The sequence below is a fragment of the Metopolophium dirhodum genome, chromosome 1, assembly GCF_019925205.1.
Source record: "Metopolophium dirhodum isolate CAU chromosome 1, ASM1992520v1, whole genome shotgun sequence".
Classification (NCBI taxonomy): domain Eukaryota; kingdom Metazoa; phylum Arthropoda; class Insecta; order Hemiptera; family Aphididae; genus Metopolophium; species Metopolophium dirhodum.
In genome coordinates, this window is record NC_083560.1 from 101,254,703 (window position 1) to 101,398,881 (window position 144,179).

At 27.4% G+C, this 144,179-nt stretch overlaps 5 protein-coding genes, 2 long non-coding RNA genes and 3 pseudogenes across 9 annotated transcripts; 3 read left to right on the forward strand and 7 right to left on the reverse strand.

Annotated features, from left to right (window-relative positions):
• Positions 1-4,118: 4,118 nt before the first annotated feature.
• LOC132948847 (zinc finger protein 675-like) lies at positions 4,119-9,341 on the reverse strand (the record flags this gene model as incomplete). Its single annotated transcript, XM_061019510.1, has 3 exons — positions 4,119-6,302; positions 8,990-9,191; positions 9,280-9,341. Coding segments are annotated over 3 exons (2,232 nt in total), but the record flags the coding sequence as incomplete, so codon positions are not given.
• Positions 9,342-18,812: 9,471 nt separating this feature from the next.
• Positions 18,813-35,491, reverse strand: LOC132948853 (zinc finger protein 675-like). Its single transcript, XM_061019525.1, has 4 exons — positions 35,369-35,491; positions 23,975-24,036; positions 23,685-23,886; positions 18,813-20,996 (listed from the first exon to the last, which is right to left on the reverse strand). The coding sequence occupies exons 1-4, from the start codon at positions 35,489-35,491 to the stop codon at positions 19,029-19,031; spliced, it is 2,355 nt and encodes a 784-aa protein (XP_060875508.1). The 3' UTR covers positions 18,813-19,028.
• On the forward strand, positions 35,335-36,755 carry LOC132936401 (uncharacterized; annotated as a pseudogene).
• Positions 36,756-37,182: 427 nt separating this feature from the next.
• Positions 37,183-43,924, forward strand: LOC132935069 (uncharacterized). The gene is made up of 4 exons (XR_009663152.1): positions 37,183-37,984; positions 38,037-38,320; positions 39,198-39,276; positions 42,353-43,924. It is a non-coding gene; the product is annotated as an uncharacterized LOC132935069 (long non-coding RNA).
• A 12,236-nt stretch (positions 43,925-56,160) lies between these two features.
• Positions 56,161-60,059, reverse strand: LOC132948859 (uncharacterized). The gene is made up of 3 exons (XM_061019537.1): positions 60,036-60,059; positions 56,634-57,189; positions 56,161-56,343 (listed from the first exon to the last, which is right to left on the reverse strand). Exons 1-3 carry the CDS (start codon positions 60,057-60,059, stop codon positions 56,201-56,203), a joined length of 723 nt encoding a protein of 240 aa, XP_060875520.1. The 3' UTR covers positions 56,161-56,200.
• Positions 60,060-60,105: 46 nt separating this feature from the next.
• Positions 60,106-78,947, forward strand: LOC132948869 (uncharacterized). Its single transcript, XM_061019549.1, is given in 16 exon segments — positions 60,106-60,425; positions 61,276-61,800; positions 71,753-71,930; positions 72,041-72,271; positions 72,344-72,470; positions 74,265-74,326; positions 74,414-74,452; positions 74,565-74,658; positions 74,727-74,805; positions 75,176-75,366; positions 75,534-75,597; positions 75,599-75,638; positions 75,775-75,954; positions 76,115-76,251; positions 78,355-78,577; positions 78,639-78,947. Coding segments are annotated over 16 exon segments (2,799 nt in total).
• Positions 78,948-84,622: 5,675 nt separating this feature from the next.
• On the reverse strand, positions 84,623-91,775 carry LOC132936342 (uncharacterized). Its single transcript, XM_061003058.1, has 5 exons — positions 90,524-91,775; positions 89,945-90,121; positions 87,377-87,513; positions 85,948-86,246; positions 84,623-84,982 (listed from the first exon to the last, which is right to left on the reverse strand). Exons 1-5 carry the CDS (start codon positions 90,645-90,647, stop codon positions 84,736-84,738), a joined length of 984 nt encoding a protein of 327 aa, XP_060859041.1. The 5' UTR covers positions 90,648-91,775; the 3' UTR covers positions 84,623-84,735.
• An 8,846-nt stretch (positions 91,776-100,621) lies between these two features.
• Positions 100,622-107,582, reverse strand: LOC132936343 (uncharacterized; annotated as a pseudogene).
• Positions 107,583-117,597: 10,015 nt separating this feature from the next.
• LOC132934405 (uncharacterized) lies at positions 117,598-134,561 on the reverse strand. Of its 3 annotated transcripts, XR_009663027.1 has the most exons (5): positions 134,187-134,532; positions 133,928-134,089; positions 131,423-131,575; positions 130,812-130,922; positions 117,599-118,405 (listed from the first exon to the last, which is right to left on the reverse strand). It is a non-coding gene; the product is annotated as an uncharacterized LOC132934405 (long non-coding RNA). The 3 variants fall into 3 exon arrangements; XR_009663029.1 differs by lacking the exon at positions 133,928-134,089 and having other exon boundaries at positions 117,598-118,405; positions 134,187-134,561; XR_009663028.1 differs by lacking the exon at positions 131,423-131,575 and having other exon boundaries at positions 117,598-118,405; positions 134,187-134,559.
• Positions 134,562-142,527: 7,966 nt separating this feature from the next.
• LOC132948877 (tripartite motif-containing protein 55-like) overlaps positions 142,528-144,179 on the reverse strand; it is an 8,615-nt pseudogene continuing 6,963 nt past the window's right edge.

The following is a 144,179-nucleotide window of genomic DNA, read 5'->3' on the forward strand; positions in this document are numbered from 1 at the left end:
TATCGCCTCTTTATAGTTTCTACCGTAATAATACTAACAGTAAAAAAATCTACAATAATAGACATTAATATTCAGTATAATTTGAATGATAATAAAATCTACTTAAGATCACGCCACACGCGGGAAAATATCGTACAATAAAAACTACCCCACTACCGTTTTTTTTCTATAAATATTAATAAAATTTTATTTGTTGTGTAAAAAAGTATGAAAATTTAATGCAATGCTCCTGATGTAATGTTACAATAGCAGTTGAAAAATATTAAAAATACATATGAAATTTTTTTTTTTATATGCATTAAAAGTTCGAATTTTGACAAAATTTATCAAATTTAAAATGTTATAATTATTTTGTAGTTAAAAATTTATAAAATGTTCAACTTTTATAGCTAAGGATTGAAAATTTAAAACAAGGTTCCATGTAAGTAAATAGGTTATATATAAATTACTTTATTTACAATAATATCATCAATTATACTTGGTAATATCATAGGCTGACTGGTCGTTTTCCCTCAGAATCGTTTTTTTTATATAATGATATTATATCATTGAATTGAAATTTAACACCATCAATTACAGTGACCCACTTGTAACCTACTGTACCTACTGTACAGCAGAGTGACATCCGCTTACCCACCTTTTTAAACTAACAAAGCTAAATGTTATCTGCTGGACGTACCTACAATTTGTTATGTTAAAATGTTATGCATTTGTAATACGTAGAGATCGCATGCTGGTATACCTCTCAAGTTAACCACTTAAAGGAAGATATCGTTTAAATAATCTTTTCTTATAGACACTAATATGTCTTGTATACTTGGAGGAGAATTGGAAAAGGTTTTTAAATAACAGCCAAAATGAATACAATCGTTGGAAAATTTCCCACATAAAAAGTTCCCAAATCTGTTTTGTATTTATTTTTTAAAAACTCAGCAGATATCTTTATGTCCCTTGCTGTCATTTTAGTTAAGTACCCAATATTTTTTTAAATAGTTCTCATAGGTAATAATTCACTATAAACATTTTCCCGCCCTTAAAATTTGCGACCGGGGCATTTGGCCCAATTGTCCCCCCCCCCCTTAAATGCGCCACGGCCGTTAATGGGTATATGCTCACGGGACATATTCTGTATTTGTGTATAGCACGGTATTTTACAAAGATCGTATCTATAGTGTTTAGATAATTGTTAAATAGTTATATCTACCCGAGTGTTGTAAGAATGATAACTAATAACTATTAATTATATCGTTATTTGATAGTTGGTTTTGAAACATTTCAAAAGTTTACGGCCAAAGACATTTTAGGGCTCTGAAGATATTGCATTTGCATGTTTTTCTATGCAAATTTAGTCATTTTCACGACACTACGAATATAAAAGTAATAGTTTACAGTGTATTATTTTGCATATTTTGTGATTTTGCTGTTTTCAGAGCATAGGTATTTCATATTTTTACCATTTTTTAGAGCATATTTCATAATTAATGATAAGTTTATAATACAATTTGATAGTAAACAATGATAAATAGGTACATTTAATGTACCTATATACATTTAATTTGAAAGTTTTTACTAGGTATATTATGTTTTTAAAACAAAGCTAGTGTTTAATAATGATAACCTTATTTAATTGACTATTTATAAAATATCTACTATAATAAACTTTAATGACTAATTTTTCACAATGGCAACTGACAAGGTGAAACTTTATTTGTCATGACTCGCGGAGACATGGAGCTGTTTATAGTGTTTATACTTTTATCACCTAGGACGTTTCACCCTTATCTTGAACATCAGTAAAATCAATATTATATCAAAACATTTATACGGATTTCCATGTGAATAATATTGTTTTTTATATAGTTTAATTTGAAACCGTAAGTCAAGAACCTTGAAACAAAAAAAGTTTTTTAAACTAAATTAGTGTAATTTATTTAAAAAGTAAATAATCATAAATGCAGACATAAAAAGTGCACAGAAAAAAATTATTTGGTTATACGCTATAATAAATAGTTGGATAATTTTCAGTTGGCGTAACAATTTATTTACCTAGTTATTTCAAACAATGTGTTTGTTTAGACTACTAAAATTAATCAGTTAAAACATTATAGTTGCACCAATTTAGCTCATGGGCTAGAAAGTATCGACATGCTATACATTATAGGTGTCAAGTGTACATCAGTATTGAATAGTTAAGGATGTGGTAAATTTGAATTCAATGATAAATCATTGTAATATTGCATACGAAAAAAGATTCTAAGCTCAGCCTCAGTATATTATATTCTATATTGCTACTGTATAGTAATTTATTATAATACGCGATAAGTTTAATATAATTCTTGTTGAAAACATCACATTTATTAAAATATTAGTGTATAACATATATTTATATCGTATACTATCATCGTTATTAAGTCGAGAGTCAATACCGGCCTACTGAAGAACGGCATGAATAAGTTTGTGGTATAAATAGACATATTTAAAAAAAGTACGTATACTTACATAAAGTATATAATATTATAATAATTTTCATAAAAGTTTCAAGTCCCCAACAATAATATTTTTAATTTACAACAAAATAATTAGGTACCTATCTAATTTTGTCAAAGTTTGAACATCAAGTGTACCTATTAAAAAAAAATTATGCTTTGTCAATTTTTTAATTTTTTTAGTGCCTATATATTATAAGAAGTATCCACTTGCCAAAGTACAATTGACACCAACAACACCTACAATACAGCAGAGCGACTTTTAAATTTTTAATGTACCCTATTTATTATGCTTGAAAGGTATAAATTGTTGTATTTTCTAAATATAAGAATATGAATCCATATTTTAAATTGTAAATCAATCATGCGGTGAACTTTTTCCCTGTGGAACATTATGTACAGGTCAAATTTGAATGTAGTCATTGGAGTATAAAAATGTGAAAGATGTATGTAAACTATTGGCTTATTAATATACAAATTTAAGACTACCTGTAATACTGTTTGTTATAATGTCCATAGTATATAAACATTATTAGTATTAAAAACTATTACCCAGGTCAAGTAAACATGAATGTGATGTGTGACAAAATTTAGTATTAAGTCTTAATCAGCAAGTTGAGTAGATTTAGGAAAAGTGAAACTAAGTTAAGACAACAATTATGTATTAGATAGTAAAATTAATATATAAATAATATGAAAAAGTCAGAAAAATGATCAATGGTGATCACTAGACAACAGTGTTTAATTTAAGTGCTTTTTATATTATTTGTTTGTTTTTTTTTGTGTACGACTGGAAGTGATTAGTGTACACAACATGCTTAAATAAAAACATTTTTTAAAAACCTCAAAGACACAATACAATGTAAACTAATATTGCAACACCAATTAATGTATAAACACATTTTTAAGAAGAGCTAAACAACCTAACATGGAATAGATTATTGGGAGTAACATAATTGACACTAATAATGTATAACTGAAAATTGATAGTAAACTCAAAGAATTATAAAAAAAAAAATATCAAATGTTTAATTAAAACTTACATCATCAAATTACAAATGCTTGTTATAAACTATTATGTTGGTAGTTATTATAAAATAAACAAATGGAAATTACTTAGTTATTAAATTAAACCTAATCAATTAAATACACAATGTAATAAGAATTTAAATAAATTCCCTGGTTGACAATGTATAAATATATACAAAACAAGTTATTGTTAATGAAAAAAAATCTAAAACTTATATTTAATATATAAAATAATATTCCTTAATTATTGTTTCTAATATATGAAATACATATTTAAATACATTCGATGAATATATAGAAAAAACTTAACTTAATTGAATAAGTTGTTCAACAAATGGAAGTAACATTTTATTTTAAATTATAAAATAAACAAATGAAAATGACTTAATTATTAAATTAAACCTAATAAATACACAATGTAATAAGAATTAAAAAAAAAAAAATCCCTGGTTGACAATGTATGAATATACAATACTAGTTATAGTGAATAAAAAAAAAAATCTTAAAACTTACATTTAATTATTAAAATTATATACCTTAAATATATGACATATATATATATATATTTAAATAAATTCAATGAATGTATGGTAGAAACTTAACTTCATTGTATAAGTAGTTATAACAATAAAAGTAGCTAGGCATTTTTAGGATAAAACAAAATATAAAACCATGAATGTGAGATTCAAGTGATTCACAAGTTTTCTAATTTTCTTTTTCCACATTATTATACTGGCATTAAAGTAACTTCAGCTGATGTTGAAATATGATGTCATTTTTAATGGCTTAAAATTCTATTTATTTACACTTAAAATATAATTATGGGACATAACATGCCAAATATTTCTTTTGATGCGATTTTAAATTTGATTTAAATCTGAAAGCCGTGTTACACTTATCACATTTGAATGGCATGGCACCAGTGTGTATTCTCATGTGACATTCCAAATATTTTCGGGTTTTTAAGATTTTCAAACAAATTTGACACTGAACAAAATCAAAATTAATTCTTTCTAGAGAAGCATTTTGTCTCTCATAATTCTCGACATGTTCATTTTTATTAGATGTAGACATATTGGCACTGTGGTTTTCCATAATGTGATGACCTAGAGAAATATTTGTCTTAAACTGCTGACCGCAGTCATCACACTCATACATATTTAAAGTATGTATCGTTGTATGTTCTTCTATGTTATTTTTAAATACATGTGTTTTCTCATGCATAATATAAATGCCTTTTCTATTAAATTGCTTGTGGCAATATTGACATTTGTATGTTGCACCACCATGAATACGCATGTGATTGGTGAAGGCACCAGGATGTGCATAATGTTTGTTGCAAATCATGCAAAATGTTGATTTCTTCTCATTGCTTTTATTACTATGGTTGATAAGATTGTTATTTTGATTCCTTGACATTGTCCCAGAATCAGTGTTGTCTTCTATACTTATGCTGTTTTGGATTACATTTGGTTCAAGTTTAATATTCTCATTATTTTTTGATAACAAATTGTCTGAGTTGATGTGACATTTTTCATGATCTGTGCACAGACCCTTTACAGAAAATATTTTATCACAATACCTACAGGAAAAAGGTTGTGATTTATTATGAAGAGATTGATGCATTTTTAATGGGCTTTTGGAAGGAAATACTTTTTTATATGTAATACAGTTATATTGGTGTTTAATTTTATTGGCACTATTTAACCTTGTTATATCTGAATCTGAATTATCCAATAAAGATTTCTTGAATTTTCTATTTCTTAAGTTTGGAAAATCTCGAGGTTCCGTGTTTCTAGAATTAATAGGACCTAATGTCTTAGATTCAGTTTCAAAAAGATTAAACTGAACTGTTGACACATTTGAATCTATTTGCTGTTCATGATCGATCATATGGTGTGTCCAAAGAACTACAGATTTAAATGTTTTATCACATACAATACATTCATGCATATTACACTCACTGTGATCACTCATATGTAATGCAAATGCATGTATATCTGTAGATGGAGAATTTTTACAAATTTTACATATAAAAATAACATTGTTTTGTGATGTCTGATCATAATCATTGCGAGATCCATTTCTAATATTAGGAAATTTTCTAATACAGAAATAAAGTGTTTCCCTAACTGTAGATACAATATTATTGTTAGCTATATTAATAGGGTTTTGTTCCGCCATTAAATCACGAGGTTTGTTTGCCAAAGTTAATTCATTGATATTCACTGAATCTACTTGATCTGAACTGTTCCTTTCTCTGACATTTGTACACAAGTTTTTTTCTTGCTTCATGTTTAGGATATCGAAATTATTTGCCATTGAGATTTGCGAAGCTGTCGGTACAACTGATTGCTGTCTCAATAAACTTGATTGCTGTATGTTTGTTTGTTGTTGAAAATGGTCTCCGACTGTTGTTTGAATTAACTGTTTTTGCTTTATATTCCGTTTAGTATTAGGAATAGTATCAAACTTAGTTTGATCTTTTCTTTCATGGCATTTTTCGTGTTCGATATAATTAGAGAAATCAATATTTTGTCTGCAAAATCTGCATTTATACGAGGAATTGTGATTTTTTTGAATGTGTTTATTCAAACCAATTCTTAACTTAAACTGTTTTCCACAAAATATACATTTATTAGTTTTATAATTTATTTGTTTTTTGTGTTCGGCCAAGTGATTTTTTAAAAGATAACTTAATTCAAAGCTTTTTCCACAAATATTACAATGAAATAATTTATCACTTGTATTTTCATGATTTAAGTAAATATTATTATCTGCGACGTCCTGTGAGAAAAAAATGATTTACGAATAAAATAATAAATGTTAATGAATTTAAAGTATTCTTGTTGTATGCTGTCTACCACATGTACGCCACCATTTATAACGCATAGTGTTGTATGCGATCTACCTCCTTATATGTATATCTATACTCTATTCCAAAAATTTTAGATTCACACGTGTGCAGTCTTGTTAGCTGGCGTCGGCATGTCTAAAAATGCTAGCAAAGATACTTTTGATTGTTTTTTTAGAGTTCTTAACAGTGGTGTTTTATAACTATGGTTATATGGCATGGTAATCAGTCAAAAAGTCAGTTTTTAAAAAAGTTGGAAAAAAATACGACTCATTTTTTTACTATCGGACAACAAGTCTGAGAATATTTATATTGCCAGACAAAAAGTAAAAAAATACTAAATATTCTATTAAATTTTCATTTATAATAATTATATTAATAACTAGCTGATCCTGTGTACATTATTGCCCATTAAAAATACCAACTCTAAATGATTCAACAATTCTTTATTTAATACCCGGCTTAGTGATGTTCAAAAGTTCAAAACTTCCCACGGATTTACCCTATCATAATCTCCATTAAAGATTTTTAACACAGTCATAACAGTGATTTGTAGTCATGCTCATTTTGCGATGAGTTATGACTAAATTTAAAATACAGGTCTAAAATAATGATATTAAATCATAAAAACTATTTTATTTTTTGTAACCAGTAGCAACCATCTAATAAACAAAAATATTGTTCTTCATTACCTATTATTATAATTTCTATAAAAAATTCTCATATTTGCAATAAAAAAAATTTAGGGCCACTTATCGAAATTAAATATAGCCTATAGATCTAGTTAGTGTAGCTCTCTGATGGTAAGTAGTAGAGATTAGGTACCCGGAACAAACAATTTGTCTTCTTAATATATTATCATTTAAGATTAATAATCTAACTATATAAATATGAAATGAAAATCTCTCTACAGGCTAAACTCTGGAACTACTTATCAGATCTTCTTGATTTTTTTTTTAAACAAAAGAGTTTTTCACGGAGAAGATATATTATATTTGATTATTGTTCCTTATCCTGATTATTCAAAATAATGGTCATTATAATAATTATAATAATTGTAGAGTGATTGATGTTCGTATTGACTGTATTTTTAAAATGTTTATAATATTTATAAACTGTAGGTACAATATAATATTATAATATAAATATTTTATAAGAAAATGAATTGTGTACATTTTTTAAATGAATATTAACTATATAATATGAAATATATTCCTATATAATATTCTATATTATATAACTATTAATGAAAATGTTATAGAATATATTTTGGACTTTTGTACAACTTTTTCAAAATGCACTTTTTGTCCAGGTACTTTTTGTCCGGGATTCATAATACAATGTACACTCATTTACCATTTAATGAACTAGGGAATACCCTGTAAAAATACTACATATACTTTTAATATTTAAACAAAATAAGCAATCTATATTCTGTGTTATTATTTATTGTTATACAACATTTTATTAATTATCTATAAGTTAGAACCGTATAATAAAGAATTAGGATTGGTTATTACCACATTTAAGTACATAACGTATAGCTGCATTAATCATTGTTCATGATCGTGATTTTTTTTTTTTTAATAAAATATTTGTGTTTCTGACACAGATTAATAAGAATTGCCAAAATAATTATCAAGTGAAATATTATAAAAAATTAAATCTGACTGGTGAAAATAAAAATGTAGATAGAAAAATAGGTAATAAAAAAATGAGTTTTTGTTAAAGTTTGAGAATTTGTAAATGTATTTCATAAGAGCCTTGCAAAAAAGTACTTCACGGACGACTTTTCGAAGGGTTGGATTTGATTTGTTTTGAACTTGTAAAATCAAAATATTCGTTGTATATTTGCAGTGGTCGGGAGTAACGCGCTAATTGTAGCGACGCTACAGTAGCACGCTACTTTATTTATAGCGATTGACGTAGCGTCGCTATATTATGCCTTAGATAGCGAAATACTATAGCGCACTAAACATTTTCGGTTAGCGTAGCGAAAATTATCATTATTTTGTTGCTACCTACAATCTAATTGGTGATTATTAAAATATCAATTATGATTATATTTGTTTATTTATATTATGATAATGATGAAGTGTAATAGTGAAGTTTTTGTCTTGGGTCCTGTCCAGTGACCAAATGTCAAATCAGTACAAACTACAAACACTAGTTTTCAATAAGAACATTTTTAAAAATGTAGCGAAAAAGTAGCGCGCTACATCTAAACAATAGCGTTAGAAGCAGCGCGCTACATTAGAAAAAAATAACGATAGTGGTAACGAGCTACTTTTTGGGGAAAGTAGCTGTAGCGTTAACGTGCTACAAAAAACTAGTAGCGTCCCGACCATTGTATATTTGTATCACTGCATTAAGTTTATAAATGAGAGTATACCAAATAGAATTTTTACGAAAACACCACTGGTTAATATATATTCAAGTGAATAAATAATAAAATGTTTCTAATAACTTATGTATACATAGTAAATTAATTAAAATATATCAATATATATTATATAATATGTATGATATTCTAAATAAAATGACGTAGAAAGCATATGTCATGTGAAAACAAGCGATAAATCGCATACAACAAAAATAATGTATTTAAAAAGGGTTTTACCTGACATTCCAAGGGTAACTTCATATTACTTTGGTTGGTAACATCTTTTGTAATTTCAGTTCTACTTTCCCACATCCAATCATCCGACATATCAGTTTCAAGCTTAATAACTTCCTCAACATTTTCAGAAACCAAAGAAACATGATTATCTTCAACTGTATACCATGTAGGATTTTCAATAGTGTTTTCAACATATCTTTCACTATACAATTAAAAATATAATCATTAAATTAAAAATAGAACAAAATAATTTTAAAAATAAAATGAAGATTTCAATTATGTGCAATTACCTGGTAACAGCATCAGCATCACCAGTGACTTCAACTTGTATGAAAACTTTCATTGAAGTAATTTAAGAGTATTCTAAACATCAAAATAAGTATTAATCCAAAGTAGATATTAAATTTAATTATCTAAATCATATTTGAGCTCATAATTTATTAATCTTATCTATTTGATACTATTTTTTATATAATATACATCTGGACAATTGATGTTAGTATATTTGTTTACAATTAAAACTGAATGCTATCCTCAGGGTTTGGCAAGTTACTCAATTATTTTTAACTGGTTACAAGTTACAAGTCACTTTAAAACTACTAGATACTTTTATGTTGTGTAACTAGATACAAGTTACAGTTATGTAACAAAGTTACATTTTAAGTTAAAAGTTACATTGGTAAATGTATAAAGAATTATAGACTGGCCTAGTCCCTAGAGTTAGGTAAAATAATGTTATGGTCGTTATATTATAATCAACTGTAATAATATGTTGATTATACGAATGAAACAATTTGGATTAAACAAAACACAGAATTAATTTTTTCACAGTGGAATTATAATTATTAGTGATTTTATTATTATTTACATCAATAGTACATTATCTTAATCCTTAAATAATGACTACTTCGACAAGTTTATATTTAAAGTAATTCATGAATAATTTAGTTACAGATAAAATCCATATAAACTATGATCATCGGTTATCGTAAAATGCTTTTGTTCAAAACTGCATGTTACTACGATATTCCCAACCATGGCTATCCTATAAGTAGTTTTATTTAAGGTCTACTAACCTTACGAGGGAGAACCTAAAAATTGAGAAATAATTGATGAGAAGAGCGACATCAACTTACTCGCTTTTTTTTATATAATTTTGTCACTCGCACTACACTTATAATATACAACAAATTATTTTTATTTTTTAATACTGATAATGAAAAATTTAAAATTTGATTTAAATTATTTTGGATAAATTCAAAATAGCAAATGTACGAATTTGCTTATAAGAAAAATGTTGATGTTAAAAACATTTATACAAGTCAATTAGTTTAAATTTTAGCATTTTTTAAAATATCTATAATTTTTTGATTAAATTAATAACTTGTAATAACTCTGATGGATTGTAATAACTTTTTTAAAAATATTATTTTTGGGAATTTGCTGATATGAGTATATTTCTTAAATTATTTACTAATCACATAATATTAATAATTTTTGTCATACGTTTAAGTAGCATAATTTGTTTTTTTTTTTTAGATCCTTCTGTTATACCCTGCACATATCATACAATATTAGTGATGGACGAGTATTGTTTTTTAATTTCGAGTCGAGTCGAGTTTCAATTATATGGAGTCGAGTCGAGTTCAAAATTCGAGTACTCGAATGCTCGAGTATTTTAAATTGTACGAAAAATAGATTTTCCAAAAATGTTATATTTTCTTTCATACAGTTATATAATTATTAATTAATTTAATCTTATCATAATAATAATTATTAACTAATTAAATTAATAACTATTAATTGTTTAATGTTTATTATTTATTAAAGTCTATACTCCATACTATAATAATATATAATTGATTATTAATATTTAATATGCAATCAAATAGTATTTAGTATTTACTATTTACTACCTATTTAATTGCCTTATATTTTAATTTTTAATTGATCTCAACAAATTCATAATACATTTAAACTATTTATTGTTTAATGTTTATTATTTAATATTTATTCAGTTCTACAATATAGAGTAATATTATAATAATATCAAATATGCAATAAAATAATAAAAATAACAAGGCTGGGCAAGTTAACGATTTTTTTTAACTCAGTTAAGTGTTAATATTCACCAATAAACAAAATTTGATTTAACTATAGGTTAACTCAGCTAATTAAAAGTAAATGCATATTTGTTAACTCTTTAGTTTTTATTAAGTTAAAAAAAGTTAATTTGTTTATACAACACTAGCGTAGGTACCTACTTCATTTTTTACCAACCCAAAACTAAATTATAGACTATATCTAGTGTTTATACTTTAAAGTATTTCGATATGGTTAGATTCGATTATTCGAATGATATAAATTCACGGTAAATATTTTTTGACATGAAAACAAAACAGACTGAAACAGTGAAATATAATAAAACTAAAAACAAAAAAAATTAACTTAACTTACTTCTTAAAATGAAAAAATTAACTCGTTCATTTCACGTTTATTAAAAAAGAAATGTAGTAAGTTAACAGTTAGATAAGTTAATGCGAAGCAAAAAGTAACTAGTTAAGTTAAAATGTTTAAATTAAATTAACTTTTAACTTTTTAACTTGACTTTAAATTTTTAACTCGTTAATGCCCAGCCTTGAAAAATAGTATTTAAATTATAAATATTAAATTAGTAATCAATCTGAACTATCACGTATCACCTTCCTGGTATTCATATCAGATATTTGGGTTCTTTCAGTTATTTATAGTTTTAACACTTATTTTTCAATAAAATACTATTTATAGTATTTTAAATTTATAATAATAAAAATACTGATACGAGAACTCGATTCAAAGGGAGTACTCGTATTTACAAGCATAAAAAAATTTTTACTCGACCAACACTATACTATATTGATCTGACAAACCTGACACATAAAAAAATAAAAAATAAATAGCAAATAGTTGGGAGTAAAGGGCTAAAAATGAATACTTCTTAGAGTGAAAATTTTTACTATGTACTTGTTGATAATTAAAATACATACGATTAAATAAACATCTAAATTTTAAAAAATTATTTTATTGGAAAGCACACTGTGTATACAATATAATACATTATACAAAATATATGATACTATGATAACGAGGAGTATATTCTTTGGATATAATAACCAAAACAACCAATGATAAGATAATATAATATTTTATTATTACTAATTAATTAAAATAAAATTTAAAAAAAATTGTTGAAATTTTTCATGTTAGATTTAAACAATAGCTTTGGTGCTACAATTTACAAAAAGTTTCAGTAGTGATAATACTACATTTTTTATTAGTAGCTGAGCGTTATAACAATACGTTGTACCCGTCTTGTTAATTGAGGGCCTATAAATACTGAAGGTACTACTATTGACGTAAATTTTCAAAGTTGAAAATTTTGAAAATTTTTTAATTAATGGCTGCCAAGTAAGTTTATAACATCAAGCCTAACATTTTATATTAGGTACCTCAGTACCTCTGTAGGCTTTAGACAACTTAAAGGTACAAATAACATTTGTCTACGTCTTAATTTCATTTTCATTTTCTTCATTTATATGATATTGTTCAAATGTGGATACAAATAACTCATGTAATATATTAATGAATACTAAAAATTACAATGGACATTACTAGTGACAACAAAACATGGCCTGAGAGAAATTAATGCTGTACAAAGTACTACAAACCACAAGTCATTAGTGATAATAAACAATATGAATAGTAAATGCATAGATATGGAAATCCATGATCATAATCCATGATTATAAGATAGTTACAGAACCACGTTATTCTGTGGTTTTATTACTCATGTCTATTATCTAGTAGTCAGTGTAACCAACTGTTATACAATTATTACAAAATTAATTATTTTTAAAAATAAACATAGAAATCAAAATTTGAAAATTTGTTCAAGCTTACATCCCTAGTAACTCCATGATATTCATTTCTGAGCACACTTATGTTTTAGTTATGTTATTTTATATTTCAACTCAAGTATGGCATTGACTATTTATATACTTAATAAACTCTGATCAAGTAAAGAAACATAGTCGACAGCAACCAATTTTTTCTCGGGCAGCATTTCCTTCCTCCGAGTCAAGGTATCTGGACCACTGCCGTTTAGTATTGCCACATCCCTACTTACAAGTTGGACTTAGTTTCTTAACTTGAACAATGTATACTTAAATGGTTTTGATATAATTCAGTTGTTATAACTTCATGTTAGGTATGAATTAAAATATTAATTGTTAATTAATACTGGCATGCTGCTATAGTAGGCAATAGCTTATGAAAATGTATTTTGTTTGGCCTTATAATGATAAAGGTCTTGAAGTAAGTTAGGTATGTATAGCAATACTTACTAAATATTTACTATGGAATAATATTTTTAATTTATAAAATATAATTTTAGTTATAAATAACAGGAAAATTGTTTTGAAAACAAAAAAACATAAATATTAGGTTGGGTCAGTGAAACAAGGTAGGTTAGACATCCAAGTAAATATAATAGTAAAGCATAAGAAAAATGTTTAAAATTATCTTTTATCGACTTTAAATAGATAGTTGAATAATGATTATATTAAACTGTTGTATTATGTACCTATACAAATCTTACATACAAGAAGTTACAGTGTACTAGTTTAATTTTATTTCTTAAAATTTAATTAACACTAATGTATAACACAATATATACCTAATAATAATATAATAATCATAATGGTATCAGATAATTTTTAAATGGACCATATGTTTTAGATTTCTTATATTATAATGAACTGTAAGATGTTGATTATACGAATGAAACAATAAGGATAAAACACAAGAATTTATTGGAAATGTTTATACATTATACATAATTAAATATAAATAATAGAAGTTACAAATTTGCGATAAAAATTACCTATCAATTACTTAATTCCTGCACCAAGACCATAAACTCAAGAAAACTATGTATAATAAAACTAAATAAGTTCAAATAAGAAAAAAATTGATATCAATAAGTATGGTCAACTTACTATTTTCTCACTCGGTAATGGGTCGATGGACAAGTTGATCACAATCACGAGCACCGCAAACCCGCCAAGCTGCACACCAGAAACTCAATGGATCATACACATCCTTGTGCCGGTTTCACTTGTTGTAACATCAAAAGCCAATGTGCGTTGACTAAATACAAATTCAAGGGATCTGAAACATGGATTTAGGACAGTGGACAGATGTTTTGAACGTTCGGTATTTAGTGTCAATAACCGTGTGGAGTCGTATAGCGGCCGTTATCCGTCGTTACCTCTCTGTTATCAGTTCAAACATTATGTATTGCGTATATTTCATCCATGAAAACAACAATAAGGAGACCACGTCATGAAAAAACGTATCGAAAAGAGTCGCACGATTAATTGGCCACAAGCTGCGCTGCGTACGCTAGCCGCTAGAGTTGCTACTTTAACCCGCCTAGTATAGGAATTATTCATGTTTTTTGCATTTTTTAGAAATATAAGCCAAATAATCCTGTTTGAAAAACAAATTTGAAGTTTGTAGTTAGAAATTTACAGTTACGTTTACGTTCGCACCAAAATTTAAATCATATAAGAGTTGACATTTTTTACAGGCAACGAAATACACGGGGTCAGCTCATATTTTATAAGCACAATGAAATTTAAAAAATATTTAAATTAGTTTTAAGTTATCGCCTCTTTATAGTTTCTACCGTAATAATACTAACAGTAAAAAAATCTACAATAATAGACATTAATATTCAGTATAATTTGAATGATAATAAAATCTACTTAAGATCACGCCACACGCGGGAAAATATCGTACAATAAAAACTACCCCACTACCGTTTTTTTTCTATAAATATTAATAAAATTTTATTTGTTGTGTAAAAAAGTATGAAAATTTAATGCAATGCTCCTGATGTAATGTTACAATAGCAGTTGAAAAATATTAAAAATACATATGAAATTTTTTTTTTTATATGCATTAAAAGTTCGAATTTTGACAAAATTTATCAAATTTAAAATGTTATAATTATTTTGTAGTTAAAAATTTATAAAATGTTCAACTTTTATAGCTAAGGATTGAAAATTTAAAACAAGGTTCCATGTAAGTAAATAGGTTATATATAAATTACTTTATTTACAATAATATCATCAATTATACTTGGTAATATCATAGGCTGACTGGTCGTTTTCCCTCAGAATCGTTTTTTTTATATAATGATATTATATCATTGAATTGAAATTTAACACCATCAATTACAGTGACCCACTTGTAACCTACTGTACCTACTGTACAGCAGAGTGACATCCGCTTACCCACCTTTTTAAACTAACAAAGCTAAATGTTATCTGCTGGACGTACCTACAATTTGTTATGTTAAAATGTTATGCATTTGTAATACGTAGAGATCGCATGCTGGTATACCTCTCAAGTTAACCACTTAAAGGAAGATATCGTTTAAATAATCTTTTCTTATAGACACTAATATGTCTTGTATACTTGGAGGAGAATTGGAAAAGGTTTTTAAATAACAGCCAAAATGAATACAATCGTTGGAAAATTTCCCACATAAAAAGTTCCCAAATCTGTTTTGTATTTATTTTTTAAAAACTCAGCAGATATCTTTATGTCCCTTGCTGTCATTTTAGTTAAGTACCCAATATTTTTTTAAATAGTTCTCATAGGTAATAATTCACTATAAACATTTTCCCGCCCTTAAAATTTGCGACCGGGGCATTTGGCCCAATTGTCCCCCCCCCCCTTAAATGCGCCACGGCCGTTAATGGGTATATGCTCACGGGACATATTCTGTATTTGTGTATAGCACGGTATTTTACAAAGATCGTATCTATAGTGTTTAGATAATTGTTAAATAGTTATATCTACCCGAGTGTTGTAAGAATGATAACTAATAACTATTAATTATATCGTTATTTGATAGTTGGTTTTGAAACATTTCAAAAGTTTACGGCCAAAGACATTTTAGGGCTCTGAAGATATTGCATTTGCATGTTTTTCTATGCAAATTTAGTCATTTTCACGACACTACGAATATAAAAGTAATAGTTTACAGTGTATTATTTTGCATATTTTGTGATTTTGCTGTTTTCAGAGCATAGGTATTTCATATTTTTACCATTTTTTAGAGCATATTTCATAATTAATGATAAGTTTATAATACAATTTGATAGTAAACAATGATAAATAGGTACATTTAATGTACCTATATACATTTAATTTGAAAGTTTTTACTAGGTATATTATGTTTTTAAAACAAAGCTAGTGTTTAATAATGATAACCTTATTTAATTGACTATTTATAAAATATCTACTATAATAAACTTTAATGACTAATTTTTCACAATGGCAACTGACAAGGTGAAACTTTATTTGTCATGACTCGCGGAGACATGGAGCTGTTTATAGTGTTTATACTTTTATCACCTAGGACGTTTCACCCTTATCTTGAACATCAGTAAAATCAATATTATATCAAAACATTTATACGGATTTCCATGTGAATAATATTGTTTTTTATATAGTTTAATTTGAAACCGTAAGTCAAGAACCTTGAAACAAAAAAAGTTTTTTAAACTAAATTAGTGTAATTTATTTAAAAAGTAAATAATCATAAATGCAGACATAAAAAGTGCACAGAAAAAAATTATTTGGTTATACGCTATAATAAATAGTTGGATAATTTTCAGTTGGCGTAACAATTTATTTACCTAGTTATTTCAAACAATGTGTTTGTTTAGACTACTAAAATTAATCAGTTAAAACATTATAGTTGCACCAATTTAGCTCATGGGCTAGAAAGTATCGACATGCTATACATTATAGGTGTCAAGTGTACATCAGTATTGAATAGTTAAGGATGTGGTAAATTTGAATTCAATGATAAATCATTGTAATATTGCATACGAAAAAAGATTCTAAGCTCAGCCTCAGTATATTATATTCTATATTGCTACTGTATAGTAATTTATTATAATACGCGATAAGTTTAATATAATTCTTGTTGAAAACATCACATTTATTAAAATATTAGTGTATAACATATATTTATATCGTATACTATCATCGTTATTAAGTCGAGAGTCAATACCGGCCTACTGAAGAACGGCATGAATAAGTTTGTGGTATAAATAGACATATTTAAAAAAAGTACGTATACTTACATAAAGTATATAATATTATAATAATTTTCATAAAAGTTTCAAGTCCCCAACAATAATATTTTTAATTTACAACAAAATAATTAGGTACCTATCTAATTTTGTCAAAGTTTGAACATCAAGTGTACCTATTAAAAAAAAATTATGCTTTGTCAATTTTTTAATTTTTTTAGTGCCTATATATTATAAGAAGTATCCACTTGCCAAAGTACAATTGACACCAACAACACCTACAATACAGCAGAGCGACTTTTAAATTTTTAATGTACCCTATTTATTATGCTTGAAAGGTATAAATTGTTGTATTTTCTAAATATAAGAATATGAATCCATATTTTAAATTGTAAATCAATCATGCGGTGAACTTTTTCCCTGTGGAACATTATGTACAGGTCAAATTTGAATGTAGTCATTGGAGTATAAAAATGTGAAAGATGTATGTAAACTATTGGCTTATTAATATACAAATTTAAGACTACCTGTAATACTGTTTGTTATAATGTCCATAGTATATAAACATTATTAGTATTAAAAACTATTACCCAGGTCAAGTAAACATGAATGTGATGTGTGACAAAATTTAGTATTAAGTCTTAATCAGCAAGTTGAGTAGATTTAGGAAAAGTGAAACTAAGTTAAGACAACAATTATGTATTAGATAGTAAAATTAATATATAAATAATATGAAAAAGTCAGAAAAATGATCAATGGTGATCACTAGACAACAGTGTTTAATTTAAGTGCTTTTTATATTATTTGTTTGTTTTTTTTTGTGTACGACTGGAAGTGATTAGTGTACACAACATGCTTAAATAAAAACATTTTTTAAAAACCTCAAAGACACAATACAATGTAAACTAATATTGCAACACCAATTAATGTATAAACACATTTTTAAGAAGAGCTAAACAACCTAACATGGAATAGATTATTGGGAGTAACATAATTGACACTAATAATGTATAACTGAAAATTGATAGTAAACTCAAAGAATTATAAAAAAAAAAATATCAAATGTTTAATTAAAACTTACATCATCAAATTACAAATGCTTGTTATAAACTATTATGTTGGTAGTTATTATAAAATAAACAAATGGAAATTACTTAGTTATTAAATTAAACCTAATCAATTAAATACACAATGTAATAAGAATTTAAATAAATTCCCTGGTTGACAATGTATAAATATATACAAAACAAGTTATTGTTAATGAAAAAAAATCTAAAACTTATATTTAATATATAAAATAATATTCCTTAATTATTGTTTCTAATATATGAAATACATATTTAAATACATTCGATGAATATATAGAAAAAACTTAACTTAATTGAATAAGTTGTTCAACAAATGGAAGTAACATTTTATTTTAAATTATAAAATAAACAAATGAAAATGACTTAATTATTAAATTAAACCTAATAAATACACAATGTAATAAGAATTAAAAAAAAAAAAATCCCTGGTTGACAATGTATGAATATACAATACTAGTTATAGTGAATAAAAAAAAAAATCTTAAAACTTACATTTAATTATTAAAATTATATACCTTAAATATATGACATATATATATATATATTTAAATAAATTCAATGAATGTATGGTAGAAACTTAACTTCATTGTATAAGTAGTTATAACAATAAAAGTAGCTAGGCATTTTTAGGATAAAACAAAATATAAAACCATGAATGTGAGATTCAAGTGATTCACAAGTTTTCTAATTTTCTTTTTCCACATTATTATACTGGCATTAAAGTAACTTCAGCTGATGTTGAAATATGATGTCATTTTTAATGGCTTAAAATTCTATTTATTTACACTTAAAATATAATTATGGGACATAACATGCCAAATATTTCTTTTGATGCGATTTTAAATTTGATTTAAATCTGAAAGCCGTGTTACACTTATCACATTTGAATGGCATGGCACCAGTGTGTATTCTCATGTGACATTCCAAATATTTTCGGGTTTTTAAGATTTTCAAACAAATTTGACACTGAACAAAATCAAAATTAATTCTTTCTAGAGAAGCATTTTGTCTCTCATAATTCTCGACATGTTCATTTTTATTAGATGTAGACATATTGGCACTGTGGTTTTCCATAATGTGATGACCTAGAGAAATATTTGTCTTAAACTGCTGACCGCAGTCATCACACTCATACATATTTAAAGTATGTATCGTTGTATGTTCTTCTATGTTATTTTTAAATACATGTGTTTTCTCATGCATAATATAAATGCCTTTTCTATTAAATTGCTTGTGGCAATATTGACATTTGTATGTTGTACCACCATGAATACGCATGTGATTGGTGAAGGCACCAGGATGTGCATAATGTTTGTTGCAAATCATGCAAAATGTTGATTTCTTCTCATTGCTTTTATTACTATGGTTGATAAGATTGTTATTTTGATTCCTTGACATTGTCCCAGAATCAGTGTTGTCTTCTATACTTATGCTGTTTTGGATTACATTTGGTTCAAGTTTAATATTCTCATTATTTTTTGATAACAAATTGTCTGAGTTGATGTGACATTTTTCATGATCTGTGCACAGACCCTTTACAGAAAATATTTTATCACAATACCTACAGGAAAAAGGTTGTGATTTATTATGAAGAGATTGATGCATTTTTAATGGGCTTTTGGAAGGAAATACTTTTTTATATGTAATACAGTTATATTGGTGTTTAATTTTATTGGCACTATTTAACCTTGTTATATCTGAATCTGAATTATCCAATAAAGATTTCTTGAATTTTCTATTTCTTAAGTTTGGAAAATCTCGAGGTTCCGTGTTTCTAGAATTAATAGGACCTAATGTCTTAGATTCAGTTTCAAAAAGATTAAACTGAACTGTTGACACATTTGAATCTATTTGCTGTTCATGATCGATCATATGGTGTGTCCAAAGAACTACAGATTTAAATGTTTTATCACATACAATACATTCATGCATATTACACTCACTGTGATCACTCATATGTAATGCAAATGCATGTATATCTGTAGATGGAGAATTTTTACAAATTTTACATATAAAAATAACATTGTTTTGTGATGTCTGATCATAATCATTGCGAGATCCATTTCTAATATTAGGAAATTTTCTAATACAGAAATAAAGTGTTTCCCTAACTGTAGATACAATATTATTGTTAGCTATATTAATAGGGTTTTGTTCCGCCATTAAATCACGAGGTTTGTTTGCCAAAGTTAATTCATTGATATTCACTGAATCTACTTGATCTGAACTGTTCCTTTCTCTGACATTTGTACACAAGTTTTTTTCTTGCTTCATGTTTAGGATATCGAAATTATTTGCCATTGAGATTTGCGAAGCTGTCGGTACAACTGATTGCTGTCTCAATAAACTTGATTGCTGTATGTTTGTTTGTTGTTGAAAATGGTCTCCGACTGTTGTTTGAATTAACTGTTTTTGCTTTATATTCCGTTTAGTATTAGGAATAGTATCAAACTTAGTTTGATCTTTTCTTTCATGGCATTTTTCGTGTTCGATATAATTAGAGAAATCAATATTTTGTCTGCAAAATCTGCATTTATACGAGGAATTGTGATTTTTTTGAATGTGTTTATTCAAACCAATTCTTAACTTAAACTGTTTTCCACAAAATATACATTTATTAGTTTTATAATTTATTTGTTTTTTGTGTTCGGCCAAGTGATTTTTTAAAAGATAACTTAATTCAAAGCTTTTTCCACAAATATTACAATGAAATAATTTATCACTTGTATTTTCATGATTTAAGTAAATATTATTATCTGCGACGTCCTGTGAGAAAAAAATGATTTACGAATAAAATAATAAATGTTAATGAATTTAAAGTATTCTTGTTGTATGCTGTCTACCACATGTACGCCACCATTTATAACGCATAGTGTTGTATGCGATCTACCTCCTTATATGTATATCTATACTCTATTCCAAAAATTTTAGATTCACACGTGTGCAGTCTTGTTAGCTGGCGTCGGCATGTCTAAAAATGCTAGCAAAGATACTTTTGATTGTTTTTTTTAGAGTTCTTAACAGTGGTGTTTTATAACTATGGTTATATGGCATGGTAATCAGTCAAAAAGTCAGTTTTTAAAAAAGTTGGAAAAAAATACGACTCATTTTTTTACTATCGGACAACAAGTCTGAGAATATTTATATTGCCAGACAAAAAGTAAAAAAATACTAAATATTCTATTAAATTTTCATTTATAATAATTATATTAATAACTAGCTGATCCTGTGTACATTATTGCCCATTAAAAATACCAACTCTAAATGATTCAACAATTCTTTATTTAATACCCGGCTTAGTGATGTTCAAAAGTTCAAAACTTCCCACGGATTTACCCTATCATAATCTCCATTAAAGATTTTTAACACAGTCATAACAGTGATTTGTAGTCATGCTCATTTTGCGATGAGTTATGACTAAATTTAAAATACAGGTCTAAAATAATGATATTAAATCATAAAAACTATTTTATTTTTTGTAACCAGTAGCAACCATCTAATAAACAAAAATATTGTTCTTCATTACCTATTATTATAATTTCTATAAAAAATTCTCATATTTGCAATAAAAAAAATTTAGGGCCACTTATCGAAATTAAATATAGCCTATAGATCTAGTTAGTGTAGCTCTCTGATGGTAAGTAGTAGAGATTAGGTACCCGGAACAAACAATTTGTCTTCTTAATATATTATCATTTAAGATTAATAATCTAACTATATAAATATGAAATGAAAATCTCTCTACAGGCTAAACTCTGGAACTACTTATCAGATCTTCTTGATTTTTTTTTTAAACAAAAGAGTTTTTCACGGAGAAGATATATTATATTTGATTATTGTTCCTTATCCTGATTATTCAAAATAATGGTCATTATAATAATTATAATAATTGTAGAGTGATTGATGTTCGTATTGACTGTATTTTTAAAATGTTTATAATATTTATAAACTGTAGGTACAATATAATATTATAATATAAATATTTTATAAGAAAATGAATTGTGTACATTTTTTAAATGAATATTAACTATATAATATGAAATATATTCCTATATAATATTCTATATTATATAACTATTAATGAAAATGTTATAGAATATATTTTGGACTTTTGTACAACTTTTTCAAAATGCACTTTTTGTCCAGGTACTTTTTGTCCGGGATTCATAATACAATGTACACTCATTTACCATTTAATGAACTAGGGAATACCCTGTAAAAATACTACATATACTTTTAATATTTAAACAAAATAAGCAATCTATATTCTGTGTTATTATTTATTGTTATACAACATTTTATTAATTATCTATAAGTTAGAACCGTATAATAAAGAATTAGGATTGGTTATTACCACATTTAAGTACATAACGTATAGCTGCATTAATCATTGTTCATGATCGTGATTTTTTTTTTTTTAATAAAATATTTGTGTTTCTGACACAGATTAATAAGAATTGCCAAAATAATTATCAAGTGAAATATTATAAAAAATTAAATCTGACTGGTGAAAATAAAAATGTAGATAGAAAAATAGGTAATAAAAAAATGAGTTTTTGTTAAAGTTTGAGAATTTGTAAATGTATTTCATAAGAGCCTTGCAAAAAAGTACTTCACGGACGACTTTTCGAAGGGTTGGATTTGATTTGTTTTGAACTTGTAAAATCAAAATATTCGTTGTATATTTGCAGTGGTCGGGAGTAACGCGCTAATTGTAGCGACGCTACAGTAGCACGCTACTTTATTTATAGCGATTGACGTAGCGTCGCTATATTATGCCTTAGATAGCGAAATACTATAGCGCACTAAACATTTTCGGTTAGCGTAGCGAAAATTATCATTATTTTGTTGCTACCTACAATCTAATTGGTGATTATTAAAATATCAATTATGATTATATTTGTTTATTTATATTATGATAATGATGAAGTGTAATAGTGAAGTTTTTGTCTTGGGTCCTGTCCAGTGACCAAATGTCAAATCAGTACAAACTACAAACACTAGTTTTCAATAAGAACATTTTTAAAAATGTAGCGAAAAAGTAGCGCGCTACATCTAAACAATAGCGTTAGAAGCAGCGCGCTACATTAGAAAAAAATAACGATAGTGGTAACGAGCTACTTTTTGGGGAAAGTAGCTGTAGCGTTAACGTGCTACAAAAAACTAGTAGCGTCCCGACCATTGTATATTTGTATCACTGCATTAAGTTTATAAATGAGAGTATACCAAATAGAATTTTTACGAAAACACCACTGGTTAATATATATTCAAGTGAATAAATAATAAAATGTTTCTAATAACTTATGTATACATAGTAAATTAATTAAAATATATCAATATATATTATATAATATGTATGATATTCTAAATAAAATGACGTAGAAAGCATATGTCATGTGAAAACAAGCGATAAATCGCATACAACAAAAATAATGTATTTAAAAAGGGTTTTACCTGACATTCCAAGGGTAACTTCATATTACTTTGGTTGGTAACATCTTTTGTAATTTCAGTTCTACTTTCCCACATCCAATCATCCGACATATCAGTTTCAAGCTTAATAACTTCCTCAACATTTTCAGAAACCAAAGAAACATGATTATCTTCAACTGTATACCATGTAGGATTTTCAATAGTGTTTTCAACATATCTTTCACTATACAATTAAAAATATAATCATTAAATTAAAAATAGAACAAAATAATTTTAAAAATAAAATGAAGATTTCAATTATGTGCAATTACCTGGTAACAGCATCAGCATCACCAGTGACTTCAACTTGTATGAAAACTTTCATTGAAGTAATTTAAGAGTATTCTAAACATCAAAATAAGTATTAATCCAAAGTAGATATTAAATTTAATTATCTAAATCATATTTGAGCTCATAATTTATTAATCTTATCTATTTGATACTATTTTTTATATAATATACATCTGGACAATTGATGTTAGTATATTTGTTTACAATTAAAACTGAATGCTATCCTCAGGGTTTGGCAAGTTACTCAATTATTTTTAACTGGTTACAAGTTACAAGTCACTTTAAAACTACTAGATACTTTTATGTTGTGTAACTAGATACAAGTTACAGTTATGTAACAAAGTTACATTTTAAGTTAAAAGTTACATTGGTAAATGTATAAAGAATTATAGACTGGCCTAGTCCCTAGAGTTAGGTAAAATAATGTTATGGTCGTTATATTATAATCAACTGTAATAATATGTTGATTATACGAATGAAACAATTTGGATTAAACAAAACACAGAATTAATTTTTTCACAGTGGAATTATAATTATTAGTGATTTTATTATTATTTACATCAATAGTACATTATCTTAATCCTTAAATAATGACTACTTCGACAAGTTTATATTTAAAGTAATTCATGAATAATTTAGTTACAGATAAAATCCATATAAACTATGATCATCGGTTATCGTAAAATGCTTTTGTTCAAAACTGCATGTTACTACGATATTCCCAACCATGGCTATCCTATAAGTAGTTTTATTTAAGGTCTACTAACCTTACGAGGGAGAACCTAAAAATTGAGAAATAATTGATGAGAAGAGCGACATCAACTTACTCGCTTTTTTTTATATAATTTTGTCACTCGCACTACACTTATAATATACAACAAATTATTTTTATTTTTTAATACTGATAATGAAAAATTTAAAATTTGATTTAAATTATTTTGGATAAATTCAAAATAGCAAATGTACGAATTTGCTTATAAGAAAAATGTTGATGTTAAAAACATTTATACAAGTCAATTAGTTTAAATTTTAGCATTTTTTAAAATATCTATAATTTTTTGATTAAATTAATAACTTGTAATAACTCTGATGGATTGTAATAACTTTTTTAAAAATATTATTTTTGGGAATTTGCTGATATGAGTATATTTCTTAAATTATTTACTAATCACATAATATTAATAATTTTTGTCATACGTTTAAGTAGCATAATTTGTTTTTTTTTTTTAGATCCTTCTGTTATACCCTGCACATATCATACAATATTAGTGATGGACGAGTATTGTTTTTTAATTTCGAGTCGAGTCGAGTTTCAATTATATGGAGTCGAGTCGAGTTCAAAATTCGAGTACTCGAATGCTCGAGTATTTTAAATTGTACGAAAAATAGATTTTCCAAAAATGTTATATTTTCTTTCATACAGTTATATAATTATTAATTAATTTAATCTTATCATAATAATAATTATTAACTAATTAAATTAATAACTATTAATTGTTTAATGTTTATTATTTATTAAAGTCTATACTCCATACTATAATAATATATAATTGATTATTAATATTTAATATGCAATCAAATAGTATTTAGTATTTACTATTTACTACCTATTTAATTGCCTTATATTTTAATTTTTAATTGATCTCAACAAATTCATAATACATTTAAACTATTTATTGTTTAATGTTTATTATTTAATATTTATTCAGTTCTACAATATAGAGTAATATTATAATAATATCAAATATGCAATAAAATAATAAAAATAACAAGGCTGGGCAAGTTAACGATTTTTTTTAACTCAGTTAAGTGTTAATATTCACCAATAAACAAAATTTGATTTAACTATAGGTTAACTCAGCTAATTAAAAGTAAATGCATATTTGTTAACTCTTTAGTTTTTATTAAGTTAAAAAAAGTTAATTTGTTTATACAACACTAGCGTAGGTACCTACTTCATTTTTTACCAACCCAAAACTAAATTATAGACTATATCTAGTGTTTATACTTTAAAGTATTTCGATATGGTTAGATTCGATTATTCGAATGATATAAATTCACGGTAAATATTTTTTGACATGAAAACAAAACAGACTGAAACAGTGAAATATAATAAAACTAAAAACAAAAAAAATTAACTTAACTTACTTCTTAAAATGAAAAAATTAACTCGTTCATTTCACGTTTATTAAAAAAGAAATGTAGTAAGTTAACAGTTAGATAAGTTAATGCGAAGCAAAAAGTAACTAGTTAAGTTAAAATGTTTAAATTAAATTAACTTTTAACTTTTTAACTTGACTTTAAATTTTTAACTCGTTAATGCCCAGCCTTGAAAAATAGTATTTAAATTATAAATATTAAATTAGTAATCAATCTGAACTATCACGTATCACCTTCCTGGTATTCATATCAGATATTTGGGTTCTTTCAGTTATTTATAGTTTTAACACTTATTTTTCAATAAAATACTATTTATAGTATTTTAAATTTATAATAATAAAAATACTGATACGAGAACTCGATTCAAAGGGAGTACTCGTATTTACAAGCATAAAAAAATTTTTACTCGACCAACACTATACTATATTGATCTGACAAACCTGACACATAAAAAAATAAAAAATAAATAGCAAATAGTTGGGAGTAAAGGGCTAAAAATGAATACTTCTTAGAGTGAAAATTTTTACTATGTACTTGTTGATAATTAAAATACATACGATTAAATAAACATCTAAATTTTAAAAAATTATTTTATTGGAAAGCACACTGTGTATACAATATAATACATTATACAAAATATATGATACTATGATAACGAGGAGTATATTCTTTGGATATAATAACCAAAACAACCAATGATAAGATAATATAATATTTTATTATTACTAATTAATTAAAATAAAATTTAAAAAAAATTGTTGAAATTTTTCATGTTAGATTTAAACAATAGCTTTGGTGCTACAATTTACAAAAAGTTTCAGTAGTGATAATACTACATTTTTTATTAGTAGCTGAGCGTTATAACAATACGTTGTACCCGTCTTGTTAATTGAGGGCCTATAAATACTGAAGGTACTACTATTGACGTAAATTTTCAAAGTTGAAAATTTTGAAAATTTTTTAATTAATGGCTGCCAAGTAAGTTTATAACATCAAGCCTAACATTTTATATTAGGTACCTCAGTACCTCTGTAGGCTTTAGACAACTTAAAGGTACAAATAACATTTGTCTACGTCTTAATTTCATTTTCATTTTCTTCATTTATATGATATTGTTCAAATGTGGATACAAATAACTCATGTAATATATTAATGAATACTAAAAATTACAATGGACATTACTAGTGACAACAAAACATGGCCTGAGAGAAATTAATGCTGTACAAAGTACTACAAACCACAAGTCATTAGTGATAATAAACAATATGAATAGTAAATGCATAGATATGGAAATCCATGATCATAATCCATGATTATAAGATAGTTACAGAACCACGTTATTCTGTGGTTTTATTACTCATGTCTATTATCTAGTAGTCAGTGTAACCAACTGTTATACAATTATTACAAAATTAATTATTTTTAAAAATAAACATAGAAATCAAAATTTGAAAATTTGTTCAAGCTTACATCCCTAGTAACTCCATGATATTCATTTCTGAGCACACTTATGTTTTAGTTATGTTATTTTATATTTCAACTCAAGTATGGCATTGACTATTTATATACTTAATAAACTCTGATCAAGTAAAGAAACATAGTCGACAGCAACCAATTTTTTCTCGGGCAGCATTTCCTTCCTCCGAGTCAAGGTATCTGGACCACTGCCGTTTAGTATTGCCACATCCCTACTTACAAGTTGGACTTAGTTTCTTAACTTGAACAATGTATACTTAAATGGTTTTGATATAATTCAGTTGTTATAACTTCATGTTAGGTATGAATTAAAATATTAATTGTTAATTAATACTGGCATGCTGCTATAGTAGGCAATAGCTTATGAAAATGTATTTTGTTTGGCCTTATAATGATAAAGGTCTTGAAGTAAGTTAGGTATGTATAGCAATACTTACTAAATATTTACTATGGAATAATATTTTTAATTTATAAAATATAATTTTAGTTATAAATAACAGGAAAATTGTTTTGAAAACAAAAAAACATAAATATTAGGTTGGGTCAGTGAAACAAGGTAGGTTAGACATCCAAGTAAATATAATAGTAAAGCATAAGAAAAATGTTTAAAATTATCTTTTATCGACTTTAAATAGATAGTTGAATAATGATTATATTAAACTGTTGTATTATGTACCTATACAAATCTTACATACAAGAAGTTACAGTGTACTAGTTTAATTTTATTTCTTAAAATTTAATTAACACTAATGTATAACACAATATATACCTAATAATAATATAATAATCATAATGGTATCAGATAATTTTTAAATGGACCATATGTTTTAGATTTCTTATATTATAATGAACTGTAAGATGTTGATTATACGAATGAAACAATAAGGATAAAACACAAGAATTTATTGGAAATGTTTATACATTATACATAATTAAATATAAATAATAGAAGTTACAAATTTGCGATAAAAATTACCTATCAATTACTTAATTCCTGCACCAAGACCATAAACTCAAGAAAACTATGTATAATAAAACTAAATAAGTTCAAATAAGAAAAAAATTGATATCAATAAGTATGGTCAACTTACTATTTTCTCACTCGGTAATGGGTCGATGGACAAGTTGATCACAATCACGAGCACCGCAAACCCGCCAAGCTGCACACCAGAAACTCAATGGATCATACACATCCTTGTGCCGGTTTCACTTGTTGTAACATCAAAAGCCAATGTGCGTTGACTAAATACAAATTCAAGGGATCTGAAACATGGATTTAGGACAGTGGACAGATGTTTTGAACGTTCGGTATTTAGTGCCAATAACCGTGTGGAGTCGTATAGCGGCCGTTATCCGTCGTTACCTCTCTGTTATCAGTTCAAACATTATGTATTGCGTATATTTCATCCATGAAAACAACAATAAGGAGACCACGTCATGAAAAAACGTATCGAAAAGAGTCGCACGATTAATTGGCCACAAGCTGCGCTGCGTACGCTAGCCGCTAGAGTTGCTACTTTAACCCGCCTAGTATAGGAATTATTCATGTTTTTTGCATTTTTTAGAAATATAAGCCAAATAATCCTGTTTGAAAAACAAATTTGAAGTTTGTAGTTAGAAATTTACAGTTACGTTTACGTTCGCACCAAAATTTAAATCATATAAGAGTTGACATTTTTTACAGGCAACGAAATACACGGGGTCAGCTCATATTTTATAAGCACAATGAAATTTAAAAAATATTTAAATTAGTTTTAAGTTATCGCCTCTTTATAGTTTCTACCGTAATAATACTAACAGTAAAAAAATCTACAATAATAGACATTAATATTCAGTATAATTTGGTTGATGATAAAATCTACTTAAGATCACGCCACACGCGGGAAAATATCGTACAATAAAAACATGCCAATTTTGTTCCAATAAAATGGCTTACTGAATTGTTTCAGAGCAAAATACCTTTATTAAAGGTGGTTGAGAAGAGTTATATCGGGTGACGTACAACACTAGATTTTTGATATTTTAATTTTTTTAACTAATTATTCACATAAGTGCAAAACGATTTTATCAAATTTGAGAATGAAATATGAAAGCTGAAGAAGATTCTCGGGTCAACCTAGCCTACTGGCAACAAATATCTAGCAATTAAGTTCTCAACTTTCTTTTTCGGGGGGTTCAAATAGGCAATTTACAATACTTTTCGTAAATATATGGTCCGGATAAATACGTTCCGGAAAATACGGTTTTTCACTTTTGAATTCCGGCGATTTACGTTCCGCAATTACACGGTCCGGAATTTATACGTTCCACCCATTTATTTTCCGGATTAATACGGGTTGGGGCTATAATAATCCGGATAGTATATGTGTATATGTCTAGACCGCATAATTCCGGAACGTATTTTTTCCGGAAAGTGTCGTAAATTGCCTATATTAAGTCCCTTGCATAACACCAGATTACAAATATTCAGTTGGTGTATTTTTTATTCAAAACGATGTCTTAAACAAAAAAAATTTGTTTGAGTTTTAAGCAGTAAAACTAAAACAGTATATTTAAAACAGTTTATAACAAAAAAAACTCAATATTCACTTGGAGTTACATTGTTTTAAACATTATGTTTTGTTCGTTTTAAACTATTAACGAAATATTTAAAATAAATGTTTTGAATTGATGTTTTAAACATGTATATAACAAGTTGTTTACAAGTTGTTATAGTTGTAAACATATTAACAACCCTGCTGAAATAATGTAAATATTATGTAATTACGTAATTAAGTATCGTCGTATACACCATGTTACACACGAATCACGGACATTCCCCCCCTGATATATTTTTGATGTGGACATTTCCCCCTCCTTTTTTTTAAAAAGTTAACTATTTAATAATATAATATTATTATTTAATATAAATATATTTATGCCTATATTGTCTAATATTTTCAAATATTTTCATAAATATAATAAATTATAGATGTATATTTTTGATTCACTGAACTACTTGAATCAAATTCACAAGCCATTATTAAATTGTTAAATATTCAAACTGGTAAAGCTTTAATATAAAATGAAAAATAAATATGAACGAAGGCTAAATAAAATATATGTTCAGAAATAACATCAGAATTCAAATGTATCATTTTTATGTCGGAATTTTCAATCATTTTTATTAATTATTAATTATGTTTTACTTTATATTATAACCTACTCATTTTTTTTTTAAATTTTTATTGTTTCAAGTAAGTTGTTCAGTTGACCAAACATATACATTTATAATCTATTATATGTATGAAAATAAAAATTATTTTATATTTTATTTAAAAAAAAAAAATTCTTATTAAATAATGAATAATATTATATTATCAAATTCAATATTATTAGTCAATAATTAATTTTAAAAAATGGTGGGAAAATGTCCACATCAAAAATATCGGTGGCGGGGGGGAAATGTCCTACTAGACTGAAAACGGTCTGGGAGGAAATGTCCATATACACACACCATTGATTTTAAAACGATTTCTGCTTTTATATTTTATTTTTATTTTTATTTTGTGTCTTCCATCACCTATTAGGACAACGAACATTGTATGATTTTACACTTCAGCATTTTTTCTAATAGGTAATTGAATGAAAGTTGGTACTTTGTTTGCTCAAAACTCAAAAGTGAATAATTCCCAGTAGTTTCAAAGCGCAATGAAAACGAAAAAAAATTAAGAAAAAAAGGTAATTTCTACACAAAACCAGTTATCAATCATTTTTCTGGCGTACTCAAAAATGAATAACCGTAGAAACTTTTAATTTTAACAAAATGTTTATATGATACGTGCATTAACCTAACAAGAAAACTGACTGAAGATAGATAGGCACTTAAAATTGTCACCAAATAATTAAAATAATAAAATATTATAATTTATAATCGCCTGTACCCAGTGTCAGTCTGGCTAATGATTGAACCCAATAATTTTCAATAGGCCCCTTAAAAAAAAAAAAAGAATTAAAAAATGATTTTTACCCAGATAGTTTTACTTTTCATGTAAGTACGATTAATACAATTAATTCATAACTATAACAATACTAGAATCAAAACTCATGAACATGGTGTTATAACTATGAGTCTATGAGATAAATAAATAAATAAAATAAAGAAATAAATGGTTTGACAATTATTTTTGTAAAAAGTTATTGGTACCTACTTTTTAATGTTTAAATAGATGCAAAATAAAAATAAAAATAGTAATACGTCATATTTTATACACCTACGGTATATTTAATAATTGGAAAGTCAGTAGCTCTAATTAGATATTATATAGATATTCTAGTACAGTATTTTTTTGTATTTGTATCAAATGAATAAAAGCCTCCTTTTGCCAATGTCTATAAAAAATATTTTTTTTTTTTTAAACGCTTTAAATCTGTTATAGAGGGGTATCTATAATATGGAGAAAACACAATTTTAAAATCATTTTAATTTTGATCGAACGAAAGCAACTTATATTTTCAAAAATACAGCATAATAATATAATTAATATTTTAAAATTGTATATGGTTTACACACTTTTATAACTAATGCTAATCAAATAGGTAATTATTAATAAAGAACACACAATGACTTGTTGAAATTGTACGTAATATTTTTTAATTTTTATAACATTGTTCAATATATTCATTAAAAATCGTACAAGTAAATTTTATGGGACCATGAATTTTGTTTGTAACGAAATTGACGTTTTCCTGGGAATAGGTAACTTGCTCATTTTTTAATTATATATAGCTCTATAATTTCGTTACAAATTTAATGCCACCATAGGTAAATTTACTTGTGCAGTTGTGCATAGCAGTTCATAATGAACAATATTACATTGAGAATACAATAAAGCGAGAATCACGAGTAAATTAAAATTGTTTTTTCTTTCCCATTTGGCTATAGCTGGGCCCTCGATATATAAAAATACCAAATGGCCTCCGGCGATCGCCGGTCGCCGGGTGGGCTGGAAGGGGCTATCTGTACCTACTACATACATGATAAAATGTTCAAAATAGACATTTAAAATGTTGAAAAAAATGTTTTCTTATTATTGATCAAAGAATTATCGTTGGGTCTATAAGCTTGAACAATTAGTACAAAGTATTTCATAAGTTGCTATAAAGATAAACAATGAAGGTTTTAAGTTCAGATTTCTACAAAATTAGTCAATATCATGAACATTTGCAAATCATTTTTTGGTTCAAAATTTATAAAATGTTTAATTTTTATAGCTTGGAAATTTAAAACGAGATATCTCATAAGTGGGCAATATTGTAACTAAAAAATCTAAAAAATATATAAGCACTGATTTTTTTATAATTATTTTAAGTTGAAACTTGGAGAAAATTAGATGTTTAAACGAAGATTTCCTAACGATATTTTTTATTTTGTTATAATTCAAAAACATTATTTTTGGTGACTATTATAACTTTTACTTATATTATTATATTTTATACACACAATGAATTTGTATAATGCAATATTTTCTGCAAAATTTAATGGCACATGGTGTACCCAGTGTACCCTACAAACTCCTATTTTTTTTATGAATGTACCTAATCATACAAAAATCATGTATGAATCATGATATACCATTGTATGTAGGTACAGTGTACACAGGTCTGCTCAGAATGTGTTCACGTTGGAACAATATTCTAGTTCACAGCCTTCGCTTGTAAGTTAACGGCGAAAAATTTCAAAAAATATTGTTTTCTCAAAACGCGATTTTTTTAAAAGAATACTTGGAATTAAATTTGAGATGAACTTGGACTAAAAATGAGATGCAAGTACTTATTGCCTATAAGAAAAAAATTGGCTTGTTTCAGGTCTTATAACACCCTAAGATCCCAAAGTAACGTAACTTTATATTATATATTATATAAATGTTTTATGATCTTAATTCTTAATTATATTTTATTTAGTTGATATACATATATTATGTTAACTAAAAAAAATAACATGAAGTACATATAATAATAAATGTGTTTAAAAATTAAATAAATTAAAATATTTAAAAAAAATTTAATACATTAAAATTTTATTAAATAATAATATGATATTTAATTCCACGTAACCCGTACAGTTGTAGGTCTATAAAGACAAGTAAGCATAATGTCTAGACTCTTTTGTTTTGTTTTTATTTTTGTTTCGTACACATACAATTCACTGAATTATATACTTTTATTAAATCAGTTATATCTACTTATACATTTATTTTTTCAGTTTATAAAAAAATGGTTTTGTCTATCAAAACATAAATAATGTTAAAAATAAATATACCTAGTTATCACTTATTGAAAATCTAATATTTTAGTCCGCCCCTTTTCATCAAAAACCTGAAATCTACATAAATTAAATTGAATTTTATATCCACAATCCACTCTCAAATATTTTACAATTTAAATAAAATGTTCAAAAATATTTTAGAAAGAAATACAAAATATCATGGAAAAAAATATATGGATTAGAAAAAAAGCACCTACATTAATAAATAATTATTTGAGAATGTATGATTAGGGGTTATGGCCTATCCATTCTTTATTATCTATGGTTACAAGGGGTCTCATAATAAAATAATGATAAAACCCCTTGCTAGAGTGAGAAGCACCATAATATAAAGGCAGTCTGTCTCTCATCTACATTCCGGCACGCAAATCCCTCGTACATTAATATCCATTCTTTTATTATCTATGTTTAAAATATATCCTTATCCATTTTCACTCATTTAGAAGAATTGCCCCAACTAAACATTGACAAACAACACGTGATAATTTTCTTATCAACTTATATTATGAACACGGCCTCTAAGGCCATGATTATGAATATCGGATATCCAAACGTTCCAAACACAGGGTAACCAATACGTTCACTTATGAGAACTCAAAAACCAGTGAACATTTATCATAAGAAATCATTGGAATCGTTCGAAACCTATAAAAAACGCGCTTTATTGTCTTGTTAATTAGGTATTTAGGAATAGTGGACAATTAGGACCTGAACCATGATTTAAATATTGATCAAACTTGCAAGGCATTTATTCATGATGGGCAATGAAATATATGTGTGAAGAAAACAAATTGATAAGCAATGTTGTACTTGAGTTATTACGGAATCAAGGGAGAGGTGGAATATAGCATTTTTGAATCCGTAAATATTGCCGCGCTTTTGCTTATAATCCAGGATATTTCGCGCGGGCAATCAAATGGGTTTATATGGATCACGGAGTAATATTGTTCCTGGGTAATATTTATGCGGTTTTACAAGATACGAGTTTTTTTTATGAATATGGGTATTCATATGATTGCATTTATTGTTTCAAATATTAAAAATGCACCCTAACAATTAACATTCTTGCATACATACTTAAATACTTACATTAATAAATAATATTCGAACGAAAAATTAAACACTAATATTTTTCTTATAACATGTTATCAGTGTACAGCAAATTGTATTATTCATTATCATTAATTTGCAATCGGTTTTATTCATAGACATATTAATTAATATGCAGAGCATAGCAGAAGAACAGCAGAGCGAATTCCACTTACCCACCTATTTAGATTGATCTTTTGTTTGGGTTATTATTTCTTGATAAAGTGAATTTGATCCTTCATTCTTCAGAAAATCAAAAAAGTTTTCACATGTACCAGCTACAAATAAAATAGGTTTAAGTAAATTTGAACATGATTTTGTTATTATTCTAAATATAGCTTACTACTCCAGTGTTGAACTTTATAATAGCTCTATGTATTGATATGACTTTAAGTGGGCATTCTATTTCTCCATATTTATGTGCTCCTACTTGACATTCAATTTTATTTTCAGCACCCAATGTCATTATTTAGTTTAAAAAATGTATAGAATTTTCAGGTTGAATTTTAGTTTCTACATATTTGTTTTTATAGCGATTTAGCTGTTAACACCGTAATGCAGTACCAACTCCTGAGAGTTTTGGGTTTTTCCAATAACACTCTACTTTGGTTGGTGACTGCTCTTCACTCTATATAAAAATAATAATTTTTACTTACATGTAAGCATATTATGTACAAAGATACAAAAAAGAAAAGTATAATAACATACACATACATAGTTAAATTCCCTGGATTGATTTATCTCTTTCTCCAAAGAAAACGGAACTGCTTCGACATCATTTTCAATAAACATTTGGTGTTGTTCAGAAGAAATATCATTTGTATTTTTCTTAAAACATGATTATCAGTAATAAAAAAGGTGCGTTACTAAATTACTTAAAATTACAAGTATTATACGATAAAATTGAAACAAATAACAAAAGTCAAAGATAAATTAATAATTGGTAGCAGCTTTATAGTTAGTAGGTAGATACATAATTTTCAGTGACTATATCAGCTTTTCAAGCTTTGATCCTTAAAAATGTTAAATGAAAAAGAAAAACTGAAGATTTACAAAATTATCTATATTTATTAAATTTTTCTGAAGATATTAGATACAATTTTAGCATTGCATGCAGTAATTGAACAGAAGAAAAAAATACCAATCTATACTTTTTATTGCATATTAATTTAAATTGAAGTACAATAATATGTACATGTTGAAATACTACACATTTCTGGTTATATTAATATATATAAAAGGTTTATAATACCAAAATACAATTTTAAATTAGTTCTAAACTTCCTTACTTGAAAAAGTATATACCTACTACAACACCAAGCTGAAAAAATGAAGTTTAGATCAATTAATAAGTTCCCACCTACCAGCATCGGTGATACAGTTCGAGTATCACACCATACCTGTTGTGGACAGATATAGAGGAGATCTACGAAATATTCTATTTGCCGTGGTATCAATAAAAAATGGAGAATTCTATGAGGTAGGTAACAAAGATGGAACAATAGAACAGCATAGGTCTCAGTTTGATATTTGTCCTGAGCCATTCATTAAAGTAGACGAGGTGTCAACTATAGAAAAATCTTTACGAGAAATCGCTAAAAATTATGTCATTGTTAGGTGGTCAGGGCTATCAACGTTGCACATGTAAATCTAATTGCAAAACAAATAAGTGCAAATGCAAAGTATCAGGCATTTTATGTAATTCTAGATGTCATAAAACTTTACCTTGATTAAATAAATAACAAAACAAATGTTATCTAATAAATAGAGTTAATAAGATATACTAAAATATATAATATTTTATATTTAATAAAAATAAATTTAATATAGGTAGCATAAAATATATTTTAATATTTAATTGTTTACTTATATTAATTAATTTTATTGAAATAAATATATATTATGAATGTATTAATAATATTTTACATTAGCCATAACAAGAAGGCTAAAGTTACTTTAGCCAGGTAATGTACACATAATCCATTTCCCAATAGTTTTTATTCTCGGCTAAAGTTCGAAATTGGCTAATGTCTACATTATCCAGATAATGTGTATATTATCCAATTTTGGACTTTACCCGTAACATTTATATTACTGACAGCCACATGAAAATGATTAAGTAAATATTTTTTAAAAATGAATTAGTGTAACTAATTACCACATTTTTAATATTTAGTTACAAATATTACACTAATTAGCTTTTAAAAAATATTTGATCAATCAATTTCATGTGGTTGTCGGTAATATTGTGGTCTGGGAGTTATATTTCCTAGGGTCGGGAATTTTTTTTCCGGGATCGTTCGTCTGAGGTTTTTTCCGGGTATTTTTATTTTTATTACTATACCTACATGTTATAGTTCAGTGCATATACTGTAAAATTAGGCATAATAATCTGAACCATTATATGCCCCATACTGCTGCAATATGGATGATGCGAATGATTGTTGGTTAGTATACACACACTACCTACCTACCTACCTAATGATTCGTAATACCACTTAAAACCTATAGGTATAAAGACGAGCAGTGACTACAAAGATTAAAGAACGAAAGATTCGTCTAAATACAGATCATTAAAAATAACACGTTTGCAGTGGCTTTCATAGAAATAGATATTTGGTAAAATCGTATTGAAGCAGTAAAATTAAAGATATTTGTCCCTATTTTTGTCGTGTTGTTAGTTTGAGTAATAGAATAGTGTTGTTATAGTTTATCTGCAGCGTAAAATTGTCTATGTTACGCACTTGTAAGACGGAGACAACACAATATACTACGAGGACAATGTCAGTAGACAATAATCAATAATCAATGAGCCACCCCCATGAGTGCATGTTCCCCAGTGCAGGCCGGTCCAGGCATGAAATACAAAGATAACAACTAAAAAAGAAATGGTTTTATCAAAAAAAAAATAAAGTACCTATGATAGTATTGACGTCATAATATAACATAAAGACATTAAGTAGGTATAATAATATAATTTATTTAGTATTTATTTTAATATTTATTTATAGTATTTTAGTCGAGCGACAATAGCATCACTGCAGCACTATTCACTAAGCCGCCCTACGCCCCGCCGCCAACTACTCACACAGGCGCAAGTCACTTTTCACGACGCCATCATCGATTTTCATGTCATCAAACCAAATCTGTAAGTTTTGACCGAATTCTGATAGAAGAAAGAGTAAAGACCTTAGTCTGTTATCGACATCGTTTTCACTACGTCGTCACGATTCAAAAGCTTAAAGCGGTGAACTTTGGAGAGCCGGTATAAATCATTGTCGGTTTTTGCAGTCAAGTGAGTTTTACACTGTGTAAAAGTAATACTTGGGCGTTGGCTCTTCCCTTGGGAACAAACCCCGCTGATGCTTAAAATATTCACACACGAAAAAATAGTATTATGGACGATTCCGACAACATGATATATTTTATACTTACATCATGTCATAATTATAGTTTCTGGCTATCCTTTAATTTTTCGTACAAAAATATTAGACACCAATTATTAAAATACAAGATAGATACAGAGCTTATCTTATTGGCTATTATATTTTTATATGAGCTCACAAAAAGAGTATAAGTTTCCATCATACCTATATACAATATACATATTAGACTGTCTACTGACATTATCTTTAGATTGTACATATTATTATAATTAAGTATAACAATAACAATCTTTAATAGGTCTATGCCATCTGTGATTAAATGCAACTTCTAATACTCCATCATACGCAGAATAAAAATAACTTAAGCAATGTAACAATGTACAATTGGTCCAGTTCAACGACTGTATTATAATGGAGCAATGTTAAACAAATATTTGAGTTTGTATTTTGATTAGCTGATTAATAATATTCTAAAATTTAAAATATCATTATGTGCAATAATATATAAAATTGAGTACATAGGTATCCTCATACAAACTTACATATTTATAGTGTGTTTGCAAAAGATCCCATAATATAATAAAGGTACTTTTTTAAGTTAGTTACAATAAATAATTAAGTAGGCATTGTACTTTTTTTAAAAATATTAATTGCACTATATTATTTCATAACAAATTAGGACAATTTTATTTAAATTAAATATATTGGAAAACCAGGAGATCTGACATTAAATGTTAAGAAATTTTAAATACCGGTTTTTATAATTTATATACTTTTTGTTTTCAGGATAAAACTTATTATGAGGAATTATAAGAAAATTGAAATAACAGACAGTATAGATAGTAATGTACAAGATATTATTCAGGTAAATTTTAGTTGTATCTTGTAATACTCTAGTTAATGTTAAATTACACTTTAAATTATAACAAAATATTATTTTGATATTGTATAAACTTAATTTAATTGAAGAAATGAATAGATATTGAATGCAAGTTGATAGTATATTTTTTATTATCCATGCAATATTCCATCATTTTTATTTAGACCCCTTAAATTAAGGATCTAATAATTAATTTACAATGATACATTTATCATTTATTCCAAATATTAAAATGATAATTGAAAATACTCTTTAATGAATAACCTATTCGTTGAATATTTAATATTCACGAATTTTAACAATAATATTGTCTTGTAAACATAAATAAAGTTTACAATTTACCAAATATTGCATTGTTATTTTTAATTTGTATATAATACACATCCAATATTCATACAATTTTCAATATGGAATTTTATAACTAAATAATTATTAAAATTTGTCATTCCATTTTATCTATAGTTGTTAACCAACACTATAATATTGCAATATTGTATTAGACCCAGATTAGGTCAAATAATTTATTACTGAGATTTACTGAAATGTATAAAACATGGTTTTTTATAGAATTGAATAATTATAATATTTTTAAGACATAAATACTAGTTTTTTTTAGTAATTTGTATACTGTTTACAATGCATAATATTAAATTAAACCTATTTCAAAAAAAAATGTAATTTATATATATATAATTATATTACAATTATATAATTATATATATATATTTATAACAACTTTATTGAGCGGACAGCCCATCTTGTCGGTTTCCAAAAGACAGGTTATATTCATTATTCGGTATTGATATACATAGGATTGTTACAAAATTATAAAATTAGGTATAGTAAAAAGTTAATAAATATAAATACAAATTTTAATCAGACAATATTAAAAAAATTAAATTTTTATATTGTTTCAAATACATATACAAATATTAACCAAAATTGTAGTGCTGTTTAAGTTAATATTATAGAGCTTTAATAATTTAAATTAGAATTTATATGCAGATTTTGTTATGATAACACATTATACAGTTTTAAAATTAAGCTAACAATATTATTAGATTAAACTTTCACAAAATGAATATTTTTGACCGGCAATTTTTTATTACAATTTTTAAGCACACAGTTGTACCAACAGAAAAATCAACTTTAATTTTTCAAAGGATAACAACTATATTTTTTAATGGATTCTGGTAGAGCTTTTTTTCTGAAAATGTTTGTAATCAAATCATCAATTATAGTTTGCTAGTTTATTAGCTACAGTCCTCTAAAGTTTTAGATTGGAATAATCTCTGTAGAAATGTAGCAGTTGAAATATTTGGTAAACGTAAAAAAATGGGTGGTCCTTATAGAAATATTATAAAGTACTTGACAATGAAAATTAATAAACTGTTATTAATATTGTTGTTTATTTGTTATTAATCAATAATCAGTAAACGTTTTGGTAGGTATCATTTTACGGTGGGTAGCATATTACACCAACGAAGTAGCGGTTGGTAGCATATTAGACGAGTACCAAAAAAGTTTTACCAGAACTATTAAAAATATAGTTTTTACCATTTGAAAGTAATTAATTTGATTGTGCTATTGGTACAATTGTGTAAACACTTGGAAATTATTATAAACAAATTGCCTTTTAAAAATAAATAAATGCGTCTTTTGTTTTTGAAATTTTTATTCCATTTCCTCGATTCATAATCATACACCCGGGTATATATTATACAACTTTAATAGCTAATAAATTAAACAATATAAGGATAAAAAATAATCATTTTAACATTAATTTATAATAGTTATTAGTCATTACTAATTATATATTGTATATCTTCACAAAAATAGTAGAACAAATCTTTAAAATGTAAAGATAAAAAATCTTTTTACCTTGAAATTAAGTACCTAATAAGAGTTTGTTAAGAAATAGTTTTTCAAATATCTGTTAAATTGAATATTTTAAGTCTTTACCCGGTGGCACATACAATTTTAATAATCCGTAAGAAAAATAAAAAGATATTTAGGTGTTATAACATAATATTAAAACTGCATTCTTAGACCATTCTTAAAACAATATTATTATACATTTTGAAAAGTTTTTAATTAAATATAATCAGTGATGGGAGAGTTATTTTTAAATAACTGAATTTTATAATTATAAATAAATTGTTTATATCACATTGGAAATATACTCAGTTCTATAATATAGTCACGCAGTATAATATATAATTATAAACTTTAAATCTTCATTTACAGCATTATATTTTATCCATGATTTGTAGTACAAAGACTACAAACTTCGAACTATAAATTAATTACAATATGTAAATAGTATTTGTAATATTTTCATTTTTTCTGTATATAAATTCTATATCTGAAATTCATGTTTTCTTCTCTAATGTGTAATTAAAATATTAGTTATAAACATAATTATGGTCTATGAAAGTTGAACTGCCAATAAACAAACAAAAAACATTTATATTCATTAATAATAAGAACTTAGTTCTTGAAAATTAAACGTATTCAGGTCAAGTTCACACAAAATGAACGGGTTCATTCCCATCAATGAGTAAACTTGTGAGTTAAAACAAGTTTTACATTATTCAAACAAAAAATATCTTTATCAACAAAATTTAGACCAAAATTCATGATTTTTGATTATAGCTTAAGTAACAACATTATCTGTGTTCTCTTGTTGGTTTTTTACAATATTTTAATTTTTAAGTGAATTATGAGAGTTTTCAAATATTAATGTTGTACATACTCATAAGTTATAACTCACTTAAAAATTAAAATAATGTAAAATACCAACGAAAGAACTGATAATGTTGTTACTTAAAAGTTTAATAATAGGTTATTTCACTTTAATATCAAAACTGACAGCACCCTATTGAAACTAACTAACAAAAATTTATTGGTAGGTCATACATGTGTAAGACAAAGGCAATACATACGGGTGCGACGTCCGCTTAACTGTTTATCCTACTTTAAATATTATTCTTTTCTAAAAGCTGTATGTTATTTATAAAATAAAATAAATAAATAATATTTTTGTTTTTTGTTTTTTTAGGATAGCTGGTCTGAATATGATATGGAAATGATTCGTCTAGATTTAATAGTACTTTCTAGATTAATCCGGAATGTTGACAATGTTGTTTTTGAATTATTGACAGTGAAGAATCCTTAAAACAAATAAATAATAAATATTACATTTTTGATTCAATAATAAGTCCACACATTAACATTTAAAAATGTATTTGTATATTAGATACATATTATAGTATATTAATACTTTTAATCACTTTGTACAATGGATATATAGATAATACAATATGTAATATGAATTATGAACTATGAAGGAAATATTCCAAAAATTCAACACAAAATTAAAGTTATACAATTTAAAAATGCATGTTTTATATATTTTAATATGTATAGACTTGAGCATTTTTCATTTGTGCTAATAAAAAAATTGGAATTCTACTTATAGCTTTTTATAAAGACCATAATACGCATATTTAAAAAAATATTTCATAATTCCTACTCCTTTCTTAAGTTAATCTATAAGGATTGTCGAATTGATTCTTAAATAGTTATCTTGGTAATTTTGTATACATATTATTATAATAGAATTTGAAAATTTAAATTTAAAAATAGAAATTTTAACTTTGAAAGAGCCAATTTTTAAATAGTAACTACACTCTGTCCAGATTAATAGTGCTCAGTCGTACAGACAAAAACCCTGAACCAATCACAGAGCGTCTGATCTCGTCCGGGGGTTCAACAGTTCTAGGCGGCTCAGTATGCATTCTCGAATTCGGGCACTCATAATCAGGACAGAGTATAGAAGATGCTTTATGTTGGTAAATTCTGATTTTAGCTGCTTAAATAATTGTATTGAAGTACATGGAAACCTAGATAACTCAAATCGGTTGGGGGCAGAAAATAAATTTGAGTTGTAGACATTTGAGTTATCGAGGTTACACTGTATATTGAAGTACTAAGCACACTAGTGTAGTAGCCAGTAAAATAAAATAGATAGGTAACATTATTGTATCTATGTGAATATATATTATTATTTTTATTACATCGTAAATTATAATACAGTTTATTAGTTTCACAGAGTTCTAATCCAGTATTTTATGAAAATCATATGTTTGCCTGCAAACATAAATCGAGTAAAAAGTATGTTAAATGTATTTTAAATGTTCTCTTACTCGCAAGATAAATAAATTTAATACAATTTATACTGTAAACGTTATTCACTAAAACAATAAATATATTTTAAATTCCTTCAAATATAAAATATCCTATAGTATGCGTATTATGATCAGTAGTGTAATTTAAAATTACCTTCATAGTTTATAGGTAATATTATTGTAGAATAATCCCTAAACCCTAATTTTATTTTTAAATATTAGACATTATTTTATTTTCAATACAAAGTAAAATGTAAACATTATTAAAAATTGAAATATAGACAACAAATACACAAATAACTACATTAAATAATGCTTAAAAAAATACTATATTATTTCATGTGGGTATTTTTCTGGTACCTATTTTTAATATCAACTGTGAATGTAAACATAGGTGTTTTTTTTTTATCCATTCTTTGTTATTTTAATATAGAAATGAAATAAAATAAATTCCTATTCCTACAATATTGTATTTTTTCTACTAACAATTCTCATTATAAATGTTAGGGGTTCATGTTTATAAGAACTATGGTAACTAGGTACGCAAGTGATAAAACAGTATACAAGAATTTACGTAATATACACTAGAAAGCCTTAAATTATATATATATTATAATATAAAACAATATTATAATATTATTATACAATATTATCATAAAATCTCTATTAAAAATTCTTCGGGTTGCTCAACTACCACTATGTAAAACGATTAAAACGTTTCCTTTTCAAGTGCGTAAGTACTTATTTTGCAGAATTCCGATGATATTATGGGTTTCTTTTTATTCTATTACACAAAATCTCACTATCGATAATTCGTCGAACACGATGGCGACATTACAAATATTTTCAGTACAAAAATGCATGGAATGTTGTAGTCGATGCGTCGTGTGTGGGTAAAAGAGGGTCGGGCGGGAATTGTAATGTGGTCTGACGGGGTGTGGCCGGTAGGGGAGACTGTACAATAATTGTTGTTCATCTTCGTTGTACGACAACGTTTTGAAATTTCGTAAATAATAATAAAATACATTTATACCTATAACTTATACGTCATCAATATATTTACACTGCATACCACACAAAAACGGACGGCATATTATGGGGAATATAGTATTATTATAATATATAATATATTCTGCTATTCGTGTACATATTTTAAACTTTAAAATACAGTCAGATGTAAATCTTACCCAAACGATATTAGTTGAGCGGGATTCGCGTAAATGAACACAGAAATAAATCGGCAACGTCGCGACGGTGTGCACAGTAAGCAGTGACGTATATAAGGGGAGAATAGAGATTGCGATCGCGCGGGGCGTCATATTTTAGGCATCATTATTTTCTGAAAATTTATAATATTTAACCTTTATATGTGTAGGTATTTAAACGATAAGAATGAGGGAGTTAAAATATTATAGTTTAAACCCAGACTTATTTTGGATTAATACAGAATCAATTCAAAAACTCATAACAATTTACTTTCTCAGAGACGTATATTATACGTACGAAAGTCGAAATAGAATCTAAACCCGGTTTGATTATACCTACACTATAAAATATTAAAATATTGAAGTCTGTAGAATATAATATTGTGTACTCGTTCAATAAATATAACACTATGTAGTACCTATTGTAATGATAGCCACTCTCTAAATAATTAATAACGAACGAGAATGACTATCATATTATAATCCTTAAAATATTATTTGAATCTATAGAAAAAAAACATCCCCAAAGCTATACCTAACTGTTGGATACATCTATAAAAATAATAATTAATAATTATAAAAAAAATAAAATTTGAATGATAATATTTATAAATACAAGGTGGTACTTATTATAATATACGAGTTCTTTGTACGTCTTTGGGTGCCCGTAGTGATTATCTCCTCCTCCTGGATCCATTATACTGGCTCAGACGACACACTACCGTCCGTATACAGGCCGCCAACGCAACAGGTCACTCTACGTGTGTATATGTCTCTACAAGTGGTCATATGTAACGGGCCATATTAAATGAATTGTAATACTTTGTATTTTTTAAATAATATTTTATACACCTAAACATTATTTTAATGATTTTTGATGTGTTGTGTTCATCGAGTGCTTCTGCAACATTGGGTGGCATCTTCAGTTCGGTGCGTATTGAGGTGTATAGTGCACATTCCTCCACTATGTGTTTAATTGTTAGTATTTGGTTGCATGTGTTGCATATTGGTTGGGCCTCTTTACTGATAAGGTATGAATGTGTGAGTGCGGAATGTCCGATTCTGATACGGGTGATTGTGGTGTCTTGGCGTCTGTTAAATTCAGGGGAGGTGTGCCACCTTTTGATATCTTTTTTAATGTTTTTGAGTTTGTTAGTTGTTGGTATTAAATTCCATTGGTTTTGCCAAATTGAGATTATTTTTTCATTAATAGAGTTTATTATGTCCATGGAAGATATGTTATTTAAAGTAGGGGTTGAAATATTTTTTGTTGCAAGGTCAGCAACATATTCTACATATTATTGTATTGGTACCTACATAGTTTATTTGTACTACGTTGTTTTGCATTATATCAAAGAAATACGAACTAAGATTTTTATCAATATACACCTATTAACTTTCGAAAAGTTTTGTATTCTGTGTAACACGCATATAATTATGGTTAGTTTTTATTTATTAATTTTAATCTTGTTGTCACTTTATTGTGTCTTCATTTTATTAAGAGGATGTCGCCCCCGAATGTGTTGTCTCCGTCTTACACACGGACGACATAGGTAGCAAAATTTCGTTTGACAGTTACAATAGTGTGCTGTTAATTTGGATATTAGAGTGAATTAACATATTATTAAACTTTTAGGTAACAACATAGGCTTTTTATTATATTTAAATTTTAAAGAGTTAAGAAGTCCTCTTAGAATAACATATTGTGTCATACCTCACGTCTTACAGTCATTAAAAAATACACTCAATAATAAAACCCTTCTTTCGCTTCCCTAAAACAATCTTAACTCGCTTCACGTGTTATTTATTTTATTCTGTCGGTTTGGTCACTCCGCGCCACCGCCATTGTATCATCAACAAGATACCAGATACCTAGAAACCAGTTAACCGACACCTGCGCCGAATGCCGATAATGTAAGGTTGTTGAATGCAGCTACAGCATAATATGGAATCCGAGTGCGCGCGTGCGCGAGGTGCGTCGTCCTGGCACCCGTAAATCGTCAAAACCCTCCCTAACATATCTCATTTTTTTGTACCCGATTTGTACCCATTTGAACCCTCCATAAAAAAATTTGTACCCCTCTCCCTTTTACGCAAAATCAAATCTCCCTTCCGGGTGCTGTAACGACGTCGTCCTGGCACCCGGAACCACCAAATGTTAACCGATCGATTTCGGACCTATCTCATTTTTTTGTACCCGATTTGTACCCATTTGAACCCTCCATAAAAAAATTTGTACCCCTCTCCCTTTTACGAAAAATCAAATCTCCCGTCCGGGTGCTGTAACGACGTCGTCCTGGCACCCGGAACCACCAGAAGTCAACCGATCGATTTCGGACCTATCTCATTTTTTTGTACCCGATTTGTACCCATTTGAACCCTCCATAAAAAAATTTGTACCCCTCTCCCTTTTACGAAAAATCAAATCTCCCGTCCGGGTGCTGTAAAACGGTCATACTGGCACAATAAAGACTATTGGATGCGCAGTGCTTGGTGTTTTTAAAAATCTTTGTTTTTCGGTTTACCTAAATGTTCCTCCTTACACATGGATGGTAGTAGCTAGGTAATTACATTATATTACCATTGTATACGAGTATATAAGTATGTATATTGTTATTTGACAAAATCAAAAAAACGTACTGTGAACATACAAATGTATACTACTCACAAGGGCCGGATCTAGGGGGGGGGGGAAGTCAGGGATTTATCCCCGGGCGTATAATTTTCGTGGGCGTATTTTTAAAGTCTTAAATTTGTAAATTGAAAATTAAAGATGGACATTAAAACAAAAGTCAAAACCAGGTACAAAATAATAAAAGTAAAAACTAATAACATTGTTTTAATAATTAAAAAGGACAAAATAAATATGAAAATATAGGTACGCAATGCCGTGGAAATAGGAAATACCCGTCCGTAACTGTCAGCGGGAGTGTACGCGCCTTAGTCCATCATAGATTAATGTACTCTCTGATTAGTGACATAATAAAGTCTGGTAAAGATACTGTTGAAGAAAATCCAAGCACTTTTACTGACCTAAAAGGTGATGACATAACAGACACAAAAAAACAATAAAAAAACAACACATCATTGTAAAATCAATAAATTCATCGTTTCACTCAGAATCTAAAACCTATCCTATTGATAAGTAGCCCAAGTCAAATTGAAAATTATGTTTTACATAATATCATATTAAAATAATTTAAAAAGAAATTTATATTCTATTTGGTTAGGTTTTTTTATTACAAACTGTTTTTTTTATATAATTTATTTTTATAGTTCAAGATATCAAATAAACAACCGGGTTCTTATTATTTTGGAAATTTATAAAATGTAGAATGTAAAATGTAGATATTTTAGTATATTATACATTTAATCCATAAGTTAAAATCTATGATAAAGTAAATTTCTTTATCATTTTATAATCATTATATTACAATTTTGAATTTTCAGTACATTATCACATTTGATCCATTGTATTTTTTCCGAACCTAGTACCCCGTACATGATATTAAGTTTTGATTGTAACAAATATTAAAAATTAAAATTGTATAATAATGTTAGGTAGTTTTAGTATATTGTAAATTAAATATTGTTCTTTTACACTTGTTCTAACCTAATTTAGATTTGTAAATAAATAATTCATACATGTTATTATTAACAATATATTATTTATTCTAAACCTGAAACTTAGAAATATTGACCACAGATTTTAGTTTTAAATACATCATTAAGAAGTGCATCTAAAACTATTACTTGAATAGTTTAAAATTTAAAATGTTTTATTTTTTAAGTTAAAATCATTTAAATTATTTGTGATAAATAAATTATTGGTCCAGTTTATTGCAAAAGATTTTATAAATGTTGGTCCTTACAATACAATAATTTTTCGTAAAAAAAAATACTTATTCTGGTAATCTCCCTGAGATGGCCGTATTTTTTTAATTTTACTTACCGTTACCATAAATTCGGTTTTTTCAACACATCGTAAAAATTTTTTTGTGTCACCTTATCAGTTATCAGTTATTCTTATCACCACCAAAACTGCTATATAAAATATATTTTTAAAATATATCAGTTAATATATATATCAGTAAATATAATCAGTTATGTTTTTACAGCGATTTAAAAAAACACTATGTTATTCACTCGTTTTGCCATGATGAAAATAATATATATTATATACATTTTTAATTAATATTCGTTAAGAACAGAGAATACTAAGTAGAGGTTTTTAAGAATAGTTATATAGATCCAAATAACTTATAGGTATCACTAAAAAATTGTAATTTATTTTTTAAGCCATTATTGCTGTAGCAAAACGTGATATTGTTTTAAACTTAAGAATTAAACATTTCTTTCAGTAAAATACAACAAAGTGATTTTGTCAAATAACAATATACATACTTATATACTCGTATACAATGGTAATATAATGTAATTACCTAGCTACTACCATCCATGTGTAAGGAGGAACATTTAGGTAAACCGAAAAACAAAGATTTTTAAAAACACCAAGCACTGCGCATCCAATAGTCTTTATTGTGCCAGTATGACCGTTTTACAGCACCCGGACGGGAGATTTGATTTTTCGTAAAAGGGAGAGGGGTACAAATTTTTTTATGGAGGGTTCAAATGGGTACAAATCGGGTACAAAAAAATGAGATAGGTCCGAAATCGATCGGTTGACTTCTGGTGGTTCCGGGTGCCAGGACGACGTCGTTACAGCACCCGGACGGGAGATTTGATTTTTCGTAAAAGGGAGAGGGGTACAAATTTTTTTATGGAGGGTTCAAATGGGTACAAATCGGGTACAAAAAAATGAGATAGGTCCGAAATCGATCGGTTAACATTTGGTGGTTCCGGGTGCCAGGACGACGTCGTTACAGCACCCGGAAGGGAGATTTGATTTTGCGTAAAAGGGAGAGGGGTACAAATTTTTTTATGGAGGGTTCAAATGGGTACAAATCGGGTACAAAAAAATGAGATATGTTAGGGAGGGTTTTGACGATTTACGGGTGCCAGGACGACGCACCTGCGTGCGCGTTACGAGAGTAGTTATCCATGAGACGTCGTACATATTCTACCATACAAATTCTTTTCATTGAAACCATACAAAGAACAACAAGCGTTTACGATTCGTTCTAAGGAATAGTGTATATGCGTACAATTTATAATAAAATAATAATAGTGCCGGGGTCTCCAAATTCTTTTTCCGTAAAATAAAAATAAAAATGTGCTGGGTAAAACATTTAAAATTATTAATCTTATAGAAATGTAATGAACATAATATTATTACCTGCCTATTAAATAAGTCCCAAGTTTAAACGATTATAATGGTTCAGTCGTTGCCAGATAACTTGGCCCCAAGGCTGCAGCGCGAAACCGCAAAACCAGGATTTATCCGCAATTGGATATTAGTACTTAACAACAAACAGTGACGTAAATTAGTATTATATATCCATCTAAATTCTAAATCAGTATATTCCGTAGTTTCCATATTACATTAATAAATAAATATTGAAGCGCCGCCGTCTCACCAATTTATTTGGCAATTACTGTTCACCTTTGTTTACAGAAGTGTAAAGGTACAAATAAATATAAAGTTATGTAAAGTTATGTAAAGTTATTTAAATAAATATATTTGTAGTCTACTTAAATGTTAAATATTTAACACCTATAGAACTATAATTTTACCAGTAAAAATCTCAACAAAAAAGTAATATAAAATATATAATTATAAATAGTTCAGTTTTGGATGATACGCTGTATAGTGACTACAGTGGCCTATCTAATAAAATGTTTTGTTATTCATTAATAATATTAGGCCGTCATATTATAATAACACACTTTCAAAAAAAAAGATCGTAATTCAAATTCACACATTTCTCTAAGTCACTAACCGTTGAACCCCACCTCTCATCCCCTCCACGGCCTTGAAAAATGTCTTCTCATGCCACTGCCATGTGCATGCGGTGTTGTGTGTGTGTGTGTGTGTGTGTGTGTGTGTGTGTGTGTGTGTGTGTGTGTGTGTGTGTGTGTGTGTGTGTGTGTGTGTGTGAATGTGTGTGCGCATGTGCGCGCGCGGGTATGTATTTATAAAAGCGAAGTAAATTGAATCCACAAAATATAAAATTCACATAGGTAGGTGCGTCCGCACTCGCCGAGTACATTTTTAAAATAAAATTATATTTGTAATTATACTTCTTATAGTAACAAAATAGGAATCACGATGGTCTATATTTCTTTCGAAGTAATTTACCTACAGAATTGTAATACAGAATATTGTGTTTGAAAATATAATATTTGAAGAAAATATCTTCTTAATCCGGTAATTATTCCAATGCGATAAGAATAATCTAAAATAATTAAACGAAGGCTGAGCATCTAACGTGAGTCGCGTACTTGCGTGTATACTGTATACTGCATAGACCTATAAACTAATGGACAGCGCATTCCACTCCGCCCTGCCATCAATGCAAGGCAATCATATAAGAGAAAGAAAGAACAAAGAGAGAAAAGAGAGAAAGAACATAAAGGGGGTAATCATTGACGTATGAAACTAATACTATATATCCCCCACGTTCTCTTTTCTCTTTTACTCTATATCGCACCCCTGACCACTCTCTCTCTAAGCGCTGTCCATTAGTTTATAGGTATATAGTATACTGCATGGTGCGGCGGTCCGTGGTGCACACAAATGTGTGTTATACATGTTATACGGGTTATATTATTATGATTATATTGATATGAGTACCGACGTGACTATTGCCTATTATTATTATTGTGCGATAATTTATTCTCGTAGCACATTTTCGGCGGTGACCTGTGTGCTACCTGTTGTATCTACAGCGCGACGAGAATAATCTCAATTGGTGGACTTCAACGACGGGGGAGGCGAGTCGTAGCGGCGCGGTGACACTTTACTATATTATAATGCGATAATGGTCCCGGGGGTGACAATATCATAAAAAAATAACTGGGAACCAACCAAATTGAATTTATTAAAAAACATAAAATAAATAGAAACATAGATAAACGATGTATCTATGTAATATGTCATGTATTATAATATCAGTAAAAATAATTTATTATTTACAATTACAAAAAATTACAATCATTTCACATTTGTCTAGGGGGGTGACATGTCAGTGTGTGGTGGCGGTGGCGGTGAATTTATGCAGGATACATTTCACCGCTCACCGCGGCGGTAAAACCAAGACAATAGAATTTATCACGAGAACACTTAATTAAATTTCATATATAATTTGATTCCTCTAAATATAAGAACCTAAGGTACCTTTGCAGAACGTTTCCTATGAATAAAAATAAAAATAATAATATCGCTAATCTATAGCGTGGACTATTAAGTTTTATACGCCCCTAAACTATGCAGGTTTTATAAAGAATTTAGTGTTACACAAAAACTATTAAATTTATTACTTTATTATAATATAGTATATATTATAATATAATATATATTAAATTTATTATTTATTACTATATTTAGAATTTACATTAGAATATAAAACATTATTTTTTTGAAAACTAAATAAAATCAAAATATATACATTGTGCGGTTATAAATCATTATAGCCATATTTTGGCATTTATAAACGGTTTTTTTTTTATAATTTAATTGTGTTTTATATGTATTATGATTTTATTTTTACATACCTAAGGTTTATGTTGTGAGTTTGTGACATTAATACATAATATACTTAACTATTCATATAATGATTAATTGCCATTGATAAGAAGGTTCAATTAATTAGTACTATTTTTTAATATTCATAATTCATAAGTAATTACTATTTTTATGTAAATATGTATTAACTATACATCTTTTTCAAATTATACCTTTTTATCTATAGGTAATGTATTTCTATAAAAAATTACATTATTGCCTACAGAATAATAATTGCCAAAAAATTTGAAAAAAAAATTTTTTTTTTTTTTTTGTAACTAGATTGTAATGAGTTACTTTTTTATTTGAAAACTAAAGTAATTTCATTACAATTTTATTTGAGTAACGAGTAAAGTAACTTAATTACTTTTTGAAAGTAACTTACCCAACACTGGTCAAATTTAATAAATATAGTTATAGATAATACTTATTAGTAAAATAAAACAACATTAAATATAGGCACCTAATAGTTTTTTAATAACATAATATGTATGTTAATTTTAGTTTTAATATGTATTAACACTAACATATAATAGTTCAAATTGTCAAAATAAAACTTGTACAAACATCTTATTAGTATTAGAAATAATAATCTTTGTGATTACTAATAAATTAGCATGGCTTAAAAAAGTTAAGCTTAACTAGATTTAGTTTAATTATTATAATTTAATTAAAGTATATTATTATGAATATGTTCTACGTATAATTGTTATACAGACATACAGTGAACAGTTTACAATACAATTCGTAAGATCGAATAACTTTAATAATATTCACGCTTAATGCTAATATAATATGCCTATTATAACAATTATTATCAATTACATAATTTTTTTTTTTTTTTGATCTTGAGCCCGGCAGCTGAGGTCATTAGCTATGTTTTTTTTAGTTTTTACTGTAGGTTAGGTAGGTAGGGGGAAGAACACGTATATGTTTAGTTTGGCAGAATTTTTGATTGGGCACCTGTAGGTATCTGCCATGCCCGGGTGGTGGATGGCGACACTTGTTCTCCGGACACCGTGACTCGTCCGAAGAAAAATGCCGCCCATGGCCTAGGAATCGAACTCGGGTCGACTGCGTCGCAGCTGACGCCTTAGTCCGCTCAGCCACTCCGTCCCCCCATAATTTATTAATATAATAATAAATAGGTAATAAAATAGGTACAATTTTGTTATACAAAAATATACATACAAATCATACAATGTGCTATAACATGGGTACGAGCAATATTTCCAAAAATGTATCGTGTATAGAAATTATTACTAATACAAACATTGAATATTCATGTTTTGCGTTTATCGTTATTTAAAATAGTAACCTATTAATTTAAAAATAATAACTAATGACTAATGATGGTAGGTAATGGCTCTGATACGGAATATACAATCAATTCTAGATTGTTTGCTTGAAATAAATGTTTTACGAAACCAATAGACCTTTTAAATAAATAGTTTTAAAAAATTTCGTTTTGTGTTATTTGTTGTTCAATTATATTCTATAAATTACGTTTTGCGTTATTTTTCGTTTAATGCTATTATCTATAAATTACGTTTTGCGTTATGTTGTGTTTAATGAATAATGATACATAATATATTTTGTTAATCGTTATGTTTTGTTTTGCAGAATTTCATTTTTTTTGATTATTTAAAATTTTAACTGACTACGTCAAAAAGTTAAAAACAAAAATTGTTAACTATTTAAGATAATGGCTACCTATTCGGATTTGAGCTTGTTGGCTAAGTATACAGGACACCGGAATACTTTACGCGAGATAATCCGTTTGGAGTGGCGTTTTATGCAATTTTTTGAAGGTCGAATCGTCCCCATAAGTGTGTTATATTTTTATTGAAAACAATTTTACAAATTATTATTATAATTAAGTATTATTGTAATGTAAATAATACATTGTATTTAATAATATGTAATTCATATATTTTGTAATAATATTTCTAATAGTATAATTTAATGTCAAAGAAAATAGTTTGTTTAACATTTCAAATAAAACAATGTAAATACCTATATATAATAATAAATGGTATAATGGTAAATCATATTATTATTTTAATGTAAATAGTACATTAATGTGAAATAATCTACCTGTAGTACAGGGGCGTCATTTCAACTTTTTTTTTGTTGGTGCGAAAATGTTTGCAGGCCATTCAAATTGTTACCAGGCCACGTAGAAAACTTTTTTTTTCTTTAGTGGGGGGGGGGGGTCTAGTAGGGACAAAAACTGTAGAATATTTGTAAAATGTATTTAATACGTCACTTATATTAGTATGAAAACTTCACAATATTATTACTATTTTTGAAGAACTATGTATAGGTACTTTTAATAAGTTTATATTATATTGTGGATGCCAGTTGTATTTGGTAAGCAAATTTATGGATATAAAGCACGTTAATAGAACTTAATCGAACCTAACCTATACATTTTTTCTCCCTGCACACTCAAAATAAATAATATAGCGTTTTAAGCGTTTATAAAACTGAAATTTGTTTTATGGGTTACCTTGTTCAAAATGGCACAATATACTTAATTCATATTTCTAAATTTTTCCACATCTAATTTTAATTTAACAACTTAAATTCTTAACACTTAATACTCATAATCGAGCTGCACCTCCTTTTCTTTCTTTGTTCGTTCATAATAGAAAATACTTAATACACTCGTAAAATTAAAAAAAAAACTTTTAATAATTAATGATAATTTATCAGTTGAATAAATATTTATAAAAACAAAAATATAACATTAATATATTTATAGAAACTGAAACCACTAAACGGACTTAAATACTGACACTTGGCGGTTGTCGGGTTGTATAATATTAAATATTAAGCAAATATTATTATTATTATATAATATATATTATTAAGTATTTCACTTCTTTCTCGATCACGACTAGAACAATCGTACTCTCGACGTACTAACTAAAATAGGTGGTAGAATTTCTACCATAGAATATCATTTCTACCGTAGAAAGTAAGTGACAAGGTTAAAAATGTAAGCAATTTTGGTTGCTATTTTTAGACAATTTTTCCCTTTTGATGGGAATTATATATCATGTTGTTTTCTTATTATAACGAGTAGGGAGATACCGAAGCGTGATAAGAAATCTATACCAGCATAATATTATACCCACAGATATTTATATATTCGATGGTAATAATATCATGGTAGAGAATAAAAAATATATATAACCCATAGACATAATTATATTATTATTATTTTATATTATGTCTATGATATAACCACACAACCACATCGATCATTTTTGGAAATAAAACCCATTAGTACCTAGAATATTTATTATTTTTTTTTAAGGCGGGTCTTAGTGGCTATTATTTAAGGGGAACAATTTAGGCAATTTCTTATCTTGTCGTCGCCGCCCGTAATCTTTGTGTTAGTCGTAAATGATTATTAGTGTGAGTGCGGTCCTAAATATGTACCACCACCTTCCGCCCTATCTTACAGGTAGTACTGATACTGCGGGCGTATTTGCGAGTTGGGTCCGCGGTCGCTATCGCGTCTTTATCGTAAAACCATTGTGGGGATTTTAATGTTTTTATAATTACAATATTTACCGATAATAATTTATATTAGGGTTAATTATGATTTATGACTGTACTTGCCACTTGGATTTAGTTTTAATACATTACAATAATATAATATATAGTATAAGAAATAGGAATAGGTAGTATTTAAACATTTTAAAATTTTTACATTTAATATAATTTATTTTTTATCAAATACTTAATAATACATAATAATATTGAAGTCGTTATTTTAATTAAATATATTACATTATAACTACGAAAAAAGCTAAAAATTAATCTCTAATGGGTAAACCACGATTAAAACGGGAATCTAATATTTCATGTAACAAATGGTCATGGTAAAATGAAATCAACTGTTGCTGCATTCGTAGTTCGAAAAAAACGTCATCTCGTACAATCTTTTGGTACAACATACCTGAAAACGTAAATGAGAACGATATATGAAATATTTAGTGAATCAAGTAATATTGTAAAATGTATGTGTATAACACTGGATCCTCGTCAAAATGTGGCGGCAATAATGTAAGAATTATATTGTAAATTGTAAATAAAAAATGAATAACTACTGAAGCTGTACATTTTTCACGTAGTTATTAGCTTAGTACAAAATATTATTTTACTTGGTATCGCAAGTTATTCCACGATATTTTTACCATGACATTTTGACAGGATACCTATAAAACTATATAAGTATAATTTACGTACCTTTGGATGACCACACGACGAAATAACAGTAAGCTCTTTGTGTTATGTGTAGTTGTCCTTGTATTTGATAATAGTAATTATCATTTGTTTTTAAATTTAATTTTCCATCGATGACTGTCGCAAATTTCAATTTTCCATTTTGGATAGCATCTTCAGGTGTGAGATCTTTAATAGTGTATGGACATTTAATTTCTATGATACCATCGTCTTCGATTAGCCCGTCAGGACTTGCAGCCAAAAAATGATATGTTTTATCAACAAATAAACCAGCCGGTTTAATTTTTAAGTTGATCACTTTTTCGAAGGAAATTCTTGCTATAGGTTCATTTTCGATGCCATAGTTTGTCGATAAATTACCGGAAAATGTATTATATAATATACTTTTAACAGTATTTTTCCTTGACGTTGTTAATCGTAGTTTACAAACCTTTCCAAAATTTGAGGCTGTCAGTCGTATACTTCTCTCTACTTTCCATAGTTCGCTTTCAGACTGATTTTTCGTTGACTCTTCTAATGTTTTAATTTCTTCGTTAGTCTTTGATACACGCTCTACAAACTGAAAAAATATAAAATATATATAATATATTAATATATAACACTTAGGTATATCGGAGCTTATATTTATTGTTGGCAGGCCAAAGAAGGCGTTTATAAAAAATGTTGGTGCAAATGTACACCCTGCACCCCCCCCCCCCCCCCCCAATGACGCCCTGTTGTAGTACCTACTTTGTACTTTGACCTTCACTACCTTTGTACATAATATGTTATTGTGAATATTTACTTAATGATGGTATTTTTAATAACATAACTTAATATATTACAAATGATATTGTCTAGCAATAAAACATAATATATCATGTGATTACTATTACTAGGTATGTTTTAATATTATAAAATATTATATTTGACACTAGGTATAACTAAAACTAAACGATTTGAAGCTATTTTAGAATTTTACCGACCGAATTCCTCTCTTCTTAAGTACAGTATTGTTCGAATACTAGATATTGATACATACTAATAATTATATAATATTTTTATAGTATATAATTAAATAATAATTTTTTTGATGTTTTCACAGCCACAAAATGTTTTCTCTGAAAAAATTAGCCTATTGTGCTTGCAACGAATTAGAAAAGTTGGGTTACGACTATAAAGGACGCTGAAAATCGACGTAAAAATTTGTTGTCTAAGAGTATTGAAGTTTTTGAAGAACAAGAGAGAATATCTAAACAGTTTTTCCACTTTCGGTAAGTATAAAGACATTTAGACAGGATAATATATCATCTGTGCGGCCGTGTATGAATATAAAATATACAACTGAACAGCAAAAATATAATGTATTATTGTAACTCCATTTCCAAAACCTAACCACTATCGTTTATTTATTGTATGAATCGGTTGAAAAATATTAAAAATACATTGTCCCAATTTTTTTATAAGTATTTAAAGTTCAAATTTTAATTAAAATGTATTACTTTTAAAACTAAAAAATTATTTTGTAGTTAAAAATGTATAAAATGTTCAATAGCTAAGGATTGAAAAAATAAATTGAATAATATCATCAAATATACTGAGTTATGTATCGTAGGCTGGCCGCTGATCGTCTTCGCTCAGAATCATTTTTCGTGTACAATGAGTGTCAATGACATTAGGTATATCATCGAATTCAAATTTATCACCATCCATTACAATGGCTCACTTGTTGCCAAGTGCCCACTTGCCCACTTTTTCAGGTTTAAAGTCTGAGGTATAATTAATTGTAAAAATAAAGCCGGTAATAGGCGCATATGAAATATTATGCGCGTACTTTAATTGTCCAATGGGCAATGACCAATATAAAACATTTATAATTTAAAATTTATTTTCCAAGTACCTACCTTATATTTTATTTACCTTATTTAACTTCTACTAATTTTAGACTCTTATCGCTCCAAGTAATATATTGATTTTACAATAATATTAATTCTTTTTATTCATTGATTTTTTTTTTTTGTGTCTATCATCACTTTTTGAGGCCAAAAGTTTTAAAAAAAAACCAGGGGAAAAAAAGGTGGGCAAGTGGGTGTTGCTCTGCTGTACAGTAGGTTACAAGTGGGTCAATTTAATGTGTGGTGTTAAATATGAATTAAATGATATAATATCATTGCATACGAAAAACGATTCTGAACAGAGACCGAGCGGTTTGTCAGCCTAGGATATTTTATATAATATTTATATTGTTATTATTAAAACGGTAGTTAGTAAGTTGAATTAATATTATTTGCATATTATCATACTTCAATATTTGTAAATAATAATATAAATGAGAAATACAAGTACCAACGAATAATATTTTTAAATTACTACAAAATAACTAAATTCATTATTCTTGGTTACTTAATATGTAATTTCGTTCAATTTAGAACATAAAATAACTATAAAAAAACTATGTTTTTAAATTTTTTTTTTTTAGTTACAGAATAAGTTAATTACGTATAACCTTGTTTTACGTTTTCAATCCTTAGCTATAAAAGCTAAGCATTTTGTACATTTTTAACTATAAAATTTATAAATATTGTCAAAAATTGAACTTTGAATACTTATTAAAAAAATTTTAATTAACTATTTTTATTACTTTCAACTACCTTTGTAACAATATATTAGGAGCATTATAATACAGTTTCAAGACCCAACGAATAATATTTTATTGACATTTATACAAAAAAAACTAAAAATATTAAAAATTGAAAATGTTTTTAAAATGTATATATTTTGAAAATTTCGTCAAGTATAGAAATTGATAAAAACGCACATGGTGTAAATTTCAAGTATCTACAGTTATTCGTTTGTGAATTACACTAAAATAAGAAAATCTCTACATGAGAAATTGAGTGAATACCCGATGTTGTACAAATTTGAATTTAAAATTTAATCATTTTGCATCTTTCTGTATTTTATGAATTTTTTGTCAATTTTCCATAATATATTAATGGATATTTTGAATTTTATCGTAAATCAAATTATTATCAAATATATATCAAAAATTAAAAAGCGTTAAAAATTATTTATTTTGCTTTGGCAAATATATTTCTTTGGTAAGTAGGTTGTAGGTACTATACAGTATACGGTCTGTACGTATATTTACGGCAGTGGATGGGCTATTATAATTTTTATTAACCTAATATAATTAATAAACTTTCAAAATTGGTTTATCATAATGTTACCATGTAAGGTTAATGAAATAGATGTAAAAGTCAAATGTTTATGTTTATCAAATAATGAAAATAAAGTCTAGTCATCTTTTAGTGCATAAGGTTGTATTTCGAGACATTTTTCTTGATTTTTAGTGCATTGAAATATGCGCCCTAGTTATATAACACTTGAGTCATAATATTTTATTTTTAAAGTTCAAAAGCAAACTTTCCCAATTATAATACCATTCATGTATGCATAACATCGCCAAATTATTATTAATGTTTATTTTTTTTTCATGGCGCATGGATCTGCAGTTCAACTGTCGATTATGGAAGATGCTGCTGAGAATGGACATGTGCAGTGCATGTCGATCGTCGCAAGCCACGGGCATCCACAGTGGACGGCACGTACTTGCATTCTAGCAGCCTTCAACGGACAGCTCGAATGCCTCCAGTATGCACATGAACTGGGATGTCCGTGGGACGAGGAGGTTTGTAATTCAGCGGCGTCCAGCGACCAAATCGATTGTCTCGTCTACACACATGAAAATGGGTGTCATTGGTCTCAAAGAACTTGTATGTTAGCCGCGAAAAACGGCCACCTCCGAATTTTGCAGTATTTGTTAAATAACGGCTGCCCCTCTGACGAGTTTGCGTGCGTCGCCGCGGCGGAAAAAGGACATCTTGATTGTCTAGTGCAGTGGTGGCCAAACTTTTTTTTAACTCGGGCCATAAAAATTTTTTTTACTTTTAAGTCATCATAATTTTAGGTATAGGTATATAATTTTATAATTAACGACGTTTTTATTGTACTTAATAATTTTAATGACTTTATTTAATACTTAACTTAATAATTACTACAAATGAAAGAAAATTAAATCGGCTTACATTTCAAAAAATATTTTTAAATAAATTATTAAAACACATATAAAAATAAATATAAACTATACAAAATATCGTTTTACACTTACAAAACATATTTTAAAATGTAGCAAACTTCCGAACATTTGGAAAATCTTCTTCAGACAAATTTGTTGTTAGACATAATGAACTTTTACAATACACAACGTAATATTACATTAACTTTATATTAGTCCTGACCGAATAACGACAGATCACGATGGCTGTAGAAACTACAATGTAGATAAAATTGGTCGCGCAACGAGCACAGTAATATTATATGTTGTATTACTAGATATTGCTTTGCTACTAATATAATTGTAGTATTGTAGTTTCTACAGCCATGGTGATCGTATAAAAATAAGATAAGATACGGTAATGCTATTTATATTATTAAATTACATTGTAACAACAAAAACGCTACGATATGGCGATATGGGATTAAATATGAAAAATGTATACTGTATATTTTTAATTTTTTTTTTTACGTAAATGTAAAATATTATACTTCTTTCGCGGGCCAGATATTAAATGATGGCGGGCCGAAGTTGGCCCGCGGGCTGTAGTTTGGCCACCACTGGTCTAGTGTATCTCCATACAAATGGATGCGCTTGGAACCAGAAGACATGCCTTGTGGCTGCGATCAATGGCAATTTAGATTGCTTGCGATACGCCAGGGAAAATGGTTGTCCATGGACCGAGGAGGTTTGTGATGAAGCGGCAGCCGAAGACCACCTTGAGTGTCTCATCTATGCCCATGATAATGGGTGTCCTTGGTCTAAAATAACTTCTTGGCTGGCCACGAAGAATAGCCATCTCCGAATACTGCAGTATTTATTTAATAACGGCTGCCCTTCTGACCAGGATGCGTGTGTCGCCGCTGTGGAAAATGGCGATCTTCAATGCCTTATATTTCTCCATGAAAATGGATGCATGTGGGATGAGTCAACGTGCCGAATCGCGGCAATTTATGATGATTTGGAATGCCTAAGATACGCCAGGGAACAGGGCTGTCCATGGGACTCGGAGGTATGCGAGGAAGCGGCGGCAAGAGACCACCTCGAGTGTCTCATCTTTGCCCATGAAAATGGGTGTGTTTTGACCCCAAGGGCCATCAAATACCTTTTTTTTCTGTTATTTATAATTTTACAAAGCAGAGACCTGGGGGACCGCCCATCGAATTTTTTCATTAACCGTCTCTTACGCTAGTACAAAAAAATCGCCAAAGGAGCGCCACACGGGGCTCTGCTTTATAGTCTTAGATAGATAGGTACCTAACTAAATTATTTGAATTTGTTACCCTTTTTTCTATTATTTGTAGGAAACAGATTTTGGATATTTTGGATAATTATGGTTCCAAATTACTTTACTTATTTTCTAAAAATCAACAAGTGTCTTGTACTTTAAAATGCTAACAAGAAAGACAAATAAATTAAAAAATTTTCCCCTACACAACATAAAAAGAATTAGAAATTCGAATTAGTATTCAAAATTAAAATTGGACTACTAGAAGCAAGGCTGGACTTTAACGAGTTAATAAGTTAAATGTTAAGTTATTTCTAACTTATTAACTTAACTTACTAGTTCGTTGTTTTAATTAACTTAACTTTAGCTTAACTAATTTGTATCTACGTTAATTTAAAATCAACTTATACTATTTTTAATATTCATAATTAATTTTGAATTTTCATATTATCCAAATATTATTTATATATAAGTTATAAGTTTGTAAAATGTAGAAAATATTATTAGAAAAAAAGATATATTTAAGAATTTGGTACATATTTTTATAAATATAAACTTATATTATGTCGTATTAATTAGGTGCTATTAAATAATAATATAATATAATATTTGTTTAGTCGCCCGTATAAAGACATAAATATATACAAGCTCACAAAGCCCCAATTCATAATACCTACTTATTAAATTGGTACTCATTAGCTATTAGTTATTAGTTATTATTTATTAATATTTAATACCTACAATATTATTATTGTACGATAATCGTGAATTATGACCATTTCAATTTATACATTATACTTTATATTGTAATTGTATTACAAAAATACCTACCTATCTAATATTGGTGTAGGTTGTAGATATTGTAAGGATTTTGGTTTTTTCATGCCCAAAAAACTACCCACGAGTGAAGGGGAACACTTCTCTCGTGAACTACAAGCCGCACCGCGTGTATGCCCTAAGGTCAAGTCGGTGGAACTTGTAGGCTTTAAACACGCAGAGGTTATTGAAAACCTAAGATTTATATAATATAGGGAAGAGAGGTAACACTAATTAATAAAAATAAAACAATAAGATTAGATTTGAGGTAAACAGTTGATTATTGTATTTTACATGAGGCATGTAAATGTTTGAAATCCACCATAGGTGGATTGTCTACTTAATATGCTGTCGTACATTGTCCACGATCTGACCTAGTCAGATTGCTTACCAGGGTGGCTGATAAGCACTTACAGCGAGTTACACCAAAAATGAGATGGACAATCACAATTTTTTTGAGAGTTGTCATTTTTACAGGCAAGGAAGTGCCTTGGGGTCAGCTAGTATAATCAGTCTATTTTTGAAATTTTGATCGGACAAGTTGGGTGGGCTATACATTTTTTTTAAATTCGCCAAAAATAGAATTTTGATTTACTATTTTAGATTCTGAGCGAAGCGATGAATGTATTGATTCTACAATGATGTGTGTTTTTTTTTTTATTTTTTTATTTATTTTTTTATTTTTTTTTTTTATTTTTTTTTATTTTTGTGTCTGTCATCACCTTTTAGGACAGTAAAAGTGCTTGGATTTTCTTCAATAGTAACTTTTCTGATAGGAAAGTGAATCTAGTTGGTACTTTGGGGGGTCAAAAGTAAAAATTTCCCAGTAGTTTTCACAATACTGGCTAGGTCGCAACAATTTTTTTGCGGAATCGTGTTAAATTGGGGTTAAAAAAATAAAATCTTTTGTGTTACGAAAATGTGCGGAATCTGGTAGGTAATAAGGTATATTGTGCGAAATCGTGTGCCGCTCATATATATAACTATTAACTATATTAAAATTAACTTTTTCAACTGTACTATAGTTGAAACATTATTGTATATTTAATCGACAACAGTTTCCTCCAACTTTTAAAACTGTATGCGTGTCTAGACATCCAGAGATTGTTAACACGTTTAAGCTGCTAGTAGTCATCTATATGACAATTTACTATACAGTATATGCTATATAATATATAGGCAATAAACAAAAAATATTTGAACCCGACTACCTGTGTAATTTATGCATTCCTAAGCCGCTGAACCGATTGCGATAAAATTTGGTACAGATATAGATTAGAACTCGGGGAAGAAGATAGACTACATTTTGTCGTAAAAAGGTAAATAAGAGGTCCAACCCGGAGAAGTCCTCAAACAGGAATTTTGAGATTATTATTATAATTTTTTGTTTATAATTGGTTGCTATTGGTTTTAATAATAATTATTATTATTATTAATGCGATAAATCTGTGCATTTCAGTACAGATGTATCAAATTTAAACCACGGTTTGAGTGGATCAATTTTTTGAATTTTTTGATATTTTAGAGTTAAATTATACACTTTGCACTTAGAAAAATTATCCACTGAATAATTCACAGTAGAAAATGAGGGGTGAGGGTCGAGGGATCATCATTTGAAAAATAGAAGTAGGTATCTATTGTATCACAGCGGAACACTCTTTAAGTAGTTCAAACAATCCCAAGAAGTTGAAAATATAATATGTTTGTATACAGTTGTATCGTGAAGTGACATATTTTTTTGAATTTTTAGTTGTATATTTTTAATAAACCAAATGCATATATTATCAATATATTGCATATATAAATCCCAGCCCTATTAATAAGTAAATTATATCGGGAATCAATTCGTGCTTTGTACACTTCATTTTGAACAGGAAACCAATTCTATACTTCCCTAAATATGATTAATGAATGTATCCAACAAATGTAAAAAATGTAAAAAAATGTATTTTAAATAGTATTTTGTTACTACTTATATTTTTAGTCGCAGTTCGAGAAGAGATCGTATTATGACGCTCCTATTTACAAAACAAGTGCTCGTCGAGGTGTTCTTTCCACCACAGGCCATTCAACTAATTTTTTGATGTTTATGGACTTTTTGATTGATCGACCGAAAGATCATTGGATCAATCGAGGCACCGCTTGTTTGTGTCAGTTAGACAATTAAATGGTCCCCTTTTTGCATATGACTTAAGACATAAGAGTTAAGACCAAAAATAACGCTTTTTAGAAATATAAAAATTATAATTATATATGTATGTACGATCGATAATTACGGCTTAATTATATAACAAGAATCATTAAATTATATGCTTTTCATTTATAAAAATGTTTTTATTATCGAACAAAAAAATTACAATTTGAAAAACCTAAAATATTCTAATAAAATACAGTACCTACCCAATAATAATATGCGTGGTTGCACATAATAAAGAGGTCAACATTTGGTGTAAAATGAATTATTTACATAAAAAAAATGTATAGTATAAATACATCTCGGATAAACACTGCTAAGTGCTAAAATATGGGTTGGTCATAAAATTGTTGTTGATAATATTATAATAATATGATAATATTGTCATGTTTCTGTGCGACTATGTTAAAAAGACAAAAAGTATATCTGTATCATACGTTGAATTGTCGGTGATAGAACCGAAAAAAAAAGTTCAATGGTTCGATTCAAAAATTTAGCTATCCAATTTCAACAGCTATTTATTACCCATCTATCCAATAATTTCTATTTCTAGTTTTTTTAAGTTTTATTTCAGTTTATTTCGCTCTTTTTTACGTTCAATCATTAGTTGAAATCATTAGTAAAGGTTTTTTTTTAAGTTGGTATATAAAGACTTAAAAATAGTTTTATAAGCAACACAAAAGCTCATTCATTTTATAATACGGAACCTGTAGATATTAATAATATGATAAACGACGATAATATTTGCATACCTGATATTGCATTTTTAATTATACTATGTTTTTTCTCACCTGAAAAATTTGTTTTTAATAACTTAACTCATTTTTCACGTTCAACTGCCAATGGTAGTCATAAACAATTTTAAGACAATGGTATAAGCATTTATATTTTTGGACAGCTCAATATGCAAAACGCAATTTGCAATTATTTGCAATTAATTTGCAAACTATTGACAAGAGTTTGAAGTCTATCGGAAGAGTTGAGTTGGTGGGGCTGAGTGAATTTAGCCCCCCCCCCCCCAAACGAAAATGTCTTTTTGCGGCGTCCGTATCAATTTGCAATTAATTTGCAATTAATTTGCAAAATATTGACACTGGTTTGGAGTCGATTGGACGAGTTGGTGGGGCTAACTCCACTATCGTTATCTATATGGTCATTTGATTTAGAAATACACCAAAAACCAAAATCGATATTGTCGAAACCGATTTTGAATAAAAATTCCCGTTTTTTCTTAATTTTAGATTCTGAGCGGAGCGGTGAAGGTTTTGATTTTACAATGATGTGTGTTTTTTTTTATTATTTTATTTTTATTTTTGTCTGTCATCGCCTTTTAGAACAGTAAAAATGCTTAGATTTTCTTCAACAGTATCTTTTCTGATAGACAAGTGAATCTAGTTGGTACTTGAATCTAGTTGGTAAAAAGTGAAAATTTCCCAGTAGTTTCAAAAGCGCTGTGAAATACAAAAGAAAAATTAAGGAAAAACGGGAATTTTTACGCAAAATCTGTTTTCGAAAAAATCGATTTTGGTTTTTGGTTCAACTCTTAAACAAATGACCGTAGGAACATGAAATTTTGACTGAATGTTCATATTAGCATTTCTTGTGGAATTTGCATGTATCCAAAATTGGCCTGGCTGTTTTTTAAGCGGAATTTACAATCACAGTATTGAATGTAGAGATCTACAATTAAATGGTTTCGTGATAGGTGGTTATCAGATTTAAAATAATTATCTTTAATATCTACATGGAAAGCAAATAGGTGTACAATAGCTGTTGTTTCGTTTGTAACTGGATCTGAATAAGCTTAGTTATTAAGCTCATGCGAAATAATATTAATGTACTAGGTATGTTAGGTGACGTTATTATGACGACAGAATTACACTATCAGAGCATAAGCTAGTGCTATAACTATAATTACAAAGTTTAATAAATAATAACTACCTACTAAATACTAATGGTATTTTCATATCAAAAAAGCAGGTAAATATATGTCGCTCAGCTGTACAGTAGGTTACTAGTGGGTCACTGTTATGAATGGTATTAAATTTGAATTTAATGACATAATATTATCATTGTATACGAAAATTGATTCTGAGCGAAGACGATTTGTCTTGTTGAATTAATATAATAAAATTACAAAAAAATAGCTAAAATCGTTCTTCTTCGTTATTTTATACCTATGCAATTTTGTTCTGCAAATTTGAACTTAAAATAACTATAAAAAAACTGTGTTTATATATATTTTTTAGATTTATTTGTTACAGTTTTAAGTACTTACCTATATAGGTAACCTTCTTTTACATTTTCCAACCCTTATTTGATTTGCACATTTTATAAATGTTTAACTATAAAATCATTTTAGATTCTGAGCGAAGCGATGAATGTATTGATTCTACAATGATGTGTGTTTTTTTTTTTATTTTTTTTTTATTTTATTTTTTATTTTTGTGTCTGTCATCACCTTTTAGGACAGTAAAAGTGCTTGGATTTTCTTCAATATTAACTTTTCTGATAGGAAAGTGAATCTAGTTGGTACTTTGGGGGGTCAAAAGTAAAAATTTCCCAGTAGTTTTCACAAGCGACGTGAAAAACAAAAGAAAAATTAAGGAAAAACGAGAATTTTTACGCAAAATCTGTTTTCGAGAAAATCGATTTTGGTTTTTGGTGTAACTCTAAAACAAATGACCGTAGGGACATGAAATTTTGACTGAATGTTTATATTAGCATTTTCTATACACCATAAAATTTACAAAATATTTTGACTCTTTTTGAGCTGTTTACGGCCATTGTCAGTTTTCAATTTTTTTAGTTTTTTTTTTCTATAAATATCAATAAAATTTTATCTGTTGATGAAAAAAGCTTGAAAATTTAATAGAAGGCTCCTAGGTTATTGTTTCAAAGGCAGATGAAAAAAATTAAAAATCCTTAGTCACAGTTTTTAATTATAAGCATTTAAAGTTCAAATTTTGACAAAATACGGAAAAATCACGAAAAATAGCAAATTATTTTGAGTTGAGAATTCATAAAAATTTTTCTTTTTAAATCTAAGATTTGAAAATGTAATATAAGATTACTCATAAGTTTGTCTACCTTTATCAAAAAAAAAATGTCTAGAAGAAACTTAAATTAAATTTTTATGAGCGTCTGAAATTTATATTTTTACAACATTTGATATTTACTCGATTTCTCATGTAACAATTTTCTTATTTTATTGTAATTAAAAAACGAATGACTGTAGATCCTTGAAAATTTCACTGAATGTTTATATTAGCATTTTCTATACACCATAAAATGTTGAAAATATTTTGACTCTTTTTGAGCTGTTTACGGACATTGTCAGTTTTCAATTTTTTTAGTTTTTTTTTCTATAAATATCAATAAATTTTTATTTGTTGTGTAAAAAAGCGTGAAAATTTAATATAAGGCTCCTGATATATCGTTCTAATAGCAGTTGAAAAATATTAAAAATACATAGGCACAATTTTTTTTTATAAGAATTTAAAGTTCAAATTTTGACAACATTTATCAAATTTAGAATTTATTAATTATTTCGTGGTTAAAAATGTATAAAATGTTTAACTTTTATGGCTAAAGATTGAAAATTTAAAACAAGGCTCCGAGTAAATAGGTTATATATAAATTACTTTATTCACAATAATATCATCAAATATACTTGGTAAAATCATAGGCTGACTGACTGTTTTCGCTCAGAATCGTTTTTCTTATACAATGATATTATATCATTGAATTCAAATTTAACACCATCCATTACAGTGACCCGCTTGTAACCTACTGTACAGCAGAGCGACATCCACTTATCCACCTTTTTGAAAATAGAGTTCCTATTATTTGCTAACTATTTGCTAAATACCAGTGTTTGTTCCGGCACACCTAAATAACAAAAAATCATAACTTGCAAAAATGATTTGCTAATTTTTGGAATAAACTTTGTAATATTTGTTAATTATTTGCTAACTTTTGATATGGGTTTGGATCGTATCATGTAAATCAGGTCGGTCAAGTTCATGGAAGTTCTTTTGTAAGTAGCTTTTTTTATTATATACAGACCAACTAAGAAATGATTTTCCCTAATTGTTATAATGGAAAACATTATTTTTTAGTTGGATTTTTCGGAATAAAGTTATAATACAAAAATATGCACACAGATTCACGTCTTATTCAGCTAGTAAATATACATAAAATAACTTGTCCTGAATGATTCATAATTGCCTAGTTGGAACCACCGATCTATGTGTATGACATTTGGTCAATAGTTTCGTTTTATGATGTAGATGTTCACTAAGAAAAATTTTTCAAAAATTCACATTTTAAATAAGGCCCCCAAACAAGGATTTTGAAATTCATGGTGGAAATCAAATTTTATTTTATTTATAAATGGTTTCCGTTGGTTGCATATTTTAAACAATATTAATTCGCCCCCATTGGGCTGTCTTTTTAACGTTATTTTTTATTATAATATTTGGTTAAATAATATTTTAGCTTATAGACGCAAATACTACTCTATTCATTTTGATATAAATCTTAGAGATTGTATTTAGAGATATCAGAAAAGTTTAGAGAGTCTAACTAAATACTTTAAAAAAAATATACCAAGTGTCAAATCTAATCCATGACTTGCGGTTGCCCATTAAAGTCAAATTATTTCACAAAGCTAGGTACCGATTTTCCCATAAATTGAGGTACACTAAAAAAAAAATACACCTCTAGTGCTATATTTGCTCATTTTTTCCAGTGTGAATTCGGGTTCTACAACGGGTTCTATAAATGAAAGTTAAATTGAATTTGTAATTTAAAGATTTTATTCATAAACCTAACTTAACCTTACACTTCATCACCAAACACATGACGCAAATATTTTTTTTTAAATTCATAATCCGTAATGGCCAGTTTGTGGCAATCATGCCATGTGATGGTTTAAGTATATCTTAAACCGTGTACCATGTATAGACAATATATATTGGATAGGTCATCTCTATATTAAACACCCATGGGGCAGCATTCCCGAAGTTTCAGTATATGCCCCAGCAATACCATAGTTAGCAGTAGTAACCAATAGGTAACCATTCTGACTTTTCACTATATACTAATACTTGTTATCAAATAAATATTATTTTCTATTTGAATTTTGAATCATTTGAAATTTTTAAGTTTAAACAGAAGTATATTCACATATTGTTTCCAATGATTATAATGGTACAATAATTATAACTTTAAATAATTTATAATTTTTTTTAAATAAAAAAAAAATAAAATATGTCTTGTTAGTGGTATAAAAATATATTACCCCATAGTCTAACATTCAGAAACCCTTATGGAAGGCTGATGGCCTATCCATTATGTATTATCTATGGTACCTACCATGTTATTTTATCATGCTACTTTAGGGTTTCGTTTCTTATCAAACTACTTACCCATCTTCTCTTAGATCATATACTATGGATGTAGCCATCGAGCTTATTCTTGAAGCCAAAATAATCTAGAGCCCCGACTGTTTGTGCGCATGCGCGTAAATCTGATTGGTTATATTTTTATATTTAGTCTGATAACTGATAAGTGATAACGTAATATTAATTTATTATCAGCCATTTACGCATGTGCAGTAACCAAGGCTCAACCTTTTTCAGTTATTTTCGCTTCAAATCTAATACACAAGCATATACCGAGTGACGACATCCATAGTATATGATTTAAGCATCTTCTCGTGTACGCCGGTCACTGCTTGAGTGATAACGTATTAACCATAGGAATGGTATTAACCTTGGTGACTGATTATGTGATAAGAGAACGGTTCCTAGAGCCACGTCTCCAGACGCTTTTATTTCTTAGATAACTGAGAATTATAAAGATAATAAATTAGTCTGCATTTAATCCACGCTTCACATTGGTTTCCTAATGATTCTCATACTCTTCAAAGAGAAATTATTCATTTATGTGGCGAACTGAATCCGATATTTTGGCGAAAAAAAGATTATTATTTATGTTATTTTATCTATTACTTACTGTTACTAGTTGCCCTACTAGTATTTACATGTACGATGATTCCTATAAGTGTTACACATTGGTAGGTTACCATACTCCTATTAAATATTGCCACCTATTCCTATTAAAATTAATATTTTTATGTTTTTATTTGGTATATTAAGAATACGTTAATAATTTATTCATTTTTACTATGATTTATGGTTAGGTACTTATATTTTTAATCATGCCTACATATTTATTTTTTATTTTTCTTTAATATATTTGAAATATATGACACTTGTTTGATTTAATCGTATGCCAACCATCTTGTGTAAATTTAATATAGAATAATTTTTAGGTTATTGTTATTATTTTTCATGGGTGTAGATATTTTAAACATGGAAAATTTATTATTGTGTTGAGTACAGTTTTGATTATCAATATAGGTAAACATGTTTTTAACACATATAAAAATAGAGTCTATACATGATTGAAATATCAAACATAATATCATATTGTTTATTTTAAATGTTTACTTAAGTAAAAAATATAATGTCGATTTAATCAGGTAAATTAGTACTGTGTTTAGGTACATTTAATATATTGTACCTGCAACTATAATATCTAATGTACCCTTAATGTATCAGCTAATACGTTTTAATGAATACAACATTCTATATTCTAAAATGTGTGTAATAAATAAATGATTAGACTAAATATGTTCTCAATACTGCTTTTAAATTGTTAAAATAAAATTAAATATATTTTAATTTAAAACTATAATAAAAATATTTTATTTATTATAGTCTTAATACTGATTGCAAGACCGAGGTTGATGAAGAATTTGAGGAAGGAGAAATTGTTGAAGAAGATGATACTGAAAAGTTTGAATCAACTGCTCAAAATACAGAACTTTTAGTATCTAATAAAAATCTTTTTGTAGAAAATGTGAGAGAAAAATGCTCCAAACCTCTGTTGGAAGTGGTAAGCAACAATGCAACTAAGCAACAAAATAAACTATAATTTATCACATGTATTAATATATTTCATTTATACAAAAATAAATTTAATGTGTATGTATTTATAACTATAAGGAACAGAGACCTCATCAGATGTCTCACAAACAAATGGTACATAATCCTTTACCTACACATTTTTCAAGATTTAATAACAGTAGGCCTAGACAGAACTGGATTCCAAGAAATAAAAGGACTATAATCAAACAAAATGTCGACAATCAAATGAATAATGACATATCTTGGAGTAAAAAAAGTAAATTTGACCACATCGATAAAAAACAACCCATTTTAAGAAATTATCAAAATGTAAGTGATTATTTTAAATGTTATAATAAATTCACGTTTTATTATTTTCTAATTATTTATTTTACGTCACAGGGGTTAAGTATTGAAAGAAAAAATTATGATACACCTATGGAGGCTGGCAATTATGAAGAAATAACAAATGTTAGAGGAACCAATAGTCCCAACGCTTCAAACTTTGAGTCATTTCCACAAGAATTTGGTAAATGAATATTGTTTTATCTATCATAATATTTGACCTATAATATGATTAATTGATTGTGTTAGTGTTATCAAAAATATAATAATGTACTAATTAGCAAGGCTGGGTATTAACGAGTTAAAAAGTTAAAGTTAATTTAATTTTAACTTTTTAACTTAACTAGTAAGTTTTGGCTTTTCAGTAACTTAACTGTTAACTTACTAAATTTCTGTTTTGATTAACGTGAAATTAACGAATTAATTTTTCCTTTTAAAAAATAAGTTAAGTTAATTTATTTTGTTTTTAATTTTATTATATTTCACTATTTCAGTCAATTTCGTTTTCATGTCAAAAAATATTTACTGTGAATTGCTTAAAGTTAAAAATTTATATCATTTGAATCTAATTTACATGGAAATACTGTTTAAGGTATAAACACTATAGTCTAGTTTTTAGTTTTGGGTTGGAAAAAAATTAAGTACGCTAGCGTAATATAAACAAATTAACTTAATAAAAAGTTAACAAAAAGTGTGTATTAACTTTTAACTTAACTGAGTTTACGTATAGTTAAATTAACTTTTAATTTTTAACTTTTTGTTATTGGTGCATATTAACTTAAATTAACTGAGTTTAAAAAAATCATTAACTTGCCCCCAAGTCTTGCTAGTTAGTAATTATTTGCAGATATATTTAATATTTGAGAAAAATAAAAAATGTAACATCAATAATTATGTTTTATTTTAAGTGGCTATCATATTAAAATCAATTTATATTTAAATATTTAATAAGTGTCAAGTCAATATACATTTATTGATCACTTTAAGATATATAATCAAGGCTGGGCATTAACGAGTTAAAAGTTAAAATTAAGTTATAACATTAAGTTAATTTTAATTTAGTTAATTAACTCGTTACTTTTATTTCAAATTAACTTTTAACTTAATATATTATTTTTTTTTCAAGATTAATGTATTAAGTTCAAGTTAATTTTATTTCAAAAATATCTAAATTAAGTTAATTTTCGTCCGAAGAATAATGCAAATTTTTAATGTAGAAAAACTATCTAATAAACCATATTATTTGTCTGGTATTTTTTATTTTTGTAAATTAGCAAATTTTAACTTTACTTAAGTAAGTTAAGTTACTTTTTTTTCAAAGTTAACTTTTAACTTAACGAGTTAACGAAAAAAAATACGAGTAACTTTTAACTTAATTTAATTATTTTAAAATAACTTAACTTAACGAGTTAAAAAAAATCATTAACTTGCCCAGCCTTGTATATAATCACATTTTATAGAAGTTTTAGATGTTTGTAAATGTAAAGTCGTGTATGAATAATTATTATTTATCCTAGAACCATTAAGACTTTATGTTTAATTATAAAACTTTTTAACATTAATATTTTTTAGAGTTTTGTTCTTTGAAAAAATTTAACGGTAGAGGAAGACAAATGCATGGTGTCAATAAGGGAAGAATCAGTAGAGATACGGATATAAAACAACAGGAGATTATTGGTTTAGGCATAGAAAATAAACAATATTATGTCAAAAAAAAAATAAGGAAATATTTTCCTAGAGAAAATTGTTTTAAGGTAATATTTGATGAATAATGCATAATAATTAAGAGTTTTATTATTTCATTGATAGTATTTTATTTTACAGGATGATAATTGTGCCTATCAAAGACCAAACGGTCACAAAATGAAACTCTGTAAATTGTATTTAAACAGATCTTGTACTAGAGGGAATCAGTGTACATATATGCATAGTGATTTTCCATGTAAACATTATCATACTGGTAAAAATTGTTATTCAGGAAAATATTGTCGGTTTAGCCATGCCAAAATTGATAATGATAAAAAATATATATTTCAGAAGGTAATAATAAGCAATTTCATTGTTTTAATGTAAACAATCAAATGCAACATAAAATAATATTAATTTACATGTATTTACATATTTTAGTTATTTGGAAAATTATGTGTCAATCCTGAGTATATACAGGTAACTTAGTAAATTCTTCGTTTTTTTTTTTTAATTTAAATTTTACTTTACTTTTTATAATATTTTTGGTTTATTCTATAAAATAAATTTATAGTTGATGTTTTATTTTCAGAACAAATTTGAAAAGAAGAGAGCATACATTTTTGATCTCAAAAATGTAGGTCCTAAATTAAAAAGCACTGAGAAAAACTCAGATAAATATCCAGGTAACTTACAATATCATCTGTGATATAATTATTAAATATGTATTAAAACCATAAAATTGTTATTCTAGAGGGTAATCATAACAACAATAGTTGTACTCCAATACCGCAATCACCTTCACAAGATGCGCCTATAGTTGATAACACTTTGTAAGTATAATTTAAAATCTTGGATGATAGGTGAGTTGATAGTTATATGGCCTAACTATTGGTGAAGCCAATCATAATTAGGTATAGAGGTCTCCTACAGTTCTGATACTAAATTAAAATAGGTAACTATAAATAATAGTAAAATATAGCTTAGTAAATTCACTCACATAATTTTAATTTATTTTAAATAGTTCAAAACATTTTTGTTTCAAATTATGCAGTTAGAGAGATAATTTATTTATATAATCCTTACCTAACAAACATATATAATATTAGTAACATAAAAATATAATTTGTGGTTTTCGTGAAATTAATGAACTAAACAATTACTGAATATGCTTCAAAATAATCGTTCTGTTTATAAATCTAGGAAATATCAAAAATACAAATACAATGATAGAAACAAAACAGGAAAACAAGAAAAGGAATTTAGTAAAGAACAAAGAGAAGAAAGGCAGAAAGAATGGCAAATAGTAAAAAACAGACAATGTATAGATGATTTGTTCACGCAGACCGTTTATCCTTCATTCGATGACCTATATCATAAAAATGAAGTAAACGGCAAGTAAAAATTTAAATAAAAGTTTATTTATTTTTACTGAATAGTAGTTATAATAGATATTATGATATTTAGTTTTATTTTGTTAATTAATAATGTAGTGTTTTTAAATTTTATTTGGGAACACAAAATGTTTGGTTTTATAATTTGTTATATAAATTTTTTTTAGAACTTATTATTGATGAAGAAAAATTCCAAAATGACGACAATTATCAATTTGAATTGTTACCAAAAAAAACAGCTTTATAATCATACTCAATCACAACAAAAAAATGTAAATTTTATATTTAATTTATTGATATAAAGTGTTTATTTTTGTATACCTAATATCATATATAAAACATGTTTATCTTATTACTATTATAACTTATGTTATTATGCTAATTATTTGATTAAAATATTATTTACAGTTTAATGAAATAGATATGAGTCACGATTATTTTAGTCAAGAGGAAAATTATTCAAGTGATTTTTCAGAACATTTGATTTCAAATTCTATAAATAATTCATTAAATATTTTACAAAATGAAGAAAAAGAACTATCATCAACATGTTCTTCATCTAAGTCAAATTTATCAAAAGTGGAACAAGTATTTATGTTTTATTATTAAATATATTTAGGAAACTACTTAATAATAATATAACTTATTATACTAATATACTTGTATAACACATTATGTAGTTTCTTAAAGTAAAACATAGTATTATTATATTTTGCTATTAAATATTTTATATTTTATTATTTTAAAGGTCAATATTGATGAAGCCGATAGTGATTATTTGGCTAAACTCCCCAGTATAATATCAAGTGTTAATAAATCGACTATAGGAATTCAACCGTCTCTAATAGAAATGGCTTATGATTTTGAAGAAACTATTCAAGATGAGTAAGTTCTATATTTTACTTTTATAAATTTATATTGAATTGAGTTAAAATAAGGATTAGTATTTTAAAACAGTCAAGTTTTTTTAGTAGTAGTTACAAATATTAAAATGAAGAAAAGTAGGTGACTGCTCTGATGTAGGTACAGTAGAAGATGTGTGTATTATGTCATTGAGTAAGCACTGTAATAGATGTGTTAAATTGTAATTCAATGTAATTCAATGATAAACCATTATACAGTATGAAAAACGATTCTGAGCACACATTCTAAATTTTTAGAAGTCATGTTTGGTAAACAATTATATTCATAACCAATATTACAATTTTAACAAATATGTATTTTAGATTCTGAGCGAAATGATAAATGTATTGATTTTCTATTTCAGCAACTTTTATAGTACCAAATCATGGTAGGCAAATCTATCTAGTTGGTAATTTGGCGTAAAAAATAAAACATTCCTCTTAGTTTCCAAAAGAGTCCAAAAGCAAACAAAAAAAGATAGAAAATTGGGTACCTACCGCTCTCTTATGTATTGGGTAACTGTGGAATGGGTAACTGTAATGGATTTGTTAAATTTGAATTCAATTATAAATAATAGCATTTGAAAAATGATTCTTAGTTATTACTTAGTATATTTTATGATATTATTGTTATTAACATGATTTATTTTACTATTAATAATAGAGAAGGTTAAATCAATTTTTTCCCAAAACATTGATCTTGAAAATGTCATTATGTTTATATAATAAAATAATAGGTATACTTTAAAAGTTTCAAATATTAATAATATTTTTAAATTACAACAAAATAAATAAAATTTTTACTTTTTATTTAAATAACTAATTTATTCCAAATTTAAACTTGATTATTTAAGAAAAAAATTGTGGCCATTATTTTTCAAATTTTTTGTTCCTATATGAACAAACTACTTACAAGTAACCTTGTATTAAATTTTTAAAGTTTTTGATCAAGAAAAATTATTTATCAGCAATAATTTTAAAAAAAAATTTTAAAAAATCGAAAATATGTCAACAACTTTTTATGCAAATAATTTTGTAGTTATAAATGTACAAAATGTTCAATTTTTATAGCCGGAGATTAAACATTTAATAGCTGTAAGGTTTCTCTTTATTAGTCGTCCATACTGTAACTAAAAAATCTAAATAATTTATAATCAGAGTGATTTTTATAGACATTTTAATTTCAAATTTGGATAAAATTAGATATACTAACAAAAAATAACAACTAGTTATTTTGTTATTATTTAAAAGTATTATTCGTGGGTACTGAAACTTTTAAAGTACCTATATTATTATAATTTATACATTTTGAAATATTAGGTTTCCGGTCAGAATGTATTCAACCTACTGCATGACTAATGCTAATATAAATCATTTTTAATAGCAATAATATAAAATATACTTAGTAAAATAGGCTGACAAAATATGGCTCACTCAGAATTATTTTTTGTATACAATGATTTTATATAAAATACATTTTTTCTTAGTGAATATAATAATATATAAAATAAAAGTAGTTTATACCTATAGACGGAGGATGATGGTAGTTTGCGCGGTGAATGTGGATAACACTTATTGTGTTGTTTCACATTTCTGTGTATGTGTATGTTCATAGACTACACATCAGATTGTGCATAATTAAAATCAAAAACATCATAAATACGTATTTATTGTATTATTTATGAATAAACTTGTATCAAGTCTTGTTTATGGGGTGCCGTCAATAGACTTCCCCTACACGTCAATAAACTTTCATCCAATTTACTCATTATTTAACATGTAAATACAGATTGTAAATATAAAACTTATTCAATAAAAAAAAAGTCTTACTTTTACCTTGCATGGTTTTTAATTTCAATGTTTTTGTTATATTAAGTTATTATAATAATACAACACGCAGTTTTCCGTCACCACACTACCCAACTACGCTAGCCGTATATACTCCGTCTATTACTATAAATGTCTATATAATGTGTCTATATGTATTTTTCAACATTTTATTATTGATTTGTGTTATTTTAATCAAAAAATAATTATTACTTCTTTATTTTGTATAAATATTTATAACAGTTTTTTTTTATTGCAGAATAAGTAATATTGAAGAATTTCCAACTAGTTCTAAGTATAATTATAGTTGCGCCATAAAATTGGGAAAATCAGATATAGATCTAAGACAACTAACATATAAATTCCCCATTACAACAGCTACTGAGATAGAAGCTTCTATTGATAGTCATCCACCAATAAAGTATCATTTATTACCAGTTGAAGTTCCTGTACAGGACTACTCTACAACTCAACTTAATATGGTAGACAAAATTAACATTGTTTTAGTTGAACTATTTATCCAAATTTACATATTTTATATAGATCGGAATTGACGATCCACGGCATAGATATGGTATAAAAGCAGCAAGAAATCTAAAGTTTATTCAAAATGTTCCTGAAACTGTTAGTGCAGTTACTGTCAGACCAGAGGCGACACCTAAAAAAATTGTTAATCGAGATCCTAGAAAACGACCACACGACATACTTTTAAAATCAGTTATTCAAGCTCCACTTCTACAAACACCATACCCTACGGATATTGATATGAGATATATTCCCCCGCAAATTATGGCTATAAAGCCTATGATAAGTGGTCCAAGCAGAGAACTGGAGAGCCTAAGCAAAGAATAAATAATATGTAAAAATTTTTAATTTTAACTATAAGTAATATGTAATTTATTTTTTACTTAATGTTATATAGTTTACTTTTCTTAAATTATCTATACTTGGGCTTATATATTCAGAGATGTTAATATAATCGTTTATTGTTTGAACTACCTTGTTTAAACAGTGAAATTAGTCGTGTTTGTCTTAAATTGATTTAAATTTTTTTGGAATATCCTGATGAAAGTGAAGGGTCAAAAAATATGTTCTTGGGAAGTGTTGGAAGTGGCCAACTACTGTAAAATATGTATCTTTATATTTTAAATGTTAAACCACAGTTGGAAAATAAATATATTATTATTATTATTATTTTATTATTATTTTATTATTATTAAAGGAACATGTATAAACTCAGAAATGTTTTTAAGAACATAATTATTAAGATCACACGTATAAAAGTAAGTGCCTTCTTTACAATGTGAAATATATAATTTTATTTCTTCTTTCATCTTTGGATATGGATTTTAAAAAAAATGAGTGAAGCTTTTGAGTGTACATTTTAGGAAACAAAGTGTTATCAGGTTTTTGAACATTTATTCTACTTGCAATATTTTCTCCAACTGTTGCAAAATAATTATTGAATTAATTGATACAATGATATTATTATCAGTCAATATTTTATTTGGATCATCAATTATAATATTATACTGAATATTTGTATATAATAATTTGTTTGTTTGTCTATTTTTTTCATTAATAGTTAATGGACCATTATTATGAGATAGATCATTATTTTTAGATAAGTTTTTTACTATATTATATTTCTGATAATTGGTGCTTATGGTTTTTTATTTATACACATTTTAGATTTTAATTTTCTCATATAGTTTACAAAGTATTAATACTTATATAACTAAACAAGAAAATTAAAATTAATGTTATTTCAAAAAAATGAGCTTATTGTACATTAATTGTATTGTCAGAATTACTTTTTTTTTGTAATACCTATTATTATATTATATTATATCATTATAATATAAGAAATACGATTCTGAGCGAAGGTGGTCAGTCAGTCTATGATTTTACTAAGTATATTTGATGATATTATTGTGAATAAAGTAATTTATATATAAGCTATTTACGTTTAACCTTATTTTAAATTTTCAATCCTTAGCTATAAAAGTTGAACATTTTATAAACTTTAACTACAAAATAATTTTTTCAAAATTCGAACTTTAAATGCTTATAAAAAAAAATTGTGCCTATATATTTTTAATATTTTTCAACTACTATTATAACGATATATCAAGAGCCTTGTATTAAATGTTCACACTTTTTTACTCAACAAATAAAATTGTATTGATATTTATAAAAATAAACAAAAAATTGAAAACTGACAATGTCCGTATACAGCTCAAGAAGAGTCAAAGTGTTTTCAAAATTTGATGGTGCATAGAAAACGAAAATATAAACATATTTTCATGTATCTACAGTTATTAGTTTTTGAATTACGACATAATAACAAAATCACTACATGAGAAATCGAGTGAATATCCAATGTTATAAAAATATGAACTTCAAACGTTCATAAAAATTTAATTTGATTTGCTTGAAGACATTTTTTTTTTTTTTGATAATGGTAGAAAAGATTATGAGAAATCTTGTATTACATTTTCACATCTTAGATTTAAAAAGAAAAGTTTTTATGAATTCTTATAACTTAAAATAATTTGCTAATTTTCGTGATTTTTTCGTATTTTGTCAAGTTTTAAACTTTAAATACTTATAAAATAAAACTGTGACTAAAGATTTTTAATATTTTTCAAGTCATTTCAATAATATAGTAGGAACTTTGTTTTAAATTTTCAAGTTTTTTTTCCCAACAAATAAAGTTTTATTGACATTCACAGAAAAAAAGGCTAATAAAATTGGAAACTGAATAAATGACCCTAAACAGTTCAAAACAAATCAATATATTTTCAAAACTTTATCGTGTATAGAAAAAGCGAATATAAACAACCAATGAAAGTTTCATGTATATAAATTCATTTGTTTTAGAGTTACGCCAAAAACCAAAATCAATTTTGTCAAAAACCGATTTTGAGTAAAACGTCCTATTTTTCCTTAATAATTTGTATGTTGTTTTCCCTGCGCTTTTGAATTTTAAATTTTGACCTCCCGAATACACCAACTAGATTCACTTTTCTAAAGATACTGTTGAAGATAATTTAAGCAGTTTTACTTCCCCCAACGGTGGTGACGGATACAAAAATTAAAAATTAAAAAAAAACATACATCGTTGTAAAATTAATACATTCATCGCTCCGCTCAGAATCTAAAAAATGTTAAAGTAGGTATTTTCAAAAACGCTGTTGAATCATTACGAAGATTGGAAACCTTTAATTATTTTTGTGATATCATTTTAATTCACATACAACTATAAAAAGTTATGCCTTATGCCCTATATTTTACTGTTTAATAATATTTCATACAATTGTATTTTAATTTTTTTTTTAAATTATTATGCTCGTATCTTTGCTGCTATACCGCATTCAGCGAGTGATTATTATGCTATAATGGAAAGTCGTCATTATTACCAGAAACTATTAATCTACAGTTATTTGTTCTAGAGTTACGCTTAAAAACAAAATCGATTTTGTCAAAAACCGATTTTATTTCCTTTTTTCCTAAATTTATTTTACGTTTTCCTGTCGCTTTTGAAAACCATTGGGAATGTTGACTTTCCCAATGCACAAACTAGTTTCATTTTTCCATCAAACAAAATACCTACTGAAGTTGAAAATCAAATCATTTTTACTGCCTCAAAAGGTGAGATAGAAAAAAAATCAATAAAAAAAAACCACACACACATCATTATAAAACTGATACATTTATGATCTATTGCCACGCACAAAATCTAAAATTATTTTAAAATCAGTTTGTCAAATGTTTGTAGTATTTTTTATCCAGTAAACAAGTTCAGAGTTTCATCTCGAAAACTGTATAAATAATAATTTACCATATACCTATACTGTACAATGTAGGTATATACATTATACATATGTGTGTATCTGTACCTATTTAACAATTGATAACAAATAATACATTTTACACAAGTAATAATACAAACAAATATTACTAAAAAAATGTATAAAATATAAAACAAATTAGAATTAGTTTTATATTGGTATGGAATTCGAACTTGAATGAGTTTCATGATATTTTATTTTCAATTTTTCTTATGGACAAAGTATTATTACTATATGATACTCAACAAGGTATTTAATTCATATAGGTACTTTAAAGGTATATAATATATTATATACTTTAGATTATTGGAGCAAACCAATTGATATTTAATATAATATTAAAATATTAAAGTTACATTGTTTAAATATGAATACTTACTACAAACACGGAATAGATTAAATTAAATTTATTAAGTTTAGTAGGTAACGTGTGACACACTGACACCTTTACATATAGGAACTGTAAACTAGGAAATAAAAATATTAGTATTGATAATAAGAAGAAGGCTTATAAAATATATATGAAAGTCATCCGGGTACACATATACACCTACAAATTACAATTGTTAGCATATATAAAGCCTGGTCTAGACCAATAAACATTTGTCGGAAACATATTATGTTTCTGACACTGCTGTCGACAAATATTTATGATACCGCTTATGATGGGAAATCGGAAACAATGTTGGAAACACGACAAATTTTTCTTGGGTCTGAACGGTGCTTAAGATACACTCAATAATAAGTTTGTTATTAGTTCTGGGAGCACAACAACTCACAAGCCAACTAACTCTTGATGACCATACTATTCGTAAGTATTTCTTTATTTTGTATTTTATAAGAATATTATGTAATAATAACAATGTGTCAATACATAAACTATAACTTAGTATTTTATCAATCTTTCCTAACCAAGCTATGATTAGATTATAATTCAAAAGGCTCCGAAAACCCCATTAGGTACAGTACCTAATGGCTAATATTAGAGTAATTAATTACTTAATGACTGGTGTAATAACTATTCTTGCCTTTGAGATTTTTCTTCGGTGATACGGACATTAATTTCATTGAAAATGCATTATCTTTACGTATAAATGGGACTTTACGAACAATAGGTATTCTTTTCATTTTGTTAGTATCTAAATATTATAATAATAAATAAATTTCATAAGGAATACCTAGGGTACACAATAGTCTTGCCCAAAGGTGGGCAGTAACTAGTTAAAAAGTTAAAAGTTGAGTTAATTGTTACTTTTTTTGATAACTTTTAACTTAACAGTTAAAAAAAAATAGAAAGTAGAAATTTAACCTAATTAGTAACTAAGTTATTTCTTTTTATAAATAATTGTAACTTAGCTTAGTTATTTTGTTAAAATTAAAGTTATTTACAAAAATTTTCTTATTATGATTTATGAACTGTATATTATTTGCATTGATATTTCTGAGAAACGCTATGATTAATTAAGTAATTTTGTCATTTTGAACACTTCTATTAGTTCTAATAGTTTGATTGCTACTTTTAATAAATTGATGAGATTAGGACTGTAAAAATATTTTTGAAGTAACATTTAATATTTTATATTTTAATGTGAACTGTAAATATTTTCTTTTTTTATCAATGTTTTAAACATTTTCCTTCAAATTAAAAAAAGAAACATTTAGATTAGACAATATTTAAAACCGAAAATAATTATTAACTTCACAAGTTTGCTTTATAACAGAACTAGCAGCAGTAGATTAATTTATATTTTTGAATAGAATATCATTAAATAGGTACTATATTATACTATATTCTATTCTATATTTCTATTGTATTTTAATGGAAACAAATGGAAAAAATCAAATTCCAAGATTCAACTACTATTTAATTGTTTTTAATAAATACTAATATTTAAATTATACTGAAAATATATAATTTTGATCGGTATGTACAGCTATAACAATAATCTAAAACAGTTGTATAATTTATAAAATAATATGGTCTGTGCATTTATTATTAAATTGTTTTACTTTATACCAAAACTAATTATTTTCCTACGATGAGATAAAAAAAACTTTTATGAGTAAGTTTAAGGTATTAAAAAAAAATAAAAAGTAACTTAACTTTTAACTTAACTTAGTTATTATTTTCATGAAAATTTGTAACTTAGCTTAGTTACTCAAATTCACTAACTTTTTAAAACTAACTTTAACTTAGCTTAGTTATTTTTTATTTTAGAATAACTTAACTTTAATAAGTTAAAACAATTGGTTAACTTGCCCAGCTTTGGTCTTGCCTAACTTTTAGGTTGACTGAATATGTCAGACATATAAACATGGGTTTTATAATAATATAAATTATGATTTATGGATAAAATGTATGTATAATATAAATGTTTATACATATAACTAAATTTACCTATAGAAACATGTGGGCGATGTAGCACCTAATATAAATAAATTGCCTTGATAATAATTTAATGAAAACTTCAAATAACATAAATAATTCTTTCTTTAAAGTTTTACATATTTTTAAAATACAGTACTGTAATAAAATTATCACAAAAAATTAGAATAATACCTATTTTTACTTTAAATTTCGATAGGTACCTACAGAAAATTAATAGTTGTTTTGATGTTTTTTAGTGTAAATACCTATTACAAGATAAATAAAATACCAAAATATTTGTTTATTTCCGAGAGTCTTTATTGTTTAATTTAGAAACATATAAATACATATATTATAAAAATAAATAATATAAAATAGTATGCAAATTTGCATTGAATACTTCGAATGATATAAGTAATTAATTATTAAATATTTTCACAATCGTGTCCCATAGGCCAAGTGGTTTTATAGAACCTGTTTGATTATTATGCACACGATTTGCAAGAAGCAGGGCAAAAGGATTTGAACCTGCTAACACTATAACATCAGGTTTTGATGTTGGAATAACATTTGCCTTGGAGCGCAAATCATTATAACTGGCGAGGTCCGTAACTGCACCATGTCTGTCATCTCCATCACTTGTCATTTGTACGGCATGTCGTGTTCTATTTGAGATAAACAAAAAAATAAAACACTTTACTATTTAGATATTAGAAAATTAATATTTAATATCAACACATTCAAAGTTTTTTTTAAAATTATTACTGCTTATCAATGTATAATGTACCTACCTATGTATAGTTCATATACTAAACAACTAAATGTCATTAATACCCCTTCGACCTACGATATCCATCCGTAACTTTTACTACCCATTATTAATTGTAAACACTTAGGTATATTTTTTTATGCTACATAACTATTTAAATGTCCGTTTGCTGTATCATAATATTAAAAATATCCATGTAATAATGTTGATAACATTAAAATACTTGTGTTTTACAATATCATTACCACAAATTGCAAAAAAAAAGAATATATAGGTATAATGTATCACTATTCTTAAATGTTTATAAGTACCTACAGGTTTTAATACTCTATGATACACAATTTTCAGGCTGTTCAGAATGGACGCTTATAAGATTTTATTCATTTTTTCAATACTTTTATACCTACCATAAAAAAAATAATTTAATAGACGTTTAAAGTTATTACTTACTTATTAGTTATTAGTAATTACACTATATTAATGAGGAAAATGTCAACAGTTCATTTTTATGTTAAATCAATATAAGCCATTAAGTGGCCTCGCTACTACTGTAAATTTTAGTTAAAAAAATCTTAAGTTTTGACAAAATTAAATGTAGTCATCCTACGCTATTCGATTTTAGTTCTGATAAAAGATTTGAATTCAACAGCAAAATGTCTTAATAGACGTACGGAACACTTTGAAATAATGTAGTCTTACCACTATTCTGAGCCTAATTTAGTGACCCACCTATAACATTAGTGCTAGTTACTGTTAGGTCGTATTATAATATTTATAATATTTATAATATACTACAACGCTATAATAATTTAGTAAATAATATAATGATAAGTTATGAGGCTTTTTTGCTACTAGACTAACATTTTGTCATCGTCTTTAGTTTCGCGTATCTTCCTGTGAAATGAGTTTGATCGGTTCCCAAAATTCTGTGGAATGTACCCCCGTCCCTCGTACCGCTTGGATATCGATGGCATTGACTTGGTAGATGTTGCAGTGGTTGTGACGGATCTGTTCGTGTTAATTACTATCAACAGGTTCCCATTGATGTTCCAAGGAATCACCTCCGGGTGATGCAGCATATCTGATAAACCGTCGCACGAAGAGCCTTTGCCAATAGCCATTCGGAGCGTCGGGTTGTAATCGTCGATCTTCTCATACAACTGCAATCCGCGAGGACAAGAGTAAAGAGTAAAGATATGAATCAACATTATGTAAGCAAGATTAGATTAGAGGGAAAAACGTATCCACGTATCCAGAGTAAAAATATTACTATAGAAATTGTTTCAAATATCTTATAAAATAGATACAGTAGTCACTCAATAATTCGAAATTCAGGGGACCGAGTTAAAAATTCGATTTATAGAGGTTTTCGATTTACCGAGTGTTCGAATAATTGAGGGAAAACAAATTAATTCGAATTAAAGAGATGTGAAAAATTGTATGTAGGTATATATTACATTTATATTGACATTTATTTATTATACATACATATTAAAGTTTAGATTAGGTAGGTAAGGTACGATAAAATTTATAAACTACGAATTACGATAATATTTAACCACCGTCGTTATTAGTTTCATTACGAATACGTCAAATAGATTGAAAATAATCTTTATATTTACATACATACGAACTTCCATATAATCGCGTTTAAGAAAATTCGAATTAAAGAGGTTCGTGGATAAAAATTCGAATTGTAGACATGTTCCACTGACAGACATTTCGAATTATCGAGGGGACCGGAATAGATACATTTTCTTCTAATTATAGAGGTTTTCTTAGGGGACTCAGCATTTAGTTCGATTTATGGAGTTTTTCGAATTATCGGGGTTTGAATTATCGAGTGACTACTGTAGTAGTTATGCTAATAATTGAACTTAGCTTGACGAATTAAGTTAAAAAATTAAAAAATACTATGGCATAATGAGTACATATAACCTACTATCATTGAAATAATGTATTACTAATCAAGTGTTTTAAAGTCGTCAAGCTAAGTACAATTATTAGCAGACTATAAAATATTAATATAAATTATATCTATAGAACTATGATAAACGATATCAAAATTTTTAAAGTGGGAATAACACGCAATTTGGTGGAGTGTTCTTATTGGGATTATTATTTACTCGACAACATAATAAAATTTATTTAAATTAGTTAGGTATACGGAATTCAACAGGTTTTAAAAATAGGATGATCGATATGAAATTGATTTAATAACGGATTTAAATAAGTTTTCAAATGCGCTAGTCGGTAAACCCAGTTGTAGACAAAATAATAATATACTTACGGCACATCTGTGACTTTCCGTATTTATGGCACCTTCATCGTATGGCCATACTTTGCTTATAAACATACGTCCCTTTTTGATGTCTGCCGACGGTGAGGGAGGTTTTGATATACAGTAAAAATGAAAATATTCTCTACCTAGATATGCAACCATGGGTAACAAAACAATACAAAACAAATACAAATTAATGTGAATTATGATATTTTTAAAACATATTTATAAATTATAATACAAAATTAGTGATAATCAATGAGGCCAATGAGAGATACAACCGTCAATCATCATCCGACATTTTATCATCATAGATGATTTTTGGACCCAGAATGATAATATAATACCTAAACAGCTAAACTAAGTAGGTATTGAATGTCTTTAAAGTGTGGTGAAAAATAGATATAGTATAAAAATGAATGACATTAACAGGGCATCCCCATTAATATCGGTAGGTATGTTAATTTAACCTAATCATAGCCGTAGCCAGACATTTTGTTCAAGATAATATGCAACTATGTAATAAGCTTTTGTACCAAATTAAGCCGTGGATAATGTTTAAAAGAAATTGTTTGTATATATAAACATTTAAACAAATTAACTGTTTCTATTTGCTCTCAAACATCATAAGTACACTAATTGGCTGAATTAATATTAATAACAACAGGTTACAAACTTCAGTATCTTGTTCGATGGAATCTAGTCGGTGCATTGGGGAGGTCAATATTTATAATACGCAATAATTTTCAAAAACACGGGGAAAATCAAAAAAAAATTTAAGGAAAAACGGGAATTTTTACGTAAAATAGGTTTTCGACCAAATCGATTTTGGTTTTTGGCTTATTAAAGCTGATGTTTTACTGATAACTGATAAGTCTTGGCAGTCTTGCAATTATGAAGTAGTTAAAAATATTTTTAAAATAAGTATAAACCAACAAGCTACCTAACTGATCTAAATACAAGGCTATTATATATATACCTATAGGTACTAATACTATAATTATTATAGAACTATGTTTAAACCTATAGTGAATTTATTTAATATTTACATCGTAAACATAGGTAGGTAACTCATTAATGCTAAAAGTAGAAAACGCAACAAAATAAAAAAATCAAGAAACATCAATAGTGATTCAAACAAAAATCTATGATACAACAAAAGTTCCAAACTGGTTAGTAACTATCTATACTAGTAACTCAAGTCTTGGGTATATCAACGGTTTAACTCATTTTTATTTTTTATTTTTGTGGGATAATTTTGTGACAATTCCAAAACGTAAGTATGTTTTAAAATAAAACCATTTGACTAATTAACAACTTTATAATATCTTGGAATAAAATTGAAATTATTAAGTCAGAAATACTTTGAAAAAATACTATTTTTTTAATATATAAATTTAAAAAAAACTTTCTTGTTTAAAATAACTAACTTTTTGAATATTTAATGTTCAACTTTGAATATATAAAAAAAATACATTAGCACTTATATACATACATCTTCCTATTTTATACACAGTTGATGTCTTTACAAATTATAATAATTATATATAATTATTTTATAACAGGTGAAGGATTTAGTTTTTAACTACCTACGTTGTTGAAGAAATGAAAACATTATCCACGTGTGAAAAATCATCATACAAACGGTTAATTTGAGGCCTAATATCAGATTCTATTGTACTTCCATACAGAAAAACACTTGTTAGTGAACTAAACCATAAATATAAAGCTTATGTAGAAATGTTAACTGGCAAAGTGTTGAGTGTGTTACTGCTGATATTTGGAGTTCCTACAATAAAAGCTATTTGGGAATGACTTGTCATTTTATTAATGAAATTAACTACAGTGGGTATTCTTATATTATATTAGCTTGCAAGCGTATAAAATTATACTTATTTAAATATTGCCAAAGTAATCAATGAAATAATGCTAGACTTTAAAATTGAAAATGAAAAAGTTACCTACCCATGTATTTATTGACAATGCCTCAAATTTTGACAAATGTTTCATACATTTCCAAACAATATAATGTTACTAACAATACACATATTTTTGATTCAAAATATTTATGCCTAATAAGTTGTAATGACTCAGATAGCGATGGTAACATAAGTAGTGATGATGATGTAAATAAATCTAATCTTGAATTTGATGTTGTAGATTCGTCTTCATTGATGTTAAATTATAAAAAAACTATTAATAATACCATTTCTCTACCAAGTCATATAACATGTTCTGCACACACATTAAATCTAATAGCTACAGTTGGTACTGCCAAATAGTAGATCAAGCTTAAAATTCAATTTGAAAAATTACATTTAAAATTTTATCATCATTTTAGAATCTTCTTAGTCTCAGATAAAGTTTTTAACTTATGCAGTTGTAAATTTCCAGTTCCCAATTTAACAAGATGGAATTATATGTATAATGCAGTATATAAAGTAGTTACAAATAAACAGAATATCTTTGTGTTTAATGAGTTAAAAATGAAAAAAATTACAAGAACTTTCTTAGTGTCATGGGCTCAGTGCAGAATCCTATACTTACTGTACTAAAATAATAGATTGTTATACGTACCATGTTCAGTACAATGTGGCCCAACATGATGCTTATTTTCGAACCACAAGCTATATGTTTGTGGCTTTACGTCACTAGAATTGTAGTTTATGTGGCCACACCCACTGATCAGCGCTGAAACTGAACCCTTAACAGTAACTGCATGCTCACCATTTTCTAGGTAAGGGCAACCTTCCACTGTAATACATAGTAAATAAAGGTAATTAGCAAGTTTGGTTTTTATAATGGGTTACCTACTTAGGGGTGTCGTGAAAAAAATCAAACGAGATAAAAGGCATATGGAAAAAAAAGTTAGTTGCTCAAAATCTTAGTGTGTTTAATTATTAAACGAAAAATCAATTTTTGTAGTGTTGGATAAAATCAATTTAAAAGCCAGGTACAAAAGGATATGGCACACAAAAAAACACATCATTGTAAAATCAATACAATATGAATATCACTCAGTTTAGAACCTAATATTTTTTGAAAAAACTTATAAGATTTATTTTTATAAATAATAAAAGTTATGATATGAATTAATATAATTATAGCAATTCAATTCTAACAAAGACGCAATGAAAAATTAATATAGGTACTTACTTTCTACCAATTTCTTATCGGTATCTAAGTCAACTGCATCGCGGCCGGTAATAGAAACGATGGTGATAGTTGATATTATTAATATAAGCGTCGACGCCATAACGATTTTATAAATGCAGATCATTAGAGAAAACGAAGAAAATGTATGGCAAACAAATGGTGTAAATAAAATAAAAATATCTGGATATGCGAAAGAAACGTCTTACATGAAGACAGATACACTGGTGAACTGGAACAAAAATGAAAACGGAATGCACACTGGTCGGCGGTCTCTGATACACTTTACACCCTCCACGAGGTATTTCATAGGCCTTATTGTTCGCTCTTGTAACAGTGGTGCAGGTCGTGCAGTCGTTTCCACCACCTAGTGCATAGAAGCGGCCCCACCGGCGCGCACTATTTGGCACTCCCCCACCAGCCCACATACCCATAAAATAACGTGTTTGTGTATGTTTGAGAGAAATACATACTACAAACAATCGTTTACGCACTAGGTCGTAAATAATGAAATAATAATCCAGGGACTGGAACCTTTTGAATTTATCGGTATCGGTTCGGTACTGGTCCTCCAAAAATAAAATAACTGTTCCGGTTCGATTATGATATCAAATAAAGGTATCGGTTCCAAATAATTTCGGTACTGGTTCTAGATAATTTAGAATACGAAAAGTATAATAATTTTAAATACCTATCCGGAATGCGGGTTTAATTAATAGTATGAGAATTATTTGAAAACTCATATAATCATACATAGTTTATACCATTAAATACCATTAAATTATGATAAATACAATTATTTTATTTTTGAACCTAAAAAACCTATTTAATTAAAAAAATTACAGTTTGGTTCCGGTATTTATTTATTAAAATAAAGGTTTCGGTTCCGGTTCCGGTTCTTAATATATTAAAGGATCTGGTTCCAGAGCCGGTTCTTTTAGGTTCGGTTCCAGACCCTGTTATAAACTATAAATTAATATAAATTTTGATACATACATAGTTTAAAAATTTAATGCATCAGATTTGTATGAAAAACACCGATTTTTATAAAGCTAAATATTTACCTGATTATATAAATTGGGTTATCGAAAAAATTTAGTTTCATTTTTTTCAGTACAATAACAAGTACCTAGTTGAAATGTATTTTTTTACGACTTTATGATATCTATTATCGAAATACGCCAATATACGTAGCACCGCATTTTAGGTGGATTCAATTTTTCCCAGACAAAGTCGGGTGATACAACTAGTATAATATATTATTATAAATAATTAAACATTAAATATATTACCAACTCAAATGTTGTTGAAGTTGACCAATATATCTATGGAATATTTTGATTGAAAACACATTGAAGCATTTAAGTTTTCACCCATATGAGTCACAGTATATGTACCTAGTAAAATCATATTATTTAAATTTAAAAAGTAATTTTACTAGTCGATCTGCATAATATACTACCTGTCTACCTTGGTACGTATCGACGACACATAGGTATAGGCTATCGTCATAGTCGGGTACGCTTCAGCATAACTATTATTATATTATGTGGAATAACGATCGGCGTTTTGGGATTTAAATGTATATGAAGGCCGTATTTGAGAGGGTTTGGGGTTACCCAATTTTATTTTTATTTTCGATAATTACCAAGGTATGGTATTTACGGTAATTACCGAGGTAGGTGTGGTATTTTATATAATTACCGAAAATACCACATTTACAGGGCTTGAAACCTATTGAAAAAATTTTGGTTTCGGTTTTGATTTAAATTTTTCAATACCAGCATATTAGGAAATGTCAATTTTGGTTTCGATTTTGTATACCGGTTTTCAATTTGTTTCGGATACGGTTTCGGATTTAATACCGATTTCCAATTTTTTCCGATTTTGTTTTCGGTTTCAGTTTTAAACTGTTTATACCGGGTTTCTAAAATCGGTTTCAAGGCCTGGACTATTTACGTTCGTTCTTAGTTTATTAATTTTTTTTGAATCGCCGGATCGAGCGTTCAAATTGCCAGTTGTGTAACAAAAACTTTCCAAAATGTCAAGACACAAAGATTTTCAAAAAAAATACCATTTTTTAAATTATATTCGGTTTAGGTTTTTAATTATAATATGTACCGGTTTCCAATTTTTTTCGGTATCGGTTTTGATATTGTTTTTGGTTTCGGTTTTATAACGCTTTATACCGGTTTCAAGCCCTGCACTTTTAAATTGTCAATTAGAGGGGGCTTAAAAGTTTTTGGTGCAATGAGTAAAAGGAAACTGAAAAAAAGGGGCGCCAAAATGTGTGTACCTAGGGCGCTAAAATCGTAAATACGCCTCTGAGTGCACATGCCACATATAACTTCATTGCACTATTGTTTTTGCTATTAGTTAATAATTAGGTAGTTATAATAAATACGAACTAAGACAATCTTCTATAAAAGCCCTTGACACCTTTATGACTATATGACTAAACATTTTAAATTAAAAACGAAATAGCTTGGGTTAATATACTTATTATAATATTATAAACCACCTAGAATATAGTGTAGTCGGTATTATTTTTAGTGTTAAAGATTTTAAACGAACACAATATGCTAATTAGTAATTTTCAATAATTTAATTGAATAAAATCAAATAAAAATTTATAAAAGCCGAAAATAAGTACTGCACACATTTAAATTTGCTACTGCACATTTAATATTAGCTACTGCACATAGTATGTGCTACTGCACACCATTTTAGGCCCAGTAGAGCCGCGTGTTCGTTTAGCAGACTATAACTGAGATTATAATAATTAATTGACCATGATATTATGCAACGACACCCTTCTACATCAACAGTATAATGTTAATACATTTTAAAATTATTTAGAAATTTAATGTGAAACATTCATGTTAGTTTACTTTATACTTTAATTGTACTATTTATATCAAATAATTTTTTTTACATAAGTCGATTCTAAAAGAAAAAATGTACCGTCAGTATCAAAAATAGTTTGGCCACCCCTGTTATTTGTGTTTACGGTTTAGCTTCTACGGCCGTCGGCCGATGGCAATGTGGGGTGACAATATAGGTGCATAACACCGTATGGTACGGTACGTTGGAATGTTGCCCCTAAGGTTTTGGGTAGTTCCAAATTCTTGGATACAACAATGATTCAATGATTTCAAGTACTCATTTGAGCGTGACCGGGTCGTTAAAGTGTACAATGCACTATATTGTACCGCAAACATTATCTACGTATCGTATTGTCTACGTTGCGGGGAAGATCGGCCTGCTGTCCAGCTGTCATACCGGGTACCAATTTTCTTAGCTGTAGCTTTCTTTAAATAAACGTTCGCTTAAAACATAATATAAAATAAAATATTATTTATTACTAGACGAATAAAATAAAAATTTGCTGTAAAAATGGTGGGTATTGATTTCTTTTTGGTCGCTCTTGCCTCTCTCTGAAATGCGATAAGAAATCGAAACAGAAAAAAGTTTTACTATTAATTGACGACGTTTTGAGGGGTCTTAGATCTACCACAAGTGGATTGCCTACCTCAAAAGTGATAATATTCGTTATATAATACAACAACTGGCGGAATGGCTATAAATTAAAATATAATATGATTTACATTTTACACTTAAAAATACATTGCTTCCACAGCGAGTTACACCCAAAATAATTGAACAATAAATATTCAGTGTAATATATAAATAATGGAACTAGATTAATTTTTACATTTTCGTTATATGATGTAAATATAAAGGTGGTATGTTTTTCAAATAAAATCTATTTTAGCTGAAGGTATAATATTTTCAAACACATATACTGGCAATTTTAAGAATGTTTATTGAAATAAGTCCTAAACCTTCGATAAACTGCTGTATCTATATGCATATAAAAAATACGTAAAATTATATGTAAAATTTAACATCAGCCAATAATCCTTGTTGTTGTGGCTTAATAATAAATAATAAAAAAAAAAAAAAAATACAATTGCTCGAGTATACGTAATACAATGCCCATTACTCATGCCTATATTATATTATAATTATTAAATATATACTATAGCCGATCTCGTGCACTTTGTTTCCCGTAAAAAATGGCAACTCTTATAAAAATTATGATTGTTCAACTCATTTTGGGTATAACTTGCCGCAGTAAGTGTAACTCAGCCATCCTGGTAAGCAATCCAACAACGTCGGATCGCGGACAAAGGGAAATTAATTCACCTTAGTAGACAATGTTCGAAAATTAGATTTGATGCAATGTTGTACCTTATCTATTCGTAAAACTAATGGCAACCAATAATAAATAAATAATGATTTCTACCCTAATTCATATCTACACGCCGTGCCGTATATATAGGTATACAATTTACACGTTTATTTTAATTATTAATAATAACTAATTATTTATTAACTTTATCGAACTAAATTTATGCCTATGACACTCACAAATAATGTAGCTTTCTATTGGTGAAAGAATTTTAGAAATCAGGCCAGTAGTTTTGGGTTTATTCGTTACAAACAAACAAATTTTTCCTCTTTATAATATTAGTATAGATTAATACATTTATAATATTATATGCGATTGGTAATTTATATCACATAAATACGTAGTTCCTGTACATGTGTGTGCGCGCGCAGTTAAGAAGGCGCGCAGGTGTTGTGGTTTACCCACCGTACAGGTATGGACACAAACATACTTATACCTATAATTATATTCTATAACAACAAATTCCATCCCCAGACCCTTCTTCGTTGATGCGGAATGGTGCGGGGTGGTTAAAATATCCCGCAGCATATTATATACAACGAAGAATGGCGTCGGCGAAACATTGTGTGTACAATATAATATAATAATATACGAGTCACGGTAATGTTTTCGGAAATTTCATATCGAAAAAAAAATAATACCTACGCGTTATATATATATATATAAATTAAGTTGTATTCGGGCTGGTTGTAGACGGTATAAGAAACTACCCGCACAACAGCCATCACTACTATTTTACTCAATATTTCAAATTGCACAATTATTACTACAAAATCGCAAATCTGCATCTACCTTGCCCACCGAATATCTCAACTGCCATATTCCTCTTAACACATTCTAAATATTATTATTACTATTATTATTATTATAAAACTATACGTTTCAATCAATCAAGCAATGTATATTTTATTACATTTCATAGAGATTATCACATGAATGAAGTATTATTAATTATTGTAATTTGAAATAGGTATTGGCCATTGGGTAAAATCTATGAATTAATTATGATATTTGTAAATTTGGGTATTGAAACTTTCCTTCTGCACAGAGCCTGTTTAACTAAATAGGAGCCAAATGCAAGATCCGATCCATGGCCATTGCCACTGCCACATAGTCCATATTATATAAGGGGGGTAGATCCCTCCCCAACGCCTTTATAACATATATATAGCCATATATGTACATAAAAATTAGAATTTCTTTTATAAACCTTTTACTGTGTAAAGAAATGTTATTATATTATATTACAAACAAACAAAATACATTTATTATTTGGCACTTTATAAAATTATGAGCTACTCAACCTTTTTTTTTGAATTTTAGTACCAAAATAATTTGACGCAATCGATGGATGTCTTACTGGTAAAAAGGTCTTTTCGACCACAATTTCGTGTTTTTCGTGTTTCTTTACGGGTAGGTAATATTTATAAATGTGTGCAGGTGATCCGCCGTCTGTGAAAAAATGGTCAAATGTATTGTGTTTGGTTATCGGAATTCCTGCTGAGGGTTTGCAGAGGTGTTTGGGGCGGAAGTGACTAATTTTCTCTTGTTTTCTATAGTTATTATCGATACTCAGCGGGTGCGCGACAACGTGACGCCAACATTTTATTTAAACAATGCAGGGACCGGTATTTAGGGTCTGTATATTTAGTCCTGTTCATACAAATAATTATATTTACTGTCCGCCGGAGGGGCAATAAAATCATTTTCGATTACTTCAACACTCGTCGAATATTAAACTTACGACGCAGACGTGACAAAAAATATTTTTATTAAATTTCCCTAGTTTTATGTTTTGTGAACGTTGCTATAACTGTATAGGTAATGTATTGATATATCCTTCTCTACTTTTCAATCTATTTAGGTGCATAACGAATATTATAAAAATTACTATCTTATGGGTTAGTAATATTATTTTAAAATATAAAATTTTATTGCAGTTAATATTGGATGATTTAAAACACATTATTGTTGTAAGATATCCTTTTTAAAATAGTAAAATCTATTACGGTTAGAGAGTGTAGTGTATTAGGGTGTAGTGTATCAAAACATTAGGGCACTATAATTGCCTAAGCTCGACCAGAAATTTAAGTCTGCGCACGCCTATGTATATTCTTAATTTAATTATATGAAAAAATAATCAGTACTACCATTGATTATAAATACTACCACGTAGATAGGTACGTACTTGAAAAATTGTTTATCGTCGACGACACAGATATATTATATATAATATAATATATCTGTGGTCGACGATGACCGTTGACGGTACTCAATAGAGCTATACTATATAGTATAATAATATTATTTTGCTTTCATAATTTAATTAAAATGTACTAACTAATATAAAAAAAGGAAGTCTGTTAGAAAATAAAATAAATATTGGTCTCCGAAATCCATTGGACCGGGACTGTTTGAACTGTGTACTAAAATTATGTGATACAATTTACAGATATTCTAATTATTAAGACTAATAAAAATCCACCATAATAACTATTTATAGTGTCTCCTACACCATAATTTCTTTTCATTTTGAATATTTGAGTTTACTTAGTTGAGATATATTATTTAGTTATAGATAAGCAAGGACTTAGCACTGGCGAAGTTTTCATATCCCATTACAGGTAAGAAAACAAAACCGGCGGGTTTTGTATTAGATCTTTCTTATTACCTTTTTAGCCAACCGGTATTCTGGACCGTTTTTTTCGAACCGAAAGTCTTACATATATGATTTGCACGAGGTGTTTGTGGCGCCGGCGACCAGTTTTTATTGTTTGGTAGTTTTTGACCTTCAGTCATCAGGTGTGCGACAACAAGACGCCGAGTTTTGAATTGTTGTCAGAAATCAAGAATACATATTAGACCGGTTTTAAGGCTCTTTATAAACGAGTGTTAACTGTATGTGTTGCATCGATCGGTTTATATAGACGATCCGAAAAATAAACCAGTAAGGCCATTCAATTTACTATTGATGATTATGATAATAATAATATTAATGTAACCCACATATGACGTATGTGAATATCTAACGGAGGACAGCAAAATGACACACGAAGAGATTCTGTTTCTGTGTGACATAAAGTTGGATCGTTTATTTTGTGATCATTGTACAGATTTTAATTAAGAAATTAAATTATAATTACTTAATAACTTTTTTTTAAAGAATAAATATCTAAACTGACATAATATCAATAAAGAGCTGTCATTTGGATAATTTACAACCATAAGTTTAATTTAAAACTGAAACCTATGATCAATATTTTAAAACTTATTATATTCCCGGGAAATTCCTAAACTATATTCTCGGGAATTTGCCCATCACTACACACAACACACCATAATTCATATAAAAATAATTCGGCGCGACTAAATTTTTATTACATTACATTAAACTTCCATGGCTAAAATGGAGACACAATGGAGTAACTATATTATTAAACAAATTCTAAGCTTGATCTAAATAATATATATAAATATTAAAATATTATATCGACCAAACTATGTTACGCTAAAAAGGTAACAGGCACGTTTTATGTGTCGGGATATTTATTACAGTTTGGTATGTTTCAATATAAGGTAAGTATTCCAATGGATTTCAATATTTAATATTAGGTCTCTTTGAATTACTTAAAAATAAAACATTGTAATTTTGATTATCGTTTTATTTTTATTCATTCACTAATTTATATCCAGCATATTTTTTTAATTACAATAAAAAATACATTAAAAATACATATCATTATCTGCAACTCTGCAAGCAGCAATAACGTCTGGATCTCGAATTTTATAATGATTAAAATCGATGGGCAATATATTATACATATTAAACTCTACAAATGAAAGTTGTCCTATCGATCCACTTATTTTTAAACACTGTGGATTATTAATATATTATTAATTAACTCAATTATAATATTATTATCAGTTTTAATTTAGTGTCTTGGTCTGTTTCAAAAGTGAAATAAAATTTCCCTTTTTCTATGATCAATTTTAGTCACGTCAAATACACAGTTTACTTGCCCTTAGGTGTGGACTCTTGTTGACAAAAATAAATATTGATTTAATTTGGATATAAATCTATAAAAATATATTATATATTAATATGTGTGATGTACTGATGTGTCTCCAGCCAGTGCTTGAAATGGACAGGAACGCACCGGAACGGCGTTCCGGTTCGTAATATAAACTTTGCGTCGGTTCCAGTTGGTGAAAATTAAAATTTAAGAGTTCCGGTTCGTAAAAATCGACAGTATCACAATCTAGAGGATAAATTTTATAAAATTTTCTTTCGACAAAATATAATATACTTATTATAGAGAGAAGTTCAATTTTTTGGTTTTTGGGTTTTGGTGCAACTCTAAAACAAATGACCGTAGGTACATGAAATGTTGACTGAATGTTTATATTAGCATTCTCTATACACCATAACATTTTCAGTTTCCATTTTTCTATAAATATCAATAAAATTGTATTTCTGGGTAAAAAAGCGTGAAAATTTAATTCAAGGCTCCTGATATATCGTTACGTAAGCAGTTGAAAAATATTAAAAATACATTGGCACAATTTTTTTTTATAAGTATTTAAAGTTCAAATTTTGACAAAATTTATCAAATTTAAAATGTAATAATTATTTTGTAGTTAAAAATTTATAAAATGTTCAACTTTTATAGCTAAGGATTGAACATTTAAGACAAGGTTCCACGTAAATAGGCTATATATAAATTACTTTATTCACAATAATATCAACAAATATACTTGGTAATGTCATAGGCTGTCTGAAAGTTTTCGTTTAGAATCATTTTTCTTATACAATGATATTGTATCATTGAATTCAAATTTAACACCATTCATTACAGTGACCCACTTGTAACCTACTGTACAGCAGAGCGACATCCACTTACCCACCTTTTTTAAGCTTAAAATTACTCATATTATTTGTATCTTTTTAACTTATTATATTGTATTGTTAAGTAAACACGAATTAAAATAATTAAAATAATATTATAATCCGCATATTAATTTTATGAGCGTTCCGGTTCGTAAAATTTTCCATTTCGAGCACTGTCTCCAGCTACTTCAAAATCCTACAACTAGTGGTTCTATTTAGTATTTTGTAACAACGGACAATGTAAAATTCCAATCCAAGAAATAAATTACCAATATCAAACCCCTTTACACGCGGTTATGGCATGGCTATTTTGCACCCGTCTGATTTTAAAAGCTGCACGATGTCACGATGCCGGTGCTCGGTGGTTTTCGATTAACCATTATTGTATTATATTAGCGCAAAAACATGCCTATATTTATAGACAATTATTATCTTGTGTAGGTACTAAGAAATTATTATTCCAATGATCAATTGGTAATTAATAGTTGGATTACACTTATTATTTATAATATAAATACATATTGTGTGGATAATATATATTACATAATAGGTATATTACATATGTAGATATGTGTGGACATGCGTGAAAGTAGGTATGCATGTTTGTGTCTAATGAAGGAAAAGGAACATAATAATATATTAATATGTGCTTGCGAGTAGTTGTTTTTTAAGTTACCCATTTGGTCTGGTCAAAACTTTTGCCCCCTCTATTAAAAACTGAAATGACGCCACTGAGTGTTTTTAACTGTAATAGTAATAAATATAGGCCTACTTGATAGCGATTAGCGGTAACATACCGATAGACAATGGTCGATGGATGTGTTCCTATATTACAATTTATTTTTATAGCCTAAAAAAACCTAGGAGAACATTTTTAACAGGTCATAGAATTTCCGATAGCTTTCTGATATTAAGAAACTGTTAACTAATTAATCAAAGGTTATATTATATTCTATTTAGAACTTAGAATATAAAAACTACTGATTTATAATAATTTAAAAGAGGGCCCTACTATAGGCTAGAGTTAGGTATGTTATGATAAGATAAATTAAATTATTTATCTGAGTAATCACTGTAGTTTATTAAAAAACCCTAGTCCATGTACAAAATGTGTCTGCTCCACTTAGCATCCCCTGGAAATAGTTCTAATGCCGTGCCTGATAGTTATTAGTATAGTATAGTGTAAACTGCAAGAATTCATATTTGCTTATATTTAGTTAATATATTATTAAATATATTCTGTTAGTTAAACACAAAATAAATCCATAACATTTTCAATTTAACTACTATAAACTGTTTATTTTATTATGATTGCTTCAAACAGTAATTCAAGAAGGTGTTCAAGAAGTGGTCCAAATGTATGTTTTATTGCAAATTATAAAATACTGAGTAGGTATAATACATTATTATAAATAATTATATCTATTTTGGTAACAGTAAAAGATCTGAAGGAGAGAATACATTTGTTTTCCAATTTGTTCTACACTTGTGCAATTAGAACTCAATATTGTTGTGATATTTAAAATCTCTTTACATACGATCTGCCTATGAATGTAGTGTACCAGTAGGCCATAATAATATATGCATAATATGAAGTCTAAAAAATATACACAAAACTAATACAATATTAGAACTAAAGTTATAAGTATAAAAACAATTTAACTGACAAATGTAATTAACTAAATGTACTGTAGTTTGTAGTAATAAACTAACTTTTTTACATATTTCCTATTAAAAAACAAATATTTAAGCTCCTTATTATATGTCATAACTAAAAGTTATAGCCATAACTTATGTTATAAGTAGGGAAAGGATTTTATTGTAAATACATATTTTTACTGAAATGAGATATTTTTAATTTGATAAAAAAATGTGTACGATTAAGATCATTCTAATTAAAACAAACCCAAATTTATTTTACAAATTTTGGTAATTTTTGATTTTTTCATTAATTTTTGATAACTAAACATTATCTGCTTCGTTTAAATTAACAGGATTAGTAATTTTGACAATTTTGGCATTTACATAGGTACTTATTTCCGGCATGCCACATACCACTATCAGATGCCGCTCAGATTGGTTTTTTGATTCATACTATAAAACAACTGGAAACTCGAAATTTGCCCTTATCAAAAAGTCTATGCATTGTTGAAGAATCACAAAAAAAATTAGAAAAATATTAAGGTCGCATAGGAAATGTAGTTAGAGAAAAATGTAAAAATGTGATAGAAAAAAATCGAGGACTGAAAAATTTAAAAATAATTAGAGATATACACCAAGGACTAAATTCAACAGAATTATTGGATGTTGATTTTACACCACTTGATATAGTTAATATGAAGTATGCTATCATTACGTCAGTCGATGTAAAACGTTCATTCAGTCAATACAAAAACATTTTATGACCAAATTGTCGCCATTTTACATTTTTAAATCTTAGACAATATGTAGTTTCACATTGTTTTAATAATTAGATAAGAGATAAGATTTTTATATTTATTTTTATTGTTTAGCGGTTTTTACATATTCCAATTTTTTTTTACATATTTCAATAAATATAAGTACATATTTTGATGTAATTTTAAGTATTATAACCAACATAAATATATGTTTATGGTTATGGAATTATCTTATATGGCTCTTACTTGTTCCTTGGGTCAAAAGTACAATCGGAACACACAGCTGGCACCGAACGACCGTAGTTCATAAAACGAATAGGGTTTCTGAAAAATGGATCTTTACCCGGTATCACTACTTGCAAGCACAACTCGAGGTGTGTGTCTCGAGGCATGAGCTCCTTCCGGCTATTTGAACAACAGCTCACGGATTTATTACTATTCACTAAGGATTTAATATTAAATTACATTCATTAATTACGATCAATCAATATATTATATGGTTATGTGATAATCTTACTCATTCTAGAAATTTCCGCGTGAGATTGATCATGGCCTACAAAAATCGTCCAGTACGCCATTGCCATCGTTTTGAAGTAATCTGGTGAGTGCTCGTCTTTGACAAATTCAACCCTCAGCTTTCTAGGACTTGGTTTGTAAGACGAAAAAGAATCTTCGAAAACTTCTGTTTGGACAGTTAATGAGATTACATCATTAGATACGCACAAAGGTAAATTATAATGTTATAATAATTACCATTAAACCTATCCATATAGTTATTAAGAGCAAACGTTTATAGAGCCGTGGATGCTTTTCTCGAGGAGGAACGTTTCAAGTTATTACAAGAACCGTCAAGACTACGATACTTCAAGTTCATCCTGATGCATGCAGTTTTGTTGTAATACATGGACACACAAATCTTACCCGAAGATGTCTTGTCTAGTTTCACTTTTGATAAGTCTATGGCACATTGTCCTCCAGCACTATCAAGATAATTGAAATAGTCGTTAAATTTATGCATATTAAGAATAATTTTTTTTTAATGAGATTTATATTGTATATACATTTGACATTCTCTATTGCGTATAAAGGAGGAAGCTTCAGAAATAATTTCTGCACGCCAATATAATAAATACAGTTCTTCGGAAAGCTAAGATTCGATCAATAGTCCATGCACAGGTCTTCCAATTTCCATACTCAACTCATATTCTATATCCATCCCATGTTTTCCAATATCACGGACAACTGTTTGAATATGATCATCTAATTCCAGAAGCTTGAAGCAAGTTTGAAGCAAACAAATAGATTTCCTGTAGTACCTACTTATAAACATGAGATAAATTATTAAAAAAACTATCATTCATTCAGTTTGGATATTGGATATAAATAGTTTAGTATTGCTATTAGATGAACACATCAATACAATTAATCTAGAAAAGCTTAGCGAAGAGTGTAATTATTGATGACTAACAGCATTATGTTGGTTATTCTGAACAAAAATTTGGTTACAACTTACGAGGCACTAATTTGTTGTTTTTATAATGAAGTAAAACATTTTTTAGTTATTTATTTGATCATTAAATTATTATTTATATTGTCAAGCATTTATTTATTGTAAATTTAAAGCTGCATCAAGTAGAGCATTCTGTACAATAGGATTTAATGATTTGATCATTAGGTTCCCCTACTAATATTATACAACAATAATTAATATACAATCATAATATTCTATAATGGTTTATAGTTTATACACAATAATTATATTATATTATATTACTTTAAGCTTATTTAACAAATTTTCCAACAATAAATAGTGATTATGAACATTGTTTTGCAATAATAAAAATTGTATTTTAACATTGTATTTCATGGGCCACTAAATTATGTTAAAGGGAACATTAGCTCACCATTGAATGATTTAATATTTAGTAATTGTTTATGTAACCAGGTATATATATTATTATATTATTTTTACAGTATCAATAAATTTTTAACTCACTTAACAGATATTTTATTTATTAATGTATTATAATTATCAAAAATCCATAATATGTCATTCATTGAATTATATTCTTCTCTTAAATATGCATTGAATACACGCATTTTTTCGAAATGTTGTGTCAATTCTTTTGTCATTTCCCACCAAGTATCATCAGTTTTTAATTTTCCAAATAACATCATATTTTGTCCTGTTGTATCAAAAATATCAGCACCTATACCTAAAAAGATAAAAACAAATTTAATTAAAAACCCTATCGTGTTTTAAAAACAACAAATATCTTACTATCACAAGTTGATATTGAGTAATATCTACGTTAATTGGAAGTTTAGATTCATAGTCCGTGTCTGGTACAAATCTGTATATATAATGTTCTTGTAAAACATATTGTATTTCAGAAATCAATAACCATAATCCTAACTGTCACTGAAAATCATAATAATATTACAAGTTTTCAAACAATTTAATAATTACAACTAATACAAATTAATACCAGAACTTAAAAGTACATAATATTAACGTAACAATTTGTTCAAATATGTTTTTATGATGATCTTACTTGTAACATTACTATAAACAGATGGTTCATAAATGTCTTCTTAAACCTTAGGAAATGAATCCAATTATTTTACAATAGGTATTCAGTGTTAATTTATATCCTCTGTATCTCAACATTTTAATTATCTACAACAAAATAATAATTATATAAAATTCATTATTTCTCATAACATCATAATACATTTACCTAAATAGTCATTTTAAATAGTTAAATATTAAAATATTAACAGTGGAAACAGTGAGAGGAAGTAATAATTTAATGGAAACAAATAGCAACAACCAATTATTTTGTTATAATATGTAAGCATACAAATATTTAGGTAAAATGTCACTTTGTACGGTTGATTGTTTAAAATGCATAACCCGGACAATTTGTACGGTCAGGTAAAAAGGTAGATTGCAGAACGCGGACACTTTATACTAATATACATAAAATATATTATATTTCATATAAACATGTCAGAAGTCATGAACGAATGTTATTAAACTTAAATATTATTTGGTAGATTTAATTATGTTATACATTCCAAATAGGAGAGAATTATTACCTATCAAAAGTAATTTTTACTTGTCATTTCGCCATACTGTACACATTTTTAATTTACTTTTTAACATAACATTTGGTAATAATGTAATACAATTATTATAATTTATAATCATGTTTGATTATTTTGATAATTTCAAGATTTTTAGGTCATCAAGTTTCTAAATTAATTAAAAATATATTATAGCACCAATTAATATTCGGCTGTTATCTAACCAGTTTGTTCAAAAAACTGATTATTATGACTATTGTTCATATACTATATTTTAAAACACTTTTAATTGACTTTTTGTTTTAATTTTTAATTTTTACATTTTAATAATTGACATTATTTATACTTACTACTTAGATATATAACTTGTATTTACACTACTTATGTTTTATGTATATAATAGTACAAACTGTCTGCGGTCTGAATTGAACATTTTTACCCAACCGTACAAAGTATCCGCAATCAGCAATGTACCTTTATACCCGACCATACAAAGTGTCTGCGTTTTGCACTTTTATTGGTCGACCATACAAAGTGACCTAGAACCAAATAATAAAATAAAAAACAATTGAAAACTGCACAAATCGACCATTCCTTAATTATCATGTGTAAACTTACTTACGATTTTATTTAAATATTATGAACTTAATTCCTATGAGCTAAATGCCTAGATGTGCTATATTTTATGAAACAAATGGAACAATAAGAATACAACTGAGTAATATAGTTAATCCCTGCAAAAGCCTATAAAATAGGAATATACTTTTCGCAACATTTTAAGTAAATGCTGCGTTAATACAATTATTGTTAAAATTACCAGTTGACAATGAGCAATAATTGGAATAGAATAAAATACAAAAGTAATATTGAATACTATATTATTATGTTAGAAACTCCTCTTCTACCTAAGTTCTCGAATAATAGAAAAACTTACCGTTATTTTTGTTATCATCGTCGACGTCCTATCATTTATCAACAAAATCAAATTTTGTCATCAACACCGCTCCGCATCGCCAACAAATCATAAGGTCGATTTCCTGGAGCAAATGCACTTTACCACCACATTCAAATTATTCGATTATTTCTTTCGGAACTTATTTATATTAACTATTTAGGAACAATGGTGCAATCAGAATTTGTCGTAAACCATTATTTTGAAAGTTATAGTCATCCAAAGTTTGGGTTATTACGTTTATACGCATGCGCGCCACACTACTTTAATGTCGCGCGCAACGCCTATAGTTAATTTCAAATTTTTTTTATACGTATTTTAACGACTTAAGAATGATGGTGAAATCACAATTTGCCCGATCAGCGCTGCGCTCGGACAAAAAAAATCAAAAATATCCCCCAATTTGCTGTGTAAAACCACCTTGGGGAGGCCTCGATATTAAACAAAGATGTTAAAAAGCACATAATGTGATAGCGTTGCACTCCCTCGCTACGCCGCGCTCGGACAACGATAAAAAGACACGATAAACGTAGCGTTGGGCTCATGCGTAAAAAACGCAAAATTGCTGACTTCCAAAGGCCATAACTTCAAAACCAAGTCCTACCGACAAATTATGATTGTACCATTGTTCTTAAATAATTAAAACAAGCATGTTCCAAAAAAAAAAAAATCAAAAAATTTGCATGTGGTGGTAAAGTGCATTTTAGCCCTATAGGTTAACTCAGTTAAGTTAAAACACACTTTATGTTAACTTTTTATTAAGTTAAAAAAAAGTTATTTTGTTTATACAACGCTATCATACTTAATTTTTTACCAACCCAAAACTAAATAATAGACTATAGTGTTTATACTTTATACAGTACTAGCTCTCCGAGCGTCGCTGGGGGAGACCCCCAAACCACCCAAGTTGGCGAAGAGTTGTAACCGATGTCGGAAGCTGCAGTGGTCTTTTGGTCTGGTCGTCGGTCTCGAGCCGGTTGGTGTGTGATAAGGAGGTCTGGTGATAAGGAACTGTGATAAGGTTAGGACCACCACGGTTCGACGTGGTAGCCTGAGTTATGCCGCCGGAAATTCGAAATTCCGTAAAAAAAACATATAGCGGCATCAGGTATACAATCCAACTGCGTCGGATCGCTGACAACGTTCTTTACTGCCGCCGAAAACGCGACATTACGTGAAAAAAAATTTAAAAAAATTCGGGCGTCCATGCAAATCATATAGCCGCAGTATTTTTTCAGGTGTCTAGCAGGTTAGTCACCTCGAATGATTTTCGCCGTAGTAATAGTAGTAGGCTATTGTTACGAACCCCTGTTTATAAATTATTAGTAATTAGCACAATAAGCACCTTTTTTGCAATGCCCGTCGACCCAATAACCAAATACCGAATGAGCGTCGCCGGCAGTCGTATTTTATATCACACACAGGACTCATGCGAATGCGTATTCGATAAAAGTATTTAGTTAAGTAAATCAAAGACTATTTATTTATTACCTAATAAGATCCTCCAGGAATCAATCTTAAAATAATATAGTTGTTTCCTCATCGAAGACGAACTTACAAACCCGCAACGGATATTACCGAAAAGGGAATACAACACTATCCGACTTTGTCAATTTGCGACGGCCGGGTCACGTCATCGGATCGCCGACAACGTTCACTACTGTCACCAAAAAAGCAAAAATAAGTAATAAATTACGTTAAAAAAAATTTTTTAAATTTCGGGCGTCCATGCAAAGTGGGTACTAATCAATAAAATATATTAGTTTTTATCTTTAAATATAAATACAAAGTTCTTCGTAAATATACCTTTTTTTTCTGATAATATTTTCTATACATCTTCAAACTTATAATCTCTAAGTTCTTCGTAGAAATACCTTTTTTTCTGATATATAATATTACAAAGCGCCAAAGGAGCGCCACACGGGTCTATAGTCTCTGCTTTATAGTTTTAAATTTCCATATGAGTTACACTCGAATGATATAAGTTTTTAACTTTCAACAGTTCACGGTAAATATTTTTTGACATGAAAACACGAAATAAATTGAAATAGAGAAATATAATTAAATTTAAAAAAATTAATTAACTATTAACTTACCTCTTAAAGTGAAAAATGAATTCGTTAATTTCACGTTTGATCGCGCCGGGAACGATACAATTATAGCTCGTGCGCCCGGTACAGCAATACTTGTACGCAACGTTCACACACCGATCGACTTGTGTTTGTGTGTATATATGTTATAGCGACTCAAAGGAAGTGGACGGGTTCGCCGTGCAAGACCAGAGAGTGCTAGTGTGTGGTGGGTGTGTGAGTGTGTAGATGTGATAGTGTGTAAGCTTATAAAATAATGACAGAAAGGTAACTCTATTTAATAATGGATAACACGGTTGCTGGTAAAAATGGTTGTTGTATTGTACACAAAATAAATAATTATTTGTGGACACAAGGAATATAAAAAAAATCACAGCAACATAAAGGTATAAAATATGACTAATAATATTGTGACCCTTCTGGCCCAACAGGATATAATAATAAATAATAAATAATAAACTCACAATTTGGACGGTGCACGGCTGGCCAGCTGCTACCTATCCTGTATAATAATGAAAATAATAATAATAACACAACAATGAATATAATGCCCCGGCGATTAGCGTACGCGGCAAAATTGATACAAGTGGCGATTCGCGACTTCACTTATACAAAATAAAAATAAGTATGGCAATTCGTGCCTTAAATTTTACAACACAATAATGGTCATGGCGATTTGCGCACACTAACATTAACGAAACAATATATTAATCTATACTACAAACAATATAAATTTTACACCTCGGCACGGCGATTTGCTCACGTAATTTCGGCGTTGGCGTAACGGGATAGACTGACGATTCCGGCGGCCGTGTTAAAGCTTCCACACAGCGAGCCCTCGGCGGCTGCATTACATAACTCATTATCTACATTTATCTATTACATAATAATTCACGGACGACACAATTGACACAAAAATAATAAATACAAAACTTGCGGTGTGTGTGTGTGTGTGTGATCGGTCGGTGTGGACGGACTATTACGACGCTACCGCCGGCGCGAACAACGTTAATTAAAAAAGAAATGTACCTAGTTAGTTAACAGTTAAGTTAATGAAAAGCCAAAAGTAACAAGTTAATGCCTAGCCTTGACTGCTTCACATATATATTGTAATATATATAGTGTTGATATACGTAAGTTAACTACTATGAGTACTAACTACTAGGTATACTACTATGAGTAGCCCATATAAATCATTAAATGTTTAATTAAGCACACAAATTGTGCAGTAATTTAATGTACTGTAGGTATACTACTATATAGGTACAGCATTGTTCATCGACAATGTTAATCAGGGCTTGAAACCGATTTCAAAACCGGTTTCAGAAATCGGTATAAACCGTTAAAAAACCGAAACCGAAATCAAAATCGAAAACGAAACCGAAAAAAATTGGATACCGGTATTATAATCTAAAACCGAAACCGAAAAAAATTGGATACCGGTATTAAAGTCAAAACCGAAATCGGAAAAAATTGGATACCGGTATTATAATTTAAAACCGAAACCGCAAAAAATTGGATACCGGTATTAAATATAAATTCAAAACCGAAATAGGAAAAAATTGGAAACCGTTGTTATAACTTATAACTCAATTTTTTTAATTTTAATATTTTAAATAATGCTTTTTTTTTTAATTAACGTAAATTATTTTAAAATGTACGTAAATACGTAAATTGCATTGATACACCCATGGGATTATGATTAAAATGTTGATAACCATTTCATTATTTGAAAAATTATTATAGTTGTCTTATACTTTTATTATAATAGTAATGAATAATAAATAATATTAATAATAGATATTAATTATTTATTGGGCAGCACATTTGACAGATGACGGCCCGTATATGGGTCTATTAATTTATTAGATTGTTATTTAATAGTATTAAGCTATTAAATACTGAATAGTACAATACTATTATAATCAAACTATAAAATATAAATAATAAGAAAATCATATAATAATTACTGCTAGAATCAATTATTTATAGAGGTACAATACCAGGAAAAACTGAAAATAGCACAGGTTTTAATTTGTGTGAGTGATCGTACGACCATCACCGCTACTGCAGTCTGTAGGCCGTGGGGAGCAGAGACAATAATAATAACACTAATATAAAAATAAATTTAAAATATATAATATTGTTTAAGAATTATTTAGTTAATAAAAATAACTGTATTTTTAATTTTTCCCTAGTGCCCATACACTGTATAGTGTACCTATAAAATATATATTTCTATATAGAATATTTTGAAATTTTCGTACTGTGTTTGCAGTAGTGCAGTCAGCGTGTTTGTCGTTCATTATAGTGTAGTTCCTTATCGGTTTACTTTTTTTATGTACAACTTGCAACTTTATAATTACGCGTCCATCCACAACAAAAACTTTTTCAATTTTATTTTTCTAAATGATTTATTTAGTATAAATAAAGATACCTATTACCTACATCAGGTTGTTTCATTAATTACATAAGAAATCATGGGTAAAAAGAATACCAATCCTGTTGGCCGTTAATTTTTCACTTTTAATAATGAAACAAATGAGTCCAAAATATGTACTGTTGAAGGATGTATAAAACCTATTTTACAAAATCACTCCTATTGAAATATTGCTCTTATTTTTATCAAAAATTAAAAAATCATATTAAGTATTTAACTATTTAAGTATAATAAAACTATTTATAGTTATAACTTAAAGTCTGCTTTAAATCCGTTTTTAAAAATGTAGAAACCAGCATACAAAACCGAAATCAAAACCAAAATTTCCTAATATCGATATTGAAAAATTGAAACCGAAACCGAAATTTCCTAATACCGGTATTAGAAAGTTGAAACCGAAACCGAAATTTCGTAATACCGGTATTGAAAAATTGAAACCGAAATCGAAAAAATTAGAAACCGGTATCCAAAATCGAAACCGAAACCGAAATTTCGTAATACCGGTATTGAAAAATTGAAACCGAAATCGAAAAAATTAGAAACCGGTATCCAAAATCGAAACCGAAATCGAAATTTTTTCAATCGGTTTCAAGCCCTGATGTTAATATGTATATTTATTATTCATCAACTAAGCACACAAATTGTTTAAGATAGTTGCTATGAGTATAGCCTATATTGGTGGTTAAATATTTAATTAAACACACAACCAGGTTGGTCTAATTTACTGAATTGGGGCCATAGTGGTGGGCAAACAAAGTCCGAATGGGCTGATACTCCACAAGGGCCATTATAATACCCCCTTACAACTCCCTACCAAACTCCAAGATGACACGTCGAATTTCAGCTTCAAGTTAAGAGGACGCTACACCCGCATATTGTGTTGTCTCCGTCTTACAAATGTACAACATAGCAAAAAACTGTTTTGCCCGGGAAAGAACCGAGAAGGCTACAATCATAACTAAGAAACGAGATTTTCACCACATAAAAGGAGAACTTTGGCTGTGCAACGTTGTTTTTATTTTTTTGAAAGCATTTATATGAAAAAAGTTTTTCAAGTTTGAAACACAAACAATAATGGTTTTTGAAACAGGAAGAACTTTTTTTTATATAAGTGATATCAAAAAATTAAAAACAATGTTACACAGCCAAAGTTCTCCTTTTTATGTTGTGAAAATCTCGTTTCTTAGATATGACTGAACCTTCTTGGTTCTTTCCCGCGAAAAACAGATTTGCTATGTTGTGCATTTGTAAGACTGAGAAAACGCATAGCGTCCTCTTAACTGTTGCAGAAATATCCCAAACCTAAAAACTTAATAAAGTGTTATGAAATTGTGTACACAGCATGTTGTACCGTATTTAAATACTGTAAAAATGTTGAGCCTCTAACTCGAAAACCCATGCAGTTATAACGCAAATTTCTTCACATATTATGCAAATCAGTAATACAGTAATAGTACGGGACGGCGCTCACTGCTGAACTGCAAACTCTCAAATCCGTAATACTTTACCAACAGTTATGAAACTTTGTACACGAGTACATGGCACGATTTGTACCGTATCGTGAAAATGTTCATTGTCTACCGTGAAACCCGAAACAATTATAAGTTGTAACGCAGTTCAGTAATATTGCACACATACAAATCGTGCCTACGCGGGACATGATAAGGACCCTGTATGTTTTGTTGCATTACAACATTTCTAGGGCACTTACTAAAATAAAGCAAGGTATTACACCAGACAGTGACTTAGAATTTATAAACATCCCTGAATTTATGATTAAAATTAAAGGCATGTCATGGCCTAAGGTTAGCCATTTTAGGTTTTTTAAATGTTGAATGTAGCATTTTTTTGTACAACTCAATAATTTTATAATTTATAATATTTTTATAGCATATTTGAAATGCATTCTTATGACAACTGATCAAATATATATTGTAAATATGTTTTTAAGGATATTGAATTATCTGTCTACATAATAATGTGTCTAACAACTCTAACATAACATAGCATGACAATATGTCTATAGGTATAGCACCGTGTTTTACAATATATCAATAAATGCATATCAGTTAATGCTTTTTGTAAATTGTTTGTAACTCAAAGCTAGCTTTAAAAATTAAATATAATAAAAAAGCCAATGCGATGCTCTAGATAATAATCGTACCTATAAATTCTATAAATGGTCCATTAACTCTATTTTTTAAACCAACTGAGCGAAACGTGATCTGCTTGGCTTGAAATGTGCTAGTTACGCACTTGTAAGACGGAAGCAACAAATGTCTGTGTAGCATCTTCTTAAGTACAGGGTATAATGTAGGTAGTGTTTGAAAATGTCATAAAATTTAAAATTGTAAAATATTTCAGTACTTTAATACATTTTTTTTTTTAAAAATAAGTTTTATATTTACATTTAATTGTAATAAATTATCTTCATAATGTTATGGTATATTTATACAATTATACCTAACCTTTTGTTCACTTATGTTTTTCTCTCTAATTCTTGAGCATAATAACTGCTGAGCTATAATAATTTAAATATTGGAAGCAAAATAAAAAAGGTGGGTAAGTGGATGTCGCTCTGCTGTACCGTAGGTTACAAGTTGGTCACTTTAATGGATGGTGTTAAATTTGAATTCAATGATGTAATATCATTGTATAAGAAAAACGAATAAATAATTATTAAATTTTAAGTTTGATAAATTTTGTCAAAATTCGAACTTTAAATGCTTATAAAAAAAATTATGCCTATGTATTTTTAATAATTTTCAACTGCTATTGTAATAATATATCAGAAGCCTTGCATTCATTTTCACGCTTTTTTAACCTACCAATAAAATTGTATTGATATTTATAAAAAATAAAACTAAAAAACTAAAAAACTGACAATGTCCGTTAACAGCTCAAAAAGAGTCAAATTATTTAAAAAAATGTATGGTGTATAGAAAATGCTAATATTACAAAAATTCATAAAATTCGAAAATTTTTCATGTATTTACAGTTATACGTTTTTGAATAACAATAAAATAACAAAACCACTACATGAGAGCATATCCAATATCGTAAAAATATGAATTTCAAACGCTCATAAAAATTTAATTTGATTTGCTTGTAGACATTTTTTTTTTGATAAAGGTAGACAAACTTATGAGGAATATTGTATTACATTTTGAAATCTTAGATTTAAAAACAAAAATTTTTATGAATTCTCAACTCAAAATAATTTGCTAATTTTTCAAATGTCATTGTAACAATATAGTAGTTGCCTTGTATTAAATTTTCAAGCTTTTTTAACCAACAAATAAAGTTTTATTGACATTCATAGAAAAAAAGACAAATAAAATTAGAAACAGAAAATGTTCCTAAACAGTTCAAAACAAATCAAAATATTTTGAAAATTTTATCGTATATAGAAAAAGCAAATATAAACGACCAATGAAAATGTCATGTATATACGTTAATTTGTTTCAAAATTACACCAAAATCGATTTTGTCAAAAACCGATTTTTCGTAGAAATTCCCGTTTTTCCTTAATTTTTATGTTGTTTTTCCCAGCGCTTTTGAAAACTATTGAGAATTTTATAATTTGACCTCCCGAATGCACCAACTAGATTCACTTTCCCATCAAACAATAGATACTGTTCAAGAAAACGATGCAGTTTTACTGCCCCAAACCGTGATAACAGACACAAAAAAAAAAAATTAAAAAAATACACATCAAATCAATACATTCATCGTTCCACTCAGAATCTAAAAAAAGAAATATACTTAACCCTTGGTAGGTATTATACATTTAAAATGGCATTCAACATATGTATACTGGCAAAAAAACATACAAAAATGTTTAAATTACACAAATACACAATATTATACATATAATATAGATACTATGGACTATAGTAATATGTCAACCACAGCACTCATTTTCCATTTATGATTTCCAATTATTTTAGAAGCCCTACCAATTTCATTTTTAATATTTTTAGTGAACAGTTAATGTGTTATAATATAATATGAATATGTATATGTAAATTATTTAATCACACAGAGCAAATGTCTAGTAGAAAATAACTTAAAAGAGTCGAAGTTCTGAATACCTATACAACGTACCTGTATTCCGGTATTCGTATATAATATTATATTATTATGCATAACATAAATAGACAATAGATGTCATAAAATAATAAACGATCGAAACGCTACTCGAAATGAAAGCGGTTAAAGGAGAAAAAACGAACGATTTCACGATTTTATAATATTAAATAATTACGGACGACGTTTTCTACCATAAATATACTTCAAATGAAAATGACAGGAGATATTTTTTGTTGTATTTTAGATTTTGTTCCTTACGGTTTAAAGTTCGGAAAATTTTAGCCCTTTTGAGCTATTTATAGACATTTTAATTTTGGGAGTTTTTTTGTTGTAATTCGGTTAAAAACATTCGTAAAAACTTGAAATTTGGGTTGTTTAGTTATATTGTCCATACCTAGACATGGTAAAATTTTCAAAATATTTGAGCGACTTATGAGCTTTTTCTTTTCTTTTATATTTTTTTTCATTTTTATGATATTTCCTAATTATAAATTATAACTATAATTATATAATTTACCTATTTATATAAATCGTTCTTAAGCTGTTCTTAAAACGCTTTGTTTATTACCGTAGAAACGAATAAAATTAAATAAAAAAAATTCCCTCGTCCGCTCAGAATCGTTTTTTATCGAATGCAATCATTGCATTCAAATCGAATACAGTAAAATACTAAAATTACACTATCCTGTCCGTTGCCCGAAGGGATGATAGACAAACATCCACCACCGAAAAACATCGACCTACTAAATTTTAGAGTTGGATCCCAAAAAGTGCTGGGTGGGAAAGTCGAAATCCTCTTAATTTTTTTGAAATTCCATATTATCGATCCGTCATAGATTTTTAGTTTCCGGGATATACGGTCCGGATAAATAATTTCCGGGATTATACGTGAATAAAAAATCCGGAAATACATACATTCCGGACAAATACAGTCTTATGTTTTTTTAGATTCCGGTCATACAATACGGTCTGGACAAGTACATTCCAGGTTTATCGGAACGGATGAAGACGTTTCAGAATTAAAATATTCCAGAATTATACGTTTTTTTAGATTCCGGACATAATATACGTTCCGGAATTTATACTTTCGACTGTACATTTTCCGAAATTTATGACCTTCCTAAATAATGTATCAAACCGTTGTGGAGTGGTAGGTAAGCCGGTAACTGGACGGATACCTACGGTATGTCGATTATGTCGATATTGATCCATAATAATTAGGTAATAATATTAATACATACGTATTCAGGTATTGTTTTAATACAATTTTGGACTTTAAGACTATTATATTATTAATAATTGTAAATTGTAATAATCGTTAAAAAAATTGTATGTTCGAAAGTAAATATGTTTATTTTTTTCTAGAATTTTAGGATGTTGTGTTGTATTTATTTATATTTTTGATTAAAAAACTCTCTTAAATTAAAATAATACTCTCGTTATTTTACTAGAATATTACTCATATAATTGAAAATCAAATTTACTTTTTAACTCTAATTAACTATTATGCAGAAGTATAATTAAAATATAAATCCAAATAATTTGAGAGGATTAGATGATGATTAGTTTCTGTTAAATACAATACAAATCTAAATTGATCACGTTTTAATAAAACATGGTATTTAGCATAATATTAAGATAAGACTATGATACTATATATTTTGTCATAAGAATAAAACCTTCCAAGCTGCTTGTATGGTTTTTATTCACAAAGTATTAATTTTTTTAAGGAAAAAATAAATAATAGATCAACCCTTTTCTGATTGAAATTAATTAATTTGTTTTTGTGTTCTAGATGGAATTTCATTATCTGAAAATATTCAGTTGTCCACGAGTTATGCATATTCCTGTGAAGTTGTTATTGTCCGCTGAAATACCCTAAACGGTCAACTATATTTTATCACCTCCTGACATGTACTATCGAGTGCGTGGGCGTAACCATCTACACTAATACACAAACACACAGTACACACTCACGAGATCGTGCGACTACGTAACGATATGTCAATTAGGTTGCCAATAATTTGCTCCTTAATAAATAGCCAGCACCGGGTGCCTTAATTAAAAATTACTAATAAAGAAAATCACAATAATGGTACTAAATTTACCAATTTAATTAACTCCAATTGCATATTGTAGTCTTGATGGAGGAATGTAACATATTTACAATGTGTAGGTACTATAAATTTAATTTTATCTGTGTATAACATAAATAATGTCTAATATAAATTAAATGTCATCTGTGTAAAATAAAAATAAAATATAAATTATAATACCATATTGTTTACTACAACAAATAATATATTTAAACATTTAAATTAAATAAAAGTTATAAACAATTTGTTCAGATGCAACTGCCAATTATAACGAACATCAAGTACAATAATATTCCGAAAAAACATAATATGTTATAAACATAACACAACTGCCTTGACACATGTGACGTTTCGCATTAAAAATAAATTCAAAATTCAAAACAACCTAATTAAATTGTGTTCATTTATATTAAAAATTAATCAACAAGAATGATATATTATAATTAAACTTACAGCTTATTGTTTAAATATAATATTTGATTTTTATATTTCTTTGTACTTGTGAAAATGTTTTCTGAATATTAGTACATTATTAAAATATCTAAAACATTAATGTTTAAGTGGAAATGTTAAAAAGCTATATTTTGCTTATAATGTTATGAAACAACATTATAGAAACATAATTTTTTTACCATGATAATTTTATCATAATTTTAATGAATCTTTAAAAAATGTTATTATAATATTCTTTATAATATTATTACTAAAATTTTAACATTGTTTGAATATTGAAGAAACATAATTTAGTTGTCAGGTCAATTTACATAAGAAATTTTTAAGACAAAGTACTTTTTTTTTTTTCTGCGTAGTGACTTTTTTTGAAATTAATAATATTAATTATATCTGAGAATAGGTGACACTAATAATAATAAAAAGAGAGTTTTCTTAAAGGTAATTAAGTGGTTTTATTTTACATGGCATAAAAACAACAAATAATATAATAGGTTTTTTTTTTTGGTGGGGGGGGGGGATAATAATAATATAAAATATCAGTCATGGGAATATGATAATTGGGGGCAACATGGCAAATACATTTGTATATAATACAATTTGGGGATTATGAGGATAAATCTGGATATATTTTAACATGACAGCTAATATTATGGTATTTTTGCGTTTAGGCTCCAATGGATACTCGTGCATTGCGCAAAATATGATTCATTTGTATAGTTTTCTGTAAGAAAAAATATTTTAATATTTGTTTGAATACAACGGACCGCGTTGCAAAAAATGGGAAGGTATACGGGAGAGTATACTTGACAACAGGTGAATTGATTTGTATCCAATGGATTGTCGTTTGTCGCTGCTACGCCCGCCAGGGCACTTATTGTTGTTGTTCAGGTAATTATGGTTGTACTATACGATGGCATCAAAATATATTGGATACGATGAAAAAACGGTCGAAAACGAGGTGCCGGTGTGGTATGCTTCCTCGGGTTGAGACTTGATGGAGCTGGTCAGCGGTCTCGGACAAAATGCATTGAGTATCCGAGTCATGTTTGGCAATCCAGACCGTGGGCTGGTTGAAGAATTTTCGTCGGCCGGGAGGACTTTGTACAATAACAGGGAAACAGCCATTTTGCCTTAAAAATAAAAATTCAAAACAACCTAATAAATTGTGAAAATTTATATTCAAAATTAATAAACAAAAATGATATATATTTCATTTTAATTTATTTTGTTTTTCAAATGATTATGATTCGGCCAACATAATATTTGTGTAAAAATAGTATCTATTCTATTGTTTTAAAACGTCCCGAACTCAGTATTTTTCAACCGTTTAAATATAGAAAGATCCAGTCCAGTCTTGGTCATAAATCATAATTAAAATAGGGTGACCATACGTCCTGTTTTATACAGGATTATCCTTTATTTCGGCTTTGTGTATTGTTGTCCTGACAAACTAATCTCAGGACGCCTTTTGTCCCGTAATTTCAAGTCTGTCCTATATTAATCCCGTTTTCTGCCTTACTGTTAATTTATAATTTTTGAAATTTTTGAAATGACATTATTGAATAGAATAATATAAAAATCTATACTTTTCAATTGTATTTTTGTTTTTACCATTAGTAATTGGATCACATTGTTGTCGACGACGTAAACCGTACGTATAATAGTATATTTACCGATCGGCGCGACCAGCTCATTATCAAATGTGAGCATATTTCTAAATAAATAAATATTAACAATAGCTCAATATTATACCTCTATATGCCGTGCACAAGCGTTATCTTATCGGACAACAAAAAAATAAAATAAATACTTATTAATTTAAAAATATTAATTATTAAATTATTAAAATATATAAATATGATAGTATTGTTGTCCTGTATTTGATTTTTTTAAATATAGTCAGCGGTCACCCTAAATTAAAATGCACTGGTCCGGTCCGGTTCATAAAAATACGGACCAAACAGAGTGAAAATATAATGATAAATAGAAAAATCGTTTTAAAATGTTTCCGAATTGGTACGGTAATATAATTTACATGCAATTATACAATATAAACAATCCATTTCGGAGTTAAGAGGATGTCAACGCACTGTTTGTTTTCTCTATCTGACCCACGCGCAACATAGACAAAACGTCTTTGCGCAGAACCGTTTTTTCTATGTTTTTGTAAAATCACCCATTACAAAAAAGATAGAGAATAATATTTTAGAGGGAATGACATATCGGTTTTATATTTTATTGTTATTTGACTTTGTATTCGACTTTCAAAATAAACAAAAAATGTTGTAAATTTAAATTATGTTTAAATTGTTTTGAAACAATATTTAGAAAAATCGATATTTCATTCCCTCAAAAATATTATTCTTTATCTCTTTTGTGATGAGTGATTTTACTCTAAGATTACTAAAAAACATAGAAAAAACGATTCTGCGCACATGCATTTTGTCTATGTTGCGCGTGGGCTAGAGAGAGAAAACAAATAGTGCGCTGACATCCTCTAAAGCTACCGGTGGCGTAATTACAAATGTTTTATGGGTGGGTATATAAATTTCCCATACGAAATTGACAAATTCTCCCACGTAATAAATTACGCTGATAGCTATCATCGAATACAATGGAGTATACGCATTGTGATTATAGGCTATAGGTATATATACTAATATTATAATAATATGAGTTATAATTTCATATTTTGGAAATATACAATATATAGTTAGGTACTATGTATAATAATTAGTTAAATTGTTATAACTTATAATGCTTGAACTGCACTAATTCTTTTATTGCACTCGCACACTCATAGTTGCATATATTTCAATATAATATTATCATTTCCGTCGCTATCGTGTGACTATATATGTTACGTACATAACTTAGGTGTCATTGACCCGTGTTTGTGACAAATCATATTATTATGAAATATGACACTTATTCAGTGTCAATTTTTTGTGGTTGGATTTCTCTCATAATTGTTATTTATTATTATACATATTATTATTTTATTAAAAGTGTATAAAAAAACAACACAATAATGTGGCTGAAGTACATATATTCAGCTGACCGAGTGGCGTAAGATATCATTATTATATATAGGTAATATAGGTGCTGATTTGAAGTGTAATTCCTTTATATATAATATTATTCGTATGTGTAGTACAGTTAACGACTCAGTTAATTAAGACCATAAAACTTCCAAGACGACTTTCTTGTAATAAATGGGAGTGGATATCAAAACTTAATAATATGAGACGATTGACCATAATAAATGCGAAAAAGCATATGGATTTGTCAAAATAATTGCTTCAAACCCATGGCTATAGAACATACACACAGAAAAATAAATAAGGGGTTATATTTTTGTGCTTATTGAAAACTCGTAATTATATATTATCTAAAACAATAGGATAATGTTACAAACAAATCCATATAGTCTAATCTAATTAATCATATTTTGTTTGCATATTCGTCTGGAAAAAAAAATAAGAAATCGTATCGGTATCACGACTAAACGACTACAGCCCACATTGAACTCCGTTGTAAAGTTGTTCAATATTTTAATCTTAAACTTTTAAAATAGGTCTAAAAAAGACAATTTTAAGATTTTTTTTTAAAAACAATTTTACATTATTATTTAAAATAAATAAAAAATCCGGAGTTCAATGCGGGCTGTAGAATATAATATTATAATACATACCGTACCCCCTCCTAAATTGGTATTTGACAGTAGATTAGTGAAAAGTATTACAATTGAGGTGGCAAATAAAACATAAAATATAATTTTCAAATTGTATAATGAATAATTGCCGAAAATTCAGTAAAGTTGCACCGGGTCCAAATTCAATTGAAATAGAGATCATCGCTGCTTTTTCAAAATCAGTTGTATCTAATATAAACAATCATTAAACAATATACAAGTGACAATAAAGATAAACGTGATGTTATCGGAATCGTCCAATGTTACACTATTAGTACATTAATACCAATGTTACGCTATATTAGTAAAAATAACAACAAAAAAAAATTGAATGATTAATAGGTACCTATATGCTTCGAAATGTAGTTGCCACAAATTTACAAGTGTCTACTCGTATAATGTATTGTGTAATTTATCATATCTCATAGCTCGTAATAATAATAATAATTAGGTAATAATTAATATCTTTATAAATTATTTGGCGTACAAATTAACACATTATAATATACTAACAAGATAATATGTCGTTGCACTGCACACTACAAAAATATTAAAAAATATTAACAACTAAGCAAAGAACCGTGACGCTCATGCATATCACATTTCCATAGACATGTTTACTTATATGTCTATGATTAGTACTATTATTACCTATTATTAACATTATTAATTTTATATTCCTATCATGAACTAAGAATAAATATATACTTCTTAGTTCATGATTCCCAATTTTTTGTTATACATTATCATAATGATTGTAATGTTGTCATATATTGTAACAGGGCCTTGCCCGTTTAATACTTAATAAATAAATATATATATATATATATTATAATATGATATATAAATATAAATAATATCATAAATCAATTATTTTGGGTGTCGTGAGAGAGGAGGTATTTCGTCAGATAATAACTGCGGTCTACGTCTATACGTTGGTCTTATAAATAAATCTATATTAAATATCATACCAACGCCAAAAAATTAAAACCTAAGTTTGTATGTATCTTGACAACTACGCCAATTGTTGTGGGGCTTTTTATAATTTTATCCTACTTTACTTCAATAGCTGATATTATATGATTTATACCGGACCACCGAACGATTTTTTTCGATCGTAACGACCTCGTTTATATTAAGATATTTATATTACCTATAACTTTTGGTGAGAAGCTAATAAAAATAAAATTATTATACGTTAAGGCGCCTCTTCGTGGCTTATTAAAACAATATTGAGACAATTTATAATCTTGTCTTCATCGCCTGTATCTTTGTGTTAGTCATAATTGATTATTAGTGTGAGTGCGGTTCTATATGTGTAAAACATAAAATTATTATTTCGAAGAAATTCGAACTCGTATCAATAACAATAGATTTCATATTTATCGTTAGCGGGCGAACGGCCACGACCATGTTCCATAGCACACGTACGCGTGCGCGTGCACAAGTCAACGAAAGCACTCTCGAAAAATATTTTTGTTCACTGACGACAGTGAATAATGTTAATAAGCTGGCAAAAAATTTACATACTTCTAGTGATCCAATTTCAATTGTGAAAAAATATTTGAATTCGTCAGCCTCTTTTCTGTGATTTGTAGGAAACAGATTTTGGACGTTTTGGATAGTTTACGTATTACGGTTCCAAATTACTTTACTTAATTTCTCAAAATTAACTTGCACTTTAATGTCTTTAAAGTGCTAATAAGACAAAAAAATTAAAAAGTTTTTCCTACAAAACATAGAAAAGAGGCTAACGAGTTGAAATCAGTATTAAAAATTAAAATTGAACTACTAGAAGTATCAGTATGTTTATTTTTCACCAGCTTAGAGGTCTAAATGCATGAAAAATTCAATCGTTTAGAGCCGCGTCGACTCTTATAGTGGCTATATAGTATAAGGGGCAAACTTTAGACAGCTATATCATCTCGTCCCCCGTGGCCAATGTGTCAGTCGTATTAACTCGTAAATTATTATTAATGATTCTTTTTGTGAGTGTGGATTCCTTACCCATACTGCAGTTGTGGGTGGACGAAGCGACTACATTATAATATTATAGAACACGACACACGTACACACATCTAAAGCGGCACATGTCATCGAAAATATTTTTGTACTTACGTGAGTACGTGGCAATGAATTATGCTAATAAGCTGGCAAAAAATCAACAGTTTTAGTCTAATTTTAATTTTGAAAAAAAAATTGAATTCATTAACTTCTGTTCTAATTTTTATGTTTGGTATAGGTAAAGGAGATAGATTTACGATATTTTTGAAAGTTTATGTACTGCAGTTCCAAAAGAAATTACCTACATAACTTATAAAAATGAATATCTATATGTAGGTACTAGGTATAGGTACTTTAAAGGGCCAATGAGATAAAACATTTAAAAGTTTCCCTACAAAGAAAAGAGGCAAACATAATATTCAAATAATTAGTATTCAAAATTAAAATTGGAATACTAGAATACCTAGTATGTTTATTTTTTTGTCAGCTCATATAGGTCTAAATGCATGAAAAATCCAATAGCTTAGAGCCGCCATCCCCCTTAAAAATATTTAAGATATATCATATAATATGTAGTCATTATTTTTTTTATAAGGATTTAATGTTCAAATCTCATATAGACAAAACTCATCAAAATCTCAAAATTATGCAAACTTTTTTAGTTCAAGAATAACAAGATTTTTAATTTAACTATACATGTATAATATATACTATAATACTTGTACTAAATTATATGGTTGACAGGGTTGTTATGTTTAAAACATAAATTAAAAATATTTGTTTTAAACGTTTTGTTAATCATTTAAATCAGTGTACAATTCAAGGACATTTTCTATAAATATCAATAAAATGTTATTTGTTGGGTTAAAAAGCTTGACATTTTAATACAAGGCTCCTACTTTATAGTTACAATGACGTTTAGAAAATATTAAAAATCCTTAGTCACAGTTTTTATTTATAAGCATTTAAAGTTCAAATATTGACAAAATACGAAAAAATCACGAAAATTAGTTGAGAACTCGTAAAAATTTTTATTTTTAAATCTAAGATTTGAAAATGTAATACAAGATTATCCATAAGTTTGTCTACCTTTATCAAAAAAAAAATGTCTACACGAAAATTAAATTAAATTTTTATGAGCGTTTGAAATTCATATTTTTACAACATTTGATATTCACTCGATTTCTCGTGTAACGATTTTCTTATTTTGTTGTAATTAAAAAATAAATTACTGTAGATACTTGAAAATTTCACTGAATGTTTATATTAGCATTTTCTATACACGATAAAATTTTGAAAATAATTTGACTCTTTTTGAGCTGTTTACGGACATTGTCAGTTTTCAATTTTTTTAGTTTTTTTTCTATAAATATCAATACAATTTTATTAGTTTGGTAAAAAAGCGTGACAATTTAATGCAAGGCTCCTGATATAATGTTACAATAGCAGTTGAAAAATATTAAAAATACATAAGCACAATTTTTTTTTATAAGCATTTAAAGTTCAAATTTTGACAAAATTTATCAAACTTAAAATTTAATAATTATTTTGTGGTTAAAAATTTATAAAATTTTCAATTTTTGTAGCTAAGGATTGAAAATTTAAAACAAGGTTCCACGTAAATAAGTAAATATATAAATTACTTTATTCACAATAATACCATCAAATGTACTTGTTAATATCATAGGCTGCCTGACCGTTTTCGCTCAGAATCGTTTTTCTTATACAATGATATTATATCATTGAATTCAAATTTAATACCATACATTACAGTGACCCACTTGTAACCTACTGTACAGCAGAGCGACTTCCATTTACCCACCTTTTTTTTTTGTTTATTTTGAAAAATGAAAAAATACACTAACTCTGATGGTTGACAATTTGACATTACTATATGACCTATGTTTATAGTTACAAATATTTTAAAATTGATTATAGTTAGTTACTCTTCAATATTTTTATACCAACCATTTTATATGGTTAAATTGTTTTGAGTGTTATGTATACAATTATAACAGTCGCTACGTGCGATTATCAAAAAATGTTAAGATAATTCTTAATAATTTCGTAAGTTAATAGGGATATACCATGATAGAAGTTATTCATATAAAATAGATTACACTATAACCAAAAACACGCAGTGCTTAAAACATAATATAGGAAAGTGGACTGTAGATTAGATATAATTATACACAAATTTCGATGAGTAACCTCGGGACCAGCGACGAGAAAAAGGTCTGCCTTGAACCCTTAACCCAACCCGGCAGGAAGTCACAACAAAACCTAATATAAAGTATAATCAGATATAATTTTAAAAGCGTATAAAAGTTATAAAAATGACTTGGAAGTTAGCATTGACTTTTTAAAAGGAATATAGAGCATAATAAATTGTACATGATTTTAAAATTCCAATATTTTTCAGTAGGTCAATTATCTATAATATATCTATATCATAAATTCGTAATTATAATTCTAGAGTCCAATCTTAAACATGGTAGGTATTGTTAGGAACCACTGCTAATCATGTAATACTATAGTAATGTAATGCTATAATATGTATAATGTATAGTACACCTATATGGCTATATATTAAGCGTTATTTATTATAATATATAATTATGCATTTATGCGCAATAACTCCATGAACTAATCGCCCAGCGAGGACGGGAATGTGCTGACACAACCCTTCTGGTATATACACAGACAGAACCCGTCACCGGGTCACCGACCCGTATCCCCCGCTAGACGAGCAGAGCAGTACTGTGTTGACTATCATCAATAAATTAGACAGAACATCATATAAAACCGAACGTCGAAGTTAACAGACGTTAACTTTCCGAAATCTTTCTTTAATAAAATTATCTTTTCCTTAAGTGGTGTAATCTTTTCACATAAAAGGACCGTTCTAAAACGTTATCAACATTTGAGTGCTGAAATTAAGAAGGTACGAGCTCAACAGTATTAATCCAGGTATTAACAATCATGAGATAGAATAATTCTATCTATCTATTCTATTCTATCTAATAATTCTAATAATTATTATTTTGTGTTAAATTTATTTAAGTTAATATTAATAAAATAATGTATTGATGTTTAGGTACAATCTTTATATAATTGTTTTGGTAAAAAATATATGCTTTTTGGCGATTAAATAGATACAAAATTAAAATAAATATAATAATATAAGATATTAATCGATCAGAAATATTGTGCAGATAGGAACTCGCAAGCAGATTGCCTGGATGGCTTAAAAGTAACAACCAAAAATGTTCAAGTACTTTTAAGTCCGATTTTTTGTACCTATAGGTATGCAACGTAAATATCATAAAATATAATATTGTCCCCCCGATCCACCGCTTATCCAGCCCACTACTGATCATACTACGGCAACATTCACTCTCAATCACGATATCATATTATTAAAATTAAAGCACGTTATTACTAATTTCTAGTCGCGTAACAATGATTTATACAAATAATAAGGTATCAACAAAAAATTTGTGATATTCCAATAAAAAGACTCCGCCAAACTCCGTGTAAAAAAAAACGCTAAGTAGGTATACAAAATCGGCTTTAAAAGTTGTCATATTTATAGTTAAGTCTTTAAACTCTAGATATAATTTATGTTAAAATAATCTGCTGAATAATATTGAACTTAGCTTGGTGACGTAAGTTAAAAATTTCAAAATACTATTGCATAATGAGTACATAATATACTCGCTATAGGTAGGTATACTATCATTGAAAAATGTACAGTGTATATTACTATAACCAAGTCTTTTAAAGTCACCAAGCTAAATTAAATTATTTAGCAGACTATTTTAACATAAATGATATCTACAGTTCAAAGACTTAGCTATAAAATTATAATACAAATTTTAAAGCCATTTTTTTTTCTCACATGGAGTTTAGCGGAGTGTTTTTGTTGCAGGGATATACAAGATATATTGAATTTTAAATCACACCATCGTGTTAAGCACATAAATATACTTAGGATTATGAAAAACAAAATTCTGAAATAATATCGTAAGTTATTAAAATTATTATGTAAATCAAACTACTTTTACACGTAAAACATGGGCGGTTGCTCACTTGTCCGCTCTATGACTTATCTGGATAAATAATAATTTTTTTGACTTCGGATTTTTACAAAAATATTTTTATTATTTCTACCACAATAATACATCAGTAAACTTAAAATTAAAAAAAAAATGTTGTGTTGTAACTTTAAAAGAGGGCGGAATTTTCAAAATACTGATAATATAATATTGTTAGGGGCGGCAAAATTTGGTTTTGCCTAGTTCACTATTTTCGCCTGAGCTGGCCATATGTATGTTTGTCCACTCTATTTCTCGAGAACGAGCTAAACGTACAGAAATAAACAAAATATAATAATCTGAATCAGGATAAGCTCTAATTTATTGTGCATGACGAAGAGCTTTTTCAAAAATTTGGTTGGTCGCCGCCGCAGCTCATTACGCACGACGTGTATCATACACGGAGGCGGCGGCGCGGGGTTCGTATAACATCGTCTGAATGACAGTCTAGTATTTGACTCATATTGACTGTAGACTGTTTAATGTTCATTTAGTAGTCCAAAACTCCAAAGTAAACAGTCACTTTATCTAAAAATTAGATATACAAATAAATTGGTAATTTTGAATATTTCCAAAAACAATTTAATACAAAATATATACAATTTCTAATTTAAAATTGTCAGTTTATATAAAAAAAAAATGTAATGTTCTAGATACTACTCTATAGTAGATACCTACTTGTAACGCAAAATTCTTATATATAAAAAAAAATGTTAAATTATTGATTAGAACAAAAGTTATTTCATTTGTCACGTTTTGCTGTTACATTCTATATAATAAATTATGTTATACCTAACTTATAAAGTATGATGTGATTTAAACATTATTTTTACAATAAGTTGTAATATATTATAATTAAATTTAAATTTAAAATTAATTTAATTAATTCAACAAAAAAAAAAAATGATTACTTTCAATACCACACTTGGGAAATATACGAGTATTTATATTATATTGATACAATTATAACTGTTAGGTACCTAGTAAGATACCATTCCCTCCTATGTAGAATCTAAGACCTACGTTACCTACTTAGATATACCAAATTATAACACGTTTAATATAATTGGTTATGAGTTTATGACTTCAGACTAATTAATATTATATACTTTATATACCTATATAATATTATAATTTATAATATTATAAAGTGTCCATTTTTCTACTTTTAATGTTCAACCATATAAAGTAATGCTATAATAGAACCATAGTGCAATAGGAACCTAGTTGTAAAAGGTACCTATATAAAGGTACTATGTAAATGTCATAATGTAGTTGACTCATGAGTGATTTGCTTAGAAATAAGATATAGGCCACTTAAATCATGTTTTAAGTAATTTTATTTTACAATTTAAAAATAAAAATCTTATCGTTAAATAGGTATTAAAAATGTGAAAACCACGATAGAAACAAAATTTAAAAATATGTAATTGTTCCTGTCATTCTGTCTCTGGCATAAAATTGAAATTAAATAAACTGCACCTTTTCGCATCAAATTAAATCACAACAAAAAATATATTTAGAAATGTAAGAATATTCATTGAAAAACCAATTTTAATAAAAATTACACAATGTATTATAAAAATTATAAAAAATATCCTATTATAAAAAAATGTCATAAATATGAAGTTAAGAACAAAAATAAATAAACTTTTAACAAAACATACACAATTAAATATTATACCGGGTAATTCTTTTATCATTTAACACTCATTATTTTAAAAATTATAAATGTTTTTGAAAAAAGAATAATTTTTAACTATGACAACATACAGTTTTATTTTCATATTCCAAAGCAGAAGTATTTGAATAAACACAGGGATGGGCAAGATACTCAAAAATCGATACTAGATACTAGTACTTGGATTTGGAGTATCGAGGTACTACATACTCGATACCTACATTTTAAGTATTTAGGTACTTAATACTCGATACATTTGAAAAAATTAGTCAAAGCCTATGACGCATAGGATTTTTTTTAAATTTTATTTATACACAATTAAGTAGGTTATGAATCTAGACAAATGCATTTAAATTTAAAATTCCAAATATTAGTATAAATATATTATAAGTCAATCGTTAAATTAAATAAATAAATAATAATAAAAATAAATTATAGATAGGTATCATATCATATTCTTAAAGACGTAAAGTCCCATTCAACGTGTATGTGTGATGCGTCCCAGTACACAGATATAACTTAATATGACTAATAGGTTGAAAAATAATTTCGTACAAGTTGTACTGCAATTAAATTATGGATTTATAAATTTAAATTCACCGTGCATATTATTTTACACATATTATAGTATTATATTAAAACATAGTCAAACAGTCACGGTTGGTAAATAGGCCAGTAAAAATTAATAAAAAATTAATTTTTTAAAGTATCGAGTATTTTTTAACAAAATTATTTTGTGAAATACTCGATACATATTCTAAAAATGTATCTCGATACAAGATACTCGATACTTCATATAATTGTATCGAGATACAAGATACGTATCTTAGATACTGCCCAACCCATGATACACAAAATAGAATTTAGGACGAGTAGATTATGAGTTATTAGTTACAAGTATTTTAAGTTTTGAAGTGCACACAAGAGTAGAACGAGGTTACCCCACATTATTTTGGTCCAATACACCGCTCATCTCAACTTTAAAACTTTTTATGAGCCAACAATTGGTTCATAATAAAATAATCACCTAGTGTATATTTATCAAAGGTAAAAATTAAATAACGGTATTATCAGAATGACTGTGCGGATTTTATTATACATCCATATTTAAACATATATTTCAACTAATTTATAATTTGTAATAATATAATAATTTATTATGATCATCTTTATATCAATAAGTAATCTATAAACATTTAAAATTAAAATGATTTCAAAGTAGTGTATTTGTATACATTTAATTAAGCAATACAACTACCTACCTATAATCAATTTGTTTATTAGAGATTATTTAAAATTGTAATAAAAAGTTAAAAGAAATAAAATTTGACTATTATTCTGTTATGAATGTTTATGAGACTTATCATAATTCAACTGTAAATAGATTAAATAAAATATATAAGTACTTAATAATATTGCTATCACATTTTTCCTTTATTAATGCCTCAAAGATAAAATTGTTTAAAATCAGAGGAGCATTTGACTTTATGGTGTGGTGGAAATTAAAAGGGCATTAACCATATTTATGAGTATTTTGAAATTTTATTTTTTATAAAGCTGTATAACTTCAGATCGCAGGGATGATTATTTACCTGAATTATACAACTACAAATCCCCATATATCTCATCTACTCAATTGAATAATTTATTCAATGCAAGACTACATTTAAAATATATTTTTTTTTTTTTTTTTATTATTGAACTTAAGCTCGGCAACTATGGCCATTAGCTGTTGTAGGGGTTATGAACTGTGGTAGGAGTAAGGTTGGTACGGTAGGTTGATTTTACGATTGTTTTAACGGTTGTTACGGTAGGTAGCAAACACGTGTATGTGTGACAAGGTTTTTAACTACTGGTGGTCACCCATCCGGGAGCTAGTAGCTGTGGCCGTTACTTACTCCAAGTCGCATTCCGCGACTGGTAGCAGCCAACGCGCCACGCCAAGCCACAATATTAAAATATATATTGTAACTAATTAAGTTAAATTATAAATTTATTACTCACTAAGTCAAATTAAATTAAATTATAAATATTTTTAACAAAATATATTAACTGCTTACTTTTTATTTGAGATGTGTAGGAACATGTTGGTATTTATAGGTATTCCATAACATTAATGTCCATTACAACACATTTATTGAGTTTAGTATTAGGGCTAAGAACTGCACTTCCTAAAATAAACAAAAATTGAAAAATATACATAACTATTAAATTAAATACTATACTTAAACTAAATTGAGACTAATAAGGAAAATCTTAGTACGTTAAAACTCTTTAGAGACTGATCATCGTGCAATTATTTAGTATCTGTCTCAATACATTGACCTGAATTTGGAATTTATTTTGTAGTCTAAAAATATATTAGGTATACAGTTCAAACTAATGCTACATTACCTACCACTGGTATATTTTAAAATCATTTATTAACATTTTATCGTGTATCCAGCCCAAAAACATATTTATTTAAAAAAAACTATTATAAGTAATTTGAATAAGAATGAATATTATATTTCAAAAATAAACATATAACAAAAAGTAGAAAAGTAATCGTATTCCTCATTAGTATGTAGTTGATTAAAATCGACCAGATAAAATATTTTATTAATAGTGTGTATTAATAAATAAATAAATAAATCATTTTCTAACACATTACACATCATGAATTACTTACATAAACATTTAATGAAGACAATTTGTTCAATTACTAGTATATTACATGCTTCAGTATACTTTGGTATTTGAATCCAACATTTTTTTTTAGAATTTTTAATCAATTGTTTTTATTGGTTTGGAAGCTTATTACAGTACAAGGTTGTGTTGTATTCTATATTGACACCGCAAAATAAACAGATTCTTAAATTATAATGGATTATATAATAATTTTTTTAGCATCGCAGCATTAAATTTAAAACGACCATCCTATTGTTAATTTTGGAAGCTACTAATTGTTGTCAGCTAGTAGCGAGGCTGGGCGAGTTTATGATTTTTTTTAACTCAGTCAAATTAATATGCACCAATAACAAAAAATTAATTTAACTATAGGTAAACTCAGTTAAGTTAAAAGTTAATACACACTTTTTATTTACTTTTTATTAAGTTAAAAAAAAGTTAATTTGTTTATACAATGCTAGGGTACTTAATTTTTTTCCAACCCAAAACTAAATTAAAGGATATAGTGTTAATACTTCATACAGTATTTCCATAAAAGTTATATAGATTCAAATGATATACATTTTTAACTTTAAACAATTTACGAAACATATTTTTTGACATGAAAACAAAATAGACTGAAATAGTGATATATTATAAAATTAAAAACAAAATAAATTAACTTAACTTACTTCTTAAAATGAAAAATTAACTTGTTAATTTCACGTTAATAAAGAAAGAAATTTAGTAAGTTAACAGTTAAGTTAATGAAAAGCCAAAAGTAACTAGTTAATGCCTAGCCTTGACTGCTTCACATATATATTATAATATATAGTGTTGATATATACGTAAGTTAACTACTATGAGTACTAGGTATACTACTATGAGTATCCCATATAAATTATTAAATGTTTAACTAAGCACACAAATTGTACTGTATGTACTGTAGGTATACTACTATATTAACTTTTTGACTCGTTAATGCCTAGCCTTGGCTGCTAGGTTGGCTGTATCTGTTTACATTGCACTTAATGCAAACAGATATAACAAACCTAGCAGCTGACAGCAATTAGTAACTTACTAGCTTACAATATAAACAATAAGATAGCTCTTATTTGTGTATTATAAAATCAGTAATTGCAGTAAAGAACTGAAAAAAATTAAAATTAAGTTATGTTATAGAATTCTACTGTTTAAACAACTTTTAAAATAATAAATTACGCATAATGCTTCTAATAAAACACCTTATTTTTGGTTGTCATACTATTATCGACAAAATTTAAATAAATTAAAATACTATCATAAGGTAATTGTAAAAGTATTGGTATTAATTACAAAAAAAAATTATATATGATTAATTGAGTAATAGGTTGTAACAATTATTTGTATATTTTAGTTTTTTGTTTTGCTTTTAAAATAAGAGAATATATTTTTCAATCAATGGCTTGATGTATAATAAGCAAATTACATTGACACATGCGAGTAGGTAAGACATCCAGTGATCGCCCTTAACATTATTTAATATAGTTAGGTATTCAAAAGTTACATGATACATTAATTTATTCACTTGAATAATTTACAATTTATGATGTTCATGCACTTATTACATTAATATTTGGAAGTACCTATCATGTTCCTATAATAATCTCATATTTTATTTGTATAGCAAATTAATAGATTTAGCTACCAATCATTGAACAGTATTGTATTTAAATTAAAACATTTGAGTTATAGCTTTTTAAAACCTTAACTACCACCAAACTAACAAATTAAGAATGACAATACTTTGTTTAAGTCCTCATTTCTCAACAATTTAAGATAATTTACTAAAATGCTAATTATAAGTAATTTAAGAAAAATTCTAAAACTTTATTTAAAAAAAAAAATTGTTGTGTTAAGTAAAATGTTTTGACAATTGTTTGTTTGTAGATTTTTAAATTCTAATGTGAAATTATAATGTTTTTAATTTACTTAAGGCGCCTGGTGCCGATATCATTTTGTCCTCAAAAATACACTCTGAGGGAATAACGATACGCCTTGTGGAATCAACCAAATTTCATAATTTTCTTTTTTTAATTGCTAGAGGGAGATATTCTACAGCCCGCATCAATCTCTGTTTTTCAATATTTTATTTTCAAACTTTATAATATATTGTCTAAAAAAATATAAGATAAAAAGTATTTTTTATAAATATGTTAATACAATTATTTGTAATTTAATACAAAATAAGAGATCGATGTGGGCTGTAGGAAGTCTTCTTCTTTCAGATGAAAAATAGTCATCAAAATCCGACAATTCTACAAAGTCTGAGAGTTATAACCGTGAAGTCATTTTTTTCTCGATATAATACATCCTATCAATCCCCCCTAAATAAGTATTGGGTAATAGAATAGTAGAAAAGTATTATAATTGAGGTGGCAACTAAAATATAAAATTTAATTTTCAAATTTTATAGAATTGCGGAAAATTTGAAAACCCTTAATATAACTTATAATTCATAACTATTCATGCATTTATAATAATTAACCTTTAACAGTGACATCTAGATCCTTTTAAATCATGTATGTTTATATTTTATATTGTATTTTGAATCCAAATTAAATGTTTTTTACTTGATATAGGTAAACAGTTAGTGTTTTTTTATATGTTATCAATTTAGTTAATTTTGTGTCGCATGCTATACTGGCACCTTAAACAGAATAATCAGTATAATTATGTTAAGTATAATATATATTTATTAATAAAAAACACTATAAGACATAATATATATATATATCGTATCTTACCATAATATATAGATTCGGCAATACACTACAGTATCATATTTGTTTAAAATTAAAATATTTAAGTTATACATTTTTACTGTTTTAACTACTATTTGATTAGCAAACATTGCTTAAAAATATGTTTATTGAAGCCTGAACTATGGAGGCTTAAAAAACAAAGAAACACGTCATTCATTACCTACCTACTCGTCATCGATGTTTTAACTTATATAAATTGTCAAATCTCAATAATGTATTTTTTGATATTATATTTCTTGTATCATGCAGGTTCAGTGTTCATTATCATTTTGTGTGTTGATAATTTATTGATAAGATGAATGAAATATTTTTTTTAGAATTGATAAAGAATATTATAATACTTTGCAACGTTTCGCTCTTCGAACGAACGTACGTCCAGCCATGACAAGATAGATGGTGCCGTACGAGAAAACAATAATAAAAAGACGAAAGAAAAACGTGTTGGTGGTTGTGTGTGTTTGGATACAGACATAAGAGTAGAGAAAAAATAACAAAACAAACGTCGGCTATCGCGATGACGACCGGATGATGGTGGGGTGCTCGACGCTCGTAATTACGTTAAATTACATTTATTTATTAAAATTCACAAATAAACTTATAGGTGCGGAGATAGGAAAACGGGACGATTTTAGTTTAGCAACCTATCGATTTTCAATTTTTTTTTTTCCCAAATTGTGTGTTTAAGGGTGCTTTCGCTGCTTTCTAAGAATGTAAAAAAAAAAAGCCCGGACAAATTTAGTTTTGAAGTTATTGATCGGAAACTTTAAAAACTTCATTTTTTCGGTAAGTAGAAGATTAAGTACTCAATTTAGTTTAAACAGTCTAAACAGCAAGCTTGGCAATTAGCATGTGGGTTACCTGGCTAAATTTTGAATTTGGTCGAGGGATAATTTCGATTTGCCAGTGAGATTTAAATTTGTCCGGGCTTTTTTTTTTACATTCTTATAAAGCACCTTGAAACACACAATTTGGGGGAAAAAAAAATTTGAAAATCGATAGGTTGCTAAACTAGAATTATGCCCGAAACACGTATAGTTTGTCACATTACAACTTTGTTATCATTTCTATCATTTTTGGTAATATAAATGAATAACTAATAACAGCAGTATTGCAATAGGTATATACTATATGTTATAATAATTATATTATAACGTAGGTAACCTAGGTACCTACTTATTTTGTTTAGATATCGTTTTAGTTCCAAATTCCAAATTTTTTCTTGCTTCCAACATCATTATTTTATCCATTATTTGTTGACAATGTGTTGTACAAAATATGTGTTGACAAATTAGATTTTTACAAGCTGTAGGTACCCACCGAATATGAAATTACAGTTACACAAATTTGTTTATTTACCATTCAATCAATTTTATCTGGCCCTTGCTACATTTTCAAACAACTTTTTCAACTTCATACAATCTTAACATTATTCTGTAGGTTGGTAAGTAGTAAGTACCTACTATCCATACAGAAATGTCATTGTTCTTAAATAATAAATTCGTTCAATAATCGTATGGCCAGTGGCGTAGAAAGGAATTTTCATTGTGGGGGGGAAGGCTATATATTTATAATTTTTAAGGTAAATCACAAGGTAGTGCCCCCGCACTAATATTATATATAAAAAAGTTGGCAAGTTTTCAAGTGGGTAAGTGGCTGAATAGTAGGGAGGTGTCTGCTGTCTAGATAAGTAAATCTAGAAATGTATTGACAATTATAGAAATAAAACTTAAAAAAATAAATATTTCTATTAATAGTTAATTTTAATTTCCTATTGTCAATTTTCATGTATAGAAAATAATAAAATAAAAAAGTTTTTTGAAAATTTCAAGTAGGTACCTACGGTGATTAGTTTTTGAATAGTGAATACAATAAAATAAGAAAATTCCCACGAGATTTTGTTAATTTACGGGTGAATAGGTATAGGTATCCAATGTCTAATAACTTATTAGTAGGGTTGTCTAATAAGTAGGGTTCGGATTTGAAGGCAAATGCCTTTCTTTTATTAATCATAATAGAAAAATAATTTTTATACAAAAATGTGTTTCATTTAATTTATTAGACGATGGAACCTTTTTTTTTTTGCCTTTTTTGCCTTTTTACTTATAAATGCCTTTTTGCCTTTTTTTTACCTTTTGTACTTATAAATGCCTATTTTGTGTTTAATTTTTCAGTTGATTTATAATTTTATACACAGCTTGCGTATATCGCTACAAATGGGTTTAATTATTCGCAATATTTATCGATATCGTCTTATCGAGTATTTGGTATTTACTGAAGACAGCCTATCAAAGTACATGGTAGTCAATTTTTTTTTTAATACCAACTAGTTTACGAGGTACTCATGGGTAGGTACTATTGTATTAAGTATATTTTATGATATATATATTGCTATAATAGTAATTTATTTTAATACATATATTAATAATAGGTCTTAAAATTGGATAAATATTTTTAAAATGTCATTGCGTATAGTATAATATCATTAATATTATGTATAATAATAAAAATAGATAAAGGTTTCAAGTCCCCACAGTTAATATTTTTTAATTACAACAATTTAACTAAAATCCTTGTTCTTCGTTTAAATATCTTATCTGGTCCAAATTTGAAACCCTAAATGCTGAACTTTAATATTTTTAGATTTTTGGTTTCATTATGAACTAGAGGGACTTAGAGGGACTTTGTATTAAATGTTCAAGCATATTATACATAAAAGTTGACAAATTTTGTCAAAATTTAAACAATAAATATTCTTTTAAAAAAAAAAATAGGTATGTCTATGTACCTATCTTAAATATTTTTAAATATCTTTAATAACCGCATATGAGGAGAGGAACTTTGTAAATGATTTTCAACTTTTTTTATCATTATAAGGTAATAGTAATAAAACAAAAAAAAATCGATAATTGATATCAATAATGTACCTATATTTAACTCATAAATAGTAAAAATATTTTGAAAATTATACCATAAATCTATTATATAGAAAATGCTAATGTAACCTTTTGATGAAAATTTTAAATAGGTATTAAAAATTAATTGTGTTTGAGTTCCAACTTACAACAAAAAAAGGAAACCGACTTTGTAGAAAACTGATTTTTCGTAAAAAATTGCGTGTTTTTAAGATTAAATTATTTTGTTGTAATATATATACAGTGTATTATATTTTAAATTTCAAGGCAATAAATCTTTTTAAAAAAATGTTTAGTGGAAACTATTTTTGATTCGTAATTTTAATTTAAAAAAACCCCCAATGATTAACGAACAATATAAGATAGCATATTATTATTACGGACTACGCGTATTATAATATTATAATAATATATATTCTTATTTTATATTCGTATACGAATTTAATTTGGTATTTTGTATTATGTGTAGCCATACGAATCTTTTAACCATACGGATATTTTTTGTAGTTATACTACCGGCTAACACAGCTATAATATTACAACTTATACAGTTAAAGTGTTGAATCAGTTAGTTTATAACTAGGTAATTTATAAAGTAACTTAAACGTGTAGGTTATGTATATAATTTATACTTTAAAACTAGTTATTTTACACATTCCCTGGCATCACTTCGTTAATGTGTCAAATTGTACAAAATATGTACAATATCGTTATTTTACTGTCCAGCATACCTAAATAAATTAGATAAGACTGACGTCCTTGTATAGTCGGTGACCACAATATTCATGTAGGTACGTTTATCGTGTTAAATAATATTATCGCTGTACATGTATTATCTATTATTCTTAGTAATAGTTTTACAGTCACACGCGTCCAGTTGATTCATTTGTCTCCACGCTATTATTTTAAATATTTATTTATTTAAATATTAATTATAAAATGAAAGAAAAGTTTTATATTAGTGTTAAAAATCATACGGCCGAGAATGTTGTAATGAAATTGTATATAAATAAAATAAATATATTATTATTATAAACAAAAATATTATAGGTACTTAAATTATTATACTGTATTAAAAATAATATTAATAATACAGTACATTAAAAATAATAAAACATTATTTTTAATTAATTACAGTATAAATATTATAGTAGTTATGTAGTAGTACCTTAATTATAATATTTTTTAAATAACGTTATTATTGCTGTACCTATATAAAAAATATTAAAATAATAGTATTAATAGATTTCTAAAAAAATGTAAATTACGTAATTGTGATATAGTTATGAAATTATTTTTATAATAATATTATATTATTGTCATTACACATTTTCTATCTGGGAAAATAATATAATTTAAATAAAACGATTTCAAACTTGATTCTTAAAAAAATTAATTTTTAATCATAATATATAATATTATATATTATGCCCTCATGGGTAGCTTCAAGTATTTTAAAATATAAAGAAATATACACTGATAATAAATTTCAAACACATCACATCATATTATTTTATAACAAAATAAAATATTTAAATATTTGAAAATCATTCACTCAACGTAATTTACTAAATTTCACAAACGCATTTACATTTATACAAACTCGCCAATAGAACAGACTATAATAATACTCACTGTTGAATACGATGTCCCCTAGTTAGTTTTGCAAATAGATGTTATCTAGATTATTATCTAAATGTGAAGAAACACGTGCAGAACAATTTGCACCTTATCCACTAGATTGTCATTAGTTATAGATTTCGGGATGTCTTCAGTTTTCTGAAAATAAAAAATCGTATTTCATATTTAGGTAATCAAACATGAAACAAATTGTCAATAATTAATATTTTGAATAAAAAATCCCTGGTATAATAAAAAAAAATTCCTAATTTTTCAACAATAATAACTCAAAACATAAGAAAGAGATTTTTTAGATTTGGTTTATCATCATTTACCATAATATTACTATATTTAAGTCAAAATGTTTGTAAAATAAAATTATTTTTTTAGTTTATCAATATATGACTGCAATACACTACTTAAGTACTATAATAAATACTTAATAAATTATTAATAATCATTTTTTCGGTGACCTTAATGTTATGGTTCTTAATGGTTATTATATTTTTTAATAACTTATTAGAGCGCGGATTTATATGCATTAAAAACCAACCAAATATGCGCTAAATAAATCCTAAATATGCATAAATATATGCACTAAAATGTTAAAATATGCACAAAAAATAAAATTATGCATAATAAAATTAGCAAAAAAATTATCGAACCCGACTATATAAATACTCATCTACTTTTTTTTTTTAGGTTGTTAATCTAAAAGAAAAAAATAGGAATCAATTTATATCAACAATGTATCCTAAAACAAATTATAATAGTCTTTAAAATCTTTATATTATTATGTATTTTATTACCCCGATTATTGATCTAAGGTCATATTTGGGAAAACCGTTTATCCCTACATGTATACCTATATTAATATATTAATATATTTTGTTATTAATCGAAACTATAAAAATATGATATTTTTTTCTTATATTATAAGATAAGAAAATATAGGTACTATATATTTTAAAAATGTCTATAAAAACATCAAAATATGCACTAAAATTATGAAATATACTATTAAAATTGTAAAATAAGCCCTTAAAATAGAAAAATGTCAAAATATGCAAAAATATGCGCTAAAAAGTTTCATTTTTTAAATCGTCATGTCATGAAACAAACTGTGTGCTCACTTAGCATATTATACGATCAACCAGAATAAATATGCAAATGCATACAAATCCGTGCTCTACTTATTACTTACTACCTACTTAGGTATTAGTTAATACATAAAATATATCATTGTTATAACATGTCTAAAAATTATTAATCTAATTTGGTAGATAATTAAAATTTGTAATGATTACTTATTTAGGTATCCAAATAAACCAATTTGTTTTGCATATTTGGGGTTTTATTATGTAAAAGTGTTTTTTTTTTCATTGCTTTTTTGCATTTATTCCAGATCTGACATTTTAATACGTTTATTATGCTATAATGCTATACAGTAATGAAAAAAATTTAAATTGAGTAAAGAAATGTAAAAACCGTTCGTTTTTTATGTATAAAAACATATTGTCTTCAATCAGTTTCACAAATGCAAATCGTGCAAAATACATGGTATATTATTGTTAATTTTAGATTATGAGCGGAGCGATGAATGTATTCATTTTATAACGATGTATGTTTTTTTATTTTTTTATTTGTTTCTGTCATCACCTTTTAGACGGAATGGGACATTTTGGCGTGGCCGTTTTGGCGTGGCCCTTTTAGCGTAGCCGTTTTGGCATGAAGCCATTTTGACGTGAAGCCGTTTTGGCGTATTATAACGGTTATTATATTAACTAATTTACCATTATAAGTATATTTTTTATTTTTATTTTTTGATAGTAATTATTGTATACGTATTGTTGGAATTTAATGATAAGTTTATATTACTATGCTGTACTTGTGCCCTATGGGTTTTTAACTAAAGTTAAAATTGACCACTTGACCTATCAAAACGTATACTATCGATTAGATCGATTATCTACGTTTTGAATGATTTGTACCCGTTGTCGTTTCTTATCTGCCGTGCGATAAGTTTATCATTTCATTATTTCTTGTCCTTTAATATTCCTAGCTAGATACAGCATAAATATTTCACACAAATAGTGAGTTTTTACTTTTTATATACATTTAAATCTTTTATACAAGTAGTGAATTTTAATTATTAAATTAATTAATATTTATTGTTGAAATGGGAATGGTTCATCCTACATTATGGTCATTTATAACGTGCTTAGAAAAGATTCAAGCTGGAAGAGATACATATTTATTTCAATTGGAATCAGGAAGGAGTCCCCCTAAAAAGCTCAAAAAATATATTGACACAGACAAATGTCTTTTAAACATAGTTCAAGAAGCAGATACACGAGACATTTTAACATATTTAAGAGGTGTAGCACATAATATTTCTTTACAATAATAATGTTTTTTTAGTAAGTTAATTAATATGTCAATTGTATTTTTTAAATTTTTTGAATATTTGAACTGAATTTTTTTTAAATCGTATAAATAATAATAAATAATTGTATTTTATTTATTTTTAATTTATACTATAAACAACCTGAGACATTTACGCCAAAACGGCTTCACGTCAAAATGGTTTCATGCCAAAACGGCCACGCCAAAATGTCCTAGATCCCCTTTTAGAACAGTAAAAATGATTAAATTGTCTTCAATAGTATCTTTTCTGATAGGAAAGTGAATCTAGTTGGTACTTTGGGGGGGGGGGGGGGGGGGGTCAAAAGTAAATACCCAGTAGTTTACACAAGTGCAGGGAAGAACCAGGCACGTATCAGGGACCTAGCCTGGGGGGGGGGGGGGCAATTAATTTGTTTTAGGAATACCTGTCCAAATCCAAATCTATCTCAGTGTAAATCATTATCACGATTTAACTATCACGATACTATCTTAAATCGTAAATACGTAATATTATTATACACATTTATTAAGTAAGTGGATGTCGCTCTGCTGTACAGTCGGTTCCAAGTGGGTCAATGTATAATGAATTGTATTTAACTTGAATTCAATGATATAGTATCATTGTATAAGAAAAACGATTCTGAGCGGAGACGGTTTTTCAGTCTGGATATTTTATATTATTATTATTTATTATAGCCTGTAAGTTGAATTGATATTATAATATTATAATAATTTTTTATTCGTTTCTATAGTGATACACAAAGCATTATAAATTAAAATTGTTAGCGGTTTTTAGTAATTTGTCGGTGGTTTTAAATAATTATTGAGAAAATCGAAAAATTACCTCTCTAAAGTACCATCGTAATCCAATTTGCTAAAAAATAAGAAACAATAGTATGTTAAAATCGAAGCACTGCTTCTGGTAAAAATATTGTATACAGAATAAAAAAAAAATAAATAAATAAATAAACACCAAACCACTAGCTTCCTCGCTCCGCTCAGAATCTAAAATAGTAGATCATACAATTTTTAAGAATCTTAAAGTTATAAGTGACATACTGAGATGGACTGTAAACGGGATTTAGGGGGGAGGGGGAATCTCCCCCATCACCCCTTCAAAATATGTGCTTGGGAAAAACAAAATAAAAATTAAGGGAAAACCGGCATTTTTACTCAAAATCGATTTTTGTCGTACATAACTCCAAAACAAATAACCGTATTTTCATGAAATTTCCACCGGTTGCTAATATAAGCATTTTCTATACACGATAAAATTTTTAAAATATTTTGATTTGTTTTGAACTGTTAACGGACATTTTAGTTTCAAAATGTTTAGTTTTTTTTTTCTATGAATGTCAATTAAATTCCTAATATTGTAGCCATATTTAAATTGGTAATTTATTTTCTCTATTAATACCTAAAATAGGTGGTTAGTAAAATATTTAATGATTAATAATAAATAAATAATACAATTTTCTGGAAAAATATGTGCATAATGTTTTGACATATTGTAGAAACATTGTTGAAAGATCCCGAAGCTTTTATATATTTTTGTGGCTTATAAATTGCAATTCTTTTAACGGCTACAAAATAATATATAGGTAATATTATAAACTGCATTATCATTTATCAACCAATTAATACTGACAGCATTTTAGACTTTTTGTTTTTAAATATATAATATATAAGGTATTAAATAATATACAGGTGATTTTTTAAGCTAGATTTCCTTGATTTTTTTGTTATTTACTCAAATTCTTATTTTTACAATTTTTAATTATCCGTTAAGACCATAATATTATTAAATTTCTGACATTTTTTGTACCAACTGCTTACTTAAGGAATGTCTTGAGACAATACAAACATCTAATTTTTAAATGAAAACTCCCCTTTTTGCAAATTATTTAGCGGAAATTCTAATGAGTAAAGTTTTTGAGTTATTAAAATGTTTATGCTAAGGATAATAATCCTTAAAAATGGTTTTATAAAAATGGTTTTATAAAAATATAAACTATCTGTAATATTAGATAGATGTAGATAAAAATAATTATGTAGTATTTATTGGTATCATTCTTACAGATTATTTATATTGTTAGATCAGTAGTAATAACCAACATTTTAAAATCATCTAAGCCTCCATATGTATCTACTTAACCCATTATGGTATGAATTGGACACTATAATAGTAGGTATATAATTTGTATACTAATAAGAGCCGTATTATATTCTTAAGCATCGACTATATGAATACAGCCCTAAGTGACATATAACTTAAGAACTACATAATCTAATTTTGATTTAGACACATCAAATTTTAAAAAAAAAGTTAGCATTGTCAAAGGATCATCCTTAAGTGGTACAAAAGAATCTAAAATATTCGAAAATATGGTCTTCAATTTCAAATGTATATTTAAAAATTCCAAAAATCAGAATTTGAATACATGCATAATTTAAGCGTACAAACAGAGTGAGCATGCTTAAAAAATCATGCTATATAATATAGTATAATAATATTATAGTGTAGGTATACTCAGTACTCACATTCGATTAACTTACGCAGTGTATCGTAAAACACAACTGTTAATTCAATACAATTTGTAGTAGTTGAATCCAATCCACTAATGTCAATTATAAAACATTTTCTGACACTTGACAGTTGATTGTTGACTAAACTATAATAAATTATATAAATATCCCGTAAATTATTATAGCCAAGAGAACGTGATCGTAAAGTTGATACATTTTCTTGGTATAAGTGCTAAAATATAGGTACTGCTAATGTACTAATAATGTAATCAATCAAAAAATTAAAACTCGACAAATCTTCATTATTGTGCGATTCTTACGAATTAATGTGGTAGGTACGTAATATTATTTTAACGTTTTATTATTGTAGTGTCGAAAAAAAAAACATAAGAAACCACTATATTGTACCTACGCAAAGTTCTTTACCATTTGTGTGATACCTAAATGTGATTATTCGATAAAAAGTTGTAATAAATTACTCCCGATTGCAATCTGGAAGTTTGTTTATAAG

Excerpts from the sequence above, each read along its gene's own strand:
- LOC132948859 (XM_061019537.1), bottom strand. The coding sequence starts at position 60,059 with ATGAATGGTATTATAATTGGGAAA. Across the intron at positions 57,190-60,035 it reads ATGGTATTATAATTGGGAAA|TTTGTAGAGCGTGTATCAAA; the intron begins GTTTGCTTTTGA and ends ATATTTTTTCAG. Across the intron at positions 56,344-56,633 it reads CGTCGTGTGGTCATCCAAAG|GTATGTTGTACCAAAAGATT; the intron begins GTACGTAAATTA and ends TTACGTTTTCAG.
- LOC132948853 (XM_061019525.1), bottom strand. The coding sequence starts at position 35,491 with ATGACATTGGGTGCTGAAAATAAAATTGAATGTCAAGTAGGAGCACAT. Across the intron at positions 23,887-23,974 it reads GATGCTGATGCTGTTACCAG|TGAAAGATATGTTGAAAACA; the intron begins GTAATTGCACAT and ends TTAATTGTATAG. Across the intron at positions 20,997-23,684 it reads AGTTACCCTTGGAATGTCAG|GACGTCGCAGATAATAATAT; the intron begins GTAAAACCCTTT and ends TTTTTCTCACAG.
- LOC132936342 (XM_061003058.1), bottom strand. The coding sequence starts at position 90,647 with ATGATCTGCATTTATAAAATCGTTATGGCGTCGACGCTTATATTAATA. Across the intron at positions 90,122-90,523 it reads CGATAAGAAATTGGTAGAAA|TGGAAGGTTGCCCTTACCTA; the intron begins GTAAGTACCTAT and ends TATGTATTACAG. Across the intron at positions 84,983-85,947 it reads ACTAAAGACGATGACAAAAT|AACACGACATGCCGTACAAA; the intron begins GTTAGTCTAGTA and ends TATCTCAAATAG.